General features: G+C 43.6%; 2 protein-coding genes across 3 annotated transcripts; one reads left to right on the forward strand and one right to left on the reverse strand.

The window, feature by feature from the left end:
- Positions 1 to 5,489: 5,489 nt before the first annotated feature.
- Positions 5,490 to 9,897, forward strand: PSMG4 (proteasome assembly chaperone 4). Its single transcript, XM_088525663.1, has 3 exons — positions 5,490 to 5,654; positions 6,608 to 6,683; positions 9,622 to 9,897. The coding sequence occupies exons 1-3, from the start codon at positions 5,490 to 5,492 to the stop codon at positions 9,741 to 9,743; spliced, it is 363 nt and encodes a 120-aa protein (XP_088381789.1). The 3' UTR covers positions 9,744 to 9,897.
- Positions 9,898 to 15,255: 5,358 nt separating this feature from the next.
- On the reverse strand, positions 15,256 to 117,492 carry SLC22A23 (solute carrier family 22 member 23). 2 transcript variants are annotated; one of them, XM_010216078.2, is made up of 11 exons: positions 116,983 to 117,492; positions 100,810 to 100,913; positions 95,329 to 95,483; positions 43,397 to 43,565; positions 37,906 to 38,033; positions 31,728 to 31,817; positions 26,029 to 26,131; positions 22,991 to 23,223; positions 21,737 to 21,769; positions 20,141 to 20,264; positions 15,256 to 15,644 (listed from the first exon to the last, which is right to left on the reverse strand). In XM_010216078.2, the coding sequence occupies exons 1-11, from the start codon at positions 117,475 to 117,477 to the stop codon at positions 15,287 to 15,289; spliced, it is 1,992 nt and encodes a 663-aa protein (XP_010214380.2). In that variant the 5' UTR covers positions 117,478 to 117,492; the 3' UTR covers positions 15,256 to 15,286. The 2 variants fall into 2 exon arrangements, with proteins under 2 accessions (XP_010214380.2, XP_010214387.2); XM_010216085.2 differs by lacking the exon at positions 31,728 to 31,817.
- Positions 117,493 to 144,179: the final 26,687 nt, after the last annotated feature.

Raw genomic sequence — 144,179 nt, forward strand, 5'->3', positions numbered from 1 at the left:
GCATCTTTCAAATCAAGTACTGAATAGTACTGATGTGAAGAGGGGATCTGGTTTAGAATAGTGTATGGATCTGGAACTGTGGGATGTCTTGGTTTGATAATTTCATTTATTGCTCTTAAGTCCTGTACCATTCTATAGGTTCCATCTGGCTTCTTGACTGGCAGAATGGGAGTATTGTATGGAGACATACGCGGCTCCAAAAGTCCTGCTTCCAGCAAAGACTCAATAGTAGGTTGTAAGCCTTTCCTTCCCTCTCGTGAAATAGGATACTGCTTTTTAGAGACTATCTGCCCTGGTTGCTTTAAAGTAATTTGGAGAGGTTCCATGTCTAGTTTTCCATATTTTCCTGGAACTGCCCACACTTCTGGGTTCACTTCAGCATAAGCTTTATCAGACACTTTGCACAAAGTTACAGTAGTGCTAACTTCTTTATCATCTCTTACAATACTGATTTGCATTCCCAATTTAGCCATCAAATCCCTCCCCAGCAGATTGCAATCACAATTTGGGACAAAGAGAAAATCATGCATCTCAAATTTATTTCCCACATCCACTACCAGTGGCTGGATAATACGCACTCGTTCATCTTTCCCACTTACCCCTTGGATAACCAAGGAGCCTTTTGACAATCGCCCTCCTTTTGGCATAAAATTCAAGGTGGATCGAGAGGCTCCTGTATCTATCAAGAAACACACTTCCTCTCGGTCCGGACCCACCCTACATGTTATCAAGGGCTCCCGTGTGGTGGATCCCTGGTATAATGGGAGCCCCTGACACCCCTAGCAATCCATTTCCATTAGTCGGTGAATTTCCTCTTCCTGAGGATCTCTTAGCCTCTGTGGGCATTCCCTTCTCCAATGTCCTTCCTCTTTACACAATGCACACTGATTTCTTCCCAATTTTTGTTTTAGATGGATATCTTCTGTTGAAGAGACCATCCCCCTGCCCTGCCTTTGACTACGCCCTTGAGATCGACCCCTTCCTCTGGCCCTTGGGGGTCCCTCAGGGGGCCTCACAGATCCTTGTGATTGTCTTATATACTGAGCCATAATCATTGCCTTTGTCTTTGCCTTTTCCTCATCCCTTCTCACATACACCTGTTGTGCTCTCTTTACCAATTCCTCTAATGGTTTGTCCTGCCACTCTTCATCCTTCTGCATCCTCCTTCTTATATCAGGCCAAGATTTAGTGACAAACTGTACTTTTAGTAATGTGTCAAAGGCTGGTCCCTCAGGGTCCAGTCCTCCCTGTTTCCTCAAAGCATCTCTAATTCTTTCTAGCCAATGAGAGGGGCTCTCATCTTTTCCCTGTTCCAAGGTCATAGCCTTTGACATATTATTAGTTCTGGGGACTGCCATTTTAATGGCTCTGATTATGTATGCTCGATAATCTCGAAGACGGGTCAAACTGACTCGATCATTTGGATCCCAATGGGGGTCTCCCACTGGGATCATATCATCCACAGTGGGTGCATCTATCGCATTTTGGCCTGCCTGCCGGTGTTCGTCCTCCCATAATTGACGAGCTTTTTGCAAGATCATTTTCTTTTCCTGGAATCCAAATAAGATTCCTAAAAGAAAATCCCAATCCTTCCAAGTGTAATCTGCATTTCCTAGATATTCATCTATCTTTTCCCCTACTCCTATGGGATCATCTAAATAAGGAGGTAGTTCTTTCTTTAATCCCCTTATATCTTGGGTGGTCAGTGGCACGATTACAAATCCAAATCCCCCATCCTGACCTCCCAATGGAACCTGTCGTAGGGGCATTTGCCAAATTTTTGTCGGAACTTTAGAAGTTTTTGGCACCTCGTACTGGGTTCCTTTTCTTGTTTTTGAAGGGGATAAAATGTCCTGTTCCTCCTCCTCTTCACTGTCACTAGAAGCAGGAGGTGCAGAGGGGACAAGACCTGTGGCTCCTGATGCGTCGTCCGACCCTACAGGGGGCCACCTAAATCCCCCTGGTAACTTATATTCTGGCCAAACAAAACAACAATATTTTATCATTAATTCCATAATTATTTCTAGGGGAATGCGTAAGTTATCCCAAACCCTCAAAAGTCTCCCCAAGGGACTATATGGGGATAAGTTAAGGTCATCATTCCTTTCCCCAGCACCCTCTTTTGCCTTCCCTTCGCTGCTCTCCCTGGACTCCCATGTCGGGGTCGCCACCCCTTTTGTTCCCCACTGTCCCATAGTACTCACCAGTGAGATTTCAATGGTCCTTTCCGTCAAACCTGGTCCTTTCCGTCGGACTTTAGCGCTACCCGGAGGTCCTTTCCGTCAGACCTAGCCCTTTCCGTCGGGCTTAGCGCTACCGGGAGGTCCTTTCCGTCAGACCTAGCCCTTTCCGTCGGGCTTAGCGCTACCGGGAGGTCCTTTCCGTCAGACCTAGCCCTTTCCGTCGGGCTTAGCGCTACCCGGAGGTCCTTTCCTTCAGACCTAGCCCTTTCCGTCGGGCTTAGCGCTACCCGGAGGTCCTTTCCTTCAGACCTAGCCCTTTCCGTCGGGCTTAGCGCTACCCGGAGGTCCTTTCCTTCAGACCTAGTCCTTTCCGTCAGACTATAGCGCTACCGGGAGGTCCTTTCCGTCAGACCTAGCCCTTTCCGTCGGGCTTAGCGCTACCCGGAGGTCCTTTCCGTCAGACCTAGCCCTTTCCGTCGGGCTTAGCGCTACCGGGAGGTCCTTTCCGTCAGACCTAGCCCTTTCCGTTGGGCTTAGCGCTACCCGGAGGTCCTTTCCGTCAGACCTAGTCCCTTCTGTCAGACCTAGTCCGTTACGTCACACCCCTTGAGGACCCCCTCCTGGTCCTACCTGCGGATCCTCCGATCCGCTTCTCGTCTGTCTCCGGACAGTCTCGGGAACCCAATCAGTCGTCCGGTGCAGGCTGCCGTCGAAGGGAGTCGATCACCAAAAGCTATGGTGAGGCGCGCCGTCGACTCCAATCGCCGTCTGCCATTCCCGGAAGGTGGAAGGATCCCGGACGAGCCCCCATTTGTGCGGAAAATCTCGCTGTCAAGAACTGAATGTCCAAAAGGAGACAGAGGAGTCCTAAAACTTTATTCGAATAAAGGGAGAGTCCACCGGGCATATCCCTGTGGGGTCTCTCAAAATGCTGGGGGACGCAGCCCCGCTTTTATCCTAATTTCCCGACCGAGGGACGCCCTCTCCTTTTCCCCATTGGCCAAGGTACTCAGAAGTTACAGCCTTCCCGGCCCGCCTACACCGAACTCCGGCCTCCCGCCATCTGTTCTCACCTGAGCTCACCAACTCCTTTGTCCCCCTTGCTGAAGAATGTGGGGCAATTGCCCTGTTTCCCTCCTTTGTAAAGGCCCCATCTCCTTGCAGATGGCTCTTTTTGTCCTTCTGGGCTCATGGCTCCACTCAGTCTCCCCTCCCTTTGTCCTGCTCTTCAGCCAAACTGTGGAGAAACCCCCTTATTGATGAATACAGAAACTTGAGCATTCCGCTCACCTGGTATCTCTATACACATGCAATGCTTTTGCTGCAGTACATCTGCTTTGTCATGACTTGGCTCTGCAATGTCCCAAAGGCTACTTCCAGTCTCATACATGATGGGTAAGATAAATTATAATGAGTTCAGTTTTCATGGACTCAGAATAAAGAAAAGGGCATTAAAGGAAACACATGAGGTTTGTGTGCTGCTGGATCCCTTTCCTCTCTAATTAGGCAGGAGCTCTGGTGGCCTTGCAGCACTGTAGTTAGGGAGTTCATCCCACACTTGATGGGCTGGTTCTGCCCAACTCCACTCTTCACAGTTGCATTGCAAATAGAAGTGCTCACACCCAGTTCTATTTGCTAGATGAGTCTTCTCCCTCTTCTGAGCTTAAACAAGGATTTAACATGTTTTACAGGCAGCAGTGACACTTCATGTCTTGGATATGCTGAAGTGCAGAGGAGCCCCACGACCTCCCCTCCAAGGTCTGTAGGTCTTAGAGCTGCCAGGAAGGCAACGGCTGCCCCCAGCCATTGCTCATCAGGAGACCATCTGAGAGGTCTCCTGATGAGCAGGAGAGGAACAGATGGGGGCACCAAGCAGCAGGTACAGTTCCCCCAGAGCGGGGAGCAAACCTGTAGACAGCCTTGGAAGCCACAAAAAGAAACTTGTATTTCATGTGTGGAGACCAGGGAAGGGAACGGAGGACTCTCACCTCGATCCTGCAGGTCATTTAATTGCACATTTATCATGAATGAGGCCCATATTCCCACTTGGGGGGAAGAGAGTTGGCAGGCTGGACCTTTCTGGGATCAGGCCCTTCACTAGGACTCCACTGAGGCAGCCAGCCCTGCCCTGATACGGCAGAGAAACTCACTCTGAACACATAATGATTTACTTACTGAAAAAAAAAAAAAAATCTATCTGCACAGATATGTAGGTCCTGCCTTTCACCCTTGCCTCCCTTACAGTGGAGGGAAACCAGTCAGAAGAGCTGCTTTATCTCACTGCAAAGGTCCTTCTGAAGCAGCTCAGATCATGTGCGCCCTAGAAGTGCCTGCTGCCTTCCCCTCATGGAGGGAGCCTGGGGCAGATCTTTCACATCAGTCCCAGGTGTTTAACCCAAGGAATCTCCCGGCTGCCACCTGAGATATATTTTATCCAGGGCACTAGTATTCCTTTCCACACTGCTCCTGGCAAGCACAGGACAGAGCCACCAGACACCCGCAGTGCTTTGTGCAAGCACCGAGTGACAAATGTAGGGCAGAGGAGGGGGCTGGCGGGGCCTCCCAGTGCCCACTCCTGTGCTGCGGTGTCAGGGCATGCAGTGGAGGAGGGCTCAGGTACTTCTCCTGCGTTTTGCGCTGTTGTAGCAGCACAGGCAGAAATTGGCAGAGCTCAGGATTTTGCCTTTTGTCACGTATCCAAAGAAATGCAATGAAAAAATTAACAATAATAATAACAAAGAATGAACAATTTCTCCTCCCTCTGGTTTCTTCTATATGAAAATGAACTTTAAATATTTGGAAATTTGCTTTCGGATTTCTAGAAATCCGGGTGACACCGGAGACAAAGGAAATGCTAATGACAAATAAACCTGTGCCACGAGCTCGCTTCTTCGATAGTGAGGAACGACCACCCTGCCTGTAGCGCTCACCTACACCTTGCCCGTATCGAAGAGCCCGTTGGCCGGGGCGGGGTGTAGCTGGGGGACAACCCTGTCACCCGGCGCCTTCGGCGCGCTGCGAAGAGGAGCAGCTTTTAATTCACCTCCTTTTTGATTCACATCGCGGGGGGTTGTGCAGGGAAGCGGGGCTGTGCCCGCCCCGCGGCCCCGAGCCCGCCCCGCAGCCCCGAGCCCGCCCCACGGGCGGGCTCGGGGCTGCGGGGCGGGCTCGGGGCCGCGGGGCGGGCGGGCTCGTCATGGCGCCTCCCCGGGCTGCGGGGCGGGCGGGCGCGTCATGGCGCCTCCCCCGGGAAGCGGCGTCGCGCTCGGGCGGCGCTTGCTGAGGCCTGTGCGGGCCGCGGCGCCCATGGAGGCGGCGGCGGCGGGCGGCATCGTCGTGCACGACTTCAGCGGGCAGCTGGGCGAGCAGCTCGTGCACTTCCACGCCATGCGGCTGCGCGACTCGCTGTTCCTGTGGGTGGGCGCCGCGCCCGCCCTCGCCAGCCTCGCCGTGGCCATGTGCAGCCCCCGCGTGAGTGCCGCGGGACGGGCGGTGGGGAGGCTTTGGGCGGGGGAAGATGGTGGTGATGGTGGAGATGATGGTGCGTGGAGATGGTGGTGGCGGAGATGGTGGTGGCGGCGAAGATGATGGTGGGGATGGTGGCGGAGATGGTGGTGGTGGTGGCGGCGGAGAAGATGATGATGGTGGTGGCGGAGATGGTGGTGGCGAAGATGATGGCGGAGATGCTGGTGGTGGTGGCGAAGATGATGGGGATGGTGGTGGTGGTGGCGAACATGATGGCGGAGATGGTGGTGGTGGCGGCGAAGATGATGGCAGGGATGGTGGTGGTGGGAATGGCGGAGATGGTGGTGGTGGTGGCGGTGGAGAAGATGGTGGTGGCGAGGATGGTGGTGGCGGTGGAGAAGATGGTGGTGGTGGCGAGGATGGTGGTGGTGGCGGCGAAGATGATGGCGAGAATGGTGGTGGTGGTGGTGGGGATGGCGGAGATGGTGGTGGTGGTGGGGATGGCGGAGATGATGGCGAGAATGGTGGTGGTGGTGGTGGGGATGGCGGAGATGGTGGTGGTGGTGGGGATGGCGGAGATGGTGGTGGTGGTGGGGATGGCGGGGATGGTAGTGGTGGTGGGGATGGCGGGGATGATGGTGGTGGCGGTGGAGAAGGTGGTGGTGGTGACGAGGATGGTGGTGGTGGTGGCGGGGATGGTGGCGGAGATGGTGGTGGTGGTGGTGGCGGCGGCGGCGAAGATGATGGTGGTGGCGGAGATGGTGGTGGCGGCGGAGATGGTGGTGGCGGTGGCGGAAATGGTGGTGGCGGTGGCGGAGATGGTGGTGACGGAGATGATGGGGGTGGCGGAGATGGGGGAGGCGGAGATGATGGTGGCAGAGATGATGATGGTGGCGGTGGAGATGATGGTGGGGACGGGGGCGGTGGAGATGATGGTGGTGGTGCTGCTCTGCTTGCAGGACAGCGTCCCTGTGTCGGCGTCGCTCCTGGGAGACCCTTCGGACCCGGCTGGTGTGTCCCTGGCCCGGCGTCTAGGTAGGTGCTCCGCGGCGGGGCCCGGGCGACCCTCTGTTAAGCGGGTGCCTGGTCCAGTGGGGAGCCCTCCGTGCCGGGGAGGCCCGAATGTGGGGGTCACGTGCGTTTGGTGTGAAGAGCAGCCCAAAGCTCGTCACATCGGGGCCTAAGAGCCTCTACACTGTGGAAAGCGTTGAGTCAGGAGAACCCCCAGTCTTCTTGCAGATGCCAGTGTTTGCTCTACCCGTCCATCCTATGTCTTCTTTTCTGGCATGCTGGTATGACATGACCAAGCATTCGGGTTCAGAAACCAGGATATCTGGCATTGGATTTCCCAAGAAAAAAAAATCCTGAAAACCCTGAAGTGTCCAGGCCTCTTCATATTTCTGTTAGCAGATCACAAACGTTGCTCCTAAGCATGTACCAAATTACAGGAGAAACTACAACTGGTGACTTTCTAAAGCTTTTCTTCCTGGTTCTTAAATGTCCTGTTCTTGATGCACTGGTCATTTTGCCTCACTTGTGTTGCTTCAGCTGAAATGTTTGCGGAAATTTTGGTGATCTGTGTGCTGCACTTCATTATGGGCACTGTGTCCTGAGTGCCATGGTCATGAGGGCATTATTCTTACGAAATTAGTTTGTAAAACTATAGTCAAACATGGTTAACTTTATATAAATTCCATAACAGTTTATTCCGTTTTTCATTTGGTTTCCTGCTCTTAATCACAGTTTTCTTCAGCATCATGCTGTAGCTTTTGTGTAGCACTGCAGTCCAGCTATCAGGTCAAAGTTGTACAGGCGCTTTCCTCCCACTTCTGTCTTTTTCAGTACTAAAGAGCTATTTTATATCCATGGAAGATTTATTACTGATTCCATGGATGGAATTTGTAATAACTTACTATTTCACATGTCAGTTCTTGCAGTGAGCTAGGATAGAGGCTGCCTGGCTCAGCCATTTTTTTTTTCCCAGTAGGAGATCTAAGTTTTACTTTTTTTTTTTTTTTTTTCCCCTCCTCTCCTCATTTTCACTATTAGTGTCATGTAACTTGTTTTTGTTACTGAAACTTGATAAGAGTTGCTGGATACTGGAGGACAACTTACTCTTCATCCTCAGAGAATAAAGCACCTTTGTATTTTTTGTTTGTTTGCCTGTATGCTTTAAGCATCTTCTGCTATTTGTATTTAACTTTCTGTGCTAGATGCACCCCCACTTGGCTTTTGGTTGTTGTCCCTCTGTATCTGAGCCATCTTCCTCTACCTTCTCCCTTGTCCAATTGAGGCTACAAGAGAAGTGAGAACAGAAAAGCCTGAATAACCAGTTAAAGCCAGTCCATCGCACGGGGAGCTCTCTGCTGTGCACACTGTGTTGAGGGAGTCATAGTGTTCCCAAGAACTGGAGCATCATTCAAGAGCCTAAATCAGATCTTACACAATTGTAATTAAAACAGTGGGGTTTGATTCTGCAGTGTAGGATGTAGATTCATTAGATAGGATAATGGTATTAATTAGTTTGGAATTAGCAGTGCATTTATTTAGGGCACCATGATGAAGCATGAGTGGTTAGAAAACATGCTTCTTTGTACCACAGAATCTGATGCCAAAAACTAATTTTTGCAGTCATAACAACAAGCTGCATTATATTTTGCAGTGCCAAGTGTTAAAAAGGCAAATGAGTCCTTGAGTTTCAGAGCAGCTCACTGGGGCTCTCTCTACTCACTGGTGGCCTATTAGAATAAGGAATGACAATAAATTGATTTGCATGAAGAACATGCATCTAAGGAATTGTTTAAAAATGTATAAATATACAAACTATATATACACAAAATGACCCCTCATATATATACATATATATATATAGGTTTTCTGTAGTTGAATTTACTGTTTAAGATGGCATGGGATAGTAGGAGTTTTGGAGTCTATTTGAAATTTTTAAATTCAGATGGTGTTTTTGAACATTCAGCAGAACATCCTGATTGCTCCTTGAGAGTGTCAGTCCCAGCTAAGTCTGTGGCAGGACTATCTTGTGACCAAAGCACCATTTTTGTCTACTGCTTCAACACAAGTCATTTTAAATTCTCTGCTTATTTCCCTTTGGTGCTTGCATTCTTCACATAGCTTAGTTTGCACAGTTTATTAAAAAGAGCTACAAAGTTTATGTATTATTATGTTAAAATAGAAATCCTATTTAGATTTGTACTTACAAAGGACTTCATGTTGTCTGTTCTACTATGATAATTAAGTCTTCTTGCTCCAGCGGACATTATCTTTGTCCCTGTTAATTAGCTCTGTCCTGGAGTACAAGCTCTTACTTTTGTAGCGTGTCTCTCTAGGTAGTTGTCATTACAGTCACCTAGAACTTGACTAGTTTGATGCCTTTCAACCAAACTGCTCAGCTTTCTGGAGAGTTCAAGGATAGCATATAAATAAAGGCTAAAGGAAACAAAGAAATCATTGTCAGCAGGTTTAGACTGGGTAAAGAGATCCACACTTTGGGGGCACTTTTAGGGATTCACTATTTAAAAAAAAAAAAAAAAGCTTTAATTGTGGGCTAATTATTTTCTTATGTACTTCACCTTCATAGCACAGATTTACCAGCTCATAAAATATGTTTCAATGATAAGATTACCGTGTGGTCTATGGTTTCACTTAAGCTGTATCATATCTAAGAAGTTTTAAAAATCCACAGAAAGCAATCATAATTTTTTCAGTGACTGTAATGGGTCTTGCATTAGGCCAAAAACTCACCGATAGCCCTAATGCTCACATTGCCCTTTCCATAGATTGAACAGCTCTGCCCAACATGCCAGTGCCTGTTCTGCTCTTCCTTCGCGCTTTTTTTCCCAGGAGGTCAGGTTGCTGTAAAAATCTGTATGATCTATCTTTGTAAAACACTTGGTTTATATGATCTTCAATTTGTGTAAGATAAAACTAGCAATGAATATTCTGTTTTGTGTTTTAGCCAGCAAGACCAAAAAGCAGATATTTGTCAGCTACAATCTTCAAAACACAGACAGCAATTTCAGCTTACTCATAGAAAACAGAATCAAAGAAGAAATGATGGCTTTTCCAGAGAAGTTCTGACTTGTGCAACAGTGCAAATTAACTTAACGTTTTTGTTTTAGAAAAACTGAGTGCAATTCCCACACTGACATTAATTTACTATTTTGAAAAATTGTTTTATATTGCTGTGATTCAGTTTGCATTTATTATTAAATACTGCAATGTTGGACCTGGATTTTCTTTTCCAAGTTTGCTGCCCTGTAAGTAGGGGATAGGCTTGTAGTGTAGACTGCAAATTAAGAACATTGTAAGAATCTGTACAACAAACAGTCTGACCTGCATTTGGTACACGGATTGGCCAAGGAGTCTTTCCCAAATTCAAGGTGTACAACTAATTCATTGTGTATTAGTATTCAAACAGTGTTCAAGTGAAAACCTGTGAAAGCACCACAAAGAGCATTATCTTTGATTTTAAGAATGAGGAGAGCGGCAGGAATGGAGACGTTAAAAAGGTTTTTCTTTTCTTTCTTTTTTTTTTTTAAAAAACATTGAAATGCTGTAACATCAAACAGGCATTCTCTTGCTGTGACTTTCTGGTCCCTGGTGGTTGCAGTGCTGGTGCTTAACACAGACTTTCTTTCCGTCTCTGGAACTCCAAGAAGGCCGGAAGGCTCTTGGAGCACTAGATAACTCTGTCAGGCTACTAGAAGACCATCTTACCTGTAAACTGAATATACTTGTTAAAAAAAAAAAAATCAGAGCTGCCACTACCACCACAGAGCACTCTGTGCTAAAGCAACAGCTAAAGCACCACCGAGCACTCTGTGCTAAAGCAACAGTTTTAGCTCTACACTTTCTTTTCTGACACCCTTTTAAGGTGAGGGTCAGCACTGCATGCCATTTTCTCTTAATAGGCTCAGCAGCTGGAAATTCGCCATGCAGAAAAAGGGAGAGCCACTGGAGCAATGAGGGTCTGCTGAGGCCAGTGCGTGCTGTGCTGTCTCATGCTATCTATTGCCAGTAATATGGAGGATCACTGAGCAGGGCAAACTGATGGAACAGGGCAAAATTAAGGGATTTTCCTTGCAAACTGAGATCTGGTGCAGAAAAAAGCTTCTGGTACAAACAGACAAATTACACTGCTAGACCAGCTGTTTGTAGGCGACTGCACTATCTACCTACAAAAAAAGCAGATCTGATCTTACCTTGCTGTGGCCATACTCAACAGTTTAAAACTGTAGGTAAAAATGAGATGATGTAGAAGATACAAGCCCTAATTACTGTCCGTCTCAGGACTGAAGGAGTCTCAAATGTACACTGGCTTCAGCCTTGTGTATTTGACATGAGAGCACAAGGGCCCTTACCTGGAAGAACATCAGCCAGTCTTCGGCCTCTGTTCAAGATGACAGTAATGAAAAGCAACTGTTGGAGGCTTCTTTTTCCTTTTTAATCTATGCAAGACAGGAAATAGAGCCATTCTTCAGTAACTGAATGTAAAGGATAATTAGTTAAAAATCAATATGCTGATTTGATTAGCTTGATTTTAGATTCATTGGTCATTGTGGTTGTAGAGGCGGATAGAAATGTTGAGGTTTCAATGACATTGGCTTCAGCTGGGCCGTTTCACAAGTCACTGAGGAGACGGCAGGCAAAGGGAAGCAAACTGATGAGACATCTTTTTATTCTGTACATTTACATACAAAGTTTTTCAGTAGGTACAACAGATGTAACATCATGCAGACATTTAGCTTGTAAGACTGTTTTCAGTACTTGATTTAAGCTTGTGCTATGAAGAAGCACCACCAGACTATTCATGATCAGAACATACAGTAACACAATTCTTTAAACTTCATCAGAAACTGAAATGGGGAGGCAAGTCTCACCCACTAGACATAACACACTGTACTCCTTTCCCAAAACATTTTACACAATACATTTAAAATGAGGTTTGTCATTTATTTTTCTTAAAAAAAAGTTATAGTGAGGGAGATAATCCCACACTCCTATTGTGTTGTCTTATGTGCCAGCTACAGGCGCAACTTGACTTGACATTCACAGAGTTCATTTAATGGCACTTCTGCTTCCAATTTGGTGACCTTTAGTGTTTGGCTCCAGGAAGTGGCAACAATTAAGTGAAATACTTCCATAAAACAAAAAACAAAAACTGCTCAACAAAAATAATGAAAAGTAAATCACACAGACCCCTTTCTGAGTTGCCACAAACACTTCCAAACTTTCTCCGCACTGTCCTTATCTATTTGCAGTGTGTCTGGCAACAAAAGCATCACTGAAGGCTGAAAAGGAAAACAAAACAGATCAAGCATAACATCACCTTCACATTTTGTTTAAAATTACAAAAAAAAAAAAAAAAAGGAAAGCCCTTAAATGGTAAATTGTAAAGGAAAAAAAATCCACTGATAGACCTAGAGGTTCATGGAAAAAAAAAAAAAGCCAAAATGGACAAGACAGCACTGACTGCTTCCTCTGCTGCGGTGACCAGAAACAGCCATCTGAGAAAAGTGATGGCTACAGAGGAGACGTGACGAAGGAGCGGATAGACTGACATACAGAGCACCGTCCAGCCACAGGACTAGGCAGAGCACATTACAAAACCAGAGTTTTCTTCTGCCCCTCTGTATCGCTTAGTACCTGGCTTCTCCTCTGAACGTTTGCTCTCATTAGATGCACTTAAGGAAAGCTTTCAAAATCATGCATGTCACAAAGCAACACACCAACACAAAACACCCAGATTATTTCCTCTTTTCAGCAAAACAAACAAAACTGGAGCTATCAAGACGGGACTTTTTTTTCCCCTCTCATGACAGAGCCAGACTGGAGCAGTTGGGATACCCCATATTGCAAAAGCTCAGTACCGAGTGCCTTGTTTCAGGCAAAAAAAAAAAAAAAAAAAAAAAAGGCAGCGAATCAAGGTAATTGCGTAAGAATAAAAAAAAACCTGCCAAGTGTTCCTGTCACCCAATGCGTTTATTACATTAACGTTGATAGGCGTAAACCATTCTCTTCCTCGGGCTTGCCTGTCATCGGAGAGCAAACACCAGGCTAGGAAAGGCCGAAGCGCTGTGGACAGCAGCGGTGAGCACACCAGGACCGCTCGCGGCGCCGAAAGCAGCCCGTTTAACAGGCCGGTGAAGCGCCTACGGGCTCCACGCTGCCGCGCGAGCGCGTGGGGACTGTGAGGCCAAGGGCGCGACAGGCCGTGAGGCGCCGCGCGACCCCTGCGCCCGCCCCACGCGGCGCCTCCCCTGCTCCGCTGCGAGGCCTCTTGCTTCTCTTCCGTCAGGACTTACTCGGCTTCTCCAGTTTCGCTGTGAACCCACTTTTCCCCCAGTGTGTGGCTTGTAACAAGCATAAAAGGCAAGAGGTATTGCACAGATTTGGCACATGAATACTGCACGGATTGGAAAGGCCTTATTTTTTTCTTAGGTGAACACAGACTGAAGAGATCTCAGCGTGGAACAAAAGGGGAGAAATGGTCACTCTTGAGCTAGACAGTAAAGCTTGAGCGTAAGGAAGATCGGGCTCTCGCCATCACAGCAAGTCTAAAAAGGTGAAAAAACAGTGTAACTTCGGGCAAAATTACCATCAACTGGTCCAGTGTTTCTTACCAGGCTCAGGAAGAACCCACATGTCCACATCCTCTGTGCAAAAATTAGCAGCTTTAGGACAACATTGTTTCTCTGAACACCACGATCTCTGTCGCTCCTGCAGGTCTGCCTGTCCCCTCGGGCTGTGCTACTCCCTGCATTGCCAGGGAGCACCCCCCTGGTCTCCTGGGGACACTTAGAGGACAGCGGCAGCCTAGCGGAGGGTGGAAGTTGTTAGGTACAGTAGTTAATAGACAATATATACAGCAAAGGAAGACAGGGGAGGGAGGGCAGAGGAGGAAAGGCGCCAACGAGCGCTTCCCATGCTCATGGAGGCAAGATGCACACCAAACAAAGCGGCGGTCGCACGGACACTCACGACGACACGGACAGCCTGCCGCTCTGTTCACTTACACGTCCGCACTACGGGGCGATCACAAACGCACGGCCTGACGGGGAAGGGGAAAGAGCGGGGAGCGAAGGGAGGTCAGCTACAGTGCGGGAGGGCTGCTGGTTCAGCGAGCCCTCGCACTGAACACGATCCTCACGGCAGCTGCACAGCGAGAACCGAAAGCCGATGGCCAAAACAAATTGTTGGTTTGGGGACTAGAAGAGAAACCAGCTATTATCAAAGGGGCATCTGTACAGTAAGAGAGAAACTGTATCTTCACTTTGCTTAGCATAGGGTAGCATTGATCCAATTTAAGTAGATTATTTTTTTCTTCTTTAATAAATCCTAAAAGAGCAGTTGGGGAAGAGGGGAAATACACAGCGAGTTCACTGTATATCCTTGGGTCAGAAACAGAAAACACCTCTGAAAGCCCCAAGACGGCCAACGACAGATTTTGAGTCTTTATTCACAGGCTATCAATTCATTCCCTTCTGATAGTCACTTAAGTATTTTTATCCATTTAAATTGAAAACAAAAGCTCTGTTTTTAAAAACAGGCAGGGCAATGCCAGGGCTCTCATCTCCCTGGAGCGGGAATCCCAGCTACGCTGCCTTTGGAAATACAAGTAGAGATCATAGCCAGTGCTCCTTACTGTTTGTCCCTACTGGTCTATGCTCTTCTCCTGGACCAGCCAAACACAATTTCTGGACCTCCTGGTAGTTAAAGCCATTCTTGGCAAAACTTTTTTTTTTTTTTTTCATCATTGGTCAAATCATTTACACAGTCTACATAACTACTAATCTCCAGCAAGAACAGTCTAAAATAGATGAACGGACTCCTAAAATGCATAAGGCTGATTCGGATTGAAACCTCAGCTCAGGTAGGGTAGAATTCTCCACTCCTTTCGGTGGGGAAAAAAAAAAAGGTGTTAATTAGGAAAGTAACTTTTAAATGCATATGCGCTAAAATAACCAAATATAAGCTGCTTAAAATGCAGTCAGAGTTTGAATCACAACAGGTTTTGCTTTTTTGTTTTTTCTCTGTTTTCTTTTTTGGTGTATACAAACACAGCAGGCAACCTGGGCGCTTTGCCTTTCTAGACAGGCAGAAAAATGCACAAGTCTGCATGATGGTCAGTTCAACCTTGCAGTGGATACTTCCTTCCTTCAAGAAACACAAAAACAAAACAGAAAGCAACCCCACCCCCCACGGTTTCTGTCTTGGAATGGCTGCACCTCTTATAAGAAGATGGCTTCATTTTTGTGATTTATGAAAGGAAAAGGAAATAAAGTGCTTCTTGAGAATAAATCAAAATAAATATACACATTTAATGGCAGAAAAAAAAAAAAGAGTTCTGAAGGGCTATCTCCAGCCAGGTCTTTTCTCAGATGAGCATTTTCCCCCAAAACCTTTTCACAAGCAATCTGCACAACAGCTGAAGAGTCTTACAAGCTGCTTTAGCAGCAGCAGAGTTGAATTCTTCCAAGTTTGTGTCTGTTCCGCCCCTGGTTTGTAAAACCTGTGCAAAACACCCTCACCCAACGTGCTGCTCCTCCTGCATAACAGCATCAAATAAAACAAAAAAGGAAAAGGGCAGGGGGGAGGGGGAAGGAGGAAAATCCACCCAGCTACATAGACTTCATCCCGTTGGCAGTGGTGTTCTCTGAGATGCCGTCGCTCACGGCTGCCGAGTCGTGGAGGCCGGAGTAATCCTTGAGTTCAGAGTTTGTCAGGAGCAGGGGCTGCTCCCCCTTCTTGTGCGGCAGCAGGGGCTGCCTGGTGTAATGTTCACCGTCCGGGATGTTCTCGGGCAGGTTCTGGTTCTTGCTCTCAGGTAGGAGCAGGATGCAGATGATGCAGATGAGGGTGCAGCAGGCGAAGATGACGTGGTGGAGGAAGTAGCCTTTCTGGTTGTGGAGCTCCATGATGGGGGCGGTGAGGCGCCCGAAGCCGGCGCTGGCCAAGACCAGGCCCAGCCCGCCGCCCCTGCAAGCAGAGCAGAGCCCAGCTCAGCACAGCTCAGCCCCTCTCAGCCCAGCCTCCCACTATGGCAGCCCGGGCCTCCCTCTGAGGCGGAGCAGAGGGGCCAGCTCCCTCGAGCTGTGTCCCCTACCATGGTCCAGGCTGCTCTGCCCAGGCTGCTGCCACCAGCCCTTACAGGTGCCCAAGCCGTCCTGCTTGGCACGTAGCAGGGCTCTCAAATCGGTAGGGCAAACCTGTTCCGCACACAGCGCGCTCACTGCACTGCTATTCTGGCAGGGGGTTACTTCTTGCTTTGCTGTTGTAGATCACCACCTGCAGCTCCACCACCCGGGAGCTCATTACTGCCTATCTGCCTCTGTGTGGGGAAATAAAAAGATAAATACTCGCTCATGGTTAAGGAATATGACTGCATCCACGCAGGGGGGAGAGAAGTTGCACCACAAGAATATGTAGACAGCCCTCTAGAGAATTCCCATATCCAAGTATCTTATATTCAGTGAGGGCAAACCAGAGTTTACTTAGCATGCCAGACTGCTCCAGCCTAGACAAGATCCAGCAGGACGCTGCAGGTGCCCTGCGAGGTGCAGAGCTTGGTTTTGCTGCCTCTGAAGTACCTGGCGTCACCCGCAGTGGAGGCAGGAGATGAGATTTCTCCCTTCATTGCCTCATACTGCAATACCAAACACTACGGGCTGAAAGATTTTCCTCTGTAAAACATGTTGTGGTTTGAACATCTTACCAAGGCTAGCAGGTAGGGGAACAGAACAAACCAAGGGGATTTTGAGCCCTACTGACTCTACAGGTGTCTAGGTGCCTCACTTCATTCTTATTTTCCTGCTGCATTCCTGGCACTCTTCAAAGGGAGATGAAAAGGTTAATATTGGCCAAATACTTTAGTTATAACTGGGTGACTTTATATAGTATTCTCTATGGCACGAGTTATTTATTAAATGTAAAGCACCAATGTATTTAGATCACTCATAAAGGCACATCAAAAAAAAGAGTGAAAACCTATTAAAGCTTTAAAAAAAACACATTAAAAATAAGCCCATCTTAGCCACAAGAATGAATTTGATTGTGCCAGCTGGATTTAGTGCTTGTTCCTGATATTTAGGAGTCTGAGGGGGGATCTGAGGGGTGAATGTAGGGAGGATGGGGCCAAACTCTTCTTGGTGGTGGCCAGTGACAGGACAAGGAGTAATAGGTGCAAATTGAAACACAGGAAGTTCCATCTCCATATGAGGAAGCACTTCTTTCCTGTGAGGGTGACAGAGCCCTGGAACAGGCTGCCCAGAGAGGTTGTGGAGTCTCCTTCTCTGGAGATCTTCCAAACCTGCCTGGATGCCCCCCTGTGCCACGTGCTCTGGGTGTCCCTGCTGGAGCAGGGGGGTTGGACTAGATGATTTCTAGAGGTCCCTTCCAACCTCAGCCATTCCGTGATTCAGCCATGCAAGCAGCCTCTCTTGTGCTTCAGAGAAATAGCTGGTCCTTCATTTTCCAAAGACTTTGCCACGTGAGAGGGGCCTGGGGACTCTCCCCGTTAGCTGAACCACTACCACCCTGTGCTCTCCAGGCAGAGGGATCTGCCAGGCCACCCACTTCTTGCAGCTCCTACTGCCTCTCCTTGATACAGGAGCTTTCCACAAACTCTTTAGTGATCCTCACTCAGTCCTTTTCAAACTTCACAACTTACTACTTGGCAGCCACAGGACAACAAGTGCAGGTTTGAAAAAAAAACCCTTACGATGCTGACTGGATCAAAAATTCATTTATGTATCTTTTAATTCTCTAGGGTTGGTAAAGTATCTTTCTCAGGCATGAGCGATATTGCAAAAGCCCATATTAAAAATGTAACAGCTTTCCACTGGCAATTTAGAAATCTAGCTGAATGCACTCGCTGAGCAGTCGGCCTCCCTGCAGCTTCATTAACTTACCCAGGAGGGCAACTTGGTCTTTTAGACACGTGGCAAGTCACTTGCAAGATCAATTGACATTTACATAGTGTTTGCTCTGGCTAAATTGTAACTCGGAGATGGAGAAGGACCTGAGCTGGGTTTTAAAAGCAGCTGTTGTGGAGGTTTGCCCGTGGCACATGTTGAGTACCCTCCCAGGTCTCCCTTTCACACACAGCAAGGCCCTGGAAGGACAGCAGGCGCCGTTCTGACTCCTGCCATCATCGGTGGCACCACTAGAGAGCAGGCACAGCTCACGTTGGCTTAGCACATCAGCTCAGTAACAGCGCGGAAGGACCTTTTATGAGACCAGCTGTGCTCGTAATCCTGACGTGTGCAAATCCCAACAGGGCCGTGGTCCAAAATGCTGTCCTCAGGAAGGCCTCCCTATTCATAGGGGATAATTTCGTCTCACTTAGCCAGAGATTTGAACAGTTGCTATACCACAGCAGCAAAATATCCACTCAGATTATTTACTTGAACCAGGCTAAATCTTCTACTTAAAGCTAAACTTCTTAAAGTTTTGGAAGAACCTCCCCCTTTCAGCACTATTGAGGAGAACAGAGAGACTTTAAGCCTCACTCAGGTTGGTCATTTGTCCATCTTGAGCAAACAGGAACACGCAGTACAAAAAGTCAGAGAATCACCCAGCTTGGAAGGAACTTAGAGAGAGCATCTAGTCTGACCTCCTGCTCAAAACAGGGTCACCATGGACTTCAGACCAGGTTGCTTAGGGCATTTGGTCAGTTTTTAAAGTCAGTCGTTAGGAGGAGATTAAAAAAAAAAAAAAAAAAAAAAAAGAAGACTGACTTTAAGTCAGTCCCTGAATGGGATGTTTGGCAGGAGCTCTCCACTGAACTCCCAGGTAGAAGGAAGTGGCACTCTCCAGCACAGCACTTCCAACATCTTGGAAAATAAGTTATGAGGAAGCACCAGAGTCTCCTGGAATGCAAGACACAGACTGTTTAACCACACCTCTGCCTCAGACGCGTTTATGTTTCACCCTGATGGCCACCTCATAATTATAACACTGAATGGATCTTATCAGGAACTTTGCAGTATAGAACCCCAAATTACTGAGTTCCATTTATAAATGGAAACCCTAAGGCATATCCTGAGGCTGTTATTTAACTTATGCCATCTAGCAGAGTCAGGGAGACACAGAATTTTAGTTCTCAGAGCAGTATTTCGTCCTTTTCCCTGCAACACTGTTGAGAGATTTAAATGAAAAGCTTGCTAAGTTCACACTGCACATCTGACCCTACTTGGCAGCTTCTCTTCTCGTTTACTTGGCCCATTCCTTATCTATATGTCTTTCAAGCAAAGACATGGAGAAAATTTAACGAACATAAACAAGACCAAACTGACTCACACACACATGAGTAAATAGTTAGTGTTTCAGGCAGCTTTACAGCCTCCTCACCACTAACCCTGCCTTTCCCTGTGGAAATATTGTTATCTGTAAAATACATTCACCAAGCCAGATAGCCTCTAAGAAAAGGCCACAGGGATCAAGGAGACTCTGGCTACTCAACTTAACTGTTTTGCTCTAATACTTTTGTGAGGTTATTAAAAAGGCATGTAATTTGCAAAAAGATAAATCCACATCTCCTCTTCCTACCATCCTTTCTCCCTCCCCCTAGTACGACCTACATTCCTGCGAAATTCAATAGGAGTCAGGGCAGACTCCTGAATTGCTGTGGCATTGCTGAAAGCATAATCCAGAGAATACAAGCACAGCCTGTGTGCCGTGAAAGATAACAGTGCATAAATAAAGCAGCACAGAAACCTGACATTACAAAGACGTTTTACGGGGAAATCTCCAGAGAAGATCATCTGCCTGATTTCCACTAACTCACAGCAGGCAAGAACTCTTGTTTAGAAAATGTTTGAGCTTCTGCTAAGATAGACCTGGATAAAGAAAAGACCTAAGATAAACTGATCGACCAAGGTAGAGCAGGACCCTGAAGTTAAGGCGGAAACACTGGTGCAGCAGGGGGCACAGGACTGCAGAAGCAGCCGTACATGCCAAGAGCATGCATGTAACACTGCAGGTTGCAATGCTTCCCTGCTGCTGAAGGCCCGAATAATCCACACTGCAGAGGTACAAAACTGTGTCCCGTTCCTGTGTCCTTTCCTGTACACTCGTGTGAATCTCACTTTTAATATCAGGTGGCAGACTCACACGGGTACTGCTTGTGAAAACCCAGGAAATACAGAAAGTAGTTCAACTATAGGATCTCTAAGTCCATACCTCACTGCTAAGAAATGCAATTCTTAGGGTGACTGGCCTGCTAAAAATCATCAGGATGGGATAAAAGGTGGAGCCATCCGAGACAAACAAGTCCTCTCTGTCTACAGATAGACATTTACTTAGGCAGACTGGCTGCAGTGACATTAAATTACAGAGCTGCCCAGAAATTACTGTGTGGTCTCCAATTGCGTATTTCTCCTCTAAAAGGTGTTAGCAGCCCCTACCAGCCAGGTATCACTAAAACAAGGATAATTTCTTCCCTACCCGCTAAAGGGGGGGCTCCGAGGTCTCACCTGATTACTGTGGGTGTGATTTCAGCACAGAAGAACACGCTGAGACTTCCAACGGCATGCGAAGAAAACATACCCACAATGGAAAACGCAGTGGAGAATTTGTCTTTGACGCTGTCACTCATACCTGTCAAGGCAAGTATGTGCAGAAAAAGTGAGAAGGAGGCCAAATTGCCAGGGAAGAAAACAAGAATATGGTTTTATGTTACTCATTCACCCTAAACAGGAATTTGAGTCACTTTTGTAATACTAGTTTAAAACTGATATTTATAAAATCCATTCCCCAGGCATCCAAGACATAAACACACATGAAAAAAATCATAATGTCATGCCAAAAATGGCAATGATCTCTGAATTATTTATGCCCGGACACCACAAGAAGGTAAAACCCAAGAGCAAACACATCCTTGGGCAGTCTCCTAGGCACCATGCACTTCCCTCCCACATGTGGAGACAGGCAGCATTCATTAAGCTGCCAAACATCTGCTACACCTCAGTGGCTTAAGCGTTGGAGAGGCTCACAGGACAAGAGGAACTTAAAAAAAGAGAAAAAAAAAAAAAAAAAGTTCCTGGTCTCCATGTTAATCCTCTGCAAAAGATCAGTCAGCAAAGGCCGTCTTAACCCCCCGTTTGACAGGCTTCACCTGACAGCTCAGAGCAAGGCAATACAATGCCTAGGGCCATGAAGCATTCCCTTTAAGTCACCCTGTCCAAAAATGCTGTTTGCTCAATCTTTTCATGGCTGAATGGTAGTAGGTTTCTCAGAGGGATGGTGTCCATCAAGCTCTGTGAGGAACCCCAGTAAATCTAGCTTAAGCTAAAGGGGCACAAAACGCGATTCAGAGAGCCCAGCTCAGGTGGCCCTTTGGCCAGCAAGAAGCCATGCTGTTCATAAGGCATACTGCACTGCAGGAGGGGAGCGCACCCTGCCTTACATGAGCCCCGGGAAAAGTTCTGGAGCTTCCCAGCTAGTGTCTCCCACTTTCTTAAAGGCAAGTCCCAAGATTTCCCTGGAGAAATGACTGTTTACTGGTGTGCTGGGGCAAGCAGGTTCACTTTCTGGCTTGGATCCAATGAAAAGTGATATCTACTTTAATTCTTGCTGAATACATTTGCCTCTCAAGAGAGCAAAGGGACTTGAAAGCTCTTAAGTTACAACTTCTGAGGCGCACTGGGCTATTTCCATGGTGAAAGGCTGGGCTCTGGGCCTCCTGCAATGCATCCAAGTCTGCTGACCTGTAGCCATACGTTGTTGATCCAGCGCTGTGGGAAGGGATAAGGTGCCTGAGGAAGCGTTTTCCAAAGTGCCTGGGTCTCCTTTCCCAAAGGGATTTCAACAACTCATATCTTTATGGAAAAGGCCAAATTGGACAACTTCCCTTTGAGAGGAAGACTGGGGCATTTCTGGGAAAGCCTTGTCCTGTATCTAAAAATAACGAGCAGGGGACCTCTGGACACTTGCCTGACACACTGACACAAGCCAGCCTCACGCTACATGGAGGGGACTTTACACCGAGAGGCTCCGCATGCACGGATACACCCCTTTCAGATCCACCCTCCCTAGCGGGAGCATAACACAGACACGTTTATACACCATACCTGAGTCTGGAAGTTGACTGTATTTTCCAATCACTGATCCAAGATGTCAAAAATTAGAGTAAAGGAAAGGCAGGAGAGAGAGAAAAAGAACAAGAACATATTGTTATTACATACGCATTTTATTCAAAGAAAAAAGAAAGGGTAAATCATCCCGCCTTCCCTCGCAGCCCCCCGCACATTTCCCCTTTCCAGCGCCACGGCCAGAGCATCCTCCCGCACCCACCGCTACAGGCGGCCGCTTCCCGGCCCTTCCAGCGCGGGACAGAATGCTAATGAGGGGCTGATAATAAACGCTGCTGCAAAGGATTTTTAAGAGCCCCAGAATTACCACTGAGATTAACACAAAGGCGCCTCTGTTGCTAACGAAGAGGGAGAAGGGAAACTGCCCTCCTACCATAACCCCGAGGGAATGGCCAACAGAGGCTCCAGTGAGAAAGCAAAATGCTTGGAATCAGCATCCTTGCCCTGCTAAGGGACCTCTTCCTTGCTGAAGCCCAGAGTTGATGCTCTGTGTGTCAAACTAGTCACAGGCTGCCACAAGCCCCAGCTGCAAAGCGGCGCCACGCAGCACCGCTCAGCAGGCACGGAGGCCGTGGCGAGAGCTGGGAAGGGCAACTCCGCAGGTAAACATCCCTGCAGACCTCGAGGCAGCTCCAGGGATAACCTGGAGTCTGTAGGAAGCTCTGGACACAATGAGCCTCAAGGCCTGTTTTGTGCTGCTGACAGAATATGCTTCTCTTCCTCATCTTCCCCAACCCTCATTTCATTTGTTAATTACTCCCAAATTATGCTAAATTAAAACATGCATGAGGCTGCAACGGATTTCATAACCAGCAGGGTTAGTGCTCCTCTCCACACACCGTCCAGCTCTTTTGAGGAGGAAGGGGGGTACGATCCACATGCTGCAATGAAGCCAGCTTCTCTGAAACTCCGGGCTGCGTATCCCTCATCCTTCCAGAGAGAAGTGGGAGAGGCCGGAGCAGGGGAGGCTGATGGGACACTTCTGAGAAGTCCAGTTGCCAACATAGCAGAAAGCATCTAGGGCCCTTGGCTGCTTTTAGTTTAGCAGCTTTGCTAAGAGGAAACATTGAAAACCACTAAGGAAGAGGTTGTATAACACTCTTATAGAGTGTTCCTCCTCATAACTGATGGACTGCTCTGCCACGGAGTTTCATGACCATTTTCCCCCACATATCAAGCAGGAACAGCCGCACTCAAGGTGTCATGCGGTTCTGAAAAGTCTTTTCCACTTACAGTTGAGAAGGCCAAGCTGCAGAAGCGATGCCAGAGCCGTAAGAATCATGAAGAGCAGGAGCCCTCCTCTCCTCCCCAGGAAGCCAACCACGGGGCACATGGCCAGGCAGGATGCCAGGGCAATCCCCGCCATGGTATAGTAGTCCGCGTAGAAGTTCTGCGTTATCGTCATCTTCGCTTCGTGACCCATCATACTTTTTGCAAAACAGTGGTGTATGCCAAAACCAGTCAGCCTAGGGGAAACAGGAAAAAAAATAGAAAAGAAAAGAAAAAAAAAGATTTTCTTTATTCCTTGTACACCCAGTGATGGCAATAGAACCAGGGCTGCTCTTAGAAAGCATCTGTGTGCTCAGACAGCAAAAACCCAGCACAACACAAATACAACTTTCAGGAAGACCCTTCTGCCCATGGCATTTGGTTATCCTAAAGATTTCATCTCACTCCCCAAGTTAACCTGTTACAACTTGTTAAAAATACACCTTTTAAGTGATACATCACACTGGGGTGACTATTACTGTCATAAGCGCTATCTCAATCCATATGCTTACACCGTACTTACTAGCAACATCTTTACTCTTTTTAAAAAAATTTCCTCCTGATTTCAGAGATCCAATAACTTATGTTTCCACCTCATTCTTCCTCTTGACCTTCCTCCTTCCCCCCAAAAAAAGAAATAAAAGAAAAAATGGAGAAACAAGAAAACAAACAAACAACAACAACAAAAGAAGGAAGAAGACAGAGAGAGAGAGAACTGGAGACCTGGAGCTGCAGCATTCAGATGAGAAGCCCCAGGATCGTGCCTGGCACAGTGCAAAATTGCACTACACTTGCCGAGCTGATAGGAGTCTTGAATAGGGGGCTACCACACTGACCCCAACGTGGCCTGTGGCCTTTAGACCAGAAAAGCCTGCTGCAAACTGATGTGATAAAGTAATTGTGCCTCATGGAGCTGCAGACGCAGAGACAGGTCTCCAAAAATAAACGGATAAACGGCAGGCACATTACACTGATGCACCTCTACCTTCCTGAACATCAGGTATTAAGCATTCTTAGTGCAAACTGGCTATTAATACAAATATGGAAAAAGTTGGAGGAATTCACAGTTGTTGAGTGCATGACAGATCAGTGCCTGGAGAATTTTGCTTGTGATTTTGTGAGTCAATGCTATAATTCAAGAACAACATTCCCCTCACCCCCAAAACAACTAGCACCCCTCTTTACACCCCTACAAAACAAAACAAAAACAATGTAACTGATTGTTCTTATACAAAACCATCATTTGCTTTGGACACCTAGACAATAACCAATTCCTCCTGTAAGTGAAACATTAACCAGTAAAATGCAATATTTAATAATATAGTAACATAACTCTTTCTCTTCTATGCAAGCAAACACATTTGCTGAAGCTGTTTCTTAGGACTATCTCTTATAAGCTGAATTAATGCATCATCTGCACTCTGCTCTCCCTGGGAGCTACTCTATTGTCTCAACTTGCTAGGCAGCTCAGAACAGCTACTTTTACATGTAAATACATTTATCTCCTCTAATGTCTCATTATTCCTTGTGAAGGTTTGTGTTCCTTCCTCATGTTCCTAAAATTTAGCACAGCTCAATGTAACAGGAACAGCAGAATTAAAATGAAATAGGCTTTTCCATCCCCCCAAAAGACTCGAAATCTATTCCTTCAAACACACATCTGCTTCGTGTTCTGATTGGATAGCAAACATATTCCATGTCCTATTGCCAGAAATTATTCTTTGGACTGTCTAGTTCTGGTTTAGGGAATTTCCAAATGTGTGTAATTAAAAAGGGAGAAGGGCAGAATTCCCCGAATAAACATTGTTCATAAATACAGTTAATACTAGCTACTAAATCCATGAGCTCAACCTAAGGGCAACACAGTGCTTCAGAACATGCCAAGTGACCCTGCAAAGGATGGAAAAAGGGAACACAAAGTCATAAGAGCAGGAGTTTTTTGGCAACGGATATGCTGAAGACAGATCTGAAGTTAACGTGGTGCCTCGCAGGGAACGTCTACCCCGCACAGGGGTAGTCTCCTGTGGGTTATGACTGATCTATAGGCCTATTTTCAGCAAGGAGGACCAGAGACCAGGGTCCTAAATGCGGTGAAGAGAAAGTCACAACAGAGCTACACACATTTTAATAAAGAGTGCGTAGGATGCCTTTCGGTATATCCAAAGGAAGAATTCCCACTCTTTTCTCCCATTTCCCATTTGAAAAAAGATCATGAAAGAAATTCAAATTGACATTTTATGTGATAATAAAATCAGAAATTTCACTCTTCTCCTGGAAGCTGGGATCAGTTAGAGGCTGAATTTGAAGCCAATCCGTGTTATTTTTTACCCTATTCTCAGTCTTGGACAGAAGGTCTCAGAGTCCAGAACCTACAAAACCCTCAAGCAGATGCCTGATTTTGCACGCTTATGCACGACCAAGCTGAAACCTTAGGACACAGGGATCACACTGCTCCCTGGGAGACAGTACATCCTCCCTAGGTGGCCTATACTTGTTTTGGAAGAGCTGAAGTCCTTCATAGCCCATTTTTGAGGACACACCAAGGACAGCTCTTACACAAGGGAACAGACTAGAAGAAAACACTTTCCTCTGCACTGTGGCTGTATCAGAGGCAAACAAGTGAGACTCGTGCTCCTATACCATTAATGCCTTTGGAAATCCCACCCAGGACGCCAGCAGCAGATGTCTGTGTGAGCACGTAGCAACATGTGGCAATGGGAGATCTGCTGGGACACAGGGCAGACAGGTCGTGCTGCTGCTGCTACTCCACCTCCTCAAACGGCCAACGACCTCCTTCAGGTTGCCCAGCAAGCAAACAAACCTCCACCACCACCACCACCACCACCACCACACAGCCCCACCACCTCTGCACAGGTGCTGCTTTTCCAGGGTCACTTACCGAGGCATGGGTTAAAAGACCCACTAAGAAAGAGCAAAGCTCCCCCCACTGCTTTCAGTTCACCAACCTTCAAAATATTTTAACAGAACCGTGCCAGACTTACGAGTTCACACACAACACCACGATGTTTTTCCACAGGTTCCTGGTTCCCACCACTTTCACGATGCAGACCTTCTTCGGTCTCCTGGTGAGCTCCTTTTCCAGCTCTGAAACAAACCAGACCAAAGTTATTCCTTCACAGAGGCAAAGGAAGGGAGAAACTTAGTCTGGTAACTATAGATATTCTTAGGGATGTTCTGGTGAGCACGACATGATACACTGCACTAACGGGAGCTAGAAAAGCACTTAACAGCCCGCTTAAAATCCATCCCAGATTTCCCTCTCCTTCCAAGGCTTCCCACAGGAATAACTTTCTCAGAGCCAGAGAATTACCCAATAATTCCTTCAGATCTCAAATCTTCTCCCAGTTTAAAGTATCTATGTAAAACGGAAGCATCACATAATTTGGCTAATGTAATACAATTCTATCTGAAAAGCATCAGGACTTCTGCTAAGCTTCAAACCCTCAAAAGCAGCTTTGCACTGGTGTGGGATGTCCTCTCAAACGGGGTCTTTAGGCACGTTACAAGACCTGCAGCATTTCTGCAATACATGTCTGAAAAACCAAGGGAAGGATTGGAGCTCAAACCCTTTTTGTGTGGGAATCTTTCAAGGTTTGTTAAAAAAGGGTTTCAGAAAGAAGTGGTTAGAACATTATGTTAACTCATCCTCTTCCCTCCCACGTTTCAAATATTAAAGAAGAGGAAAAAATCATTTTGATGGATGTCTTAACCAGAAGACGTTATCTTAAAGAAAATTTCCTTGGGGTCATCAGCAACGACTCCTTAGCATTTCAGAACTAAAATCTTATAGCCTCAAACTGCCGGGGAGCTGTAAGCAATATTAAAGTAGCAGCATGTAAGAAGTTGTGTCTGTAAAGAAACAACACAACAGCACTACAAACTGGAGCTGCTTTTTTGTGGGGTGGGCAAAGCCTTGTACCGCTGCTCCCTATCCAGCCTAAGAGCTTTTCAGGCTGCAGCAGGGCTCTGTTCCGGCCCCTGTATCCGTTCCCTTCATGCATATGCAACGAGCCTGCGTGTCCTCAGCTGTCCTGGCCTGCCCTGGCCTCTGCTCTACTCCCCTAAGGCAGCAATCTCTCAAAGTGGTGCCAGACGGGGGAAAAACGAAAGCAAGTCAGAGGGAAAAAAATGAAGTAAATTGGCCCTAATTTAGCAGCAAAATGGAAGACAGGTTTTCCTGCTGTTGTTTGAAAATCATATCATAAAAATAATGTAATAAGTGAAAGAAACACTATTTAGATGCAAATCACTTATTCACTGCTCACAGGTCACTTTGGTCTTCTATCCAGAACTACAGAGAATGTAGGTTTTTTTTTTTTTTTTTTTTAAGAAAGGAAATAAAGGACAATTTACACTAGTGATTCTATTTAGGCAGGACATCGCTACTTCTCTTTCCACCCAAAAACATTCATTCTCCCAGAATCTATGCAGCACAAATCCCACAAAAGAATCAAAATAGAAACGGAGTAAAGGAAATTGGTCAAATTAATATTCGCGCTACAGGAGCAATCAGCAGGCCCAGCACTAGATTGGGGCTGAATTTAAAAAAGGCAATAAAAATGATGATACCTAATCTCAAAGAGCAAGGTCAGAATGATTTTTGTAGCATAATTCTGGAAAGGAGTAAGTGGGAACAAAATAATTCAGAATAACTAAAGTAGAAAGATAAGATATTACTGTGAAGTCCAAGCCAATTGAGTCCAAGCCAAATCTTTTACAGTGAAAAAAATCAAACTAAGTATTAGAAAAAGTAAACATTTTTGAAAAATCTTAACAGAAAATGACAGCTTACTACTGTAGCTTGGAGGGAAATAAAGAAATTCACCACCCAAACCCCAAACAAGACTTTTTGTCCAGATTTCACATGGACATAAGGGTTCACTCTCAGATTGTCTAAGGATGCCCAGATCTGGACTTTCAAAGTAAAAGATCTCTAGTGTCAGCACTGGACTGTCCCCAACGCCATATTCTTAGGTCTTTCTCAGTTTGGATTTTTGTGATTCTCAAAGCTTTTTTTCACTTCTTTCTTCAGGGAAAAGTAGTACATTTTACTGTCATTATGTACTTTATGGAGCCAAAACTTAAGAAAATGAAGACAACAGTTAATTTAGTTGAACTTCTCAGAGCAGCCAAACATAATTCTATCTCCAGTCCTACTCTTTTCCTATGTCGGCTATTGGTAGAATCTAAATATTCTTTATTTATTGTTGCACATCCTTCTCATATGCACTCAGGCCCCCTTTCAATATTTCCTATAAGTCACTCTTCCCAAACTGATTTATGTTATATTTTTTTCTCTAAAACACTGTTCTACTCCAATGTAACAGATAACCTATATGCTACGTAAATTGGCAAATACATCCTCTGATTCACCAGCAGCATGGATTATACATGTGAGGGGAATTTTTACTTCTTCTCTATCCCCTCTCCCATAGCCTCTCCCTTCAGTAGATTCTTGCCTTTTCTCTAATTTGAGTTGTGCTTATGATACGAAAATGCTCCAAAAGAGATTCTAGATGTAGTTGCACTTACAATGATGTAAAAAAGGATAACATATATAAAATAAAATACAATTATACAATATAATTATGCAATTATTATATATAATAAACAATAATTATATTTATATATAATAATAACATATTTGTACAAGCTGCCTCAAGTTTTAGACCCAAAAAAATGCAACAGCACCTTACTTAAAGTCTTCTGCCTCCTTATCTAGCTTCTTAAGTTTTTTTCTTCTGGCTTATCTTTTTTTTTTTTTTCCTCTCCCTAGGTTATGTTAAAACACCAAGTCTTTGCACAAGTCACCTGCTTCAGATGAATGACTCTCCCCAAGTCTCCAACATCATCTATCTTTCTGATGACTTTCCCCATCCTTCATTTCTGTATCTACCAGTCAGATGTTCTCCAAAAAAGAACCATGAAATTAATCATCAGTAATCAAAATATCCTTTATATAACAACAAATAAGCTTTATGACTTGCACAAGACGACAGCAGTGACTCTCATTTAAGTTGCCTGCTGTCTTTGGGGTTAGTCTGCCTTGCACAAAAGGACCTGCTCCAATAGCCTGCAATGGGACCTCAGGAGAGAGACAGCCCAGCCCACGGGTCAGGGAGTGCTCTGGCCATCTGAATTTCATAGGTCAATGGTAAGGTCTCAAAGAAAAGTCAAGCCAGTGCCTAATAAAATCACACAGAACCAAACCACTTCTCATCCAGTTACTGGAATATCACCAGGAAAATTCCCCCTTACCCTCAACTTGTTCTTTGGTTCTGCACTGAGCTCACCAGTTCTGAAGGAATTTGCATTAAACGTTTCAGTTCAGACTGATTTACCAGAACAGTGAGTTTGGAAAATAGGAAGTATTTTTATCCTTTTACTCAAGAGGCCCATTATGAGTTTTCCCATACTCCAGGGCCCACACACACTCTAAGCTTCCCATTCAGGGGCTCAGTAGGAAAACTGTCAACAAGCTAACTCTTTATATATCAGTGGAAATTAAAACTATTCACTGGGCAACTCTGAACGTCTCATGGGAAGGGGAACCCTATCAACTTCCAGTTCTCAATGCTGCCGCATTCTTGAGGGCTTCTCTGTGTTTCGGGACCATGGCTTTCAAAATCATAAAATAACTTTAAGCCTTCAAACGAAGCCACCCATCTCTGCGCTACTTGCACAAAGGCAAAACAGACAAAGCTCACATCGAGCTGCCAAAAAAGGCTGTCCGAGATGACAAGCGTCCCGTGGTGATGGACTTCTGCCGCATTTTTCTGTCTGCTAAGCGTTACTGTCAGGAGCTCTTTCAATGTGCCACGGAAGGCCAGCGGAGGAGCAGTCAATCCCCAGGGCACGTCACCCCTGCGGCACGAGGTGGATGGGACGGGAACGCCGAGACTTGACGGAACCTACTCAGGGCCACACTGAGTTACTGGTACACAGGGTTATTTCCACCTTCCAGGATTCCTGTCTGCACGAACTCCCTTTGTGCTCATTTTATTGCAGAGGAGTAGCAGCCTGGTATATTGTATTTCTGAAAAGCCTCATGATAAAGAATATTGAAGCTAGCAATACCATACACGGAAATAATGAGGCAGGTAAGGAACTTATTTATGGATAGATAGCAAAAAGGGATAGAAAAATGGAAATTACAATAGGATGGAAGGAGGTTACTGGTGGGGTGACTTGTCTCATTTTCAAAATGAAAGTTTTGTTTAATAATTTCTCTAAGGAGATAGAGACAAAGTTTAGGATATGCCACTGAAGTCTCCTTATGATAGTGAGACAGTGCCAGAAATACTGCCGAGAAAAGGGGCATTGGAGAAAACAGAGGGAGTTTGAAACTGGGAGTGGCAAAGAAAAAAGAGTTGAAAATGCAAAATACAATGTAAGGCACTCAAGGACTAATGACAAATGCTTCTGCCGGAAAATAAGTTTTTGATAAATACTGTGGTGTACCCGGCTAAATACTACTTGATCACAAATGACTCTAAGGCACCAGTCTGATATGTCCATAGGGTATTTCCAACTCTGGCAATTCAATCACAATTCCAGTCATTCATATTTAGGAAGCTAAAGCCTTGGCGAGCCTATCTATAAAAGGAGAGGAGACAGATGAGAACTCCAGCACACCAAGACTGCTGTCTGCTAATACAGCAAGGGAAAAGAGAGTAAGATACTTAAAATAAGGATACTCATGAAATAGGAGCAAATAGGAAAAAAGAACCCAGACAGCTATAACAAATTTGAGCTGAATTTTAATACGTGCTGCACTATAAGAACAATTTGGATTCTGAAATAGCTTTCCAGCAGAAGCATGGAAAAAAATGCAGACAGCGTTTAAGATGAAGTTCAGTTCATGAAAGCAACTATATAACTTGGTGACTGTGACAGCAGAGAGCTGACTGCAATAATTTCTTTCGATCCTGTATTTCTAATTACACTCCAAGAATGTAGGAAATGTCAGACATAAGGATGCCGTTGCAATATTCAGTTGTGCATATGCATTAGGATACAGTATTAATTAAATAATCACATACTACTTTTTCCCCACAGTACTCAATGTAGTCAGCAAATGGGCATCTATTAATGATGGCTCTTTTCCTTCCCCATGCAGCATGCAGCCTTATTATCTAAACCTCATGGTGAATACAAAATCACAGGTTTCCTCACAGACATTCCTACAGTACTGTCAGAATATTCACGTACTTCATAAATATCAATGAAAGCATCTCCACCACTTTCTTGTAAGAGCAAGGGCAGAGATTATTCCTATTTTGTATACTGGGAGATAAAATATAGAGGAGCTGTGACTAGAATAAGAAAATCAGCCAGTGACTTTGTGAGCATAGCTTGAGGAGCACAGGCCATGAGTCGCTCTGAATCTTTGGCACTTGCAGAAATTACTATTTACACCCATGGCAGGTGCCAATATAAATGATCAAGATCAAACATTCCGCAAATTAAGCCCCAGACTTATGTGCTCGAGATAGACATTGAAGAAACTGCAATTAGTGACCACATTCAAAGAGTCTGAGTTCAGAGAATTTCGCGTCATCACACAAGAACACCCTGGCAGACACAGGGAAAGAGTTCAGCTCTTCAGGAGTCATTCAGCTTCATTCCCCCCAGACTGCCCTCCTGCTTTCTGCAGCCCTGTGCCTCATTCACTACACACCTTCCAAATTCTGCAACAAATGAGGAACAGACAACAGCTTCATCCCCACAGCATCGTCCATCCTATGCACTGATTCGTCCATCCTATGCCCTGTGGAAAAAATAGGTCGTAGTCATGTTATTAAAGGCTATCATCACGCCTTCACGCCAGCAGGCCAAGCAAGGGTTTCCCAGGCAACCTGACTTCTTGTATTTCTGAGTGCCTGAATTGTCAACTTTCACATTCTTCTAAAGCTATCAACATTTAAACAACAAAGAATGCCTCTGACGGCATTGCGTGGAGCCGCACCGGAGGCTTGGGATACCTAGGGCAACATTGCTGCTGACTACTACAGAAGCCAAAAAGGAAAGCACAGCAGATACAGCACTTGAATTAGGCAGTACAGGGAGACCAGGCACATATTTTGTGAGTAGATTGTGCAATATAAGAATGCAAAGATTGAATTCTCAGGCTTGATGGGATGGAAACTTATGGTCATGGTCGCAGTGGTCTCGTTGCTTTAGTTCTCTCCTCTTTCTTTACTCCACAGCCATTGATTATCCACCATTCCTTTGCCCTTCTAAGTCCCCTCCAGCTGTCCTTATTTCTGTATTTCCGCCTCTCTTCTCACTCTCCTTTGTAGTTCTTCTCTATCACTTGTCTCTCCTATTGATCTCCATCTCATGTTGGTTCCTTGGGCAGCTTCTCTTCTTCCTCCCATCTGCATCCAGACTAACCCATCCTTCCCCCTCTTCATGCACATGGGCCACAAGAGCGCCATTGGCACCAGGGCGAGCTGCCAGCCCTCTAGACCGCGTGCCAGTTCCTGCCATAGAAAATCAGCTCCGCCAGGAGAAAAGTAGTAACATAGACAAAGACCCACTGTGCCACAGAGGCGCCAAGAAGTTGCGATAGGCTGGCGCGCAGCCAGCGATGAGTCTGCAGAGGACTGAATTGCTGAGAAAGACTCATTCAAGCTTAAATACAGACTGACGCCTTTTTTTTTTTTTTAATGCAATAAAAAGATGCTTGTAACGTATTGGCTTTTCCCAGTAGCATCAAAAAGCAAATACTCAGTGGAGACAGCCCTTCTATCCTGTTACCTCCAAACCCTGCGAATGTCAGTGGTCATTACCCTCCTCACCCGGGACAATCAGCACACACATGGACTCTCCTCTCATCTCTGCAAATCTAGTTAGCTCAGGAGGACTCAGGCTAATCAATTGTATTCTGCTCTCTTTACTGAGTGTGCACCTCACGTCTTCAAGGAATCACACAAACTTTAACAGTTCCCTTTGATGGATAAAGGGTAACAGACGACCTGTAAGCTGATGTAATGTACAGGTGTGCAACATAATCACTGCCCTCTGGCTGTTCCCCTGTTTGAAATAGAAACCTCTTCCATCTCCCATCTCCACACAAAGTCTTTTGCTTTAAAGACTTGCAGGTTGTATTTAAGTAGCAGCCTCAACTGTCTGAAATTGCATTTCTGGCACTTATCTACCTACCCCTCGGGACTAGCATGAGGTATTTCGGTTTGTCACAATTAAACAACTTGGAAACAGACCCGACAAAGGGGCACAATCAACAAATTTGTATCTAGTAGCAAATTTGCGGTTTGTAGGTTCGAGAGAGTTGTGGGTTTGAAAGAGTTCATCTGTCCTACTAAGGAAACAAGAAACTGACTGTGAGACCTAATGCCTCTTCCTCCTTCCCTTTGCATTCTATCTAATTAAAAAAGAGCAGGAAACTAGGTTGTATCTAACCTTGTGGTTAGGAAAAATAAAAATATAGAGCAAAACAAAGTTGGAATCTGTTTATTAGTAAAAAAATGAAAATCATGGCAGCATATGGCTCAGTAGCAAGAAAGGTGAACAAGAATGACTGAATGACTTCTTTTTTTTCCATTAAAGGAAAACCCCCTGAAAATCCCCACTTTCTTCACTACATCCCATACACACACACAGTTTGCCATCACCCCATCTTCCCCTCCCAAACGTATTCTACTTTTTAAAAAGTTTGTGTGTCTCCATAGATGCTTGATCTTTGTGGACACTTTTGCCTTTATACGAATACTTTATTTTCCCCCTCTATGCTGTAGAGCATTTTTGTGACTCTTTGCATTGAGCCGCTGCTTCTCTGCATCCTGTCCGCTCACAGGAGCGTTCCAGCTTGCGCCTTCCTCCACAGAGAGGCAAAAATAGAGCTTTGTTACTCAGCCTGGCCAGGCAATTATTCTTCTGGCAAGGAATGTCTGCAATGTCCCTCACCATACACAAACACAATGAAAACCGCACGAGGGAGGGTTTCTGTGGAGGCATCCAGTCTGACACTCTGCTGATTACTGATAGGACTTTCCAAGTAGCACGTTGCAAAACACACCCAAATACAGTGATGGACTGGAGATCAGCTTGCAGCAGCCGACCCATTCCCCCCAGAAAAACAAGCCTTTGGCCCCACGGGGAGGAAAAATAAAAGGGTCCATCAACATCACAGCAGTCATTTAACCTACTGCTCACACACCCCTTTAAAATGCTGCAGGACCAACCGGTGCTTTGGGATTTCCAAAACCCCTAAACACTCTTTTCTCCCATTCTTTAATTCAATCTCTGTTCTACACCTTTCCTAAGATGTGCATTGGCTCAGATAAAAATGACTGCTTTGTAGCCCTATTCATATGTATATTTTTTTCTTGCTTTGCAGGGGGACAGGGAAGGGATGGGGAAGTTTTTAAAAAAACTGACAGTGAAAAGTTTCTACTGAGTTATGTATATCTAAATAAACAATTTTCTTACGCCTAAAGCTGACCTTTGAGGGTAAAATTTTGAAATAGTTGCCAACAAAATTTATCAAGCCCATTTTAAAAATGAGATTTTGATAAGCAGTTGCATAAAAGTCGGTATTTTGATGCAAAAATGAATTGAAACTTATTTCTGAAAGAGGGTGAAATGTTTAGCCACGTGCTAAAAGTTTTGGGATTCAAAACACTAGAGATGATGTAACCAGGTACACCCAATTTTCCTAAGTGTGAAAGAAAAAAATGGCTGCATAAAAGCAAAAACATCTTCATGATGGAAAACTTCCTAACAAGACCAAAAATATATCAATCATTTAGAAATAAACCTGCTAAGGGGACAAGGGGACAACTCTCCTTGTGTTTGCATCTAACAACAGACCTTGCACCGCACCCCTGGGTTAGGTTATTGTGAGGAAAGGGCCAAGGTTAATTGGTGTCACTCAACTATGAAGATAAAAATCCCTCGTCTGGTTTTAACTTGTTTCTGGTGCACAGCTCTCCCAAGGTTTTTTTTCCTCCAACACGTGGGTGATCTCTCTATGGAGCAAACAGGCTTTACAGAAAGCTGATGGCAATTTCAGCTATGGGTAGGAACAGCCAAATGGACCAGGAGAAGCTCTCAGCAGGCAATGGGCACAGTGTTACTCTTCAGAAGGGAGAATAAACCTGTTTTTGCTTGGACTGAACCACAAAATTGCTTTTCCTTCCATCCCAGAACTACTTCATCCACTTGAATCCTAGTTCTTTTTATTATGGAACTTTCACCAGCTGCCAAAATGGGCATACGTGCAACTACTGTAACTCCTATAATGATCTGTTATCTAGGATATACTAATTTGACCGATTCATGGGAGCACAATTACAAGAGGGTTTCCAGCTGGAAGGGGCTGTACAGAAGCAGTTTATCATTTAAATGTATTGAGTAACTCAATCACATGAAGCTATTATGACAATACAGTGAATCAGTAAATGGCAACACAATGGACCCTAACTAAAGCAAAACAATTTGCAGCCTTTGCAGATGGAAAACAGAGAATAAAATAGTCACAAAAAAAAAAAAAACCTCCACATAGACAGGAAAACTCAACAAAGAAATAAAGCGGAAATAGGAGATGTCTGCACCAAGATAAATCAAGCATCTTTTCTTGCATACAAGTGCAAGTTTTCCACACATTTCCTACTACAATTATTCATATGTGACTATAACACCCAAGCACATTTTCTTCTGCCTATGGACTCCCTGGGCCTGCTGCTTGATCAAATTCTTCATTTAGATTTTCCATCTCTCCACAATCCTCATTCAAACTGTCGACACTCCAGTGCGCCCAAAACAAGAGAGAAGGCCTTTCCAAAATCTTTAGTTCTAAAGCTGATTTCATCCATTCGGTGCTGTTCCTTCCTCACTTCCCCTACAGAAATTCACCCTAAAGTTGGGTCAGAAAAGCCTTAACATGTGGAACTGCTGAGAGAGTTTGGAAAAAGAGAAAGAGAGGAAGGAAACTCCTATCCCTTCCCTCAAAAAACAAAATACCAATGTCATCATCAAGGAGGCAGAAATAACCATGTTCTGTATTACAATTTTGCTAAGGGTAATGTACAGATAACAGGCATGGGCTAATGTATCAGTGCAGGCAGAGAATCTGTTGCATCAAGATGTGTAAATAATACTGTTTTCCACATGAATGAGAAGCCCTCTTTAAACAGGAGTTTACCCCTACCATGAAAATGCTAGAAAACTTAATTGGTCACACATAATAGTCATAAAACCATTTTCATACTTAACATTCCTCCATGGACAATGTCAGCATAAATGCTGTTAAGAAAAAATCCTTCTAGAACACAGCTGTATCTGTGTCTTTTCTTCCTTAAAGGAAGCTCAGTTACAATGCAAAAAAAAAAAAAAAAAAAAAAAAAAAAAGTATCTGCCATTTCAAGAACCTGTCTGGTTTAGAAAGGCTAAGTTTAGAGTTGGCTGGGGCTCTTCAAGGCCAACCGTGAGGCATTTAACTGCCTCAGAGACAAGTCTTCCCCACATTCCTCCTCTGTGCTACAGGGGAGATCTGTCAGGAGGAGGAGATGGGGCTCACCAGGTCAATGGCAGCTGAGTGGCAACCGGGTTTTCCTGACTTTCTGGCAAGGTTCTCTTTTCTCTTACACTGCGCAACGAGTGCAGGCGCCGTGAGCCCACGTACATGCCCCATGTGCAAACAAGACAACGTAATTCTGCCAACTGCAGCCCCAGCAAGAGAAATCACAGCTGTGCCCTCAGGAGGAATACCTAGATGAAGCACAGACCCAAAGATTTTTATTTTCCTCCTTCACTTTTAAGTGCATTACTGAGAAAGCCTGCTTCATTTGCAAGGCATCAGCCAGAATTTTTTATTAAGGAACAGCGAATATTTTGCATTCTGCGTGAAATCTATCGCAGTGCAGGTACACACCTTTAGCACTGAGGTATATTACTGCAGAGTTCTTAGACAGGCAAAGCCAGCTACGCATGGAAAGCCTCACTCGTAGCAGCAGCTGGGGAGCAGAGATTACCGAGCAAGGTCTCCCTGCAACCACTGGGGTCAGGTATGAAAATGTGCAGAGAAATGAATATTTCAACTGTTTTCTGGCTAGTAGGTAGTCTGACACAGAATACAAATGACACTGTTAAGTAGGTATTCATGGGCACTGTCAGATCCGTGAGATGGAAAAAGGCAGGCTGAACCCAATTTAGCAGGGGCAGCAGTGAGATGAAGGAGCTTCAGAAAATCTTCTGACTCGTAATAATTACCAGGACAGCAGTACAAGGATTTCAGTAACAAACCTGGTGACTGCAGCAGCCTGCTCTTTTTTAAAGCATCAGTAAACCAGGCAGCAATGATTTAGATCCTCTGCAAAAAACTCCACCAAATCACTACTGTTTTTGGGACCTCTGCCACCCTCCAAAACTATGTAATTCAAACACCATCGGAAAGAAAAGCAAAACGACTCTAATCTCTTTTAGATCTGTCATGAGACTGGTGTTTTTATCACCTCTCCAAACTAACAAAAACAAATGTTTTGTGATGGACACGGTCCCAATTAGGAGCATTCTTAACACACACATTCAAGGAACAGGTACTGACGGTGCACTTGTAGCCACGCTAAAACTCTTCAAGAGAGGTCTCTAAAAACATATGTCACTGGCAAGCGACACTTCCTATTGCTAGGACTGTTCAACTGGCCAAGTAGTTGCAAGCACACTGATGGGATTTAGGACCATTTTTCAACAAAAGCCACCTGAATGAGTAGGAGGACTTTAACGGGAGCAGAGGACTGAACTTGAGGCAGTAATGCTGTGACTTTCAGAGAAGAGCAAGCAGCTTCCTCTGCTTGACCCTCCTTGGTCTGGCTTGGGTCGTTTGCTCTACTCACCGGGCACCACTCCTTTGATATCGCTTTCCGTGTTCATCCTGTTCTTGCGAGTGAACTGAAGGATAAGCTCCTTGGCTGCCTCGAACTGTTGAGTAGCCATTAGCCACCGAAGGGACTCTGGGAAAATACTTCAAAGATGGAAAACACGTTAGGGGCACTTCCTCCAGAAAAGACCGATCGCGTCTCATTTAACCATTTATGTGCTCTGTTGTTTTCGAAAAGCAGAAGTATCACAAAACAAACAAAAAAGATTCACACTATACAAAGTAATCATGTTTTCTTTTACACTGATACCCAGGACTATCTTATAATCCAGAAATAGGCCATACTAGAATATTACAACAGATTAGAAGATTTATTCCTATTAGTACAATTTTGATAGAACTGGAAGAAGTAAGCACTGTGTGCAATAGATATTTGCTGCCAAGCAGGGAATGAATGGGTTATGCAATTAAGACACAGTAATTCAGATCAACGAGGGGAAAAAAAGTCTCTAGCTGACTGAAGTGATTTGAATTCTCTTGTAAAGATGGAGAGTGGATAGAAAAGAGTTATTTTTTGCAACATTTTTAAAAAAATATTTTTAAAATTGTAAAAAAAATCCTCTCCTTCACATGCAGATTTCAAGGCATTATTTTATTCAGATGGGTGTTGTGTATGCTCGGGATCACATTTAGCTGTTGCTATAATAGTTTCCACTAGTAAAGACAATATTATGAGTCACTTTAGAAATACAAACATACACACACAGCTACAGAAAAATGTATTCTTCATCCAGCTATTTCCTTCAAGTGCCAAGACTCACCACCTGAATCTCTAGCCTAACTGCTCAGCCTTCCTTTTTTTTCCCTTTTTTTTTTCCAGAGGAGTTTATTTTTGCACACAAGCCAAAGGAAGATGTAGATATTAAACCAAAACAACCCCGCAAAACACTTGCATAGGTATGTATGGATATTTCCAGACATGTCTGCAAGCATGTTTTTCTTTCTTTTTTGGGCCCTATTTCCACTGATCTCCCAAAAACAAATTCTAACAAGCAATTTAGTAACTATTTTAAATGCCAAATGAGCCTTGAATTTCCATTACAAAGCAGTTATCTTGGCCATAAGTGCTGTCTAATTTCTTACACTTTTAAGCAATGCAGCAGGCAGTTACCCCATTGCACCACCACCTTTTAAGGTTAATGCAGCTTGGACAACATCCTTATTGAGAGCTTCATCCTAGAAAAAGTACAACATCATCTTAAGGAGGAGAAAGAAGTCTGCCAGCCTGTAATCCAATTGATCTAAAACAATAAAAATATATAACAGCAATGATGACAGCCATTCAGCTTGACAGCTTATTTACTGCACTGGAGCTGCACAGATGCTTTGCCATACTCTCTCGCAGAATGGCCTGCATTGCAAATGTACACTCTGAAAAATTAACAATTCTTTGAATGCAGAAACTCTTAGCGCTTGGCTCCTGAGAGCAGAGTCTCAGTCACCAGGAGCGGACACCCAGTGCAACTCCCCCTCATCCTCTACTGTGATTTCCAGTGTCAGCTGTGCTGCTTTAGACACTCTTCAGAAGAGACCAAACCAACCATGCTTCTCATCTGGCAGGGAGTGAAGTGGTGAAACCTGCAGCGGATAACAGCGGGACGAATGGGTGAGCGTGTTTTCCTTGACAATGCAGCTACGGAAGCCAGTGATGAAAAGATGCCTTCCAGATTGTACTCAGAAGGCCTTTAATCCTGCAATTACCTAAATGCCTCATTTCACACACAGAGATAGCTCTAGCAGCTTCAGGAAGGGAAAGGTCTGGATTCGCTTTGCTACCTGCTTTCCCTCTAGGTAAGCAATCCCTCCTCTCCAGCTGCCCAGCAAAAGGAGAGAGCAGGCAGAAAAGCAAAGAGCAGCAGATGAGAAACACTATACATGGGAAGAAAATTGAAGTCTGACATGAAGGTGATCTTTTAATCTACAAAATGGCAAGAACTTTATGTAAAAATCAAGGGTCACAGGAAAAGGCTAGTTGGTCAGACATCCATCTTTGAAGAATTGGGCTGCAGGTCATCATTAATGCTAAATTAAATGGGGACAGTGTTTGTGTCTTTCAGGGAAAGGGCTTATACTGGTCCACCCTGCAAACCAGAACACAGTGGATACGTGGACAGAAAACATCGTTTTCCTCTTGCCCCTTACTGCTAAGCCAGAGGAGAGCCCAAGCTACGAGCTTGTTGGCATCTAGGCTTACTGGCCAGCCAGCATGTTCAGAGCAGGCACCAAAAAAAACCCACAAAACAAAACAAAACAAACACCAAACAGCACCTATGCTGGTAGTCTTCAAATATACTTTACGCCCCAGTCCAAGAAGGGAGCACAGGTTAGGCTCAGGACTGCCGCGTTGAAAACAGTGTTCTACGTTCTTTTTTTTTAAAAAAAATATTTATTTATTTTCCTAAAGCAAAGAAAACCGCAAGCCTGCCTTTCTTGTGGTGCTGCCTGTCTTGCAAGCCTTCTCACCTCTGCAGGAAGTCTCTGAAGATTGGGCTGGCTACAGATCCCAAGTGCCAAGACCTAGGGGGGCCACTTGCTTGTAGGATAAGGGAGAAGGGCAGGAAGGGCCACCCTCACGGTGTCATCACGGTGCCAGCTGCTGGGACAAGAGGTGTCCCTTCCTCTCAGCTCCTACAGGTTTCTCTGACTGGAAGTACAGAAATCCCAGGTCTTTTGCCTGTTTCACTGCTCAGCATGAGGTGCAGGAAGTTCATTTAAGGATTGCTTAATTCCTGTACTGTTTCACCCCAAAGATATCAGACACAGCGAGTGCAAACCCTGACCACCCCGCTCTCCAAGCAAGGGTGCGAGCCCACCTAAGCAGTATGCAGCCTGCTGCAGAAGGTCTCCTCCTTCTCCCTCTGTCTCCCCCTGCTTCCCACTATCTCATCCTGTGGTCTTTGAGGTTCCTGCTGAGGGAAAGCAGCAGAGCTGGTGGGGCTCCCAGAGTACCAAGCCGAGCGGGCTGTGGACAGCTGGCAGGCAGCCTTCCACTTCGTCAGCGAGGAAAGGAGGAAGGTGTCCTCGCACACACCAAGGAAACTACAGAGTGGGAAATGTTCACCTCCTGTTACACAGCTGCTGTTCATGAGAGGGACAGGGGAGAGTGGGAGGGTTACTGAAGAAAACATCCTAAATCCTAGAAATCTTAACTGCAGAAAAAAATCCTAGATAGCCAGTAAAAAGGCCAGGTCAGGCGCCATGCATAGCTGGAAGGAGAACTGTGGTCCAGTTTGGATGCAAAGCAAACCCATGCTCATGGAAAAACCACAGTGTGTAAATTAGAGGTCTGCCCCAGGGAAACGATTCCAGTGTCTACAACCCAAGATCTGTGTCTTGGCAAAGATAAGTCCTATCATACAGCACCAGACAGGTACAAGACAGACTTCTCCCTCTCTTTGCTCTATTTAGAGAGAAGCACGGATTTGTTTTAGGTGAGCAAAGATGCCGACCTTCATGGCGTGGCCTATCAGGAGCTTCCTGTGGACAAGAGGAAATAACACCTCTGCAAAACTGGAGAACTGCAGTTCTCCTTCCCACACTGATCTAAAAACAAGCACTTGAAAGGAGTCCACCTTCTATTAATGTGTTTTGACCTGCATGCCACCAACCCCTGCGTCCCCATCTGACTTATGCGAGTGCCTCTCCTATTCCAGAATTTCTTGAGAACTGAGAAGGGGCGCCAGCTCAGTTTCCAAATGCCACAGCCCATCAGACCTTCCTTCCTAGAGGGATCTGCTTCCCCCTTTCCCTCTGTCAGTGCCCAACTCCCAGCTCTGCTAAGGCACCCTGGTGCTAGGGAACTCTTATTGCACATGCCTGGCAGCAGAGCTAATATACAGAAGGGAGAGGGCTAATGCCCAGCACAGAGAGGCAAATGGAGAGCAGGAGGGAGATGGAGGGAGAACAGGGGGTTGTCACGGCATCTATTATTGAACTAGTTGCTTTGGGTACTCTACAGGTAGCTAGAGAGCAGTGCTAAAGTGTAGTTTTCCGGCTCTTTCATTACAAATCAGTTCAATTTTTTCCTCCACCTGTAGCATATGCTGAGAGTCCTTGCTCTGTTCTTCAACACAAAGAGAGAATGAGAGAAGTAAAAAAAACAGTAGCACTTTCCAGAGAATATGCAACAGATGGAAGAGAAAAGCCTAAGGGAAAAGTGCATGCTGTACCGGCAGCACAATTAAACAGCCATCCTAATAACACTCCATTTCTGCAAATGTGGAAGAAAAAAAAGAAAAAAAAAGGCGGCGCAAATCCTGATATTTTGTCTATTACTACTATTTATCAAGCTGCCATGTCACATATTATGTAAGTGGTATCTATTTGTGTTGTCTGTGCTGCCCAGCCAAAATGCCACAAAGCTTGTGCAGGCTTAGGAATACATGTCAGCGTTTCCTATCCATTTCAGTGCTGCCCAGAGAAGAGATCCCTGATGACCTTTCAACAAGAATGTATCAGATTTGGACTCAGCATGTGGAAAACATGCTACATCCATAAAAGTGCTGAGGAGTTACTTTTGTCCATTTAGGCTATTGTGCTTGTTAGACATCTCCACGCCATTTTCCTGTCCTTTCAGACACAAATACCAGTACATATTCCATTCTGGATCCTATCCAGTGGGTCCTATACTGCTTTTCAGGTGGCAGGCTTCCCAAGAGGGAGTTCTGAGTTGACCTTTGTGCATCATTTACAAGCAAGAAGACTCTAAGCTATCCATCATCAAGGTAACACTAAAGAAATGAATCTATTTAGATGTTTTATGGTGGAAAACAGAAAAAAAAATCATGTAGAAGGCCTTGTCTGTACCTCTCTCCTGTGTGCTGCTTTTTGCACGTAGCCCAAGCTGTCACATGTCTGCTCCTGTGAGCTCAGGACTAGACAGAGAAATCCCCACTGAGGGCTACCACAATGAGTGCATGAGAAGCGGAAAAAAGTAAAACTATAAAGCATCATTAAATATTGCAACCAGCTGTTAGATGTTGCAAAATTCTCCAGGTTACAAGGCCCAGTAAGGTGCAAGTTGGTTCCACATGGTGCAATGGCTGTTTTTGTTTTTCGGTGTGTAACAACTGATGTTTTAATCTTGTTTAGTGAAAATGAATTATCTAAAGTGCTTTTACTGCTCTGGTATTGTATGCTACCATTCCCTTAAGCCTCTGTTGTGTTATGCCACCACTGTGTGTCACTGTTAAGACAGAACAACAAAGAGAGATTTTAGGGAGGTTCATTAAGCCCTGGTGGAGACAGATCTGGTACCTGGCCCCAGGAAAAGCCATCCTTTTTCTTCAGCATTGGCAGTATCAAACCTGGAGCATAAAGCTGAAGTCACATCTTTGCAAAAGGTGAACAGAAGATCAAAGAGAGAGCTTTATCCATCAAAAGCACCTCCAAAATCCAGCATTAGGGGCTTGCACATTCCACGCCTTGACATGGGGAGGAATACTTACATCCAGTACAGCAGCATCAGCAGAAAAGGACAGATGATGACGGCCTGGAGGACCTGCCAGTCCCTGCAGAGAGCAGCCAGCCCGGGCATGAGGAACTGCCCCGCCATTTCAATGAAACTCGCCACCATCGTGATCATGAACCGGTGCCCGGGAGGACACAGCTCTATCCCTGAAACACAGAGCACAAGCAGATGTATTAGCCTCCCATCAGCGAAGGCACCAACAGAGCACTTCCTCGCTGGCCAGCTGCCCATCTTCATGAACTTTCATGGACTTAGTGTCCTTTAAGACCTCTGACCAAAGTTATGTATGAGCACTTAAATCTTCAACGTGTAGTTGGGCTTCAAACACCCTAGCAGCAACGGAGGAGCTCAGTACGAGCTGGGCTGCGGTGGTGACACTGGGTTTTGCACCACTGCATCTCACTGCATCTCCTAGAGAGCTGCTCTGTCATAACTGCAGACCTCCTTCTAATCTGCACCCTGGGAAGCATTTACAAAAAGGTAAAATATTTGTTTAAGGTGAATGGAAGGCAATACAGCGTCCAATGACTCTAGGTCTAGCCTTTTCATAGTTCTCCGAGACACCACTTATTTCCCCAATCAACGTGCCAAGCAGAGAGAAGAGCACAGCTCTCAACCCGTAACAGGCAACGCAGCCAGTTTCAATCTGGATTTTGCTGAATGGGTTTTTCTGTGTTTTATTTTTGTTTGTTTCCCTTTTTTTTGGGAGGGGGGGAGCAATAACCAATCTTCATCAACCGTCCTTCTGTTTTATCGTGTCCTCCAACTCTCCTTTTGCTGTAGAGCAATTCACCACCATCATTACTATCATCAGTTGTTTCAGCTGCCCTGTGACAAGCTAATTCAGTAGATAACTTTCTTAAAACCCCTGAATTCTGGCTACATATTTATTCAGACTCCAGAAAAAAAGATGAATTTATCAGAAACACTTAAATAAATTAAACACAGTAGAAATAGCAATCAAATGGAACTGTCTTGTGCAAATATATTCTAACAGAAATGACTTTTTTTCCCCAGTAAGAATTACAACAGAGTTGTCTTTTCCAGATTTCTCATTTACCTACGCTCAGCTCCACAGATTAATAATTAAGCACAATAAACCACCACAACAATGGTGTGATACCTATCAGCAAGCTGATGCAGAAATACAGGCTCATAAACATACATGTCATGATACGTTGCTGCCAGCACTGCCGTTTTTCCTTTAAATGTTTCCTACATTTGCTTTAAATTTTAATCTAATGGTTGTTAAAATTATAATTGAAAAGTCATAAGACAATAGAAAGAGGAGGAGAAGACGGCGCTGCCCATTCATTCGCACTCTCGTCTCTAAATTCTGCACTTATCACTGTAATACAGAATTAAACTAGCTGACCAGGAACTAGCTTGCAGATCAAAAATAGGATTAAACACCACACACTGATCCCCCACCCTCTCCCTGGCCAACTATGGGTGGATTTTTGCCAATACAGAAGAAAAATGTTGTGAGGCAGACCATATTTTCACTAGTTTAGCCACAATACAGCAGCTTTGGGAAAGGAAGAGGAGAAACAAAAAACTCTCAGAAACTCTCATGTGCTTCTACATTTTAATTAGAAAAACAAGATTAATACACAGAGCTTCTTAGGACATTAATATGGCTTTATTCCTGCTAATGAAGTATCCCAAGCTTAGGCAATGCCTTATTCTGTGCAAAGAGGTCACTTCCGTTTCATTTTTCTAATCTTCAAATATGAAGTGGTTCTGTTTGCTTTTCTAAACCTTAGAGTCGTAGCTGCTCCTGCTCCAGTATTCCTTCATTAAGTGCAAGGACGGGCGTTGCTATGGAAACAGGAAGTCTACATTCGATAGGTAAGAGTGTGGCATTTCAATTGCATTGCTTAGGTTGGTAGCGGATTAAATTAAAAAAAATACTGAGAATAACTTTCAGATGGAGCCAGAAAGATGTGCCAAAATAATAACATTATATTTTTGAGCCACTGGTGCACACTACATGTAGCTCCATATGAACCAGCTATTCCTTGTAGAGAAAGGAAATAACTTGAGGGATCGTTTTGCATCCATTTTCTTCTCTGGATCATCACATGCATATGATCACATTTTGCCCTTTCCTCCAGAAAAGCTGGATAGGAAACTAGAAAAAAAGATTCCCTGCTGTAGCTGTGTGAGCGTGACTTTCAAATGACACCAGCAGGCGTTCTCTGCACATGAAATATCACATCAGTGTTGAACTGTTCTATATACTGGGACAGTCTCCTGACTTTCCCAATCCTCTGGCATCAATTCTACATGGTAAAGGATTCGGCGCTGTGGATTGTAGCAAGCATTTGGCAGTCAAGGTCTTTCAGCTCTGTCAGCCTCTGTGGGACCTCGGCAGCAGGAGAGGGCTCCTGCTCACACCAGTGCTCGACATACGCACGTGTAGCCTCCACTGAGCTCACAGGCAAAAACACCGAGCCACATAAAATCACCACCGCACAGAGATTACCCATGGAAGGCAAACCCAACAAGGGAGCTCCAGATCTCCAGCCAGTGCAAAGGTTTTCAACCCAGCTCTTTATTGACCAGAGAGTGTCATACAAGAGAATTATGGCAATGCAAAGGAAAGGAAACACAAAAATCCTGCTTTTGGACCCTAGCTTTTAAGTGATTCCACTACAAATATGACCAAATCAACATTCACCATTTCCACAGCCTACAGTCCTGCAACAGGGAGAGTCAGTGTCAGCTACATCCCTTCTTACATGGGAATCGAGCATTTCTGCTTGTATAGCTTCTGGGTGCCTTTTTGATGCATTTAAGGAAACCCAGCTATCAACCTGCGGGAAGCTGTGGTGTGGAAGGGTCACTACTGGAACTGGACACATTACTGCATGCCTCTGAATACAGCAATTCCTATCAGAAGTATTAAAAGGGGTTATGAACACAGGAGGAGTGGGAGTGCATACGTGTGAGGGCGAGCACGAGCGAGCGAGTGAGCAGGCACCGTGAGTGGCAGAACAGGGTTAAGGGAGTGGTATGTGCCCATTGTTACAACCTCCCTACCTGCGACTGCACTCAAATGACAAAAGGAGGAACAAACTGACCTAAAGATAAGGTATCAAGAGAACAAGAACAGGACTGGAGCCATAAAATATCAGGAGAAGGAAAGGGGAGGAAAGAGAACCTTTGAAATTCGTAAGTTTTTCTGAGAATTATGCAGGATGAGAAAAAAAAATCAAAAATGGCATCAACTTCTAAAAGATACAAGGGACAAACCCAAAATCAGTTTGTTGTTGCCTGCCAAAAATGACCTCAGGGACGAGGGCTCTGTGTCTACCACCCCGTGTCCTCTCTTTCACACAAGCGATCCTGGCCAGACCACATGAACATAAGTGTGGGTGCTTACGAGCATGTGGGTGTGTGTGCACGACTGAACGAAATCCATGGGAGAATAAGTGTCACTGCGCAAAGTCTACTCACCTGGAGATTCAGAAAAAGAAAACGCTTCTTTATCCTTCTGTAAGGTCTCTCACTGAGTTTAGCTACATTGATTTCCTACATGAAAATCGACACATATATAGTCAAGTGGAAACCGCGGTGTTTTAGAATATAAAACCCCGACAGGTAGACAAGTACAATGCATATTTCTTAATTCCACAAGCCTGCAAAGGAATATATTTTATTCCATAACTTAAAAGCAGACTGTGAAATACATCATATGGCGAATATGACAGTGAAGAACAAATATATTATCCAGCACATTATTTAGAAATTGCATGGGAAATCTTTTCAAATATTAAGTGACAGAATAAGAACCACAGCAGCAACACTGGTTGCTCCTAATAACAAAAGCTGAGCTCAGGAGAAGGACTTTCTAACCACCGTTTTTGGTATAGTAACTCAGGGGATGGGGTTCAAGCGTTTGTATTCAGAGCACTCGGACCCTCAGGGGCCTTTTTGCTTTCCAGTATGGCGGTGATGGACACCTGCACCCATGGTGATGTCTTACTCAGCTAAGCTTCCCAAATAACACCGAGGAAAAACCTTCAGCGAGGAACTGGCGTAAGATGGACAGGATCGGCCTGCTGAGGAGCACTCTCAAATGTTGCCAGACTTTCTGAAGATTCGCTTTTAACAAGCAGCTTGGTGGGGTTCAATCCCTTCCTTTGGGCAAACATCAAGTTCCCAATACTGGCGGAGGTTCCAAACCTGCAGCATTTTCCAGACTTTCCATAAAAGTCTCAGTAATTTTTATGACCAGGAAAAGTATGCACTGAAGGCAAAATTGCCACATTCAAGTCCTCACTTGATTCACACTTATGTCAAACAGTGGCAAGAATCAAAAAAAGTTTTGTTGATGGACCAAACTAAAGAAATGACTGAAAAGCAGAAATTTATGGTTATCCCGTAAGAGACCCTCCTGGCTTGCCACCTGAAACAGGCCAGACTAACAGCCTGCCACGCAGGCTTTGTAAAACTGCAATTTCCTTTCTTTCAACGGGATTCATTTTCTCCTCCTCGCACACACACAGACACCTACACACCACACTGCGTTTCACCTGCCAGCCAGCCCTCTGGGACTTCCACTAAGCAGAAGGGAAAAGCCGAGGCCATCACAAAGCAAAACAGATTCACTCCGTAGACCAGAAGAGGAAGAAATCTGGAGCGTCACTGCTGGATTACCAAAAGGGAATTGCACACAAACCCCAGCTAGTTAATTCATTGCTGTTATGCAATATGTAAATGAAACCAATGCATGGCATTCACATGGATTAACTGGGAAACAGGCACATCCGGGAGAACTCAGGGAGCAGGGGCAAGATGCTCCTGGAATAAAGTGGCAGGTGAGTAAGGCATGAGACATCTCAAACCTGCCTTCAGAGTGCTATTAGTCTTGAAAGCTTTTGCTTTTTATAGTTTTGGGAAACCAAGGAAGAGCTTGCAGAAGACAACAGGCTCTAGACGGTTCCATACAGAAATCGATGGTCCCCTGAAGCCCATCTACAAAAAGGGACAAGGCCTGGGGCTATATTTCTTTTAAGAGATGAAGGGGGCATTTAGAGTGTGTACCCCAGGTGGGATCAGTCTGCCCTTCACCCCAGGGCCACACAGGGGATGCCCCTCTCCCTGGCAGAACTCCAGCTGAGGCCTCGCTGGAGGCATAAAATAGCAGGGATGGCCAGAGAGAACTGCAAAAACCCTGGGTTAACATCAGCTTAATGCCTAGCCCTGCTCAGCCTGGGTCCTGCAAAGCCCACCAAGCAAGCTGTTGTTGCTGCAAAGGGATTAAAGGCCGTGTTGCATCCTCTCCTACTTGGCCTTGCACTTGCACTCTAGTAACAGAAGTCCCACAGTTCTGTTTAAACAAAAAAACTCTCCTCTTTGTCCTCAAAAGCTGACATTTATACTCAAAAGGTATTTGCACAAGGATGAATAGGCAAATATTTTTACTGAGAGAGTTGTAAGTCACTTGCAAGTATTCTGTCAAGAGGAGAAGAAGGTTGGCCCACCATGTGCGCGCAGCTCTCTGGCACTCGCTCCCTTGCCCACCTCCAGTCTCGGACCACAGCGCGATGCTCCCGCGGCAGCGTTGGGAACTAATCGCGGCAGCAGACCAGCTCCCCGGCTGCCCTTCGCGTCCTCACGGCTCTCCCTCGTGCTCCCCTCCCAGGCTCGGCCTAGGAGCCGCCCGGCCTGTAACTATACAGGAGCACCCCTTGGAGACCAGGGTCAAGACACCTGCAGTCTGGGCAGCAAAACATTCCCCCGGCAAAACGGTCCCTGGGGAGACGGTCTGACTCCAGAATCACGTTACGCACTAGGAAATGCGACCAGAAAGTCGTGCTCTTTGACAAACAGCTTCCATCACATTATTGTATGCTCAGCACAATTATTCCCCTCCCTTCAAGGGCCCCTCAAGTCATCTACCCCAACTAAAATCCCTAATCAAAGCTCGTCCTCCCTCACTGCAAAACAGAGGAAAAATGGTCAGACGCGGGGAGGTGCACAAAGGCCTGGCTATCAGAAGAGGAGCAAGGGAAAGCTCAGGAAAAGCAGCATCAGGTACAAAACACACGATGCCAGAAGATGCCCAGCAGTCATGGCATCCCAAAGCCCCAGAACTATGTTTGCCTGGGTACCAACAGCATCAAATCCTCTCCTGTCCTTAAACAGGACGCTGCTCCCACAGGCTGCCATGCAGCGACCCCGTCCTGCTGCGGCCGGCTCCCTCACACCTCCGGGCCTCCTCTTACCACAGCACATCCTGGGGCGTTTTCCCGCCTCTGCAAATGGATCACTGTGCTGGATATGCCTGAAATAACGGGGCTCCAAGCTAGCCTGTGCCTACACTACCACAAGCAACTGCAACGGGACCTAATATTAACTGCAAGGTTGCGGCCTGTTACTACTTTGGAGAAAAACAAAAAACGCCACGCACACAAATCCACGGTTCCGAGCTTCCAGGTAGTCGGACACAAACACTTAGGTGCTGTAAGCCTCACACCATAGGCTAAACACACGTCCCACCTCAATTTGTGCTGCTTTAATTAAGCGCTGGCTGAAGAGGCGCAGTTTCAGCCTGCCTTCACTGCTGGCTCTGTTGCGACAAATAGCACTTTTTCTTGATCGTCCCTGCTGTCACCAGAAGCAAGTGAGGAAGCACCGTTCGTAAATACAGTCTATTAAAGGACAACAAATAGAGCAGCACGCAGAAGAAAAGGTTATCTCGCATACCACAACGCACAGACAATCTGCCAATTCATGTAAACAAAGCGCAGAGACAGAGTGAAAGAAAAGGAGAAATCTAATTTCCTCTCTGGAGAAATCCAATCCTTTGTCAAGCAAAAGGAGCAGTAATGGACTAAACCTCCAATGGCTGAGCAAGAGAAATGGGGCTGCTTTCCCTCTGCAGCACTGGAGGGCAGAAGTTACTCCAAAACACATTAGCAAGATGACAAAGGTGTTCTTTCTAAGGTACTTTTCCACATGTGGGAGATTTCAGGGTTTTTCTCTTTTAAACATACACTGGCCTACCAGTGTATTAGATACCTATTTATCTAATTAACATTTTTATGTGTGTCAGAGTAGTTGTCTATGCACTACTAGCACCTGAGTTGTTATCAGCAGGTATCCAGTGTGCCAACAGACCAGGGATGCAATGGCACTCCTCATTTCTAACCACGAGAGACACCTGGTTTCTGTTAGACACATATATCAGACAGACAGATAGCTAACCAGGACAGACACCTTGCTTACCAAAGCTTCCTTCTATATGCAAGCACTGGGATAGTGCTGACATCGATACATCGAAAGTCTGCAATCGCGCTCACCAAGAGCGGTCCGGCTGGACCCAAGCCAGCTTGCAGGGAGAAGCAAAGCTCCTCTTTCCATCCTGCAGTATCTGTACTTGCTGGTTTCACTGCACAAGACAGCCAACATTTTAAAGAACAGGGGATTGACTGCATAAGAAATCCCTAACATGCCAAATCGCTTGCCATTCATGAACTAATAAATACAAAGAAATGTTAAATCACATTTGTAGTGCTGCAGTTACCATCTATCCTACCTACAGGAGAAGGCAGTTGTATCTCTTACACTGCCACGCAGCAGCTCCCTGCACACACTGATACTTGATGATAGTTTCTCTATGTAAATAACAGCATTATGAAACAAAAACAGGAGGATGGTCCTGGAAACCTAAACAACAGTGACAAAGAACGTAAGAAACTGGTAGACAAAGAACACACTAACTTCAAAATACAAATTACTTAAACTAAGAGCCATTGCAACACTGATCTAAAAAGGACTGTGCTGTGAGATGTGTCCTCATCAATGTTATCCACTATTTACAAAAATAATTTTCTTTCCCCCTAGAGTACAAACTTCCTACTTCTTCCCATTAACAAGCTCTCCAAAACAATGTCAGCATCTGTTTTTATTTCTACACAATACAGACTGTGTAAAAATAAATCAGATTATTTCCCCGTTCCAAAAGAGTGAGTTGCTCTAAAGGAAATACTCAGCTGATCACACAGATTTTGCAAATCTAACACCTCTGCTGCTCACAACAGCTGGCCCCTTTTTCTTGGTGGGACCTAAATCACCACTGGCATTTTTGACAGGAGTGAATGAAAACAGCTGAAGCCAAAACCAGGGTGTGAGAAGTATCAGAGGAGCTCATTTTCCTTTATGTTTCAGATGAGAGGGTTCTGCATCTGTGTTTGTCTGAGAATTTTAACAATACTGTAGCCATTTAAAATAGGAACCAAGAGAAGAAATTCAATAGCCACAAATCTGCAGAGCAATCTCTTAATTAACCAAGTGGCAAACAAGATTCCTACAGCAGCTGTTTTTAAATCGCAGTTTTCATCCTCTTGCTTATCCCTACACTATCCACAAGTGGGAGAGGAAGAGCCGGAGGGATGAGGGCCCTCAAAAAGGTGCGAGCAAAGAAATATTTCATCTTGTTTCAGTTTATTCAATATTTCCAAGCTAGCAGGGCAGAGGGAGGCAGTCCCTAGGCACCCCACTCTGGAGATGCCTCCAACAGCCCCCCTGCCTCTCTCAGAGCACTGATCCCATGGGAGACACCCATAAGCCAGAGTTTTCACAGTTACAGTCGTCCCTTCGGACAAGCGAACACACCAAGCACCAGATTTGAGCACGTTCCCAGCAGAACTGCACGTTGCTGGCAAAAACTTTGCAAGGGAGCCTTGAGCTGCTCACATCTTATCTACCAGAAAAGACAGTTATGGAGAAGAACTTGAAGCGGAGGGCCTTGAAATGTACACGGTGTGCACATGCTCCCTAGATCTTAGAAAACTGCTCTACAAAGTCCTCTTCACACAGAGCAAGGGTCAGGAAGCATCTTGCCCCTTTCAGCTGTGTTTCATGAAAAATCACCCAAATGTTTATAAACACAAAGTCCAAGTAAATATTTGGGTGATTCGATGTTGAACTTTCACGCACACAGTTGTAAATACACATGTGCACTCACATAATATAATTGTAAATGCAAAAAAAAAAAAAACCCCAAAACTTTTCAGCACCTTTTCCTTCCCTGAGTCCTTATAATGCCAAAAGGGATCAAGAGAAATGTGTGTCATGCCCCAACAAGCTCAGGGCTGCTTCAGAGGACCTGAATTACTGCGGCAGAATGACCAGCAGCAGGAAGAGCCAGCAAACCGCCCCAAAGAGGCTGAAATCATGGACCAAGGGCTGCCCAAACATCACGGCAAGGTAACGAAGAGTGTGCAGCAAACACACTTGTGAAAGGCTGTCACACATCTGGCTCCTGGGGTATCCTCGTTGTTAAGGATCTGTGTCAGGCACTTCGGAAAGATGTTTCATAAACACAGCGAGAAAAGCAACTTGGCAGATTCCAACCCAATAAGCTGTTATTTTGGCCTCTTTTACCAAAGTGCACGTTCACTGTTCAGGCCAACAGCTGACTTCTGCATTAACAGCTCTTTCTCTGGGATTCAGCATGGAAGACCAGCACAAGCAGGGGAAGGCGAAGGCAGCAGCAGGGCTACCAATGGGGCTACCACAAGCGCGCGCAAGGCCGAGGACTGCGCTGAGCAGCACGCGCAGAGGGAGCGCCGGATCCGCACGTGCCGAGCGCTGCTTGTGCGCCCGTCGGCAGCCTCTGCCGGGCCTGTTCCGAACCTCTGCTCTGGGAATACTTAGAAAAAACCAACCAACCAAACAAACAAACAGTGAAACTTTGGGAGTGCAGGTGGCTAGAAAATTCTAGCTGATACAAACTTGGCTAAAGTGCAGTTGGAAGAAAGGTGGGTATTGCTTTTCCACTTTTTTTTTTTTTTTTCCAACTAGCTCTTATCTTCCAAGTGACACTTCCATGAGAGAATAGAAAAATATCACTTCTAGAAGGAAAAGAAAAGCCCAGGGAAGACTTCCTTTTGGGAGCAAACAACAGAATTATATAAGAGAAATAAGAAGAAAACTTTGCTGGGGAAAGAGCCTATCCTCTCTGACTGTCTTCTAATAGTCAAATAGCCTTTTCAAATAGTAGAATATCCCTTATGTGCTACTAGCACACATAATTAAAACTATCTCCTAATAAAAGCTTAAGCATACCTTAAAGTTTTCCCCTTGTTCTCTTTACAATCACCATCTGCTTAACACTTTTCCCTTAAAAAAAACCAAACATTTCTTGAAGTTTTAAAATCTGAACTGACAGTGAAGAATAAAGGAAAAGCTACTGGTATTACCATGCCTCTCAAATCTCAGATTTCCATATAAATTGCTGTTCTAAGTATGTCCATGCAATTTAAAAACAAACCACCCAATATCGCCTATTGAGATTTAAAGTTTTTCCAGGATCATCATTGAAAATTGGATGAGTCTGGTTGACAGTATAGCTCAATTCAAATAATATATAGTTTTAAAAGTGCAAAATACTAATATACACAGGTAAAACTGCACTGGGAGCTAAACATTTCTGCTGAATGGATAACAAAACCTTACCACTTTTATTGATTTGAAATAACTTAGGAAATGAAAAAACGCCCATTTCTTGATATCCTCCCTTGATGGAGAGGTTGGCAAGTATGCTGGGAACACACAGATCTCACTTAGCAGGACAAATCTGCCTGCAGAGGACGCTCATTTTTCTCCAGTGAAAGGAAATAAAACTCTCCGCAACTTGCAGAGGAGTTTAAAGATGACAATATTAACTGATTTGCTCTGAATAAACCCACAATGAATTGCTGAACTAATTAATAATACAGCATTGAGAAGAAAACTGAGCTCCTTGGAGAGGATCCAGCTGCATTTAATAGAAGCGAATTTCGCTTGTTCTGATTACAAAGATTAGTAGACTCTGTACACATCACAACCACAGCTTAAACTGCGCAGCACATACATAGGCACACAAATAAGCAGATACCACCCACAGCTCAGAGGTGCTATGATGGCTGTGAACCTTTCCTTACCAGTTCTTAGATACTTCTCTGCGTGGTTCATAGGTTTCAAAGGGCAGTTACATTAGCTTTGATTGACGGAGCAAAGTCAAAGGCAAGACAAGAATTGCAGGCAGAGGTAAAATCATCTTGGGGAGCCACCTGGTAGAGCTTGGTACAGACCTCACTTTGTGCAGGTACTCTTAAGAGGTGCCATTAAGGTCACAGGATTTGGGGGACGTTGTCTATCTCGCAAGTCATGCTACACAACTCCCACGCACTTTTAAGATCATTATTAAATTGATCATGAAGTAAAAGCATACACCTAGCATTTTCTTCACTAAGATAATCACATTCTTTGGTTTTACAGCAATATTCAAGCTGCTCTTAGTGCATAAATGACAACTTCTACATGCTGCTCCCCATGCAGGCAATGCTAAAGGTACACGGCGTGTGCAGTTAGATTTCCCCTGCTCAGGGCAGCAGGTTCAGAAAGACCAGAAAAAGCTCCCATCTTTACCATTCACATTTATCAGGGGAGAAGCAGGGCAGAAAGGAGATGGTGGCTTTGGGAGGCTGGGTGCAGGAACAAAAGCAAATGCATATCTATTGTCCCCAGCTTATATCACATTTCCTTCCCACACTGGGCTACCAACAAATCACTTAGTTGCTCAACACAACAGAACTAATTAAGTTAAGGCTTCAAAACTTTCCTTTGGATCAACTTACAGAGCCAGTTAAAGATAAGAAAAAAGTTGGAACTGGAAAAGAACAAAGGTCCAGCTCAGGTTTCAGCTTCAAAAGGGACTTGCCACGCACTCACATTAGTGAACCACTTAAAGAAACATGATAAATGAAACAAATTTTTCTATCCACAGGAAAAGCATTGGGTGATGGGTGAGAAAAGGCCCTCGGCACGGAATGAAGCTGATGTTCCCTGGCTACGCAGGGCAAACCTGCAGGTACAGGTACAAAAATGTACTCTGCAAAACTCTCAATTTGCTAAGGTATCACAAATATGTGTGAGAAGGAGGAACTAGCTCCTGGCAAAAAGATTCATATGCATCTTCTTAACCTTAAAGTTCAATTAAGAAAACTATCTAATGCCTATTATCTGGATTTTATCAAGATACTACCTAATGAGTTGTTTCCAAAAGGCATTCTGATTTAAATGCTGAGAAAAAATACATCTATAAGATGTATGCCGATGGGAAAAAATGTGCAGGCCTTATTCAGGAAAAAAAAAAGTCTGCTTACATTTATATATGTTTATAAAAGCAGAGAAAATGTAAACTGCTCTTCTGCCGTGCTGAGTGATATTTCTAATCAAAATTTGAGATTTCTTTTTTTTTTAAAAGACTTTTGGAAGTGCAGTAAACCCTTCAGCTATGAAAGACATGTGGAGAGTGCTGCCAAGGAACAGTCATATTTATTATCCTGAACTCTGATGTTTGCGCAGCGAAGGAAAAAGCTCAGATAGCTATATAATTGGGATGCATCTTGAGATGTGAGCCAAGGGCAGAAATAAATGAGTAAATTGTAAAGAGTAGTGCCAGAAAGCCATAAATAAATAAATAAATAAATAAAAAGTGTTCAGAATGGCAGGTCCTAAAAATAAATATATAAATTACAAATTGTAATCCTCCAAAAGTTCTGATTGTAAATCAAAGAGGAATAGGAATATTATTCTGTTTTAGGAGCTGGTGTTGAAGGAGGAAAAAAAAAAAGAAGTTTATTAGTTTTACTACTTGAAATGCAGTCTTAACAGGGCAAGATGTTTGTATGCTTCGAGTCTGACTGGGAGATAGGAGGAACCTCTTGACTGGGAGGCCTGGTGAAATCCAGCGGCTTGCTCCGCGCACAGCAGAAGGAAACGGGTGGAAATTGCCTTCAAAGCCCACCTCGTCCTGCCTCAGCACCTCCGAGCCCGCGGAGAGCAGAACGCGAGACACGAGGTGCACGGAGCGCTTCCTGACAGGGCCTGCGAGCGGCAGGAACGCTGGCGGCAGCGGGTGGCAGAACCCCCGGCGCTGCGGCGAGCGAGGTGCCAGAGCTGCTGCCCCGGCGCGCGCGGCCGAGAGGGAACTTTCAGTTACTTTGCCTGGGTTACGCTGCGGAAACCCACAACACACACACGAAAACCATCCCCTACAATCACCACTTCAGTAAAGATAAGCCAGGGTCACTGACTCATGAGCATGCACTAGGTTCAGCCATTATACACAGCATCGCTGTCACCATGACTCCTCTCTGCGTCCATGCACCAGTAAAATACAGCAAGTCCTATTGTTTTTAGCATGTAAAAGCTAATAAGGCTATTTAGCATTTACTTGTCATTATAAACTTTCATCTTGTTTGGGATATCTCTTGTTTACACAGACATACCTGAATACCTCAGGATTTGTCTGCATAGGAAAGGTAGGAAGTGCAGCACTCATTTTAAAGCAGAAATAGAGGAGTCCCCCAGTTTGTATATGTAGATAACATGTGTAATTGAAGCACCAGAAACAGAAACAGAGGTGTCTTATCTTGAAACTTTAATTTGAGTTGATGTGGATCACTGCCAGCAACAGAGTGCTTTATTTTTATTTGCATCAATCTTAAATTTTGGAATTCCTTCTCTGAGGTTAAATATTCAGCTAAATTAGTAATGTATGAGTAATGAATGAGTAGGAAAAAAGGTCTTTTCTGATAGTGGTTGAAGAATAGTTACTATACTCCCCTTGGAAGTAGCTCCGAGAGACAAGAAGGTTTTTTTGCCATGAGCAGGGCTGAACGCGTCACCTTTGCTCTGCTCTGCAGCTGCCTTGTGCAGCTCTTGCACGTTGGCTCCCACCACGTGACCACGGCATCCTGCAGGATCCACCACCGATCCCAGAATCCAGACGCCGCTGAGACCGGAGCACGCACAGGCACAACGTGCAGGTCCAGCACATCCACGTGCCCTTTGGAAATCACAGCTGAAAACTCACTCCCTTGCCCTATTTCCACCCCATTGTCAGTTGATCCTCCTTCTTTAGCCTTTTTCCATCTTATGCTTAAATTAGATCACGAGGAAAAGAGACAACACAGCTTTTGAGCAAGAAGTGCCCCTGAACACTTATCAAAGACCAAACTGATCATGGAGAGCAGCTGGGCAGGGTGTCTAGTTCTGCTTGGCTGGTTCTGAGAAGGTGTTGGATAAAACCACATCCCAGCAAGGACAGCCCGACCGAACCCAGTCTGCAGCTGCCACAGGAAATAGCAACCACTGCAATTGCCTCTTCAAGTCCTAGATATACACCTCAATTCTCTGAAAGCCCACTCAGCTATTTCAAAAAGCAAAAAAAGTCCCCACAAATCCTCCTATATCTCCCTAAGTTTTGCTAGAAACTGGAACAGATAGCAAAAAAAAAAAAAAAAAAAAAAGAAGACACACAGTTCAAGCCCACCCACATCGATGTATTCAACTAAGATCAACAGACATAAGCAAGGTGCAAATGCCTAAAAGGTGGACATGAAAACAAGCACAGGTGCTGTAGAAACTGAACAGGACCAAGTGGTCATTAAAAAAAAAGAGAGAGAGAAAAAAAGAAAGAAAAAAAAAGAAAGAAAAAAGTGCTTACAATTTATATATGAAAATAGCTTCAGCGAAGCCCGACAGTACGGACGGAAGCACTTCCCCACGGCTCTGCCCTGCCCGGGATGGAGCCATCCACGCGCTTCCCCACGCGGCTCCTGTGGAGGTGGGTGGCTTTCCTCCCTGCAGGGAACGCCATTTATAGCCAATTTCTGAACTCCAGTTACAAGAAATTGGAAATGCTGGTACAGTCCTAGGGGTTTAGGCAGCGCAGCCTGGTGTTAATATTGACCTGGCCAACTGGCAAAGAACCATCTGCAAACAGCAGAGAGGACGAAGATCTGAAGCGTGGTAGCAACCTCATTTCAAAATCCTCCCTCAAAACGGAAAGGTCCCCAGGAAGCACCTTGCAGGGAGGAGAAGAGTGAGCAAAAAGAGCCATGGAAAGTAGGAAAAGAGCAGGAGTGCTGGGCTTGCACGGTTTTATTACTGGCTCTTCAGGAGCGATCACACAAAACCAAACATAAAAAGCTGTAACTGTAATATAGTTTTCAATTAAACAATCATTGCAGGCTCCTCTAAACAGTACAAAGGTTCAAAGCCGGCTTTTGAGTTGTAATAATGGCATACACACGCTTAACAGAAAGGATAAAAATGTAAAGGAGAAAAATGAGTGTTTTGGCTATCCTCTCCTTCATGTAAAGACGAATAATCAACAGGAGTCAATACATTCAAGCAGAGGTCAGAAATGCATAACAGGTAACTTAGTTGCTTGGATAATTGAATGAATTAGAAGTTATTCAGAAATGCACATAACAAATGTGTGAACGTTCAAAAGTAATGTTAATGAGGAATCTTTGTGCCTAGATATGGTATATCTACAGCAAACTATATCAAATTTAAAGCTCTAGGCCAAACTATTTCCATATATCACGCTAGATTCAATTGCCTGTTAAAAGGATTTTCCCTTTTCCTTAGTAGTCTTTTATTCATTAACTCCCTAGAAACATCCATAAAAGGCACAATTTATTCCAGGAAATAATTGGAAATTGTCATTACAAATAAATCCGAATTTATTATTTCTTTAAGGCAGAATGAGAACACTATGTAATGGGTTACATATTTGCCAATGGCAAAATAAACTTAAATCATTTCAGACTTTTTTGTGATATGAGGCTGAAACAGACGTAAGATCACAGCATTCACAAATAAAAATATTCAGTCACAGAATGCATTTCAAGCAGAAAGAGAACCTTATAGCAAAAATACTCTCATAGTCCGAAAAGCAAATTAATCTAAATCTGATGTTTCAGCATGTCTCTACTTAGTGACAGAACATCCCATTTCCACTTCAACAAACTACTTTGGGTTTTCAAGCAGGCAATGTTCCTGTGGTGCATTTGTATCCCAAGTAACATCCCCCCACATAAGAGGCAAGACTTGATTAAAACAAGAGTATAAACTATAGACAAACCAAACGAAGAGGTAATACTCTTTGTTTGACCCTGTACCACCAGATATTTCACACCACACAGGAAAAGACCTCTTGGTTCCAGCCTCTTTCCTTCACAATTTCACACATAAATCAGTAAACAATAATGTGCTGCAATATATCCATTAACTTAATACTTAACCATATTTACAAATATGTAGGTCTTACCTCCAAAGGATCCCAACACAAAAAGCATCATTTTGCAGAATATGCAAAATTCTCTCCACTATCTACTTACAGGCTGCCACTCCCTCTGTAGGATAGGGGAGCCTTGTAGAAATCCATATCAATGCTCTGGTCTTCAAGAAAGCAGCATGAAATAACCTTGCTCCAAAATTACACAGGGAATTTACCAAGGCAGAAACATGATTTGCAGTGCTCTTTCTCCATTAAGTGATGCGCATTTCTGTTTCACATCTTGCCAGAAAGCAGATGGTTGGCTGGGGGAAAGAGTATTTTGCCTTTACCTCCTGACCTTTCTGACTCGAGCAAGGTAAGTGTGGTCACCCTGTGGATTTTGGGAATGATTTCTGATGCTTCAGAATGGGGGTAATTTATGCACTTGTTTTAGTACTCCAAACAATATTACAGACAAGCTTGACAAGCACTGCCATTCCCCTCCAAAAAAAAAGAAAAAAAAAAATTGAAAATGACCAGATACTTGAAAGGTTCTCAAACTGGACTCCAAGAACACTGGAGCAAAGTTTTGGGTTTTTTTGTGTTTTTTTTTTTGTTGTTGTTGTTTTGTTTTTTTCTTTTTTTAAAGTTTGGATGAATAAAAATCAAGAAAAGCAAGGAATACTTGAGACACCCTAGATTAGAATATTTTATTGGCAAAAAATATGGTCAAAAACAAGTTCTCTAAGGCTGAAAACCAAATTCTTTCAGAATATGAATGTCCTACACTCCCTGGGGCCATTTGCTTTTGACAACTGCTCCTACTTGGTCCACTTTTCTAGAAAATAGAATAATCTGTTAAACAGAGCTTCCCCCAAATTTTTTGGAAGAGAGAACAAGAAAATACCTTGGCATAAAAAAGGGGTGTGTATGTGTGTGTCTCAACTGCGAACTTGCTTTTCAAGGCATACCAGAAAACTATCCGATAGCTTTGGTAACACAGAGCATGACTGTGCGTACAGGTGGCTCCTTTCCCACACGGAAGAGGAGCGGCGCCTTTTGCCTCAGGTGGCCACACAGCCCTGGGGAACAACCACCGCCCCCCCGAGCACCGCGGGCGCGGGCGGGCAGCAGCAGTTCCTGTCAGGGAGTGACTGAAGGGCCCTCGAGGCGCTTCTTGGCAGGGGAGCAACTGAACAACTGATTTCTCAAGTACACACATGCAAGTGTAGATGAGGTGGGATGGGGGTAGTTTCATTTGTTTTTTATAAAGCTTAACTGATGGTGTCTGCAAGTGTTGTATTTCTAGATGAAGAACCTAAAAAGATACACCTCCAGGACCACAGGAGAGTCTTAGACTGAAACTGAAGATCAGCAGTTTCACACAAATTACTGCTGGAATTGGTACTTGTAATAAGGCCTCTATAACTGACATGTATGAAGACCAAAAAACAAAGTATGCACTGTGTATAGGATTAGAAAAGCAAATAAGCTGCGGCTACAGAGTTAAGTCCTCTGTCACTGAAGCACATTCCCCACAAGAAGCTTGTTAGAAAGTGCTCCAAGAGCTCCAAAAGGATGTCTCTGTGTTGGAGCTAAAGCAGTATGCTGGGAAACTAAGGCACTTAACATCTTTGGGATGAAACAAGGAGAGGCAATACAGAAACAATTTATTAGTACATTTACAATGCTGGCAGCAAAGCAAGCTTCCATATTACTATAATGGAAAACCAATGCACACCAATCTGTGGTGTTATATGCCTGGTACTGTGGGCCAAATCTGTGGCTAATCCAAAGGGATAGGGCAGGGACTTAAATGATCTGCAAAGAAGAGCCGCCTGACTTCCTTATCTTCCCTGCTCCCGTCTTCTTCAGTGCTAGCTAGGTGCTGTGTTTCCCTAAGTCTAGTTTTGGCTTTGGCTTCAGCTCCTGACATCAGAAGCTAGCGCTTTTTTTTTTTCCTTTTTTCCCCTTTCTTTCTTTTTTTTTTAAAAAACAAAAAACAAAAAAACAAAACAAAAAAAAAAACTTGCCATCAACACAACCCCATCTCTTCTGCTGGGACACACATCCCAGGACACCAGGGCAGCAAGGGAGGCAAGTGCTGGGGCTGTGGCTGCAACTGGATCGACCTTCTTGAGGGCCTCTCAAGCTCTTGCCAGAATCCAAACTAGGTCACAAGCGGAGGAAGGGGTTTCCAACCACTGGCCTCCCTCCGTTTTGCAAACAGGGTCTCCTTCAAACAGTGATAGCAGTTTACCCTTTGAGAGAAGAAAATCCCCCCCTCTAGGTCCCACAAGCTCACATCTTTTTAATGCCACAAATCCTTTTAATGCTACATTAAAATTTACAACACATTTACCATTATCTAAATTAATTCAATAAGTGCCCAAGCAAACAAGACTTGCTGTCAAAGTTTTAAAGGCAACGACGGTGAACTTGCAGAAGCCATACACTTAGATTCTGAAACAAGAGTTAGCTGAAAGTCTAGCTTGGCTTTTGATGATTACACTTCTCCCTAAATCTGCAAAGAGTATTTTGTTAATTCCAAATCACCAGATTCCAAAAATATTCCAAATTATTAATTCCAAATTACTACTTAAATTGGCTGGTGAACTAGCCATTGACACTAAGCTGCAGGAACAAAAGTTTCAGGACATGGAAAGCTTGTTCTTCTCTTCCCTTTGGCATCTATTACATTATCTACTGTAATATCTAGAATCCTGAAGGACGTGGTGACCAGAAGCAAAGAAGCCACAATGCTTTCTTTGTTCAATTAGATTGGTGAGCTTTGAAGAACAAAAACACCATGTTTTTGCTAAACTTGTAGTTTGCTTAAGCAGAAGACCACTTGAACAGTCTTTTCTTTCACTAATAATTAGTCTTTAAACAATGTTTGTACTTTTTAATAAACAATGTTTGTACTTTTTAATTCTGCTTTGCATTCAAGAGCAGGCTGGCACAAATCAAAAGAAAAAAAAAAACAAACAAAAAACAACTGCTAATCAGAGATCTGATCTATGCCTAGCCCAACAAGTGCTTCAGCAAGTGTGTGCACAGCTATGGCATGCACCCACCCAGCTCTCCAGGAATGGTGCCAAATGAATGTGAAAAGTATATTAATTACAGGTCAACATATTTGAATTAATACCAGCCAGTGATCACCTACTTCCCTTCTGCAGGGCATCTTAAATAAGTTAGCTCTGATTTTAAGATAAGGTTTCAGCCTTGCTGCCTAAAGTCAAGAATATAAAATCTATATTCAATTCTTTGATGTTCCCTACCCAAAATAACCTGTCCCCGTTTAAAACACGATCCGACAGCAGGGGTCAGTCAGGACAGCTGGGTCCACCTCTTGCACGCGCTGGCAGAGCCGGGTCAGTTCGCAGACGCCGCGTGCGGAACCGGCAGGGAAGGGCCCCTCCTGCAGCCACGCGCTCGGCAGCTGAGCAGCAAACTTTGCCACTGCACCTGAGCACACAAATGGTCCCAGTCCCCAAACGCACTCTTTCCTTAACACACTGGGTAAAGCCCAGGAATGCCTACAGGTATTTCTGTAGTTTTTTTTTTTTTTTTTTTTTTTCTGCTGATCGTGGTGGATGAGGAAAGGTGCTGAGATGAAGGTGCCCTCATCTTAGGCCTCACACAGCTGTATCTTCTTCATCACCTTTCCTGTCTTAGCTTTGCAACCCTGTACCTGCATAAGAGGACTTTGTCTCCTCCAGTTCCACCTTTTCCCACCAGCTATTTACATTTCTTCTATTTCTGGTTGACAGATAAGATGCTCAAAGCTTGTGCCCAGCCTTTCCAATGCAGACACAGAAAGGTTGCCTGCCTTGATGATGATGATGGTTGTCACTTGCCAATACTTCCCCATGTTAAATACCATCAAGAAAATCTTTAGACCTTGCCTCATTAAGCCAGCAAAGCCTTGGAGTAGCCTTTATGATAAAAATACTGCATTGTCAATGCAGCCAGGTATGTGCAAACAGCCATGGTGCTCTTAAATCAGCCACTCCAGATGAAAGGCAGCTGCAGAACATGAACATCTGAGCTGCAAAGGGAGCCTGCAGACACCAACCCGTCCGTCAGGACTCCTGGGCAGAAACCAGCCTCCAGGTGTTCCTGGGGAAGCAAAGTGGCACAGGCGCAGAGTCAGCACTAGCTAAACCCCCAAAGTCATTTGATTGCAGAGCACCTCCGAGGATCCCCGTTCGCCCCCCCCTCCAAAAAAAAAAAAAAAAAAAAAAAAGGAAAAAGAAAAAGAAAAAAACCTCTAAAATCACATTTACCACATCATAAAATGACAAACTCAAATTCCTGGGACACCTGGCTCCCATTTTGCTGCTATCATTTCTGTTGAAAGGAAGAGCTGTGCAGCAATCCAGGGTGGGGGTCGAGGCTCTTTCTTTCCAAACATTTTAACACTACTTTATTTTGCAATAATAGAATTTCAGCTGTTTTTGAACAAACAAACAAAAAAACAGTCAACAAACTTTTCCAAAAAAAAAAAAAAAAAAAAAAAGGGAGGCGGGAGAGGTGGCTTTCATGTGAAAAAATCTTCCTCAGTTAATTTAATCTTCCTCAGCTCAGTTTAAGCTAGCTTAAATTTCTACTTTGACAATGGTGTTTAGAAATGTAGAAAAGACACTGACCAGAAACAACAGCTCTGTATAAGGCTTTTAACCAGGATTAAAGGAAAAAAAAATTTACATCTCCTCAGCAAAAACTAACAGGTAAAACTTACTGCATATACATAGGCATACAATCAAAGCCACAAAAAACAACAGTTCCTCAAGCCAACAAGTAAAATGTATTTATTGAGCAAATGTGACCTTGGCAGGGGAGATTGCAGAAGTGAATTTAAGTAGCATGAGTGAATTTGCTACAGTTTCTGTCTTTAAGTATATCACTAAGTGGATTCACTCCACTCCCCAACACAGAAGTGAGTTGCCAGGCACATACATCCAAGCTCAGTTTGTCCTTCTCTGCTTAGCCTAACATTTAAGGGTGACTTCAAAGATTGAAGCAGTGCAAGGTGGGAATTGCACATCCTTTTAGAAGTCTCTTTCCAGTCTGTTTCTGAGAACAAATTCCAGTGGGCCCAACAGCTGACATTCAGGTGGTTTTGACCTCCTAAAAAGTGGCCATTTCAGACAAATGAACAAGCCACATGGGCACCAGGAAAAAAAAAAAAAAAAGAAAGAAAAAGGGAATTTCAGAGCAGGAAAGATCTGAAATTCATGGGTATCTATAAGTTATCTAGCTTCCCTTCCAAAAGGAGCCATATCCCAGTACAGACACAATATTCCTTGAGAAAAAACAATAGCACATGTCTAAGGATTTCCTCGCTCTTCTGGCTAGTCTGTGTGCTACACTTAGCTACTAACATGCAGAAGTATTTTGGTATTAAATCAACAAAAAAGAAAAGCAATAGCCCAAACTTCTACAGTACAGTAGGATATAATGTCTTTGTGTGCACACACTGAGCCCAGCACTCTTTCCTGTTTGTTTCTATTCCAGAAAACTTAAGAGAACTGAACCAATATCAAGAAATGCTAGTCCTCCTACACAACACCTTTTGTGATCATGTTCCCCATAAATGATAGAGTGGAAGATGTTTTTGAATAATTATCTCATCCCTCCTCTCTGGCTACATCTCTTCACCCTCACCACACAGCAGGAAATGCGGCTGCCTCAATAGCCATGTGCTATAAACACGTACACATTACCCACTAGTTAGAAGACACCACAAAAATATTTATCTACAAAACACAGTTATTTCTGGTCTTCAAGAACTGCTTTCTAATCAGTGTGAGAAACAGTGGTCTCTACTTCAGAGATTTTTTTTTTTAACCAAATAGATTTTTTTTTTAAACTTTTCTTCACAAGAAAATCCCCAGGTGCACAGGAGCAAGGCAGAAGCTGCAGCCTTGCTTATGCAAGGGGTCAACACCTACAGCTCCCAAAGCAGCCAAAGAGGGGATGCAAAATCTGCAGTCTGAATTTAGGAGGCTCAAAGGCCACTCTAAGTGGTAAATGAGAAGCCAGTGGCAATATATAATATATATGTAACACACAAGGTTTGGTGCAGTGGGTGGCTCCCCCTGAGAAAGGCTTCATGGATACAGGTGCATATTGATGTCTCTGTCAGCAGCACAGTATCTGTAGGGGGCCCCAAGATAAATTAGGCTCCAAGAGCTAACTGCAGCACCACTTCAGCTCTGCTCTTCGGGTCTCTTCACCGATCTCAGGAAAGAGCCCAAAAGAACAACCTGGGGCTCCGTCAGGCAGCAGCCTTTGCCCCGAGGATGGAGATGCCCCCACTGCCGCACTGAGATGCACTGTAATGACTGGCACTCGTCATCACCCCTGGAGCTTATCTGCACCTGCATCCGTGAGCAAACCTCCCTCAGAACTAAAACTACCAGAGTGCCCAAGCCCTGCCCAGCATAGGTTTCAATAAAACCATCTCTGGACAATCCTGTCCAAAGCTTCACACCTACTTATTTAACCTAAAAGGGGAGGCCACCTCCTTTCATCTCCAGGTGGAGTTACTTCTAAGGGGACTCCTCCCCTGCAGGGACTGGAAACACTTTATACCAGTTTGTCCATGAATCCTCAAGACAGGCAAGGATTTCCTAGGCCTCAGCCATACAATGAGACTTGAAAGCCAGAGATCACCTTGCATAGTCATTGGATCAGTTATTACTAAGGGTACTAAGAGGCACGTGGAGGGTTTTAAGCGCAACCCCCTCCACGTAACCTACATAAGAGGAGGGTGTGTGCCGAGATCTTGTTTACAGGAGCACTTGATGTTATAAACATGTGGAAACTTGGCAAAGGCTAGCAATGCTTAAATGTCGTATGAGCCTTTACCTATTTCATTAGTTACTTTAAAACCCTTACAAATCCCTCCCCTTGCCCTTCAAATAAAGCGAGGCACCCTTTGAACATAGCGAGTGCTGAGCGTTTTCAAGCTGCCAGGATTATACTGCTCTAAAGCAACACACACAGCAGTTGCGGTGCGCCCTGCCCCGCGGCCTGCCAACCTCGCCAGTCCCAGGCACTGCATCTCTCCACCCCTAACTTCCCTGATAATAACCCGGTTCAGAGAGAAGGCTCAAGTCACAAACTGGTAGTGAAGTCACATACTGAAGTTGCTGTCTTTGGCTGACAGAGAGCCTTGCAAACAAACCAGGTCAAACAAGCTCCAGAAGGCAGTGACTATTTGTCCATGGTGCAAATGATACTGGGGATACTCCACAGCGATGGCGCCCCACATCTCCTCGTCCATAAACACAGTCCCCATCGCGAGTTAGAGGAGCGCCCCTCTATCTGCTACCCTGCTAACTACCCTGCTAGTTTCCGTGTCCTGCTCTTCCCTCTGGCTGGCACCTGTCAGAAAGAACATGTTGACCATAAGCAACTAGCCCAAACCATGTCAGCTCCTTCCACCATAAATATCCACCAAAGCCTGAACCATGTCAGCTCCTTCCACTCTCTGCCCTCTTCCTAAGCAAGTGAGTTATCATCTTTGAGGATTTCGTTATACTTGCCTGTGACTGAATCTGGCCAATGAACTCCAAAGCTCTGGGAGCAGAGCGGTCAGGAGAAAGAAGTAGGAAAATGAGGAAGAAGAGACACAGGAACTGAAGGAGCTGAATATATCCATTTTCTTAGGAAAACAAGCTTTGTAAAAGTCAGCTATATGAAGTGACAAGCAGAGTTTTGCTGCAGACTGGCCTGTGCTAGCGCCACAAGAAAATAATTCACCAAGAGCGTTTCTTCACAAGGCAAGTCATTACCTGATGCAGTTACGGGGGCCAGCAAGAGAGCTGCTCTCAAACTACAAAGTCAAGGAAAGGACACTCCTAAATAAAATGCTGGCCTTCTTGGCATGCCAGTGAGACCTGTGAGCGTGTTTGAAATGGTTCGATTCCCCCACACGTCACACAGAGCTACTGTCACTGCTCCCAGTAAGCCACAAGACCTGACGGAAAGAACCACATCCAAAGAGCGCAGCCTAGATCTGCACTCTTGAAATGAGCTACCAACGCACTGAAAGACTGCACAGGCATGCATAAAAAAATAAAATCCACAAAGCAATACAGAAAATGTTTGCTGCAACTTCCAAAAAGCAACCACAGCATGTGCTCACCTATATGACTCCTCCTTGGTTCATTTGTGGTCATGTTTTCAGAGCCAAGGCAGGACCAAAATAGGATGCATAACACAGCCCTAGTGCAGGAAGAGGGTAATTTCCTCTGTAAACTTAGTTTACAGAGTTCTAACTAGTCCTAACAATTATTTTAATTTTTGCTGGTTGTGATTCTTCCCTAACACTCCCAAAGTGAATTCTTGTTTTGTATCGTCAGGTTTGGCCTAGGCAGCTTAAGAACAGTTACAACAGCAAACATATAGGACATATATGGAAAACCGTAGGAAGACAAGGCAAAGGGTGTGTTTGAAACTAAATTGGTTTGATATTCCTGAAAAAAAAAACGCACTTAATATTCACAATATGAGAATACAAGTACTACAGAGAAAGGAGAATGTGTTGGCTGCACAGAGCCTGAAACGACATGGGCAATTTGGCTGTCAGCAGCAAAGATTGTTTGGATTAAATGAAAAGAAGTGTTAAATGTTTGTCCGTGCCAAGAAAACTTGACCCTAGCTTTTGAGAAGGATATATAAATTGGTTCAACAAATTAACAAAGCTTCAATTATGCATTACTTAGTGCCTGGAAAATAAACTTTATACTTAGTTCTTATAAACTCTGTGCTTAATCCGTACAAGCATCTTTGTTCAACACTCTTAGCACTGGAAATGCAGCACTAGGAAGATTCTCCTTCACTTCTGCAGGGTTCATTCAATACTGTCATATAGGAGCAGTGCAGTCTGACACAGGGTGAAAAGAAAGCTAATAAAAATATTCTCCCATTCTTACTAAAGGCTAAGTTGCACAAATAAAGCAGCAAACTGTATTTAAGTCCATCAACTCAGAAGAAACTTAAAATAACAACCTCAAAATAACATTCTGAAGAAGTAGTTTTCTTTGCAACAACAGTTCTGTGCAATGATGCCCAGAAGAGAATTGAAGCAAGAGCATATGGCACAAGGCGAATCCATTCCAGTACCTATATTTTGTTATAGATCCTGTCAGTCCTATAAATCCAAGTCTTCCTATTTCTACAAGTGACTATAAGCACTTATCTTGAAGAAATGACAGCACTGTCTTATAAAAATAAATAACACTTAAGATGCAGAGAGAGCCCAACCAGGGGATCAAAATTAAAAAATAAATAAATAAAAAAAAATCAGGGAACTAACTTTTTTTTAAGAAGTTGGCAGCTGAGCAAGCTGTCTTTACTCTCCCCTTACTGTCAATCATCTAATTTCATTTCAGTTGCTTTTATTTCACATGTCACCTTCCTGCTCACAGATACATGATGATTACGAATAACAGACACATGGGAAATCAAGTTAAAGAAAACAGGCTCAGGACAGAGTGGCTTGTGTAACTGATATTAAGATGCCAGTTTTTCACAATACCAGCTATGTGGTAATAAACATAGATAATATCCCAGCTACTAGCAAAAACACCCACAAATCTACAGCCAATCCACATAGAGTGGATTCTTTGGGAGATTTGGGGGTTTCTTTTTTTCCTCCTTTCTTATTCATAATCAAATAGACATAGGAGATCACAGTTTGCTGTGGTATTCAGTTCTGATCCAGAGCTGCTTGTTCTTGCCACATATAAATAAATTTCCAGCACCCAGGGGAAATCATTCAGTATATGATGGAAGTGCAGCTTTAGTGCATCTCAGCTCCCTATGCAGCAACCTGCCAGCTTGCATGCAGTGAGTTCAGAGGACTTGCACATTCTCCAAAGAACATGCAAGCTGCTAGGAGCGAGGGTGTTCACTGCATCAGGCTGCACTATGCTCAGGCCAGCATGTGAAATGTAGACTATTAACACTGTAAATTTTAAAATTACAAGATCAGAAGTGCAACTTTAGTCAATCTGCCAAGCCCTACTGGACTATAGCTTAGATTGAGGGGGCTTCTTTTGTGCAGATGTAGTCTATATAAGCAAAGAACAGAATTTAGGCAGGGGTTTGATCCTTGAGAGGACACACGGTTCCCTCGGAAGCCTCCTCCAAACTTAACAAAGAGTGGGTGAAAAGACCCCAAAGAGCAGGAGGAAAAAAATAAAAGGAAGCAGAACTATGACAGTTTGGCTAACACACGATGATTGATCCTCTCCATGTAAAGTTTGAACGGTGCTGGAATCCAGAGCACCATCCTGTCACAACAAGAAGAGGACATAAATGGATTTGAACCTTACAGAGAGCACACCTCTCGAAAATACTTTTACCACAGCCCTACATCCATGAACGAAGGGCTGCAGCCCTGTTGAATGCAATTCCTCTGGCTGCTGAACCAGTGTTTGAGGATTTCGGCACTTCTCTTTCGTCTGCTCCTTTGGGCCACATGAATAGTAATGGGTCCCAGTGCAGAGCTAACAGTGATATAAAACCAAGCCTTGCCAAATTAGCTAGAACACTAAATAACAGCAAGAAGCCTAAAATACATCAGACGAGGAAGTGCCTGAACTCAGCAGATGGCGAAGAGAGCTAAGCACAGGCACTTAAAATTCCAAAGACTACAAGCAACAAACCAGACTAGATCAACCATCTACACTCACTGTCCTGGCATACAAGAATATTCGAAAATTGGGAGGGATTAGGAAGATATCTAAATGACATAGATCACAAAATCCAAAAAAAGCACATTCCAGAGCTGTAGCAATGGGAGCCAACACCAGTGATTCAGCTCTGTAAAGAGTCGGTCATGTAAGACTGAACTTTTTCCTTGGCAAAAGTGCACACAGACAACCTCGTCCCTTACCATTTCAGTGAAAGAGGTGAAAAGAGTGTGCAGTTTTCCAATTGCATGTGCGACTCCTGCAAGCTCTCCCAGGCTGGCTAAAGAAAACAAACAACAAAAAACCCCAATAAACAAACAGGACCAATGGTTTCCACTAAGGACCCCACACGACGGTCTTCCTCTTTGCAAAAAAACATTTACATTTTATTTACATACCTGCTTACATACCAGCCCTCCTCCACCAGCATTTCTCAGATTAAGAATCAAACTCTCGTAGGGCAGAAATGAAGATACTGCCAGGAAGCACGGATGAATATAAATGGACTCATCAAAAATGAAGGAAGCCTAAAATACTACTAGAACTTGAATGTTCCAAAAGAATGTTTCTTGTCCCTGAATTAGCACATCTTGCTGTTCTCTCTATAGTTTTCTTGTCCTGATACTGCTCGAGATGAGCTCCGTATCACATGAGGTGTCAGAATACAGGACAACTGCTCAGCAAGAGGCTTCTTGCCCACCTACCTCTTTCAAAGTATCTAACAGAAATGCCTGAACAAGTTTTTCAACTGTTAATTTAGGACTAAAAGTGGGTTTGATTCTTCAGTGAAAAGTTTTCTCTCTCTCTTTTTTAAGGTGCTGCTATAGAAAGTTTTCTTCAACATGATTTAAAACCAGATCAAGAAAATTCTAAATGTAGAGTTTTTGCACAGATGAGCTTCCAAAAATATTCACATACTTTTTTTTATTCATGCCTCTGTCAAAGTTACTCGGAAAATAATTAGCACTATCTGCTTTGTTGTGGCTGTCTAGGAGCTATAAATACATGCAGAATGGCAGAAGCTTCCCGGTTCATTTTTAGTTCATTCTATTTCTGGCTCTACGAATGCCCACCTACACAATGATGATTAATTAATTAATTAACTGAGAGACAGAGGGAGACACCAACCAAGCACAGGAAAAGATCTTAATTCCAGGAAATGCCTAGGTGCTCTTACAATTGCACCAACTTTCAGTATATTAACTATCATCCCAGCTCAAATTGACTTCTGCTCATGTTTAGCCCCCCCCGCTTTTCTTTTTTTCACCAGCACCAAGATGAAAGCCAGATGTTTAAGTTCATGTAGATAACGACACTGCCTGAAGCACTGCTAGCGAGAAAGAGTGAAAAAAGACTTAGCAGCATTAAATAACCCGCAAGACTTGGCTCTCAACCTAGCCTTTTCACAACAGCTTTAAGAAATACCAGGAGAGGAATCTCTTCACCACTCACGTGCATCAATTACTGAAATGCAGAGAGGATGTGTGCAAGTAACCATGCTCTAGCAAGTAAAGCAAGACCCCCCACCTCCTTTAAAACAGAAAATAAGTTGTTAAGACTGAGATGGTTGGGGGAAAAAAAGTCTGAACTAAAGGAGGAAGACATCAATTTTTTCAGTGCTGATGGAGACATAATTCAAGCACCTGTGCACCCAACAACTAAAAATGGAGCTGCTGCAAGAAGAGAACAGAAGAGGCAGACATTTAAAAAAAAAAAAAAAAAAAGCTAGTTATAAGCATTTGCAGGGTGAGGACACAGAACTTGGGAGAAAAGCTAGAAAGCTTCCTATGAGCAGAAAGCTTCCAAGGACTATTACCCATTCATAAGATTTACAGTAGTCTTTAGTAACAGGCACTGCTGTAATCTGTTGTTAATACACACTAAACCCTATCTTATTCAAACTACCAAGAAATGAGCACACCAGTAAAGAATGCTTGGCATTGCCCTTGTGCACAGCGCGCCCATAGGCACTCAGGCACCTGACAGCACTGAGCTCACTAAAATGTTATGGTCTTTCCCAGGACTGCATCCATGTTTTAGCTCTTTACAGCCTGCAGTGGCATCCACTAGGTTTACATTTTTGTGTACTTTTCTCTTAATATTACAATGAATAATTTAGTTTAGATGATGAACCCTTCTGTGCACTGCAAACATTTTCTTCTCAAGACCAAGGATAATGACTCAAAGCAGTGCCAAAGTATTGAACTGGAGGGTACTTAAAGCAGGGCTATCGACCGTGCCTCCCCCTTCTGCTTGTGTTTTGCCCATTGCATAAGCAGCATCGCCCAGAACATAGGTCAGTCCAGCACCTGCAGCAGTGCGTGTTATCCAAATAAAACTGGGAGTATGCCCTACATCACATTGGTTTAAGCCGCTGTCATGCTAAAGAATAAGGAAAAGCGAAGTGTTTTTCCCCTTACTAAGGAGCACATTCACATGATTCAACTTCCTGAAAAGACGCTGCACGCATCAGAGCGTTTGCACATGGCACACGCAGGAAGCCCGAGGAGGTCACGAGGGGCCCAGCTTTGCAGGGAGCTGCCTCCTGGGAAAGTCCCCGTGCTGGCACGAGCTGCCGAGGCTGCCAGCCTCGCCGCTGGCCTCCCGTCAGCACCGCACCACGCCGCGGGGCGTGCGGCTGCGCAGGCCGGTCCGGCCGCCGCGACAGTCGCCTCCCTGGCCGCCCATCCAACACCGCTTCCGCAAGGGCTGCTGGTGGATGATCCCCGCACGCACTGGAAGCTGGCACCCGGCTCTTCCTCCAGCTCCTGGCACTCCCTCCCAACAGGGCACGCTCCCTTGCGGCGAGGGGACGGACCGTCATCTGATTTAACCACCTGATCTCTCAGAGCACATCGAGGCAAACCCTGCCCTGTGACGCACACAAGAGACTTCGCAGGAACACAGTGGCCTGAACTCGGTGGCTGCTCCAAGGGTGTTGTCTTCATTTAAAAAAAGAGAAAAAATAAAGAAAAAAAAAATATATATATATATAGAGAGAACATCCTGCTGGTGGTACACACTTGATACGATAAAAATTCTTTTTTCCTTCAATTCTGAAGGAAACTCAAGATTTCTTTCAGAATTGTGTTGAAGTTCTCCTCAACTCATGAAACTAAATTCATGAAAAAGTCTCCTGAATTTCTACTTTGCCACCTCTGGTACTCAGAAAAATTTCCTCCCCTCTTTATTCATGAGCTGGACCAAGAGGAAGCTCCGTTTTGGAACACTGTGCAACGCGATTTTGCTGAAGTCCTTCACAGGCACGTTCCCTGCAACAGCCAAACTGTGCCATGCTTCCAAATAGCATCACAGGTTGTTTACGGGGTGACTAAGTATATTTATATCCTCCTCTCCCCAGACCGGTTTATAATTAGTGCAGCCTCTGAACAAGATCCATAGTGCAGCCTTTGAACCAGATCCATTTGCAGCATGGCACGGCACCGCTGACTCAGAAGCGGGCTGCTCATGGGGCCGGCGGCCTCCCCAGAACCGCTGCTCTCCATGACTTCTGCTAGAAGGGAGTTCAGCCACCGCAGGACGCGCGTGGCTTTGCTGCTGGGCACAGCGCTGAGTAGGAGCAGCGCCTTGGAGAGAGGCACCTCGGGGGCAGAACTGACAAGTCACCCAAGAAGAGGTGTTTCCCTCTTCCTTCTGCCAGCACAGGCAGCTGCTGCAAGGCTTCCCATAACATGCAACTACAGCGCGCCGGCTACAGCTGAGGCTTCCCTGTGCTCCCACACACCTAAACGGGGATCAAAGCAGCCTGCCAGGGCACACGGCTGCCAGGAACCTGGGGAGAGTCACGGGGTGGGGGCACAGAAGCAGGAGAGGGAAAGCAACGGGACATTTGGTGCTTCCCAACTTCCCTGCTCAGTCAGAATGGAGGGCCAGCTCACCCCTACCCATCCAATTCACCTTCTGTCACTGCTTAGGAACACTAAGCAAAGCCCACAGAAGGCAGCAACATCCCCTGTGTATTTTTCTCTTAAAGAAGGTCTGTAGGCTACAGGTGAGCAGGATGACTTGCAACAAACCACCCAGCCATCCCAAGCATCATTAGCAGTCTCATTTTATTTGATTCTTAGGTGACCAAGTCTCTTTCATAGCAAGAGCTGGCAAACTCAGGAAAAGAAAAAAAAAAAAAAAAAAAAAAAAAAAAGGTACAAAAACCTCATGGATGGCTAAAATCTACACTAAAGAAGCTTTACTTACTTGAGGCCAAAGGAGGACTGGAAGCCTGGTCTTTACCTCAGGAAGCTTTGCTATCAACACCAAGGGTGCTCTAGGACATTCTCCACTGAGACCCGCTTAATTAGGTATCTGCCCACTCTGCCACTGACAAAACACTGTCCCATTTTCATAACTTACCATTTCCAGGCTCCTGACTCCTCTTTCTATGCTAGTTTTGCCCTTCCAAATGGCAAAAACCTGTTTCACTGTCTGATAGGGAGCCAAAAAGTAGTTAAGATCAACTTCTAAGAGCGTGTTCTGTTATCAGTCTAGCACTGATCTCCACGAGCTGCAGTCTTCACATTTTCAAGGAGGGCAGAAAACTCTGTGTATACATGCAAGTCACAGCACTTAGTAGCTGCAATACCTTGAGCAGTACACACCTCTGGGCTGTACTGAAAAGTCCTCAACTCGCTTTTGGTGCCTAAAAACAGGAGCAGTGTTGCTTTGCCTAGCCCATCTCGACTGTTACGGCTCCTACAGAGACACATTGTGTCATGCGGTGATCACCTAAACTGGCGGAAAATGCTGGCGACTGTCCAAGACAAATAGCTACAAGCTGAGGACAGTTCCTCAAACAGCGATTGCAGACAACAGGCAGTTGCATGGTGCTTGTGGCGACTGGATCAAGCGTTTCCAAGAAAGGAAGCAAGAAAGGTATCTTATTACCTATACAGTGTGGACAGGCTACGGCTGGGGGCAGGGGAGCTCAGAGCAGGGGAAAAAAAGAAGAAAAGGTCTCATAAAACAAATCTCTTGAATGTGGATTCCAGAATGGATTTCTACAATTAGAAATGCACCCTAAACACTGGACTGACTCCCTAACTGAAGAAAAGTCTAATACTGGCAGAAAACTATGCTCTTAAATTCCTAGGAGAAAGAAGGAATGCTCAATTCTGGGCTATCAGCTTCACAGTCAAGTCACACAACTGAACTAACTACTAGGGTTTTGTTGCCTTTTTATACAACTATAACTCACAGAAAGCCAAATTTTTGAGAACAAACTTAGTAACTAATTTGTTTCCAGCATAAAAATCCACTTAGCTTTATAAAAAACAGGCAATATTTCAGATGACTCAAAAGTGTCACTGCTGTAGCAGCAGTCCAAGCTAAACTGCAGACCTCAGCAATCCTAGAAAGTCACATATTCAAACACAGTTACAACCGAATGAAGAGCCTTGTATTGCTATGATCACAGTGGGAAGTGCACGCTTTATTCTGGCAGGCTTTATTGCCTTATCATTGGATGCTCTAGTCACAAAATCTGTCAAAATCGACCAGTAAAGCCTGAGATCAAAAAACAGTGATTTTTTTTTTTCCTCCTTTATTGGCCATTGACTCCAGCCAGTACTCAGCATATTTGCTGCTACCCACAGCACCATGGGGAAACAAAAGAGCGTGGACCAGGCTGTAATCCAATTCCAGTACTAGTTCAGAAAGAAAGAAACAAACACTCTCCCTCTGGGAAAGCTGGGCAGCAGCTTATGACCGAGTTGTACGCTTACTTCTAGATGACCTGTATGATCTTCTTTAGGGACCCTGAAAAACAATGAGCCAACTGAATTAAAAACACCCAGATGAAGCAGAAAAATAGTATCCTGTCCTTTTGCTTCTGGAAATGCAGGAAAAATATTATTTCAGTCAAGACAGCAAACATTATAGGGTTTAGCTGTATCGGCTGCTATTAAAACAAAACAAAAATCAAAACAAAAAAAAAAACCCACCACCTCACACTCACAGAGGAAGATCCCATTTCAGTTTCATGGACTGAGCTCAAGAGGCTTTTGAAATTTCACCTGTGCATATATGAAAAAATAAATACAAAGAACAGAGGGGATTAATTCAAATGGCTTATTCTGGCATAAGTATTCAATGTACTAGCTGCAAAGAAAGACATTGGCAGAAGAAGGGCTCCCCACTTTTCTGTCCCTTCCTTTCCACTCCTTGGATTTTAGATTTAGGTTATTAAGTCAGCATCTCATAAGTACTTCCTTCTACTGAAAGTTTGTCTTTCCTTCTGTCTACAGCGGCAGCTTCACCAGCCCTGACTTTGCCATTCCTTCTGTTTCTTCTGCCTTTCCACAAAGCCCTTCCTAAGGGGATCCCTCCATCCAGAAGAGTAAGGAGAGCTTTAACTGACTGCTTGAAAGCCGCTGCCTTCAGCAGGACACATCCTGCTCAAAGGCACAAGCTCCTTCCCAAGACAAGCACGTTGTCTCTGCCATCCTGTGAGGCTGGCTAGGAGGCAACCTCCCAGTCTCATCTCCTCAGCAGATTCTGAATCATAAGTTCACTGACCAAAGAAGCCTCCAAAAGCAGGAAACATTTATCCCAGCCCCATCTCGGCCAGCACGGTGTGCTACAGGCTGATGGAGAGTCCTCCCTGCCAGCCACAGCCGAGAGTCTGACTGTGTGACCTGCCATCTGTGGGGGATATCATTCACACTGGAGGAAGAGCAGAAGGGTAAGTAGGGTAAAGCTCAACATCAATTCTCCCACCTGAAAAAGACAGAAAGAAAGGAAAAAAAAAAAAAAAAAAAAAAAAAAGCTCTGCAGTTCAGAGAACACCACCCAGCAAACCAAATAGGATCTAGAGGAACAAATGGGAGTTGGCACAGGCAGACAGCAACAAATACAGAGCACTCCCACTTAACACCACTTCCACTGTGGCAGACTTGCTGATTTGTCACCATTCTAGACCAACAAACCAGAACAGAAATAATACAAAACACACACAAAAACAACTTTAAGTGCCGGCTGGCAGATCCCAATAATACCTTACCGCACAAGGTCTCTTTTAGGAAACTGTGGGAAGGCACTGAATAGAGCGTGACTCAGCCTTTTACACATCGAAAATAGCTAGTCCTTTAGACAGGAAGATCTATTCTTTAAAGGTGAGAATTTCCAGAATCCAGCAAGTGACACATATGCAACAGTTTTTTTAGTCATGTAGCATGCCTTCATTTATGGCCTACTTTAGAGAAAGCAGTCATTTACTATTGCTATTGTTAATGGACTTACCCTCTCAGCTAATGTGGAAGAGATCTACAGCACAAAACTGGAAATTTTATGTCTCTGTCTTGCTGCAGAGAGTCACTACAAATGTTTTCTATGGAGATATATGAACATACGGTCAAAGATGGGACAACCTCCTGTAGAAGATTTTTGTGCCTACCACTTTCAAGATGAGCTGGCAGACACAGGGATGTTAAGAGTACATTAATCCTAGACAAAACCCCTGCAGCTTCTAAAAGGTAGATTAATTATTAAAGCAGCAGCAATAAAATTATTCAGTAGTACGGAGACATACACCTATATTATAGGCACATAAGTGCTCCAATAACCTTGTCCTCTAATTTGTAGGTTCACTTCTTTTTCCCCCACAGGTAGCAATGAAGCTATTTTAACTCCAGTATTCTCATTATATTCTGATTTACTTTCACGAGAACATGGTAAATTAAGTAGCAAGCACCCTCTTTTCTCCCTCTATCCTTTACCAGTCCCCAATGTCCAAAAAACTAGAATGAATTGGCTTCCCCCACACAGAAACCAAAAGAGGAATCACGATCATAATTAAGAGCTCTTAAATGCATTTGTTTTTCCCTTAAAAAAAAATCAGGATGACAAATACTGTGAGATTAAAAGGTGAGACCAGACAGACTTTGAACAGGCACTCCTCAACACATTGCACTAGCAGAAGTCAGGTTAGTCACCAAGACATCTCAGATTCAGATACTTAGAATAAGAGCAGGTACATATGTGCCCCCAGAACATCCCAGCTTTGGCGGGGGGAAATCTGTTGCCGATACATACATGAAAAGATCACTCGGCATTATGACAGAAAACAGAGCATGTTCTGTGTTTGAGTGGGGAATAGCTGTTATTAACTGACAAGAATTAAGTTTCACTTCAACACATTTAATCCAACTGAGTTCCAGATCATCCATTTATAAATATGAAATGCAGAGAGGCAACAATAAAGTCTTCCAGCGTCTGTTGTGAATCACCAAGTTGAATGATCTGGCTAGCAGTATTTAACTTGGCTAAATGAAAAAGTTTGTAGGGGAGCTGGAAGCTCAGCAATTTCTCAACGATTTACTGTATTGTCTCTTGAGGGAAGAAGTTTTAAGGCTCTTATGCATGTATCAATATACATGGCTAGTATTGAACAGGAGATGACAAACAATTGCAAAGTTGGCTGTCCTCCAGTTAATCAGCCTGCTTTGACTCAGATTCATCTGTGAACTGCTGTTGAAAACCAATTGCTTGTTTAATGGGGCAGAAAGATGAAATCAATTTCAATACGCATTTCTAAAGTGACCCTCTTATGTAAAAGCGCTGCCTGGGGGACCACAGGTGACACATACATTTCCTTCTAGCTATGCCAGCTTCGCTTGCTATTTCCTATCTCTACAGGTATTGAATTACACACCTACATTATGAAAGAAGCCTTAGACACATGTAAATGACATCTCCTTGGCTTAGATCATCCTCAGGACCAGGACAGAACTCCCAGATCTTCAAAGAGGTGTTGGTCACACACTGAAGTAAAACTAGCCCGCACCGATTCCTCAAGGGTTTCAGGAAGGGGTCTGCCAACACAGAAAACAGACACGGCGAGCAACGCTAACGGCAGCTGCCCCGCCGCGCCCGGAGCAGCGCCGCCTCCCTCAGACGCCTCAGTCCTCAGGGACACGCGGCCGCCGCGGGGCTGGAGGCCGTCCCGCGGGCAGACCGTACCCCTGCGCCTGGGGAATTCATCTGGAGACTATTCACCACGGAAACCAACCCCGACAAGCGCCGCCGCCAGGAAATACGGTCCATGGCAAGGCAAAGAGGCAAAGCGCTATACGCCTTTGGTCAGGTGAAGAGCACTTCTGTTGTATCAAAGTGATTCCCCGGCTGCACTGCACCCCATAATCTTTTCCCATATGAAAAGAGATCTAAAGGCAACGCCCCCATCTTGGAGTTATCTTTTTTTTTTTTCCTTCCCTTCTCCTCTTTGAACACAATCAACTTCTTAAGTTAAGATATAAACAGATTTTTCATCCTCATTTAAGAACATAAGAACTGCATTAGCAAAAAATTGGTGTCTTTAATTTTGCTGCCTTTTTTTTTTTAATTGCGATTTTATGACAGGATAAAGTCTGCCCACATAAACAATTTATATGATTACTTGCTTACATAACAGGGTAGAAGCCAGTTTCTCTGAAAAAAAAAAAAGAAAAGAAAAAAAGAAAAAAGGAAAAAAGAAAAAGAATTATTCTACTTTAAGGAAGCATGAGAGACAGACCACAGCCTGTAGCAGCGGCCACAACAGCACCTACATGAGCTGCCAAGACCCATACAGGGCTTCCCAAATGTGTCCCATTAAGCTGTATGTCATGTGAGGGAAGGCAGCCGTCTCTCATACGCTTGTGACAAGGCCTGCCTCCTTGGCAGCTGCAAGGCGAGGGCAAGTGGCAGCACTGTCACATCCTGCACACGCAGCAGCTGTTACCAGGGGCACTGTAAAAAGGGCAGCCGTCCCACGTTCTCTTACCATGACTTTGTGTGCACTTCCGGGTAGTAGCCCATTTTCTTCAATTGTTTTGAAAGTAAATACAGTTGCACAATGCGCCCCTTCCCTCCCTCTTCCCAGCTCAGCACAAGCCATGAATGGTAACACCATTCATGAACATTTCAGGAACCAGGCAGGTGTTTGTCTGCAACACCATGGACACCTCTCCACACTGCCTTGGTGCACACCTTTCCTCTCACTCTGCCAAGAAACCAAACAGACCTGACCCCTCTCTGCTTGCCTGCTCAACATTTCACAAAATACTTCCAGCTGGTTCTTCTCCTCCTCAGGAGCAGCCAGGGCTTTTCTGGCAGGGACAGACACTGCTAGGTTATCCCAAGACTCAGCCCAGCTCCGGGCAGCAGAGGAACCACAGGATCCCTCTCTTTTCAGAGGGGCAGAGGAGAATGACAGTCTACGAGCATTTCCCTTGTCATTTCAGCCAAAGGCCCCGAGCTCAGAGAAAATACCTCATGCCAAAACAAGGAATCGCTGTCCTTCAAGACAGGCTAAGGCATTTTGCACATACACAAAAAATGCAGAAGATTCCTCCTATGTTACAACAAATTTATGAACACCAAAAACAAACAAACAAAAAACTGCACACTCATGCACTGGCCAAATGATTTAAGACACCTGTGCAATCTCCTTGTACATCTAGCATCTGACCTCATAGTATTTTTATCACATGGATAACATTAAATTCCTAACTTGCATCTGTCAACATTTAATCATGCTCCTTCAACATATTTTCTTTGGGGGCACAATGTACACAAAAATACACAGAAAGATATTAGATCTGGTTTCAAGACACAAGGAGCAGAGCCAAAAGGGTACAAATGAAAAACAGAAAGAAACAAAAACTAAAAACCCCACACCCTGTACTCAGTAATTTATTTCCCTCTGGAACAAAATTCCACCAGAGTCCAAAACAGAAAGAATTGGGCAGTCTCAACTCTCACGTTTGAGTCCTCAATTCTAAGGCTTTCTAGGAGCTTCCAAAAATGAAATGTTGCGACTTCCAATCTAAAGGTTTTGAATCATGTCCCTCAGTTATTCCAGTTAGAATAGAGTACTCGTGCCATTAGTAAGTGCAAAGAAATACCGACATGTGCAAATTTGGGGAGCAGTCACCCACCAAGAAGTACTCGGGTATCTTGGAATATTCCTGGTCATTCTGGATTACTTTCAGTCAACATTTTCTGCAAACCAGTCTCAGTTCATTAAGAACGTGATAGAGAGAAGAAAAAAAATGAAGTAACTGCATGAGACAGCATGTCAACAGTAGATTATGTGCTAGAGTTGCTTGCATGGCATAAGGAGTCCCCATCCCATGAGAAAAAATAGTATTTTGACATGTGTTTTCACCTAATCCTGTCCTTGTTTCTTAATGATTCCCATGATACACCAGACTAGCTTAGCAAGGAAAGAAATTGCAGTGCCTCTGAAAATATACAATCCAGGAAACCAGGCATGAAGAATGCAACAAATACAGAATTCAAAAGGACTACATTATCTCCCAAGAACACAAAAATTAAATTTGACCAGAATTAAACATTTACACTTTCCCCAGAAGAAGAAAATGCCACAGAAGTGAATAATTTACTGCATAAAGTTTATATTTCAACCTGATATAGCTTTCAAAAGAATGAAGTGTGTGTGTGTATATATATATATGTGTGTGTGTGTATCTACATAATGTGTACATAATATATATATATTTTTATAGAGAGAGTAGCAGCGTTCCCCTCTTTTCACTTACATGATTTCCATTTAACACTTCATGATGCGCCTCTGATCTGTTTGCATTCATTCATTCATTCATACATCCATCTTTGCTAGGCCTGCGGCTAATATTTTGAACTCCAGAACTGAAAACTTGACTGTGAATTTTCGTTAAAAACAGTCTGGTCAATAAAGTGTCTTCCCTTCCCTGACTCTTCTGTGTGACAACTGCCATCCCAGCTGGAACAAGCACAAACCCCTTCATCACTCATCATTTCTTCAACCTCCTTTATTGGGGTGCGAAGCCTGTGGCTAGAAAAGGCAAGGCTAGGTGCAGTCATTACAAAAATTTAATACTTAAACAGTTCCATTTTCCTTGTAATATGACGCTCTATTTTCCCCTCCTTTTAAAAAGTACTCTGCTGTACAGCAGAAACTCATTTACCTCTATTCATCTACACACAACGTGCATAGGAGAAGGAAAAGTGCTGCTAGTTATGGTTCCCTCATCTGCACTGATGAAATCGACTCCTGATACAATCACACAGAATAACCCTAAAATGAATCTTAGAAAAAGAAAAAATAGGAAACAACCAACCAACAACAATAAAAAAGTAGGGCACCCAGCAGGGGAGCATAGGAGGAATACCCTGTGCTTCAGGAGGTATTTTTGCATTTTTGTGCTTGGGCCACAACCTCTTACATACCTGGTTTAGAGCTCAGTTACAAACCCAGCACAGTCAGCACAAGTGGGGAGGCAGGGAAGGGTGGCAGACACTTCCAAACCTGGCTGTGCTGCCCTAAGGCTGGAAGGCAGGAGCACCCCTTGGCTCTGCTTTCAGTTACATGAGAGTGCTGGTCAGGACAGCGCCTGCCACCTGACGGGGAAGTCCACCTTCCTGCACTCACACGTCCCCCGACACTTACTTCTCACATTTGCGTCAGTTTGGTCTATCACCGGATATGTCACTGGAAGAACCGAAAAGTCACCTCAGAAAAAAAGAAAAAAAAATACTTTTTTGGGGGGAAAAAAAAAGGGAGATAACATGCAACCAGAGCAGAAGCACAGTTCCCCTACTCTGCAGCCACAGCAACGGGAAGAATATTTTTTTGGAAGACAGTTGCAGCACAGTTCTCACAGAGCGAAGCATTTCCTTGAAGACCACCAAGGAGACACAGGTACTCTGCACACAGGAGGCAGTTTTATAGTCCCCCGGATTCACATTGAACCAAAAGCACTTCACAACACATCCCTGCTGGGAGAGGACTGCAGCGTTTCAGAGGAGAACCTGCCACTGCCAAACTTGTCCTGGTATGGAAAACATGGGAAGGCTCTGCCAGCCACATCCTGTTTTGGCACAATTCCTCAACCGACAGGGAAATGGAACGACTTGCGAAGGGAAACCAGTTTGCAAAGCAAGTTAAAATTGGAAGTTTTGAGTTCATATGTTTAGGTTTCTCAAATGTGTAACAGTCTCATGAATAGCTTTTAAAAGAAGTCATATGTGTTAAAATTTAAATATTTCTGATTTTTTCTAAAGGTTTACATCACAACAGTACTATTTCACGCCACTTGCATACTAAATAAGCATGGCTGCAATGCAGAAAAAAAAGTCTTAGAGATTACTTGGTGTGGCATCTAACCTTGTTACAGCAACATGTTGATCCGAGTCACCAACATTCCAGTATTTGAAATCAGAATTGTGCATAGGATTTCACAAGCCAAAGTTCCCAATTCAAATTTATCAGAACAATTTTTTTTTTAAATATATAAGTCCTTTTCAATATAAATCTAATCTCTTTAAATGTCATAACAAGTATCATAGCATACCTTTCTCATACGTGCCTTTTCCAGGGAAAAGGCACTACTCCCCTCCAATGCTGAGGAAGAGAAATATGTTCTTTTCAGTGTGACAAACAGGGGACACAGCAGAAGCCTAAATATATAACTCCAGACACTTCACTCTGTATTTTCCTGATTTTATATATTTACATTTTTGTATATGTATAGAAATAAATATTTACACAGTATAAAATACAGATTTCTGGATTCAGTCAGATATCCTCAGGTAGACACCTACCAAAATGACTATCAAAAGATACCTAAGCAAGCAAAAAAAAATTAAAAATGAATAAATAAAATAGAGAACACACACTATCCAAAACAGGTTACAAACACTCTGAGATGACGACCAAGGTCAGATGAGCTGGTAAGACAAATCAGTGCAGATGGCCTCTTTCAGCATCTCTCTACTAGACACAACATCACCCCTGCTCCTCAGTTCAAACCCTGACCTTTTTCTTAAGCCACAGATAAAAACTAGTGTCTTCCTTCAAGAGCAAATTTGCTGAAACAAAACTGAAGCAACAGCAAAGAAGTTGCTGTCAAAGGCATTGGTTCCTTCCAGCTTCACAATATCAGATTGACGATCTGCATTTCTGCTCGTGAAGCTCTAGGGCTGCCAAGTCTGTGATCAAGACGTTTTACCCTTAATCACAGATTGTTTATTGTCATCTGCAGGCTAGAGGCTTCTATTTATTCACTAATTTGAACGTTGCTAAGAAAGCCCAGCCAGCGAAGTGGAAGTCTCGTAACCAAGACTTGGTCATATTTGGTTGTCTAACTGAGTTTCAGCAGTTTTAAATAAATCCAAAGACAAGTCCTTCCTTGCTCCAAGAGTAACATTCAAACAAAGTCATACAGATCTCTATGGGGTATTTTCAAGAAGCCTTTTCTCTGCTGCCAATTTAACTGCTCTTCTCCAAGACAAGTTAGTCGGCAAACCTAGAAGAGGAAGTGCTTCCCTCTACTACTATTTTAAACAAAGCCAACTCTTCTTCAACCTGTCCTAACAGCACATTTCTAAACCAGCTGTTGTCACTTTCAAGCTGCAATTAAACATAGTCCAATATTTCAAAAAGTCTTTAAGAAGAAAGTTTTAAATCCCCTATACAAGAACGATCCACACTGAAGGAAGGCAAGTTTCATAGTGACTTGTAGCAGCTTAATCCATTTTCACCAAGAGACATTCCTGGCCTAAAGATTGCCATGACACATTTGCAAAATTGATTTTTCTGCACTGCAAACAATCCATAAAACCGGGCTCCTAACTGCATCTGATCAACAGGGCTTGATGGCAAGTTGAGATTTTATCATGAATCTTGCAGTCCACCTTTCTCTTTGGCCCTTCCCCACCATCAGCAGCTGCTGCTCTCCTCCCATGCTCACCTCACTAAAAGTCTTAAACAAAGCTTAAAAAAAAAAATCCAGCAACCAAATAAACAGCTTTCTGCACTTTTACGCCTTTGAGTCAGTTCACTCTAGGACCACAGGAACTGTAGTAGGTGGGAACACCCGCACAGGGAAGGAGGGACAGACCCAGCACATGCAAAGCTGGGTCAGGAAAAGCTGAGCTGCACTCAAATTCTCCCTCAGAGAGCAAGGCAAAAACTTCAGCCATTTCAAACAGGGCTATTTGGATATTTTTTCCTCCTCCAGGAACCAGGAGAGCAAGGATGCAAAAACAACGACATAAAAACCTCAAAACCCACCATAAGCAAAAAACCCTAGCCTGCTTTGAATAGACAAGAGGGTTATTACTGACAGATTCTCAGGTCTGTGAGGTATTTGCTTTTGCATTTTACTGCTGCAGATGGGGTCAGAACCATACTGCAGCTATATGCTTGCAGCTGAGTGGCAGCAGGCAAGTAGCACATGTCTTGGTGGCCTGAAGGAGGGCCAGGGACTATGCATAAACAGACATTTTTCCTAAACAGAACAGACGTCTCATACAAAGCTGTCCTAACGGGTAAAGCATTAATAACTCCACTGCAAGTCCCACCAGGCACTTGAAACTCCAAGCCAGGATCTCAGCAGAGTGCAGCACCAACACTGCAGCACTACTCAGATGCATACAAATTAATACAACATACTGCATACTTAATCTGGCCTTGTTTTTGTTTCTGAAATTACTAGGATACGAAATCTGTAATTGTTGCTATTACTCTTCATTGGATAGAAGCAGATTTCCTCTTTCAGAAAAGTATTTGTCACATTCTCTTTTAGCAGAGGTGAATAGAAGAGGCAACTGCTGCACATATTAAACGTCCTGGTCTCCTTCCATTTGCAGATCCTTGTGAGGCACCCAACCTCAGCGAAGGAAGAACAGAAAGGAAAAGATCTGGAAGGGAGGAAAGGCAGCTTTCTTCCTTAAAGTTAATACTTAGATTATTTGAAATTCAATATGCAAGAGTGAAGAAAGATGAAGTTTGTCACCTGAAAAAGTCAAATACATCTGGTTAAAGTTAACAAGATAAAGATCGGACTTCGCAAATTTTGTTCCAGACTCAGTGCCGACACTAAGGAGCAAATAAGCAAATACCAGACACTTTGGGCAGAAGCAGGGCTCTGAGCACATGCACCACATCAGTACATGACTAATTTGGGCAGAGTCAAGGATCATACTATCAAAGCTTCTCAAGCCCAAATTCCAAAGTATTCCAATGCAATAATTTGGTGTTCTCTACTATAGGGATACAAGAGAAGTAATTTTTTTCCCAGTAGAAGAATAAAACTGACAGCTTTATTTATTTAACTTTCAAAACAGAATAATTTTTAATGGACCTATATCTCAAAAGCTCAGTAATTAATTTTCATCAAGCTTCCTAGAAATAGTGATTTGATTCTGTGCCTTGGAAAACAAATATGTCATGGTCTAGACAAAACTCCCTTTTCAAAGTCAAAGCAATAAGGGAAACCAAAATGCAATTTTACTATGAATGGTCGTTCCAAGTTCAAGTTATAAAATGCTTCTTTCAAGTTACTTCTGCTTTTCCTTTACAGAAAATGAAAACAGATTTACCTGCCATATTTTTAGTTTATCACCTTCCAAATACCTCTTTCCTTCCCCCACGCTGCTGTTGATCCTGCTTGCTTTATATTTTCTGTTACTTTTCTTTCTTCCAAGGTCTCTTGTGAAGCTCTAAACCACTGTTCCAAGAGCAAACGGCCGTGTGAACCGCAAACACCAACCCTGCCTATCTGTACAGCACTGCCATCAGGGTGGAGGCAGCACTGGGACTGAATAGAGGCCCTTAAGGAGGGCTTGACAGAGCACCACTGTTTTCCTTCTAGACAAGAGCTCTACATCAAGCAGAAATTCCTTTTTTTGACTTTTTTTTATTTTTTAAAAAGATTCCTCATCAACATGGTTAAATATCTTTTGAACTGAATCACAGAACGGTTGAGGTTGGAAGGGACCTCTAGAGATCATGTAGTCCAATCCCTCTACTGAAGCAGGGACACCTGGAGCACAATTCTTTGATGCCTCACGGAGAAAATGTCCTGCTCTTTTCTGCCGAATTAATTGTTTGAACAGCAAACAGTAAATAAATTATCTATGCCTTAGTCCTGGAACGTACAGGTCTTCCAGTTTGCATTTTTATCATTTTTTATTATTAATTATAGCTCACTCCAATGGCATTTATCCTCTTCTACTGTACCACACCATTTCACATGCCAAGGATTCTCGTAGACAAGCTCTCCAAACCTTCCTAAGACAACTCATGATTTTACCATCCACAGCCAACTATGGCATGAGCAGACCTTTCACGCTGCTGCTGCTTCTGCCAAAAATCACCCTCCTCTGAGAATACACAGCAGCAGAATGAAATGCACGTCCATAAGCTAATATATTGAATATGTGAGGTAAGCCACTGATGGAGATGTATTTGCACTCTGATGCTGGACGGTAAGGTAAGAGGCTTCTCTATAAACGCTAACAGTTTGTTACACAGAGAGCAATCTTTGCCAAAGGAACAAGACAGAAAGCTGTAAGTGGCAGCGCAGATCTGCTGCAGCAATTTGTGTCATACATAGAGGCACTGCTAGGAGACAAGCGTAACCACATGTTAACACAGGGGACAAAAGTCACAAGAACAGTTAATCTGATCTGAGTTCCCGCAAATACAAGAAGGCTGAGGATGCTGGGCAATCCAGGAGCTGGAGAAGCTGGAAGCAGGAATTCAGTAATCATGCTCAGATGCAGAACTTCTGATACGAATGGGAAACTCCCTCCCATAGTTTTGCACAGACACTCTTCATCAAGCAATGGTCACCTTTCCAAGCCAAACGGCATTCTCCAAGCCCTCTTTTTCTCCATGGTATCATCTGTTTTATTATTGTCCACCTAACCCTAATTCAAGTTTATCTCTAGTCTAAAGAATGTACTGATGCTTTGGGTGCCTAAAGCAGACCAAACTCAAGCATCCAAAACTTAAACAGCGCTTGCAGATGTTTGCATATCACTCATTAAACTTCAGTGAATTGATTTCTTCTCCCACAATTCATACTATAACCAGAATTCAAAGAATGTGAACAAACAAGTTTTTACGCCAGTAACAAGCGATTGCGTCTGAACTTATCTCTAAACTACATAAGTTTATACACAATCCTTTTCAGAAGGGACCAGATGTTCTCGAAAGACAAGAAACAAAGCTCGTAGTGTAGGTCCATCAGTAATTGCAGGCTATGAATTAGGAACAAATTCATCTGTAGTGTAACACTGCGTAGTGTTCTTTAAAAGAGAAAATCAAGTGACAAGAGCACTTGTATTCCATGTGGCCAGTATACAGTATTTAATCGTATCAATGAAACCAAGAATTACAGCAAAAGTGAATATTTTATTATATCTGACTAAATAATATGCATTTTTAGAAATTCTGTAATGAGAATTGCCTGCATATTTCATGCTTTGATTGAAATTTAATTAAGTTGAACTAGTGAAAATCCACTGGGGTTATGTTATTTGTAAGTGAGAAAATAGGAGTCAGGTCTGCATGACTGGAGATGAAAATTTGGCTAGCCTTGATAAATTACAGTTCCTCTCAAAAAGCTCATAAATATTTATGTAAATTTTTGTGCTGACATTTGTTGCTGGACTTTTAACATTCGAGTCACTACAGACACCTTCCATATACATGCATTTTTTCCTCTGTGTGCAGCATGGCTCCATAAAATTCTGTCTTGCATTTTCTTAATGAGCTAACCTGTAAGAACCAGCAGGAAAGGGAAGGAAAACACCATTCATTCATGTCCCATCTGTGCATCTCCATGTGCTTCCTTTGGCAGCAGAAAGCAACAGGAACAAGCAGCAGGAATACTGAGTTCCTGAGCTCTTTAGCTACCGTCTTAAAAAGAAATGGGCTGCAAGTGAAAGCCAGCTTCCCAGATTTAAATACACACTCTTCGTCAACACCTCCTTATTGTCAGAGCTGCAGCTCTCGGAGCAGCGGAGGCAACGCAAAGGAGTCTGGAAGGGAGCCCCCCTCTTTCCTTCTGACCACAGGGAGCCCTCAGCTGTGTGAGAGCAATGAGCAGACCTTGAGCCCGCTGGACGTTGCTCAAATAAAGAAAAGGAGGAGGAGGGAAAAAAAACAAAGGGCCTAAAAGTGTCATTACAATCATGAACAATGACAGGCATTTGCTGGACAGGCAGTAAGATTGCTCATACATGAGCTGGGGATCTGCTTTGGAACAATTAAAAGATGACACTTTAAATGGTAAATACGGACCGTATTTCAAGTTGAGGAAATTGCAAGCGTGCTCTTATCTCCTCTGACAGCCACTATCACAAGTCTTTTAACTGCAGTGTTGCATCTCAGCTGCACTCCCAGCTGACCAATCATACAGAAAGTGCCTCAAATAAAATTCATTCCTTGGGCCTTTTGTCATACTGACAGCACAATATATTTTCAGCAACTGAAATAAAGCAGGATCTAATTTTAATCTTTTTTCCCCTCCAATTTCTGCATTAACCAACTGCCTTTTGAGTTCCTAAGATCCTCCTTTCATTCCTCTTTCGTAAAGTTCCAGACTTACACAAATCTATCTCTGACTGCACCTGATGGCACATTTTACAGGATTTATGCTTGAGATAGTGCATTAGTGATGCTGCTGTGGAAACTCTGCCCCAGAATGCAGTTTCGATGGGTTAAGACAAACAGGCCAAAGCCCTAGTCATAGGTATCTTGTCCTTAAGAGTTTATATCCATTCTACCCATTACAAAAGGGATGGGAATTTAAAGAAAATACTGAAGAGAAAGAGACTGTCAGCTTATACCAGGATTCACAATCTGATTCTGCTGAAGAAAGCTATATAAGACAAGGAAGATCTGTCAGAACAGTACTGTATGCTGGGACCTGTAGTTTCAGACACCTTTCCCTCTCTTGCACAGATTGAGCCCTCAGGCATTTGATAAAAGGCATTCACAGCCCCTTTTCTAAGCAGCTGGAATGCTCCTACTTCCCTCTCTTCTGCAGCTTGCATAAAGCTAGTAAAAATACAGAGGTGCAGTTACCAGAAACGCCCATCGTGTCCCAATATTGGAACAATCTGCGGCTGCCATCTTCTGTATTATTTTAGCAATTAATGGATGCTTTAGAGTGATCCAGTAAAATTCTCGTTTGCTCAATCAATGTTGTATTTCACCTTCCTCAAAAGATGCAACAGAATAAGCAAAGGTTGCTTACATAAACAGCATGTGGCTTAACAACCTTCATCGTGTCACGTAAGTGTCAGTGGAGAGAACTGCATGTTGCTCTAAACTAAAGTACATTTCAGCGCCCTGGAAAGCTGTCAAATGTTTTTCTATATCCTCCAATTTGAAAACGCATTACAGGGTTATTTATTCAGCCGGTTCAGATTAAGCTGAATAACTTAGGAGCCCATGGTCTCCAGTACTTCACCTGATTTGCCTAGCCTAGGCCAAGTCTTTTACTGAAGAGTGAGAGGGAGGAAATGGAGAACACAATAAAGCAATTCTACTAGACTAGGATTCAAAATCCAAGGGAGGTAGGAGTTATAAACTATGGGGATAGCCCTAGAGCCTTTCTGGAAGGACAAACAAACACACACACAAACAAAAACACACACACAAACTGCCCATTATTTGGATCCTTAACTGGGAGCAAAATTATTTTACAACCCTGACACTTCTGCAGCCCAGGACCCAGAGGCTTCCATGCCCTGCTTTGGGCTTTGCTCATTCCTCAGCCTAAGTAAGCTTTCTAGCACAGAGCTTTTCAGGGAAACAGGTTAAGAGAAGGGGAGGAAAAAAAAAAAAAAAAAAGAGAGAGAAAAAAGAGAGAGTCTCAAGAACCACATTAAGCCTCTCTTAGATCAGTGCCCATGTAATTTACAGGAGCGACAGGTTGAGCTGACCTAGCTTTAAATGCGAAAGATACATCACAGCTGGACATCTTAACTAGTCTGGAAGTCTTTGCCAAACTTTCCCAGTCTTTTCAAACGTGAGCTACTCTCAAGAGGAAAAAGGTGGGAGATGCTGTTGGAAAGAGTGAACCCATTAAAAAAACGTGTCTGCTCATTGCACTACTCCATCTTAGAGGAGCAACCCTGCTCCCTCGCTCCCACCTGAGAAGACATTGTCCCTCAGAGAGCAAAGCCATTTTCAGAGCCTATTTACTGGTTCGCTCAAGTCTAGACTTCCTAATTTAGCAGAGTAATCTGTATTTCAGTCACCCATGAATTTGCTGAGCAGTCTGCAATCGTGTGCGAATCTGCGCAGCTGCTCGTGCCGCTTGTGCTCAGGTGCCATCGTGTGAGTGGCAGCATGCACCACTTCCACAGGAAGCTCCTTAAACTTGTTGAGAACATTTGCCAGAGAAATACAACTTCTTCCCCCCACCTCCCTTAGTTTAATTAATATCCTCATCCTGGCTTCTACTCCAAAAAGGGACAAAAGCGGGAACACCAGTGACAAGGCAAACACAGCACAGGAAGGGGCCAGCAGAATTCCTTGCTTTCCAGGCCCTGGTGAGTCCACCCCACACACAACTAATCTGCTTGGTTTCCCCACTGACTCCCACATTTGCTGGGCACACTTTGCTCGGCCAGCAGAGCTCTTTGTGGCGACACAGAGAGCACAGACACCCATTTGCCTGCTGAGAAGTCCATGCACTTGGCCACATAGCCACTCACACCACAGGCCCCTCCATCTCCCTCTTGGCCCGGGTGTAGCAAACCCCTTGCGGGACCGGCCTTGGGCCTCGTTGCCCCAGTGGGCCAACTCAATCCTCCTGGTCTTCCATCAGGAAGAAGGCCATACACCACACATCCAGCTGTGCTGAGCCTGGTGTGGGCACAGCAACTAAAATAGCAGGGGACACAACCGGCATATCACAGCAAACAGCTCCAGCTCTGCGCATCAAATGCCTGCTGAGCGTGGCATATCAGAAGTGACTTCCCCGTCCCGGTGACGGCTTCCTGATGACGCCGTACAGAAGACACATGCTTTCCCCATAGGAACACAGCAACCCATTCAAGGTTAGCACGGAGCAGGAAATCACTGCTGGAAGACTGTAGAAGCTCCCACTTTCCACATCAGCAAGGAACAAAAGCCTTTCAAAGCTGTGTTTGTTTGTTCAGTGGAAAAGGGTCAACTCCCTTTTATTCTTCTAGATGATGCAATGACCTGAACCAGTGGGGATGAGAAAGACCTGGAGAATTTTTTTCTTCTGCTTTCCCCATTATCAGCAAGTACAATCATCTGTGCAAAGCTTGTCTTTTCCTGTAAGTTTGCTGTAAGTGTCACCTGAAAAGCCTCTCCCTACAAAAGTCTTCCCAAAAGTGAAACAACTGCAGAAATTTTTTCTCATTTAACAAACCAATATCAAAAGCAGTTCCTGTAGGTAAGTCCAAAGCAGCTACAGAAGAATATGCTGAATTTACAGGCAGCAAAACCTAACTAATTCTAACAGACAAAAGAAAGCCACCAGAAGAGCACAGGTAACTGTCCCTCCATAGAAGACAACCTTCCTTCAGTGTTTGTTCTGCACATTAAGATGACTAGGTAAGAAAAGAGCTTTGGGCTATTAAGAAAAGTGCAGTTCAAACAGCAAGAGCAACTCAAACTTAGTGGCTCAGTGTTTTAAAGACAATACTTGGGTGCTATTTCCATTCCGGAAGCATTGAGAACGATAATCTACGGTTCCCCTTAAGCAAGCATAATTAGCAAATACAACACCCTGCAAAAGGGACCTTGTGGCAGGCTAAATAGCTTCACAGGTTATTTAAGCCTATCCAGTGTGCTTCAGCATAGTAGCTTTGAAAACTTAGCTAATGACAGTTTCTAGCAGATCAGATTTTCCATTTTCTATTGATCCATTTGGGGTATCTAACCAGAAACTTCGGCGGAAGAAATAAAGACCATTAAGAGAGGGCTCAAGGGCTATAAAATTGAAGGCAGCTCCACAAAGGCACACTGTGGACTCCAGCAGAAATACAAAAAGTAGCTGTAAACTGACAGGGATTCCAACAGATTATGAATACTAATTATTAAAAAAATCTGTTTCTTGCAATCCTTTAAGAGTTAATCCTCTCCCCCTACACTGCATGAAGACTGGGGAAGGAACCCCACTCCCCCCACTTTCCTAGCTATAAGGCCAGTGTATTCAGGGTACAAGTGCTGCATCTTTTGCTTTTTATTACTTCCATTAAATGCAGTGATGTTCAGGCATGGATAGAGACCGACGCTCATTTGAAGTGGACATATCTACACAGTAGTTATGGCAAGCACCCGGCAGATTCAAATCCTTGCTCTGAATCAAGCAGAGCATAAGAAAGGTCTCACATTCACTAAATGAAAGAATGGAAGTCTTGGGTGGCAGATTATTGTCTGTTCTAAGGTGACAGGTGCTGTGATCTCAGGCAAAACAGTCACAATGAAGTTTTTGCTTAGATAGAATTTTCCCATGATAGTCCTCAGCTTAACAACAATGACAAAAAATACACGTTTAATTGGGCCCTCTCAACTAGTCCCAGTTCCACCTGAATGTTCCTGTCTGAACAGGTAAAAGCCGAAGAGCTCTCCCACTAGAACTAGACAGAGAAAAAGACAGAGAGAGAGAGAGACATGAATATACAAATTCTGGGTTCTCCTAACACAGTTTTGTGCTTCAATGCAAGTTTATCCAAAATGAAAGTGTTACAAAGAGCTTCTGATTAAGACTTACTGAGTAAACCTGGCTGACTTAACAAATCACTCTGTTGTATTGTAGCCTGAGCAAAAACTAACTGCTGATGGAGGATAAAATTTCTGCTTTAGCAAGGGGAAAAAAAAAAAAAAAACCTTTCTTCACAGCCATGAGTGTGATCAACTTTCCAACTATGCAGCAGGATAGCAGAAAGTAGATATGATGCTACTACTGCTTCAAGAATAATTTGGTCTTGTTCAGTTTCTTCCATGCTAATAAGATAACATCTCTAAAATTAGTAAGTAATAGAGATTAGGATGTTTTGTCTGCCCTTTTACAGCACCAAAATATCTCAAGTTCAAATGCACTGTGATATTTTAAAATCATTTCACAATAGGGATGTAACATGTTCAATAGCAGTGTTATTTTCTGATGAAAATTCCCCCTAGAGATTATATGCCCGTGGGATGAGAAAAAAAAAAAATCATCTATCTGGAGTATCATACCACCTATTATGAAGAAAGAAGAAGTGTGAGACGGAACAAACTCTTGCATGTTGCCATTTCTTCACTGAAGTCTAAAGACTTAAAAAAACAACAACAAAAAAACCCAAAAAGCCCCACAAATATCTAGAAATTTAATACTATGAAGCACTACGTGCAGACTGACGATATTGTGCTAAATTGAGAGACTTGATGAGCAAGACAACATCTACAATAGGAAATATGAAATTTTATGAAGACCTGTACAGCAAGATCCAGGATATATTTAGATACTTTTCCAGAACCGCAACGAGAGGGGAAATGTTATGTTTTCCTCAGTTGGTGCAATACTACCTGCTAATTACAAACAGGAAAGGAAGCACGAGCAGACAGAGCTCTCTCGAGCACATCCAGCTGACACAGAGCCGGCTGGTGGCATTGCGTGGAGCTCTCGGAAGGCAAGGCCTCCAGGAAGAGAGCACTTGTGGATATTTTGGCTACCAGTTTACCTGCCATTTTCTCCGGTTATTATAAGCATGTGCACTTTTCTTAAAAGCTCTCCCTCAAGCTTCTCTCCGCTGCTTCCCTCCACCATGAAAGGAGGAAAAAAAAAAAAAAAGTGTGCACTGATAAAAACACTTCTGGTCCCTCTTATCACGTATTTTTGCTGTACTTTGCAGTCCTGTAGGAGAGGCAAGGGATCTCTTGGCTGCAAGCAACAAGGACATTTCTGAAAAAGCGCCAGAATACACACTGCTACAGACAGAGCAACAAGGAGCCTCCTCCTACTGAGCACAGTACTGCAAGACAAAATCCACACCCATTGCCCGCTATCGCATCAAAGAAGCCAGCGCTCAAATGACTGCTAGGTTTAAATAACAAGCCACCCCCCCAAACACTTTATACCTCTTTATTAATGAGCCCTCAAATCGCTACACAGCCTGTTCTCTAGCAGCCAGAGAGTGAGCTGGGAAATCCCGACTTCTGTATCAAAACGCTGGCTAATGCTTCTTCAAACCATTTGACTTTGCTTTTGTTTTCTTCAGATGAAAGTACAAAGCTAAAGGAAAAGCAAGCGACATATTCAGTAACAACACATTTGGATGGGTGAGGAAGAGCATACTCACGTAGTGCATACAGGGAGAGGACTATTCCAGCCAGGCAAAACCCCTCGAAAAACCTGAGTGTGCTGAACATTGTCACATTCACTGACAGTGCCACAGTCAGTCCAAATATCAATATGAATATGACAGAGAAGAGCAGGATGGGCCGTCGACCAACCCTGAAAATAAGGAGAAAGGGTGTTAAAAGCCAGGCTGGACATAATGCTAGATCATTACAAGTGGCAAAGACGGAAACAAGTCATACAACCCCTCAAAACACTGCCACCCATTGAGCACATTTTTTAGGCTCATTCCACATTTCTCCCATTTTTCTGCTTAAATTCACTTGATCATCTTTGATTCACCTTTGCATTGACATATTGATTTCAGACGGGAGTTAAGGCATGTTACTGTTTTTTTCAACACCATTTTCAAAGCACCAACAGCGAGCAAAGCAACATCTAGCAACTGCAGCAGAGCCATAAACGCAAATCCTGGAGGTGACAAACACCTCCTTTGAGCTTTCTGTGGTAGCGTGGAAGATTGGTGATATCGCATAATACTGTGTCCTATTAATTACTGCTCCTGACAGCTTACGACAGACGCATCCTCTTCCCCCCAGCCCTGGCGATTGCCCACTGCTGGGGCGGGTGGCCTCGGGGCACCAGGCCATCCAGGCGCTGTGGCAGCCACGGAGCCCCACAAAAGCAGCCCAACAGGAGAAGGCGAGTGACGAAGCGCTCCGAAGCGATCGCCGCCAGGCATGGGCCTGCTGCCCCGTGGTGAGGGTTTGCGGCCACAAGCCGGTGCGGCGCTGGCGGAAAGGAGAAGCGACGCCCAACGCAGATGCGTTTGGTTGTTTCACACCAAGGGAGGGCAAGGTATTTGTATGTCCTATCCGCATGCTTGGTGTTTCTAAATTCTCCCTGCCTGCTCCTTCCTGCGCAACGAGGACGACAGAAAAGAGCACCAGGGTGTGCTGCTATTTTAAAGCAAGAGTTTGATCATTATGTGGAGATTTCCAAAATTTTTCAGCTTGTCACCTCCCACAAGTTTGCCAGTGGAATTAAGGATCCCTTTTAGTCAGCTCCATATGCCATTTCCACAAAGAATATATGAACTTGCTTTCCGTAGGCAGCTTTCACAGACCCAAAGTAGTCTGTCAGCTGCGCGCCAGCCATCAGGCTGAATGTCAGCATAATAAAGAGCATTTAAATTTCACAACTTAATCCAGTTGCACATATTGAGGTGTTTCTATTCAATTATTTTAGCAGAGTGTTACCAGCAGCTGCAAGGTATAGTACATTGTGCATTTAGCTTACTTAAAGAACAAAATCAATAAAGTACAGTAGAAAGCAAACAGTATAATTTTGGATGCTTCTGAGAGCTGGAAGAGTGCACCAACATAAGTGTTATCATTTACACTTTTTCAAAGTCACACCTAAGGAGATTATGCCCTGGGCTCCTGTGAGGATAGGTTTGCTATTTTTCTCAACTGTAGCACCAACCTTTGGGCAGCTCATACAGTGATTTAACTTGTTGTCATTAACCATTTGGCATGTTCAAAAATAGAAAGTACCATTAGGGAAATTGAAGATAGCAAGGTCAAAGCAGACTGCTCTTAATAAGTGAACACACCAGAAGATGAGCTCTCAGCCACTGTGCTACTTTTGAACTTCGGGAGAGAGCAGAACATTACTTCCTTGGCAGTGTGCAATGCCCTGGGAACACACCGGACACTGCAGCAGTTATTGCTGAGCACATTGAAAGGTTTACATTTCCAGGACTTAAAGGGAGTACCTCATACAAAAACACTGAACCATTAGCCATGTGGCAAACTTGCCTAGTACTACTCACAATCTTCAAGCTGTAATTCATAGTAATTAGTATTTGTGAAAGTGTTTTGTAGATGAAACATATTATGCAAACACTCAGAATTAGGAACTTAATTCTCATCACAAGCCTGACCTGCCATTTCCCTGCTGCCGATTAAAAAATGCCTCATGCTTAGCATATATCAGTTCCTTTCTTCCTCCCTCCTATTCTCTCTTTACTAGCAGGCATTCAACATTAAGGCTTAAAATTTCTTGTGCCATTATACACATTATGCAAATGAATATTTGCTGTTAATGAAGAATCAAGAGATCCCAGACCACCTGGCCTGTTAAAGCCAGCTGAGGCCAGCTATGCCCTCCATTAAGAGGCAACACCACTACCTCCTCCCAGAGACAAAGCTATGGTTTTCCTCACCAAGAAACACAGTAGATTCCTTGAAAATCAAGACTCCAGGGTAGCTATCAGTCACATAGCCGGTGATCAGGTAGTGCTTTGACAGGATGGCATCTCAGAGTATTAAGAAAAAAAAAGCTTTTTCTGTGTAGACAGTTATCTGACTAACAGTGACTGGATATGCTTGTGAGAAATTAAACCATACACAACCTCCCTAGCAAAACAGCCCCAGGGTGTTTTCCACTGCTATCCAAACTATTCCACAGGGAGACTTTTGTGCCACAAAAGACAGCCTACGCTGCAGACTGTTATCTGCATGAGATGTTATATTCTGCCTGTGCAGGTAAATAACAAGGGGTACAAGAAGCAATAGGCTTTTGAAGAAAATGCTAATCACACGCTGCGATAAGCAGATGCATCAAAAGAGACTCCTAATGTCATCAGACGCAGGATACGGGGGTAGGAGGAAGGTAAACGGTGTGAGGACAAGACCTGCTTTTCCCATGCTCCCACACACGTCCGTTGCCACCCTGAGAAGACTCTGAGCTTCACTCTTTCAGCTGATCAAATTGCTCTTCCCATGCTCATCTCTGCAGGTTTTTCTGCTGGCTCAGGGACTTGAATCAGCTTGAAGGCAACCAGAGAGCACCAGAGCAGATGCAAAAGGACTGGGCAATCAGAGGCAGAGGTTACTGCCTTGGTGCTACATGAGCAAGCCACCTGCTCCAGAAGGACCTTCCACAGACACCTCGACAGCCGCTATTCAGTGTGGGCAGCAACGCACAGTCTGCTGAGGCTTCGTGCAGGCTTTGGACACGGTCTGTCTTCACGTAGTCCATAACATTCTTACAGACCTTCTTCCTGTAGATTTTCTGCGTACAGCTATCCAACCAGCCCTGCCTCCTGCATTTTGACCATAAACCACTTGGTTAACTTAGCAAATGGAGTTAACACATACTATGGCTTTGCCACTGACAGATTTAAGAGTCTTCTTCCAGAAGAAGAAAGAAAAAAAAAGAAAAAAAAAAGAAAAAAAAGAAAAAAAAAGAAAAAAAAGAAAAAAAAAGAAAAAAAAAGAAAAAAAAAGAAAAAAAAAGAAAAAAAAAAGAAAAAAAAGAAAAAAAAAGAAAAAAAGAAAAAAAAAGAAAAAAAGAAAAAAAAAGAAAAAAAAAGAAAAAAAAGAAAAAAAAGAAAAAAAAGAAAAAAAAAGAAAAAAAAAGAAAAAAAAAGAAAAAAAAGAAAAAAAAGAAAAAAAAAAGAAAAAAAAAGAAAAAAAAAGAAAAAAACCTTAAAAACCCCGAACAATAATCGTTCAGAAAAAAATATATTGAAATTATTGAAATGAGATAGCAGGATATAAGTGAAATGAAAAGTGCATTCTGGAAGTGTGACACTCAGACACATGATCTGTTTAATCTTGCCTGCTCTTACCTTGCCCTGACATCACTTTTTTTTTTTTTTTTCTCCAAACCAGTACAATCCCTTTGCATCTCTCTCTCCACACATTCCCATGCATTAATGGGAACTCAAGATATGATTAAACTGTTAAGTAAATCTTTTTATTTAAAAACAAACAAACAAAAAAAAACACAGCCCTCTGTTACTGCCAACTGACGAAAAGACTACCCAATACAGGCTGACCCTGCTGGGTCGATTACCTCAGATGGCAGGGACAGGTCAGGGAAGAGGAGCACGAGGACAGACCTCAGTGTCAGCAAACATTGCACTGCTCTGGCTACCCATGAAAGGGCTCACTTTTCCCTCTAGCTTCCAAGTTAGTCTTTTACTTCCTCATCACACTGTTGAAAAACAGACTCTCCTTAAGCTCTCCTAACCTCACTGAGAACGGACAAACTTTCTCACTTCTAGAGCAGGCTAATTTTATGCTGCATTAGCACAACCGAGCAGCCTGCAGATGGGTTCAGCATGCCCATGTGGCAGCACAAGGTACACAGTGGAGAACAAAACGATGGGAGAGCAGGATGCTCCTCATTTTTGTGGCAGAGTGCTATTAAATTTGCTTACTGCATTTTGTTTTTTTCCGACAGTGCCTTAGAGAATAGGTTGTTCACTTATTTGCAACTTATTTGTCAATTAGAGCAGCATTTCCCTAACATGGAAATAAGATTGTCTTCTCCCCACCAAGTCCTTTTTTGGAAACTCAGCAAGCTCTTTCATTCATTTTCCCTTTATACTTTCCATGTGTTGTTAGAGCCTTATCTTATTTTGGCATTTTAATCAAATTCAACTGTATTATCATGCATGGTCTCCACCTCACCGAAAAGTCATGAATCCTCTCATGCCTAAAAGCTTTTAACCACTGTCCAGCCCTAAAACACAAGCTTACTGTAAAGATTTGAGCCAATTTACTGCACAGCTGCAGGGGGCCTTTTCTCTCCCAGTTGACTGAGTCACTTGGGTGAACTGCGGCTTTAGAGATTTCCGTAATAGGCTACTCTTCCCCTTTTCCTGTTTTAATGAATGGTGAAAGAGTTAACTCGGGGGCATTTGAAGCATTAACTGTGTTGGAAGCCACTGCACTGACTAGGGTAGTATCACAGGACTATTGTTTCAGACTCTGCAGACTTCCTTTAAAAGAACTTAAGTGGTGTCTTTAATTTTTTTCATTCCCTTTTGCATCACTAGATCCTCTCTTTAAATAAAAGCTGAACTCAACTAGAGTACCTGATGATGTTTCCACTACTGCAATTTAAGGAGTTGCAACGTATGCTTTTAAGCCTAATATACCAGTATTTAGAGTACATAAGCCAGCGATTCCTTAACACTACATGGAAATGTTTGCTTAACAAGAACAAAAATAGAACAATGGAAAGGTTTGCAGAAAACAGCTCTCTACCCACTGAAAGATACTGTGTAGGCCCAAGGTTGACATTACACTAGTCTCTTTTATTCGGTCAAATGTACACTGTATTCATTTTTTGGCCTTTTCTCTTGCTTAAGAAAAATTCTAAAAGGCTTCATGCTTACATAATTAGAAAATACTTAATTCTGCTCCAAGTTTATGGTTGCAATAAATTCCAACAGCAGCAAATAACTAAGTCAACTAGCTTATTTTCCTATTACTTACCTTGATATAAATTACTAATTTCAAGCAAATAACACGGTTGTAAACTGTTTATTCATCATGTTCTCTTCAGAAGCTGAAAATCATTATGCAAAGGTTCTTTATGAATATTAAGAAAAAAAGGATCCAAGTGATATTTAACACTGTTATTCATTTGTAGTTACTCTTTATTAAAAGTTTTCTTCACTCACCAGTCAGCTATACATCCTGTTATTAAGTGTCCGAAGATTAATCCCACCAGTAGAGAGAATTTAGCAATGTGGACTTTCCAGGCAGAATCACAAACAAGATCCCACTGCAAGAAAAAGACAGATGTAGTGAAATAAAGCAGTTCATCTCAGATATCTGAGATGCATTTAGACATCCTAACATGGTTGTAGGCATTCTTCTGATGTCAGGGTTTGGAGGAGCACATACAAACAGCAGCAACAGGGGAGCTTTCCCTCTTTGAGTCCAACTCCTTATTGCAAGAAGCAGAAGAGACCTTCAGTGAGTTTGATCATGCCATGATTTAAAAAATTAAAATATCTACCTTCTCCTCAGCCCATGTGAATTTAGACTCTAGCACTGGCACTACTGATGTACAGTAATACTCTAAACAATCCTGGGAAGCTCTGCCAGCAAGACAGGTATTTTACAAGGAAATCCTCATATTTCAGGAACCAAAGAAACCATTTCAGGCGTCCCAAAACCCTAATGTTAGGACATTGCCAACAACAGCACTGGAACATATTCATGAGAAAGATAGGGACAACAAAATTTCTCTTAGGGTTTCCCCGAATTCCGTAACATTTTCCTCCTCGGCATTACACAGAGCCTCAAGAGAGCCAGGCTGAATTCCTGGCTCTAGCCCAGGCAACCTCATTGCTTTCCAACATGTAACTTAATCTCTCCTATACAGAAAGTGTTGATAGGACAATCCTACCGTTGAATAAATGCAAGAAGATGCGTTTGTTCATGGTCTGTGAAGCATTCAAGTATTGATGGTAATGGGAACCCTACACATTTAGTGAAAAAATGAGCACAGCTAACTTTGGAGAGTCAGATTTTCCCAGGCTGAAATTCTGCAGCAGTAAATTATCTATTTGCAGGACAAACATCACAGGATACATCCTTCTGAGCATATCCCTCTCACCAAGTATAGGATTTTCTCGGCCCCAACAAAAAAATCACATCAACTCTCAGGCTTTTTGTTTTAATCTATTTTAACTAGTATTCTGCAAGTACTGACTTGTAGAAGTCAGGAGATGCACATCTGATCCTGTAAGCCATTGTGCAAGCTCCATATTGAAGGCACTAAGGAATCAGAAGCAAACAACATGAGTGATGGGCTTTTTCCCACTAAATACCTATGAACTACTTAAACTAACCAGCTCAGCAAGGCAATGAGAATTGCTCTCCAAAGATGTTGACATCTTATAAGTGTTCTAATAAGAAAGTAGGGGAAATGCAATGCCTAATAGTTACAAATACAGGACCAATCTCCTGTTTGCAAAGGATATCTCTGTCCAGACAAGCCATGGACAAAACAAAAGGCAGCAGGAACATCTAAGCTGCAGAAAGACTTTCAAATGCAAATTGCACAGTTTATTTTCACAGTCTATAGGTGTAAATACTGCTTACAAACGAGATTTTTTTTTTTTGACTGTGGAGTATCAGTTAAGAATACTTTCTAAAGGCTATCTCTGCAAGATACTTGTTTTTACTACAGTCCTGTCACAGGAGCAGTAATGTCATCCAAGTGGAGAAGGAAAGAAAAAAAAAAAAAAAACCACAGATATCCCGCTGCCTTTGCATGTCTGCAGCACACTCTTGCTAGCAGAGGATAACTGTCCCTTATACAAACCCCAGACTGAAAATGGTCAACACCAGACTACATGTAGGTGAAGGTTCATGGTCGGAGTTGCATCAGGAGCTCTTGTGAAACTTCAAGCCAAGACAGCAGATGTCGAACAAAATCGGCCACTTTGGCACACTGATACAGACGGCTAGAGTTTAAGGAGGGGAGAGCTAATCTATCGGCAGATCCTTCAGTAGTGTCTGAAATGTACCCATTCCTTTTGATAAATCATCTGTACATCACTTGTTTGTTTGTATTTAAAGCTGTGGGCCAAATCTTCAGCTGCTGTGAAAATAAAGAGAGATCTCTGCAAACTGCTCATCTGGTTATTCTCTGCCTTGGGCTAAATGCTTGCTCAGCAAGTCTATTCAAAGCAGAGTTGATCTCCCAAGTGCACAGAGAAAGTGTAAGAGGGGTGCTGACGCACAGGTCGCTCCTGAGCTCCACTAATCTTACTAAAAAAAAAAAAGGCAGAATTTGTAACTGGGGAAATGGTGAAACATTTCACTAGTCTTTTAGCAGAAACTTTCAGGGAGTCTGCCACAATCTGAAACTACCTCCCCAGTAATAAGGGCTCAAGCCAAGCTCAGTTTCTTCTCTGTCAGCTGTTACAAACCTGAGAAAAATGCACTGGCTTGAAAAGAGAAAGGAGAACAGGGAGAGGGAACAAAAGAAAAATGTATTCAATGGCACACACAAGTAAAGACTGTATTAAGAGGAAAAATCAAGTATTTAATAAATAGTATCTATTTATTAAGTAGATATTTAGTATTATAAGTAGATACTACTTATTAAATACTTCATTTTTCCTATTAACGCCCAATCTCTAACACAGCAAGAGAACAAACTTTATCATAATCCAGGTAAAACTATTTTGTCATGAATCTGTGCTCCTCCCTCCCTCCCCCAACCCACCCAAAGCCAAACACGGACTCAGAGGGCTCACAAGCAGAAGCCTTATATGACACGGATGCTGCCCGTCCACCTCTACTCTCCAGGACTGAAAATATTCGTGGCATGTCCTCGTGTCACACCTGTGGCCAGCACTGCGGCAGCTCCTGCTGCAACCCTCAGGGTCTCACCCACAAACACGGCACGTGGGTTTACTGCATGATGGAGGAAGTCACAACTGTCCATGTATTTGCAGAACAAAATGCTGGGACACGCAGTGCTGACAACAACTCGGCCTCACTCCTAATAAATCTGCCCTGGGAGATTGTTTTGGCCAGAGACTAGGCAGTGATCCCCTACTGCCTCTGAAGGTTGAGGTAAAGATTAATGTATTACATGAAGGCCACGCTATTCAATCCTCCCTTCTGGCAGAGCCCTGGATGCCCCGTTTGGGAGTGCTCACAATTCCCCTCCAGAAGGAAGGCAGCTGCTAAGGCTACAGTACTCCCTGGTTTTCTTTCTGCATCCTCCCTCCAGATCTCTAGTGCCAGGGATCTGAAAGTGAGAGGCTGAGCAGTAGTACTGAACTGTTATGTCTAAAAAATATAGAGATAGATAGATAGATAAAATATGACAGTAGAGAGGGAGCCTTTAAAACAAAAACAAAACAAAATAAAAAAGCATTTTTCTGGTAGTACTGCAGCAGTGCAGAGATTTTGCCACCTATGCAGATGTACAATATGTTGCAAGTATTTTTTTTTTTGTGACAGCAATTTTCATCAAAGCTTTGGGAGTTGCACCTTAAGGATCCTAATGTTTAATTGATCTCAGTGAGTCACCACCCATGCTATGAGTCACCACAATTCAAGCAAGAAGTCAAGATGGAGGATTCTACGTGAAACATGAGATATTTTGGAAGACATCTGGCAAAAGATAATGGATCCAGAAAAGCAACCATTCTGTAACACCGTCGCCGCGGGTGCAGAAATGGATACAGTTTGTGCAGCGAAGCAGAACTCACTCCAAAGTTAAGGAAAGGCTTACGAAAGTCCCTGTGACAATCTGCTGCATGATTGTTATTAGGAGCACAAGTCTTCTTAACTAAGGGCACCTGTAATCAGTCTTCACTTCCTAGTGCCGGAACCGTAACACTGTGGCACCTGAACAAAACGAATAGCCCCTGCAAGAAGGCGGGGACAAGATGCCTACCAAGGATTTGGTTTGCACTGTCTTCATCCTGACTGCACAGGGAAAGGTGATAACAAGACCCGTGAGTTGCAAGAGCAAATGGCCAGGAGGGAAAGTATTCCTGCTCAGCCTGCCTGGAGCCCAGCACAAGAGCCCACAGAAGCTCTGCAAATGCAAGCGGTGGGTTCACAGCTACATCCAGACTGCTGCCAAGAGAGAAGACCCTTGCAAGGCTGGGTTGACTTCACCCTGGGGCAGGTAACTCACCCCACATGCTGCAATCAGCTTCTCAGCCCTCAGAGAAAAGCCCGTCTTCCGGAGGTCCAAGCCCCCAGATATCACCCTTTACTGCGGCAGTCCCCAAACTGCTCTTGGAGAAAAGCCAAGAGCTCCTGTGTGCATCAGGTAATAATTTTAACAACAGTAAAGGGAAATAAAAATCTGTCGCTTGTCACCAAGGTCCACGTATATCGGTCTCTCAGTTCTTCTCCTTCCTGCTTCATCACTTTGTAGCCAAACCGTCAGTTTTCCCTGCATGTCTCTAAAATCCATTTTTTCTCTCCATTTCTCTAAATACCTTGTGTAGTGTGAGTTTAAATTCATGATACCTCCAGGTGCTCACATTTTTCTGAGAAACAAAAGATTAAAAAAAACCCTATATTAAAAAAAAAAATCAAGTGATGTTTTTCATATACTGTATATAATGAAAAACAAGCTGGAGGCAGAGCTCCAAGTAAGCTAACGAGACACTATCAGCAACAAAACCAACAGCAACAACAATAAAAAAAGTCAGTACTTCTACCATAGTATAGCTGCCTTTTCTTAGGCCTGAACTATGGTACTCGCAGTTACAGCTCCTGGAGACCACCGTAGCAAGGCTTCCCTCCAGGCTGCTGCAGGAAAATGCTTCTCAACCCCTAGCCAACAAAGATGCAACCCAACTGCATTTTTAATGTTAATGAAAATATACAAGCTCCAGAAAATGGTGCATTATATAGTAATGCTCAACTTTAGGGAAAATAATTGTGCAATCGAACACTATTAAAAAGCGCAGGAGAAGCCTCGCAGAGGGAGGCACCAGCCCAACCGTGTTACTGACACACATTCCTGAAGAACAGTTGAGGAAGCCCTGGCACACTTTTAATAACACTCCCGTGCCATATGACTGCACAGCTCAGATGTCTCCATATCACGTACTCGGCAGTGACAACAACAGGGCATTTAAAGTAGCAAATCTGCTTCGAGCTTCAAGATTCAGGGCAGTGGTGTCTCTTGAGAGCAAAGCTAGGCCAAGCTCTTCCCAGTCCCAAGTGTTCCTGAGAACACGGGCATTTTTGACCACCAATACAAGCCACTCTTGTAACAACAAAATAAACCCAGGAAGGCTTCTTCAGAAGAAAGAGGATTCATTTTTGTACCTTTTTTGGCCAGCCATATTGAGAATCTCCCACCAACCATAAAAATATGTGAGGAGGAAATCCACCTAAGTGCCTTTCATCCTTATCAGATACAACAGGATTTACGTGGGCAACAACACAAGGATCATTAAAAAAAAAAATCCAGCAAAGAAGCTATTGAGATTTTTGTTCATTTTCTTTAAATAGATGACCGGAATGACATAACCCAAGGCACAGTAAACACCTGCCTTTTAAGCTACTTCCTTATGTTCTAATATTATACCTAAGTTCTGAGCACTTCTCACTTTCTTAACTTTACCATAAGTAGATGCATTCTGTACTGTGGCTTGGTTAAAGATACATAGTCAAATCCTTCTCCTAAACAAGTTTTTACTGAGAAGGTGCAGACTGGTATTTTGAGAGGTTTAAAATCACCGAAGTTTGCAAGAATTTTAAATAATGTAGCAAGAGAAATATTGCTGGTATCACAGTATCACCTTTTGTTCAACCTCTGCCTCCTTCCTGTCCCAAACAAATTTGGGGTCCTTAGTCCCATACACTGGAGCTTACTAATGGAGCAGACATCAGGATTTGTTTTGTTTAGTTTCTTCATTGGCCAATTTTTCTTCATGCAGGAATAACATTTTCCCCACATTTCTTTCTTTGAAACCAGTAAACCATTTCAGACCAGGGCAGACGACTGGCAGAGAAAGTTGCAGCCAAAAAAAGTTACTCATGGACCATTAGTCTCTAAATGAAAAATGTCAGGCAGCTTTTGCTGTAGATACAACTGCCTGGACCATGTATAATTTTGAGAAGTGAAAAAAAAAAAAAAAAAAGAGAGAGAGAGAGAGAGAAAAGAAAGACCCCTTACTTTTGACTAATGCCAAGGGATTTGGATGTTATCAGGACAGTGGGAGAAGGGGGAAGAGCGAAGAGGAGGGAACATTCCAGTGAGACGCATGCTTAGGAGCCTTCCAAGAAGGATATAATTAGATCATGCAGTGTTGTGTGAAAGCAATTTCATGTACCTATGAAAACAGTCTCCATCACTGCAAAACAGTACAGGGCTGTACAGCAGAGGACTTCACCAATTTACCTAATGGCTTCTAAAGTTTAACATGGCTGAAATTGCTGAAATACATCCCTCATAACCGCGTTTTCAGGTATGCATGACTTGGCTGTGAAACTTCCACATTAATTTTTGAAGCAAACTTTTTTTAGGCCTAGTACTTCAATCTCCGAAATGAAATGCTGTCTCAGGCCACACATCGCTACACGAATGGGAAGACACGAAAGCCGCATTTCCACCTGAACTTTTACGAACTTCTGCTCAGTTGGGCAGACGGGAAAGCTACGGCACAGGGCGTGTGGCACTAGTCACGGCCAGAGCGGCTGAAACACGCGGGCTCGTACGTTAGTCATGCAGCTGCTGGGCAATGCTCCCCACCGGCACGCGACCAGCTGCAGCCACATTCCCCCCTTGCCATCCGTGTGGGTGACATCGGGACCAGTCCCGCATCCTGCGTTACAGCACTCCATACGTCTCCATTCGGCCACACGGATTCGCTCCACGCTACAGCATAGCCCTAATATCTGCTTTGCCGTTACGGAGGGAGCAGCGCGGCCGCGCGACACCCGCCCACGAACACCGGCGCCTGCGGCAGGCCGTGGACTTTGCCTCAGTGACCGGCAGCGAGAAGTTTGCCCCTCTCTCCAACCCATCCTGCAGCCTATCACAAGCAGGGGAAGTATATTTATATATATGTTTTTTGTAGGGGTTTTTTTTGACTTCTTTCCACTGGTTCAGCATAGAGGGAACAAACAACTGACTGCACCAGGACACCTGAGGGACTCGCATAACAGACTGTTCCAGCAGCATGGCAATCAAACTCCACAAACTTGCAAGAAAATAAAGAAAAGAAAGAAAAACAAACCAAAACAAATACAAAAAAAAATCCACAACCTTTATTTTACAGCCAGTAACACTGACATTGAAACATTTTTTTCTAGCTGAACACATCTTTACTAAACTATTCCTCAGTCTATTCCATGGGCAAAATACCCACCAAACACGTCAGCAGAATTCCAAGATGAAAAGATGCCATCTAAAATGCCACAGAAATGAAAAAGTTTCATCTATCTTTCAACTTCACTTTTTAATCAGGAGTAATGAGCTCTTCTGTTCCCAACCTTGCTCTCACCACAGACCGGTGCCTTTTCCCCAACAAGGCAGGGAAGAAGGAAGTTTGTTGAGTAAATAACGATCAGTAATACAGTAACAATTAAAATATGATTTGTTAATCATATGACACCGAACACTCATCATGATTAAATCAATTTTAACGGAAGCCACACACCACCCACTTCTCCTCCACTTCTGCCTTTACTCTCAGGGGCTGCAGCTCTCTCTATTCTAACGTATTTGATCTTCCCCAGCCTTTACCCTTCCCAGACTAGGCAACTAACTTGTTTCTCAGCTGAGGTGATCTCCTTCACTTTTTCCAATCCCACAGTGTAAACTAACATCAAAGTTTTGACAGAAAAAAAAAATCTCCATGTTGTAATTGTGTATCTTTTTTTCATTCTGCTGTTGTCCAGAAACAAGTGTCACAAATCTGAATTTAAGTTTTAATGTTTGCTTTACGGGCCATAGCTGCTTGCCTGAGGAGGCAGCAATGCCTACCAACAGGAAATGACAGACACACCAGGAAAAATAAAAAAGAGTTTTACTGGCATCTCTCAGTTTTCAACTTTATTCTCAAAAAGTTATTTGCTGGCTTTGCAACCAGACAACGAAAGAAGTTGAACAAGATCAAGTTTGTCAAAGGTCTAAGCACTATAAATGGAAACCATACTTAAAACACTAACATTTTAGTTAAATATTAACATTCACTGTCATCCGATTATCAAACCCAAGTTCATACTTTGAACACTGACATTTTTCAGACAGACAAAACTATGGATATGTAAAACATACAGCAGGGTTGGGCTGACACAGCAGGCAGCTAATATACTCACAGGGGTTTCTTAAAAACTGGGGGAAAATCTTGAAAATGCCAAACATGGCATAAAACTCTGAAATGGAGAAGAGAGAAGCAGCAAATCTCTGAACGAGTGAAATATGTACTCAAAGCCACCATAGATTAATAAGTAAATAAAAATCAAACACCTTAATTTTATCATTTAATTATTCCTGCTGCAACCTGGCCTTCTCATCGAGAATGACAGTTGTTAGAACCCAGGCAAGAAGAAAAGAAGGGAAAAAAAAAAGTGGGTCTAAAAATAATTCAGAATTAAATAAATATTAATCAAAAGGTAGAAATGATAAAATACTCAACTTGTTCTGCAAATCGAAGCAAGGCACTGGTCTGTCAAAAACATACTGTTTATGCAGACTATGTCTTACAAAGTCCTGGGAGATAGTGCAGCAGAGAAGGTCTTGTGGTTTGATTTATATTCCTTATCCTTAAAATATTTTTAATCTGGATATTGCAACATTGTATAAAGACTTACAGATTTTGGTGGGGAGGACAAGAGCAGATTAGACAATTCCTGGACACTGAGGAGCAACAGAAAGATAGCATTTGATAAGAAATTATTCCTTAAGAACTGTTGAAAGTTGAAATACCTTTCAAGAGCACCAGACCAGTACGTGCTCAGAAAAGAGCGTGCCAAAAGCAGCTATAATGGCAGCATCTAGATATGGCTAGTCAACATTTTTCTGGACCTTACAAATAACATTCCTGTTCTCTCAACTTCATTACTTGTGGATCTAAATAGACATTAAAACCACCATTGGAGCATGTTTACTTATTTGGTCTTTTCTTCTTGTATTTCAGTAGGAGAACAGTCCCACTTGGGGCTCTCCATCTGCTGTGAACTGAAGACAGAAAAAAAGATACATCTATCTCCTCCCAGGAAGAAGATGAGAGAGAAAGAAGTGAACTCGTCATGACAGCCCAGACATTCGCTTATATCATTTAATAAAGTACAGGAAGGCATTCAGGTGCTGCAGCAGCGAGGACAGTATGTATATAATAATGTATATGGAAAGATGATAAGAACTGTAAAGGTGCATGCGAGAGTAGCAAGGCAAGACAGAGAAGTACATGCCTTGCACCACCTTTCTCCCAAGTGACGGGTCCCACTCAGTCCCTAACTCCCTGAGCACTGTTGCTCTTGTGGAGACAGAAGCTTCAGCCCCAAACCCACACACGCACTGCGGTCACCAGCTGCCCATGCACAGCAGCACTGATGCACCTCCAGGCCCATGGGAACACGGACTCCATATTCCCAGTTCGTACGATGTGGCCTGGACCAGTCACAGCTATCGGACAGACACATTGCTCACCGCTGCTGCCCGCGTGTGGGCTGGAGCACTCAGCGCTGGAACCGTTTTCGCTCAACACCTCTGCCACAACCTCTATTAGAAGTTCTCCTAGTATCTCCTTTCTCTTTGAAGGCCCTCAAGGGCTTTCCTCATGCTTATTTATGAAAAATAACTGCGTACCTAAGAGGGCACCATCTCTCGAAAAGTCAAGCGTTGAAAGCACGGTACTGGAGCTAAGCACATGCTTAAGGGTCTGAGACTGGAGCTCAAGACAGAGTAAAGCAAGAACTGGAAACTCAGCCCTGTTGCGCAGTTGCAGCATCTTTTTATGATAAGATCCTCTGATATTTTATACATCATTGCAGCAAGCAGATTCCTCTCCTGTACAGCAAGACTTCAGCCTAATTAATTCAACAGTTACTCATGGATAAGCCAGAATCACCCAGGCTATACCGAGAGAAAAATAGGAGGATGAAAGAATATGAAAGAGAGCAAGAACACCATTCCCAAGCAGAGACTGTGCAATGTAATGCCAGAGGAAACTAGACAGAAATAAATGGTCTGATGGGGAAAACAAAAGACAAAGTACACAAAGCTTTAGATTCCTTCCACTATTTTCTAAATTTAACAGCTCTCCAGAACTTATTTGGAAAGCTTTAATTTAAAATTTTGCACCATTACCAAGGTTAAGGTTTCCTTAACTAGCAGTTAAGGAAAATTATGACTCAAACTATTCTAGATGTTTTTTAATAATAATAATTCAAAAAAAAAAGGGGCCACAACCATAGTTTGCTGGCCTGTAATCCTCATCTTCGTGTTACCATGACAAACATACAAACTACCTCCAAATTAGATGCCTTCCTGAATGCCAGTGCCCCCTCTTTTACAGTTAATTTAAGAAAACTTAGGTCATCTTTTACAATCTCTATCTTGTAGCCAAAGAAAGAGGTAAAACAGCAAAGTTACTGAGAAAATAGCATTTAAAACTGCTTAACCAATTGGTAAATGTACACCATAGCTCAATAATTTCTACTGTAACATACCAAAACATAAGCAGAGTTGGTATATTAAAACCAAATGGTTGAGAAGCAAAATCTATTAAGGGAGGAAAAAAAAACCCCAAAACTCAGCATTTCAAACATCACATCCATACAGAAAAACTTGGTTTCAAGTACATAGAGATAACAAGAAAGACAAAATGCTCAGGCCTAAGTTTTGGAAAGCTGAAGATTCTTCTGAAGCAATAGGACCTACTTTCTGGAAGGATGAGTATTCCTTCTACAAATGATACAAACTTTATTTATGTTAGGCTGAAATCAGATTCCTGTATCCAAGACACAGTATCTTGAAGTTGAAAATAAACATTATAAACTCAACGTACTTTCCCTCTAGCGAAGAAAATCCATAGCAAATAAAAAAACATAACACTGTCCAAATTCTAACATCAATATTGGTCTTACTGCAGTTTCCATTTGCTAGATCAATAGCTTAAAAATGTTTTGGCCCTATATATAACAACTGCCCCCAAAAGAACAAATAAAACAACTAAGCCCCCTAGACAAGCATTTACCTCAAGCACCAACATGCAATAATTTACTGTTTGCAGGCTGACAGAAAACAATTCCACTCAGCTTGAAACACCTGGAAACACTGGTACAGCTCCCAAATAAACATCCACTTCACTCTACCCCGTCAGAAGCTCACCCGGGATTTTGCACCCTTGTTCAGGGCGTTGCACGTTAGCACCTTGATAACCAGAACGTTTCATCAACCCTGTTTGACCAAAACAGGCAACTGCCCAAGGAGCCTCAGCAGGGACAGTCAGCTCTCTTTGCTTATTAAAAATCACAAAGCAGCCTGGGATCATTCAGATTGGCAACCGCTATTAGGTAACCCGCAGAGTGAAGACACAACATTTGGCATCCCTCTCCATAGCTGAGAAAGCCATAAAATTAGTAATAGTAGGGTGTGTGTGATATACTGGCTTTGATCTTACTGCTTCTGACCCAAATACTGGACTGTGTACAACTCAGGGTTTTAATAGACTCGGGACTAAGCCGAAGCTAGTCAGCTAGGAGACAATATGGACAAGACAAATCCTGGCAGTTACAGAAAGAGAAGGATCGCTGTATTATATCCGATTTTTGGAGTCCCTTCTCAGAGACAAGCCAGCTACAGGACACTCAGAAATGATTCAGAAGAATCAAAGATTCATTCACTCCTCCAGTGTGCACCTGGAAAGAGCGGCAGTGCTGCTAGTCTAGGAAGCACTTTGCCAGAGAGATCCCTGCACAGTGATCTGCAGGTATAGCCTGAAAGCATGCTTGGGAGAGAGGATGGGTGCACATTTCAATACCCATGAAACACCACTCTGCAAACAGTGCAGGGTTTGTCATCGCTGCATCAGGTGGAGGTTTATTTGTTGTAGCGTTTGCGGTTACCGGCAGGTACCTACAAGAATCCCATGAGACAACATCACGGGTGTCACTGCGCAGAGCCGTTTCATCCTATGAACTCATCAGAAAAGCCACATTTAAAAAATAGTAGTAACAATAATACATGCATTTAAAAACAAAGTTTTCTGCCAGTTTTGCAAGCCGAGTCAGCTCAAGACACGGCCACAAAATTGCCAGGGCAGCCTTAAAAGAAAGGAAACACAGGCTGGCAAGGCACAGATATCTCCTAGCAGGGGCAAAGGGCATCACATCACAGCTTGAATTGATCTCCCTTCACTCCACAGCAGAACTGCCCCCTGGCCAGCAGCACGGCTTGGGCTTCTCCCCCAGATTAAGCTCCTTTCTTGGAAGGGACTGTTTGTTACAGAGAGCAAAGGAGAAAGATCGAACCAGTGGCAAATAGGTAAAAATCGCAGCACGTTACTTGGGAAAGTAGATGACTCAACCCAAATCAAGTGGGACGTTAAGAGCCAAGAGGAACAGCATTGCAGCAAAATAAGGCATCTGGAGTGGAAAAGCAGCCACAACAGGAATTCCCTCGTGACGAGACATGAAATATTATTACATAATTGTTCTGAGCGATTAAAAAGCGGTCTTCAACCAACCACTTCTCTCCTTCTTCCGCACCCCCAGGAGGGGGAATGATCTGGAAGGCTGGAAATGCGTGCAGGGGGATGCTGCGCCATCACTGGCTACAATTTAATCAAGTCTCGGTCGTTGCCCATCATCAGCTTTTGGTGCCCATTAGACAAATTAGCAGGCAGAAGAACAAACAAACCCGGTACATAATGCAGTCGGACAGGTCAGCCTGGTAACGGAGTGTAACAACAACCATGAATCCTGCAAGCAAGAGCTTCTCGGGAAACTTTGCCCCAAGATTACAGATGGCTGTGCAGATAGAAGATCCAAGCATGAAAGAGGTTAGCAAGAGACTTTCCAAAGTCCCTGCTGAACATGCGCTGCAACCTCCTGCAGCGTGGTTTCATGGCCATTTAAATTTAGTTGTGAAATGCTGCGTTTTGCACTAATGCCAAGAGCTTATCTGAACTGTTGCTTAGCAAAATGGGAAAAGTGAGACCTCAGGTTTCCCCTTTGCAAAAAAGGAGAGTATTTCTCAGCATCCTTCCTTCGCAGCGATGAGATAGGTGTACTATATCAAGGGCAGATTTTATTACTAGCCCTTCGCACGAAAGGTAGTTCAGGACACCTAGCTCACAAACGCTACACGCTCACTCTGTTTATAGCAATGTGAAAACCCTGCAAGAAACATTTAGCAGTGCAAAATTGTCACAGAGGAAGACATTTAAATTTGAACCAAGCTGAGGTCCAAGATTTATGTACCAAGTCAGGACATTAGCTCAGATCCATGATTTAATATGGCCACTGGAATTCCTGTGGTTAAATTATGCATCTGACCTCTTCACTGTATGTATTTCAACAGTCTTAAATAATAAGCAGTATGTTCTTTATTACCATTTCCAGTTCTAATGACTGGCAAGACTATAAAAAGCAGCATTCCCAGGGACTCTGCCAGTCAGGACTCAGGTCAGGGCAGTGGCAGCGCTTTGCACGGCAATGCCACCCTTCACGAAACGTGCAAGGCCACCTTTGGCTCCAGCAAGGGCTCACAGCGAAGCAGGGACGAACAAAGCCCAGAGTAGGGCTGGAAATGGCAACATCTCAACTCCGTGGATCCCAAGCATGACAGAGGTTACAAGAAAAAAAAAAAAAAAAAAAGGCACCAGGGGAGGAGGAGCTGATAAAGCAGGGACAGAAAGACAACATCTGATGAAGGGTACCTTTAGGAGAGGCTACAGAGACAACAAAACTCATAGTTTCCAGCCAGCTCCCTGCTCCTGAGCGGCAGAAGACAGAAGGCTCCCGTGCACGCAACAAAACAGAGAGCAGAAAATAAGCTCCCCATGGAATAAAACAAGAACTGTTTTACCATTTTTGAAGACAAAAAGGAAAAACAAAAAGCAACAGAACATTCATCAGTGATTAACTTGGACTGCTGAAGATGAGAACAAGAGTATTTACTGGCCAAAGAAAAGCACATGTTTTTATTAATATACTTTTGGCTCTCTTTATGATACTTCAATATAACCTCTGGCTATTACACCAATGAGTGTGTATTAGACTAAGATAGATTTAATAAAATTCTATTTAGAAAGATGAGAACATTGCATAATCCGTTACAGAAACAAGTCTATTTTTGAGGGAAGTTAAGGGAAATCCGAACATCCAGTTTTCTGAATTCACGAGGACAGCTCTTTTACAAAGGATGGAGGGAGGCTGTAGGAAGAGTGAGCAGTTACAAGAACTTCTCCTGCAATATCAGAAACCCTGGTGATCTACAAGAGAGGAGGACTGAATTAAGCTAGATTGACATTCTGTTTGGGTTTCTCCTCTATTTCTTCATTAGGATAAAAACAGACAGCACACCCACCCAAAGCAACCCAATAACAAAACAAAACAGAATAAAACAAACTAAGGAGAAATTCTGACCCTGAGAAAACAACCTAATTATAATTATATGGGATTACAAATCAAAGAGAAAGAGCTGCCAAGTTTTTGGAAGCAAATATACACAAAAAATAAAAACTCTACAGTGAAGAAAAAAAGCCTCAGTTTGAAAGGATGATTATTATTCTTTTCAATACAAAACAAGACAGCAGGGACCACAACTGTTTATTTATCCATTAAAATTGATCTGCCCTTTACAGCAAGTTTTTCCAAGGAACAGTTTTTAATTAAAAGAAAAAAAAAACATAACTACAGCATGCAAGATAGCAAACTAAATCTCTCTCGACCTTTTACAGCTGACAATGATGACCTTCAAAACTCTCAACATTTCAAAAAATTTTAGTTTACACTAAAAAAGAAATATTTCAAGACCATTTTCTGCTGCCTGCATCATCAGAATTAAGCCCTAAAACATAAGAACAGCCGTCTTAAGTTAGAAACAGGAGAAAGATCTACCTCACTTAGATGTCGAATTTCATTAGGCACTTTTACACCACAAACCACTCCAAGTTCACCATGTGCTTGTATTTCTTGCATGCTAGGGGTGTAATCAGGGTTTTAGAATTCATCCAGGATTCACATTTCTAGAGGATTTCCTTTACTTATTTTTCCCCACTAGTGCACACCCTTTCAAGGGACACAAAGAAAAACTTAAAGAATTTTCAATAATTATGCATGCAGCTTGACCAAAGCCCAATCATGCTGGTCATCTGATTATTGCTGCATTTCTTTTTCCCTACTAGATAAGCACAGTTAATCCAAAACCCTGCTCCCAGGCAGGAACTCATTTTTGCTGAGCTTGGGGGTTTGAGGTGAAGGGAACTACTTTCGTGTTGTAACATTTTCATTTTGCATTTCCAAGAGCTACAGCTAGCTGCCAGTTATGGTGTATGAGGCCTGCACAGAGATGGCACAGCTTGCACCTGGCTGCTGGCAGAGCACCCAAACCTCTCAGGTGAAAAGGCATCAGCAAAAGCGGAGTAACAGCAGGGAGCAGTGCAGCCTTCTCCACAAAGATTTTTCCACCTTACCCTCATATCACAAAATATAAAGCAGAGCAGCGTGTGCTTCCCACCTCTGAAGAAGTACAACTTGTGTAAGACGATTCCCCTTTTGTCACTCTACTGAAAGCATTACCCAGGGTACACAGCAAGAACCAAGAAAAACTTTGGTTTCCCCTAGCACTGAGCATCTCATGAGCTTTCCTCCAAAAACCTCAACTTGATTGGGGTTTGTGAGGCAGTTTCAGCACATTTGCAAACAGAGGAGCAACGTAGCAACTCGAGCTTCCTCTAAGCTCATGAGCTCGTCCTGGCTGGCAACTCTCACGCATGCCTGTAGCATCTGTCCATGGGACAGGTGCCCAAGGGGCTACCAAAGAGAGACCCGTGTTCCAGGGCTGGTGTGACAATTGCCATCACTGGCACCACAGCCAGCCACCAAAAATCCCCCGTTGAGACTTAACTTTACAGCTTTGTGCCACCACCAGCACCCAGGTACAACCCCCCAGAAGTCCTGGGGCAACAACAGGGAGGTTAGAGGGATTTACTGCAGGCCGGGTGGTCACAACTGACACGGCATCACCATCACATCGCAGCGAGCATATCCATGCTGGGGTGCCTCACTCCCCCCTGCCTGGGCGCAGCGGGACCCCCAAGGGGCTGTGGTGTCAAAGTGGGGGTGACACTCAGAAGAGAGAGTGGGAAAACCAGAAAACGGGACGCTCTGCTCACCTTGCTGACGACGTTCTGCACGAGGCCGGCTCTGATGCGGTAGTGCCACTCGTGGCACTCGCACTCGCTGGCATTGCCCGCCGCCGGCGTGGGCAGCACGGGCGACGGCGTTGGGAAGAGGCTGCCGTTGCCGCTGTGGTTGGCGGGCCCCGGCGCCAGGTAGCTGCTCCAGTTGCCCTGCCCGTCCGCCTCCCGGCACCAGAAGTCGGGCTGGTCCAGGAGGAAGGAGTCCGAGAACTTGCTGAAGCCGATGAAGAGCGCCGGGATCCAGGTGAGCAGCACCAGGGTGCGCTGGTACCCGCCGCCCAGGCCGCCGAGGAAGGGCAGCACGGAGCCGTCGTAGTCGAGGAGCAGCGGGCTGCAGGCGGCGGCCGGCGGCAGCGCCTGGATCTCGGCCCCGGCCCCGGCGGGCGGCCCCGGGGGGGCGGCGGCGCCCGCGGGCACCGAGCCGTTCTCCTCCCCGCCGCCCGCCTCGCGTCGCCGCTCTATCGCCATGCAGCCCGCGGGGAGCCTCGCATAGGGGACGAGGGCGGGAGGGAGCGAGGGAGGGAGCGAGGAGGGAGGCGGGCGCTGGCGGCCGGCGAGGGGGCGCCTCCGGCTACCGGCGGCCGCGGCGCTCGGCGCGGTTCAAACCGGAGGGCAGCGTCTGCCCCGGCTCCGCGCACACGCGCGCCTTGTTCACGGGCTCCCGGTGCGCGGCAGGAGGCCGGTGGAGGGGGGAGGGAAGGACGGAGAGGAGCGAAGGAAGGGGAGGCTCCGAGGAAGCCCCTCGCCCGCACCCTGCGACCACGGAGCGCTGCAGCTGCCGGCAGCGTCCCCCCCTCCGCGCCTCGCCTGTGCGTCAAGCCGCACTCATCCCCCTCACCCTTCCCCCTCCGAGAGGCACCGCCGAAAAGAAAAGGAAGGATCCAGCCGGATCCGAGCATGCAGTGGGCCAAAGGAGAGGGAGGGGGAAGGGAAGAAGAGGGAAAAAAAAATAAGAAAAACCACCCCACAAAGCAAACCCTGCAACAACAAACCAAGCAGAACCGGTGCAGCAAGGCGCTACGAACACGCCTCCTCTCCCGCTTTTGGTGAGGAGGAGGAGGAGGAGGAGGAGGGAGGAGGAGAGGGAAGGCAAAGAAAGGAGGAGGAGAGAATAACAGCTCCCGATGCGGCTTCCCAGCTCCGAGCCCGCCTAAGGGTCCCCTCCCGGATACGGCAGCGGCCCCCGGCGCCCCCCGGCGGCCCCAGGCAGCCCCCCGCGCCGCACATCTGGCTCGGGCAGCGGGGCGGCCCCGCCGGCCCCTCCGCGGCGCGGGCTGCGGGCGGCGCGGCCGCCAGCGCGGGGCCCCGCCGGAGCCTCCTGCGGCAGCCGCGCTCGCTCCGCCCGCACGAAGCGCCCCCGGCCTCGGCCGCGCGCCCTCCGCGCCCTCCGCGCTGCGCCCCGCTCCGCTCCGCTCCGCCCCGCGGGGCCGGCCCCGCACCTGCGCCCGCAGCGCCCGCGGCCCGGCCCGGCTCCCCCCGCTGCCGCCGGGGGCGGGACGGGGAGGGCGCGGGGCGGCCCCGCGCGGGGCTCCGCGCCGCCCCGCGGGCCCGAGGCAGGTGCCGGGCGGCGGGCGCGCGTCCCTGCCCGTGATCTGCCCGCTGTCCTGTCCGTAACGCAGGAGAGCGGCGGGGCCTGCGGCTGGGAGGGCGCGCGGGGGACAGACCTGGCAGGGCCGGAGGGGAAACCGCAACGGGGAGCGGAGCGTTTCTGCGAGCGAGCGGGAGCCCCGCAAGCCTGAGCGCCTGCTCAGCCGGGTGAACAAGCCACCCCGCGCTTGCAAAAATCATAGGGACCCCTCACATTAATGGTGAAATAATCGCAAACACCAATTTTGCTTGCTGCGATTAAGGACACTATTCACTTGCACTTCTTTCTGCTAGGAAAAAAGGACCAATATTTTTTCTCCCTTTTTTTTTCCCTTATTCTGTTTGTGCATTTTTTCATGCTGCTTAAGTGCATCCCCTTGCCTATTTCAATGCAGTGCATTTATGTACAGGATTGTAAGGCTTTAAGTTACTTTTCGAGAAAAAAAGATCTTTCAAATTTGTGGAACTTACCCTATACTTATTTTTACATTAAACTAAATTTATTTCAGCACACAAGTGTCTTAGAGTATTTCATCATGAACCTCAGCCTGTGCAGGACTGAACTAAACAGTTACATTTTCTTTTGGAAGCAGGGAATTAGAGACAACAGATCAATATACACTTGTGCACATGAACTTGATGAGCGAGCACAAGATATTTGTGTGCGTTAGCATGGGACTGGGGTTGCTGCTAAATATAAAAGCAAAAACAATTTGTCAGTGGCCTTTGATTTACTTAAAACACCCTTGCTGATGAGTTCGTGTACGCCGTTATCTCCTCAGATCTTCCTCCCTGTTGCTCTTTCTTTTTATGCCGGATGCCCAAAAAGATTCCCTGCATTAGTGGCTGTCTTGGGTGGCTGTTGGGCCTCCTTCTACTCCCTCCAAGTCTCCTGGTGGAGATTTGGCCTATTCCCTCCACTCATAGACCACTTTCATTTGCAGGAAGCTAGGGAGGAGAGCGGCTTCTGGAGATCACCTTGTCCATCTTTCCCCACCCCACTGGGCTTATCAATCTCCATCATTCCTGACAGATCCCTCTTCTCAGGGATTGCTGACCAGCTCTCTGCAGCCTCCCCGGGCGATCTGGCTGACAGCTCCACTGCCCTACTTGTTTGAAACTTCATCCTTGGGTCAAATTTAAATATTCCTAGCTGAAACATGAACCTGTTACTTCTACTCCACGGAAGTCCTACATTATCTCTTCCTGTTGCCCTTTCTCAAGTGGATGACTGTTACCATGTTCCTGGGTCATGTTTTCCTTATGCTACAATTTATCAACATTTCCTGACATTTCCTAGGCCTCCTATTGCCCTCTGTTCTCTGGTTTCCTTTCGGTTGCTGCACGCAGTAGGCAGCTGTGGTCTTCCCATTGCTGAGCTGTGCCCTGGGTTATGCTTGTGCAGCTGATGAATCCTGCCTGCAGAAACACCTCTTTGCACTGCGTTTGAGCGAGATTCTGTGCTTTTCAAAACATTTCTTGAAGTTGTTTTGAATTCTTCTTTCATGCGCCACAGCGCTTGCAGTCACTCCCAGATGAGTGCCACCTATAAACGTCATTAAAGGAACTCTTCCAGGAGAGAACCCTCTGCGATGCGTCCATCGAGACCTTCACTAATGCACAGATCTGGGCAGCTGTTGCTCTTTGCTCCATAACAAGATCCCTTCCTTTACCACAAAAGGAAATTTGTCCGGTTTGACCCCAATCTCTGTTGACAAGCCCATGGTAATGGTTACTTATCTTGGGTTTCCTTCTGAATGTTTACAAGGTTTGTCTACTTTTACTGGCTGTTTTCTGGCGGCGGAGGGGAGGGAGAATGGCCGCCTGATCTGTTTTTTAATGGCCTTTTAAAGGAAGGCACCACTTTTGCCTTTTTCGGTATGTTCCTTGGTTGGTCTCCCTGGACTCTCAAAGATAAACACTCTGTGACTAAAAAGTTGTTTTGGCTTTTTCTTTCAGCACCTATATCAGGCCAGCCAATTTATCTGAACACCTCTTATTATGTAGATACTCTATACCTCATTCTTTCTTTGGTAACAATTTTTTTTTCCACAGTCATTAATATGTACCATGCCAAGCACCTGCTCACAAATGACCTCTTTAGTGAAGACTGGTGCAAAAAAAGGCATTAAACACTCTGTGCCTTCTCAGCCTTAGTCAACAGCTTTCTCTTGCTGATGAGTAACACACTTTCTTTTGACTTCCTCTTACCACTAATGTACTTACCAAATGGTTTCTTGTTAATCATGATGCTCTTGCTAGTTAAGTTTTATTTGTTACATTGACTTTTTTGTGTTTGATCCTACATGCTCTTGCTACGCTGTACTTCCACACTCATCCTTAGAAACCTGACCTAGTTTCTCTGTGCTTCCTTTCTGTATTGTGAGCTCAGGATTTAGCCAAAGCCGTTGCTTACTACCTTTCCTAGATTTCTTCTGCCATGGAATAGTTTGAGATAGATGTTCTCATGACTCCCAGATGCCGCTAACTCTCTCTTCCCAGAGGGCAAGAGGCCTTAGCAAGGCCTGGGGTCATTAGCAAAAAAAAAAAATAAAAAAAAAGAGAGAAGAAAATGTGATTTTTGGGAACAGTGATCAAAACAGAATTTTGAGAAAAGAGAACTATGATTAAAGAAATTAAAGAATAGGAGAAAAGGAATAGCGAAAAGAACTTGGAGAAGTACGTAGAAAAAGAGAAATAGGTAGAGATAGTGGGAATGAGTAGAACTGAAGATATAAATTGGTATAGTACAATGAAAACCACACAAAAAGAGGAAAACAACCACTACCCAAGCTGACCAAATATTATTACTCTAAATGCCCATTTTAGATTTCTCCTGCATTCTGAGATTTTCATTAGAATTAAAAAACTTCAAAGATGGTATATTCTGCAAGTTATATATTTTTACATAATTGCTCTCCCACATCTGAAAGAGTGAACCTGAAGATACAGTTTCTGAGCACAAGAAGGTTGAGGACAAAAAAAGGAAAGAAAACACATTTCTAGCAGGTAAATACTTTAGATATATGTTAGATGAAATAAATAGTGCTGAAGTGAAATTTCACTGAAAAAATATTTTTCAGTTCATAGAAATATCTTCATGTATCCTGATGAAAATTGATTTTGATTTGAATGAAAAAGTGAAAAGAATATTCCAACTTCATGGCAGAGTAAATGCTGAAGTTAAGATTACACTGCTGAGTGTGTTTCTCTTGTGCAAGGCTTCATGAGACACTATGCAGTTATATGGTCAAGCATGGCTTCAGAAATGGTGCATCTTTGGCCTCAAATAGGGGTCATAACATCTTTGGGGGTGCTTGTTTGTTTTCTAGAAGAGAAAGGGATAACATTTATGGAGTCAGTTGTATTCAAGAGGGGAGAATGAATCAATGTCTTCCAGCTTATTTTTCAAGAGAATCATAGAATCATTATGGTTGGAAAAGACTTTCAAGATCATCTAGGCCAACCATAAGCCCCTCAACGCCATACCTGCTAAACTATGTCCCTAAAGTGCCTCATCTACACATTTCTTGAACACTGCCAGGACGGTGACTCCACCACTTCCCTGGGCAGCCTATTCCAATAATTCCCCACTCTTTCCGTGTATAATTCTTTCCTAATATCTAACCTGAAGCACCCCTGGCGCAGCTTGAGGCCATCTCCTCTGGTCTTATTTTTGGTAGTTATTTTGGAGAAGAGATCAACCCCTGCCTCACCACAGCCTCCTTTCAGGTAGTTGTAGAGAGCGATAAGATCTCTCTTGAGTCTCCTCTTCTCCAAACTAAATAATCCCAGCTCCCTCAGCCGTTCTTCATTGGGTCTGTGCTCCAGCCCCTTCACCAGCTTCGCTGCCCTTCTTCAGACATGCTCCAGCACTTCCATATCTTTCTTCTAGTGAAGGGCCCCAAATTGAGCACAGTCATCGAGATATGGCCTCACCAGGGCCGAGTACAGGGGGATGATCACTCCCCTGGTCCTGCTGGCTACACGGTTCTTGATACAAGCCAGGCGGCCATTGGCCTTCTTGGCCAAATATAATTCTCTGAGTTGTATTAAAGAAATTGCACAGTGTTATAAGCTAGAACCTCAATTACATGTGAGCACAGTTTGGGGAGAAGAAAAGATGGCTTTGGTCTCCTCTGCCACTTGGGGTCAAAGGGAGCAGTTTGATCCCTGCCTTAACCCTGAGCAGCCCCAGAGCTGGGATAGCACTTCCCAAAGTCCAGGGAGGCCAAGGAGCTTCACCCTCACCAGAGCAAGCCTCCTGTTGCCGAATTGTCTCTTTGCACCCTACCATGGCTCAGAGGATTTGGAGCCAAGACTCAAACAAATATCATCGTGTTTACACAGAGGAGGAAAAAGTCAAGCTCTCTTAGCCTTGGTGTTAACATTGCCATTTCCAGGTTCTTGGAAGGCTGGCTGCAGTACTTTAAAGAGCTCTTGGCGCGGATCCTTGTTTTATATGGAATCTGCAACAACCTCACTCAGTATAGTAACAAGCCTAGCTATATTTTATTGTTTTATGAGATGTGTGCTTGGTTTCCTTTTTATCTAAAGGAATCCTGTACTGTAGAGGAGAAATTATTACACCACAACAAACCGAAGTTACTCAGCACCGAGACTGATTAATAGAAGAGCCTATAGCTTATAATGGAGAAGGATATGATGTGTTTGTACGATTGTAGGGGTAAGTCAGGCTGGAAGGGATGTCAGGAGGGCTCTAGTCCCACTTCCTGCCCAAAAGAGGGTCAGTGGTGGGACCACACCAGGTTGCTCAAGACTTTATCCAGGTATTCTAGGAGATGTTTCAGTTCTGGGAGGCTGGGAGAGTTGGATATACACACAGAAATAAAAACGTATAAATTTAAAAACATAAAAGGAGCTAAACCATTAGGGGATCAGCCAGGAAAAGAGGTGCTTTTTTCAGCACACTCCTTGCTGATCCTGGGGTTGAACCAGGGATTCCTGACTTTGACCATTCTTCTGTTGTCTGCAAACAGTATTGAAACTCACTGACAGAATGCTCTGTCCTTCCCTGATGCTGATTCAAATAGAAGATGACAACCTATTACTTGTATCATTTACTCTGCTGGCAGAGGTCTGTACCCCTGTACAGGGAGAAGTGAAGCAAGGGAAAGACTCCCATTGCCCATCTTTTGGGCATGTCAGCAGGATGCAAAATGTGTGGGGGTCTGTTTATTATCCTTAAAAAAAAAAAAAGAAAAATTATTCCTACACAGGCCACCGGGGAAAAAGGAAAGAAAAAAAAAAGTGGTGCAAAGTCAAGCAATCTGACATTAGTAAATGCCAAAATCACTCCGGAAAAGTTAATTTGTGCCCTAACTCCATATTATGATGCAAACTTAATTGATGTGTGTTATGATGCAACCTGTAATTACATGGTCACATACTTATTTTTTTTTTTCCTTGTAGATTCCTGTCCTTACTCAGTGGAAAAAGAGAAAAAAAAAAAATAGATGGTGACCACTTAAGCCCTAACCCTCAGCAGGATTTAGGCACTTAAAATACCTTTGAGAATCTAGGCCTTAATGAGCAGCAATTCAATATTTTTTTTCTGCTGGTTTAGTTTGGAGCTCCATGACTTATTTAATGCACTGTCTTCAAACCTTGCTCTCAAGACTAATGATTAATGTCCTCATGGGGTTTTTTATAATTCTCCCCATTGAAATATCCAAGTGTTTCAAAAATACTAATGCATTTGTTTTCACAGTGCTTCTGTGAGGTGAACGTTTATTACCTTCTTTTCATATCAGGAAACGCAGAGGGAGATAGTTTAAGGGGAAAACCACATAGTTTTGGGTTTGTAACTTGCAGCTCACAGTGCCAGCAGTTCAGCATTCTTGAGCGTGGTGCAGTATATTTTATTTTCAAAGCACAGCGCCGGTTGACAGCAGTGAATGTGCAGTGCTTTTGTAAGTCAGATTCCAGAGTCTCTAGGCATGCACTCATCAAATGAAACAAAAGCAACTACAACAGCGTCGTATGGGGCTTTTAGGAAGAGGCAGAAGCCTGACATCACTTCTGGGAAAAATGATGGAGCAGCTGATTCAGCACTTTATTAATCAAGAATTAAACCAGGTAAGATTGAACCAGTTAGCCTGGGTTTAAGAAAAGTACGACTCATCACACTACCAATTTTTTAAATGAGGTTACAAATTTGGTTAATGAAGGTGATGGTATTGATGTAGAGTATTGGTCACTGCAGAGTAAGAAAAATAAACCCAAACTAGATTTACCCTAGCTTAGTCTGTGAACAGATGTTCTCTTCTAGATACAGATGTTCCAGTGGAAGTAATCAAGTCCAGCAGCTGCTTGTCACCATTTCCTTAGTAAAAATGAACTCCCCTTCTGCTCTGCCTGCAGAACAGTTCCTGCATGCACCCCATACTTTACATTAGGGTAAATCAGTTAGGTTTACTCAGACCAGCAATTTAATTGCATGAGCTTGATTACTTGAGGGGAGTTAGGGATCTAGCTCAACTCTATACCTGTCAACACTCACTCAACTGACTTTCTAGAGTATGAAATTTAATTCCCTGGAGAGCAGTGACACAACTCTCCCAGTCTTCCACCTCATTTATGACTCATCTCTCTCTACAATAAATGTGACGGGGTCGTATAGACAGCAGCCTTCTTCACAGCAAAATGACCCACCTGTAAAGCAGGTCTATCCTGTTCACTGCATGAAGGAAGCGCTCTGGGCAAGAAATAGTGGGTAGTCATATAATTAAAAGCTTTTTTTCACTTTATATACACAACTATAATTTACATTGTGTCTATATGTAAAACACATACATGTTTATACATTATAGGAACACACACGCACTCAAAGAGATCAGATTAGAATTACAGAAGCTATTTTACCTCTTCTGGTTCCTAACTTTTAAGAGCTCAATTTTGCAGTCTTCATGATATTATAATGCAGGTTTCTTTTCTCTGGGCTTGTAAATTAAAACAAAGCAAAAAAAAAAAAAAAAAAAAAAGAGTCCTTACACAAGACAACTTATGCAGTGCATATATTTTTAGGCACAGATTGTTTGAATGCCTTAACAGAATGTAGTGAAATCAAGTAGGAATTAAGCCAGTCCAGTGGCTTTTTAAAAATTTTGAACAGATCTTCAAATACTAAAATTGAATAAATCAAATGAAATGAACAATTAAATTAAACTAAATTAAATATAGTCTTTGAGCTGAATTCCTACTTCAAAACATCAAAGTCTCTGTCAGCATTTCTTTTACATTCATGGTCATGAGATGGCAGCTGAACATATGATGTTGAAAATCGCTAAGTACAAATATACGTATACATTTTCTGCATCCTTCTCTAAAGCCGTTGACAGATTCTTAACAGAAATACTGTGGCTGGAATAGTAATCCTCAGTTCATGAGCAAGATGGGTGTATTTTCTCCTATAACAGGAATCACAAACTGCTGCTTGCAGATGGTTACTGTCACTTTTACAGTGCAACTTGACTTCTAAAGGGAAAACAAAAACCAAACAGCACCTAGGGTGTTCCTCAGGATTATCAGAAGAAAGGAATCAGGATACCCCGAGGGAACTCGGTGATTCAAGAGTGCAGCCCTCAGACAGATAAATTACACCTTCCAAGCAGACTAACTGTGTAAGCACATGTATATGCTGAAGAAAGTAACCAAACAAACGTAAGGACTGTGACTTAAAGCGTAATTGCCTCCAATGTATTAATCATCACCTTCCAACCTTGCAGAACTGAACTGGCATATCCAATAAAAATAGAACCTATAATCAAGAGCCTTATTTGCACATGAAAAATTTCCCTTTGAGTTTTTTAATCTACTGGAGTAGAAGACATGCCCGATATATAGAATTTCTTTCTGTGCCTGCTGCTATATTTATTGCACATGCCAGCTCAAATTTACCAGGTGCCCAAGCAGTTTTGCCAAGAGTCCATGCTCATGTGAGAGGCTAGTGAGCTCCAAGGTGCAGTAGCAAGACTTGAGCCTAGTCTATGCTTTAATGCATGCCCAAATTGGATGTTACTTACACCCTGGAGAGACACAAATTTGATCTGCACACACGCAGCCTGCGTATACTCCCACTGCCCATCTACAGTGAACACTTGAAGCGGGGGACTTCAGCTCAGCTCAAGGTTTGGGTTCTCTGCTGGTCTCCTTAATGCTTTCAAAGAATTCAAGAAGAGCATAGTCTCTACACTTTGCATACAAAGCAAGCATGACTGTGCACATGTAGTTGAAGAGCATTAATTAGTTCAAGTTAGGGAAAGAAGATGCTGATTTTGCTCAAGAAAATTGTTATGTAACAAAATAACTGCCATAAGACCAGAGGGAAACAATCATCATGGTAAAAAAAACCTCTAGCATGATGTCCAGCTTTTTTTTTTTCTTTTTTGTTTTGTTTTGTTAGATTTTCTATCAATGCTTGAAGATTTGAGAGATAAGATACTTGGATTGCTGGTGTTAAATAGTTCATAGGAGTCTGGAACCCAGGCCAGCTTGTGCAAATACATATCTATGATGCAGTCAGCCCTCTAGGCTTCTATAACCACCAATTTCTATTTTTCCAGATAAAATCATCAGTACCTTCCCCATGACAGCTGAAATTCTCTTTCTGACATTGCTGAATATTGTCTCCCACTGTGAGCCTTATCCTGGAAATATCAAGCACCCATTTAATTATGTATTTTGGCCTGAACTTATGCAGCCTAAAACCAACAAGTCAATTGAAAAAGGAAAAAAAAAAAAAAAAAAAAAAAAAAAAGAGTGGTGTCAAAAAAAGGAAGAAAGAGAGCAATGTGGGCCTGTTTATGAGCATAAGAGTTTTGCATTTTGCACCCCTGCAGCCTTCAGGCCTGCTATGTATGTAAAGTAAAGGGTGAAATTCCAGTTAGTTTTGCCTTTAACCAGGCAGGATCTGGGCTGGCACATACAACTCACCCAGATGCATGCTTGGCACATTACCGGTGTGCCTGCCCTACCAAGACTTATCGGCTACATCAAAAATGACCACTTGCTGACCTGCCCTAGCCCCTTCTCCATCTAGAAACACAGCTGACAGCGAGAAAATTAATGTCCCTCCCCATCTGGGAGCATCCAGTTGGGAACTTAATGCTAGCAGGAAAAGGCCAGAGCAGCCAGAGAATTAGAAGTTACACCTGGGTAAAGAGCAAATGTCAGGAGAGAAGCGTCAACAGGGAAGCAACATCATCTGCTGCGGGGAGATTTGGATTAAAAAACAAAACAAAAACAAAACAAAGAAACCAAGAATGTATTGTGAAGAAACAACTTACTATATGATGACAGAGGACAGTGCAATTAGACTTTTGTCCATCTGAATAACCAGTTTTCTGCATGGACATAAGATGTAAAGACAGAGGACCACACTTGATCATTGCCACTGCTGTGATGGCCTTTCCATGTCCATTCAGCTGATGTCTTGGTCAGCTACCAGAACAGGCACTATCAGTGGCCTTTAGAAAAAAAAGAGTGCTTGTTTTTGGTAGCAAACCTTCTTTTCAAGCAAATGTTATTTTCAGACAAATCAGATCTTCAGCCATCTTCCTCAGGAAGAGATGAACTGGGTGGCTGAGCTAAAAGTGCCAAGCCATAGAGAAAAAAAGTCTGTACTGGTGACTGCGGATGTTGTAAATTGTTCACATTTGTGACCTTGTCATGGAAGAACATTAAAGGCTTCTACCAGTTTCCCGTTGGTTTGGAAATGAGATAGGAAATAAGCCTAAGTGTATCTTGGCAAAAGCCTAACGTATCTTGCAGCTTAACCATCCTGCCCCCATCCTAGGCAGGACATTTCTTATCTTTCTTTCCATAAAGAGCAAGTGCTCCTGGCTATTTGCATTTGGACTAAAAGCTGTGTATCTTTGTTATCTTAAATACTATTTCTTGTCTCCAGGCAGGCGGGAGTTGTTGGGTAGTTTCACAGTGGTGCTGACCTGTTTGTGATCCCTTTGCTCAGTGTCAAATATTTGTTCTCACTTGTCATCTCACTGGCTCCTTGCTATCTTCATCAGTTTACCTGTAGCAGATGGCTAATTGGTGCCTGATTCAATTTCTTCACTTAATCTTGTTCCTCAGGTGTTCCCTGACCACCATTCTGTGGTTAGCAATTCAGTGATGTGGGATGAAAACATATTTGTATAATTATGTAGCGTATCTTCTCTGTTAACCTCTCTAAATTATTTTTAAAAGCACGTTGCTATGGGAAAATGCTCCTGGAGTCAGTTATTTTAAATTTTTTTTCTTCATACTACAACTCATTTTTCCAGTGTTTTCAGGCTTGATGAGAAACCTTTATCCAGTCCCTTAACGTTGATGTAAACTATGTCCTTCCCTTTGCTGAGAAAGGATTCAAGTGTCCAACCTCACCACTCAAAGACTTCACTGCGAATCAGTGGGGTGATAAATGAGCATTACTCTTTATTAAAAAAAAAAGAAGGCGATTGCAGTTAACAAAATTCATAGTTTAGGACCAAGTTGCTTCTCCTCACTTCACTAAAAGTGGACAAAGTAGACTATATGTAGTACTAAGCTAATAATTACTTCTCTTAAAAACACAAATAAAGGAACAGGGTCCAAGTTGGACAAAGTTCAGAAATAGCTGTTTTCTTTTAGGGAATTTACCCAAAGCTCCTGTGAGGTTTAAATCAGACTTTTTTTTCTGTTGCTCTCTTCTTTTCAGCACACAGTGACAGTCACAGACTCCCAAGCTGTGACTGACATTAACCATCTACGTTTCCCTCATTTTTAGGGTTGGCTGCTACTATCATCAAAAACATTAATGTCAGCTTCACCTTTTTGCAAAACAGTCAGCATTTGGTTTGGCTGAACAAAAAATATTTTGGAATGGACTTCAGTGACCTTCTGCAAATTGATAGCTGGCTTGCAACAGGCAAAGCTGAGTCATCAGTTGCTCAGGGTTGAAATCCAGCCGATATATCTGTAGCATATCTTGCGTTTCCAGCATAACTGGCATTGTGCCATTCCTGAGATTTAAAACAGCTTTGAAGGTTCTCCGATCAAATTCTGATGAGATACTGGATATTACCCATAATATCTGAGAGGAGATGAGTTAGTACAGCTGCTCTGTAGAGCCTGAGTATTTGGATTTTCCTGCTTTATATGTGTCTGACTCCAGCCAGATTTACACTCTGCCCATAGATTGAGCCATCGGGTGACTGAAGTGAACAAGCGATTCACCATCTTTTATTGGAGTCCTTTCATTGCAGGGTTTCTGACACAGCTTTAATGAATTCCACCATGCTGGCAACTTCTTTTTTAAACCTTGTCCAATATAGCAGAGAAATTTAAGCTCTTCTGGATCTGAGGTATAAGCGACATTTGGTCAATTTGACAGTGCATCCTAGGATCTTTGCCGAACTTCTGACCTCCCAAATCCTATACAGGGCCTTGAGATTTTCTGAAAGTGAATGATGTTTCAGCACCTGTCAGGCTGTTTTACTGGATATAGGGGAAGAGCATGTATAACACTTTACATTTTGTGTCCCAGACTGTAGTCATGTAGCACCTTCTTTAAACATTTAGTTAAGTTCTGTTTTAGGTTTCATTAACATTTTCAACAGTATCTCATGGGTCAATACCTCCTGTACCAGTTTCTGTATGTGCCAAGTTCCAAACTTACAGCCTTCTCTGACAACCTGATTGCAAAATCTGCTCCAGTTTGCCATTTTAGAAGCCACATCATAATATTATGCACGGTAATTGGTAAGGCTCAGCTTCAGCAGGAATAATACAAATCCTTTAACGATGTTCTCTAATCCAGTGAGTGCTCCATGAGCATTCATGCTGTTATTCACATACTGCAGGAACAGAACCACTTGTTCTTCATTAGAAACTTCTGCATTTTTGCCCACCACAATCTAGTCCGTTTTTTGGAAGTTTCTCTCATAGTTTTAAGAGCCACGATTTTCTTTATCTCATTTTAAACAAATGAGGTTGAATATTTATTGCAACTCTTTGAAACACCAGGGTCATAGTTTGCCTGCTCACAAAGCTGCTGAATAGAGTTTCAAGTCTACCTTTCCACTTAAAGATCTATTTTCATCTTGTTCAGCATAATGGCTTTTGCAGTGCGAGTTTTTTTTTTTTTTTTTTTGGCAAGGTAAGGTATAGTGCTTAATATTTCCTTCAAGACTTTCCCATTTTCCTTTGTCTTTCTGGAACTACAAAAACTTAACCTTCTTTGTTTTGAAGAATCTCATCCGTTCTACAGGATATGCAGAAGCCCAGCATTTTGAGAATTTGTCTCAAACATTTTTTTTCCCCATGAAGGAATAGAAGCAGTGTGAAAGGTTTTTCTGGGCACTTAGTTTCAAATAATAATTTATACACAAAATCTGTACAGCTATAGAAACAAAATCTGCTGTCATTGGTTTCTGAATAATGGAGTCACTGCTGAAAAAAGTCAAAGAAGGGCAAGCGAAAAGAAAAAAACAAGTTTTCTAAAACTATAGACAGAACAAGGCATAAATTATGGCTGATGAAGTACATCAAAAACACAAACAGACAACTGGCATTTGATTCTCAAATTTGATTCTGCTGGTGATAGTGGGCATTTTCAGCAATACCGAACCACTTTGCCTTTTCAACATCTAGCTTAAGTGCAATATAAATACTCAAAGCTAGGAGCCTAGCAAATCTCTACACCCAAGGGTAAAAGCTTGACATCTCCAAGGAGTAATCCACAGGACACAAAATAATGTGCCTTACACATTATTGGCGCATGTTCATCCATACTAATCCTTTCAATCACCCACTTCAGTATGGCTAACATTAAAATACATGCTTTTCATTTTTATTCTTTATGCAGAAAGGTGTGGGATTGCAGGGTTTTAAGGCAAAAGTCATTAAAGATGATCATTCAACTAGTCTGAATTATTTTAACTGGCCTGCTGGCTTTCTATACTTTCTGTGTTCTTTGTCAGAATCTAGAATACAGCAAGGTAGAAAAAAGCCTGTTCCTTACACTGGAACAATTACTTCTCTGGTCCCTTACAAAATGCTTTTGGTTTTTCTGAGCCTCAGAGGCACTGAAACATTTGGGTGAGGAATTGCAGAACTAGGCCCTAGAGAAGTGGTGCTTTGACCGCATCCTCCTCCCATTCCCTTGGGAAGACAGGGCCTATACCACCAGAAAGAAAAGAGAGCAGAGGAGGGATCATCTCCAGAGCACTGCTCGCCAGCCTGACTCACCTCACACCCAAGCAGAGAAAAAGGGCCTGAAATTCTCAGCTGGAGGAAAAAAGTGTCTCCAGGCAGAGTGGAAGCAGTGCACACACAACACAGCCTTGCCTGAGTACATGGCACAGACAGGGTCGGCTTCTCTGGCTTGATGGGCCGTTTCTTAGTGAGGCACAAATGGCAGCGAAGCACTCTCTAGTAATGATCATCTCCTCTCTGCTACTAAGAGCCAGCCCGTATCTTGGGGGATGGATCTGCTCAAAGTCCCTCGGAGGCCATCAGAAAATGTTCAGGCTCCTTAGGGCCTGCAAATAATCAGGTTTTAAAGAGTATCTGAAGTGTGTATATATAATACATATATATGTTTATATTTTTATATGTATGCATAAACATTAAACTATTATATATTTCCAGTATATCTTATATATCTTCCAGTATATCTTTATATCCAGTATATAAACAATATATCTTTCCTGACAACAACGCATACAAATGTAAAAGGATACATCTACCCTCCTGCTCACAGGGAAGATCATGGCAATGAATTTTCCATTTCTATATAGTGGTGAAAAAAGACAACGTGCTGAAAGACTTTTCCTCTTCATCAAAGAGTCACATACACAAAATGAGATGCTTGCACTTCTAGATAACTGATAGGTGTTAAGTAACAGGCTCCGTCTGCAACTTGGTCAGAAAATGATTCAATAATACCACGTACTCTACTCTGTGTGTACATGGTATGCAGATATTCAACACATTGATTGTTTTCTGGACAATTGTAACCAAATTTTTTTTTTCTCTGAGAGAGGAAAAAAGAAAGGTGTCTATTCACTAAATCCTCCTTCATGATAATTTTAATGTTTAATCCCCTGGGCCAGGGCAATTATTTTCCCTTTTCCTTTGATATCTGATGCCCTCCAGCTGGGTGGTAGATTAGCAGACACCAATGCTAAATTTAGTAGAATTAGTGTGCATAAGTACTAATTAAACTAATCATGGCAGCCACTGCCTTCACCAGCAGTGCCTTCCAGGCATCCCCTTGCAAGAAAGCACATGAATTCACAGGCTTTCCATGTAACTGTGCTGGGTACAAAGGTCTGCTGATTGCAGTCCCCAATTTAGCTGCACAGCATGTAGCAACAGTGGCTCTGTGCTGTGTTATCTCTGAGTTTCAGTGCCAACCTGTAAAGCACCAGCACATTCACAGCCTGAACACAGAATCACACTCAGCTCTGTCCAGGAGCAGACGGATTTTGTGCTACCTGGAGATATGGCCAGCACACCCCAAACCAGCCTGCTTCTTTGAGGCTCATATTGGAAAGTGGTGTCCTGCTCTGCAGCAGCGGTAGGAGAAACATAATGCAACCCAGCAACCATTTCCTCTTGCCTCTTTCTTTCCAACACACTCCATATGCAAACTAAAAAGATAATTTCTTCAGCTGCTTTTGCTACAGACACAGTCTGGGGTCACTGCATTTAAGTGTGGCCTTTTTTTCTTCTTCTTTCTTTTTTTCTTTTACCTCTCCTAAAAAACAGTAAAAATAAAAATTCTTCTCAGCTGTGCAAGGGCAATGACATTCCCTTCAAAGAATACCTTTCAGTGACACCATGGAAACCCCAGGAAATTTTAATGGATTTGAACAGTGTAATTCACTGAGAATTGCAAAACAATTCTATTGGTGTGCCAGGGAAGAGAATTCAACTTATTCTTTTTGAATGTGAAAGTAAAGAGCTTAAAACAAAAACTCTAACAAACAAAATCCTTAGTCTGGAATTGTACTCCCTTGAAGTGATTTCATGCCTGGTAATGATCTACTACAAAATGTACCAATTAAGTACTGGTTGAATCCTCAAAATAGGCTTTCAGGATGCATATGCTTTGTGCTGATCCTCTCCACAGGAGTGAATTACACTCTAAATTCTATTTGTTTGCTGAAACTAAGAGAAAACCAACAAGGTTTCCTGCAGGCCTCAGTCTTATACTCTCACTCAAGCTGTTGGCATTTTGTTGAATAATTAAGGAACAGGTATAACCATATCTTGGAGTTTTATTTTAGATGCATTAACAAGACTTTAATGTGCTATGTAGCTGCACGTAGCCACGTGTTGTAATTGTATGGGTTGTGCTAATCTTTCTGATTTATCGGTTCCTTTGCAACAAGCAAAGAAAAACAACACGTCCATCTTGATCTTTTAAGACAAATTACACTAAGCTGTTAGCAAGAACAGAGATGGACTGTTAAGTAGCTTGTAACACCAGCCAACTGAAATATGGTGGACTTAGCATTCCAATGGACAAGGAAAAAAAAAAAAAAGTAGACACAGTAGGAATGTCCCCACAGGCTAAGCGGTATTTCATACGATTGTATGAGTGAGCTTGTATTGTTTGCCTGAAACTTAGGAAGTTAACTTGTACTTATCATATAAGTTAACTGATAACTCGGGCTCAATAAATCAGTCTTTGATTTTGCTGTCATCTTTCTTTGCTTATGGGGGCGGGGGGAAGCGCTTGAAACAAAAAGAGAAAAACCCCCATGTAACACTTCTGATTTGTAGTCAAATAAACATTAAGGTAAGATGTTAAATCTAGTGGTAAACTGGCCCTGAGCTTCCCTGTTTTGCAATTTTAGAGGATTTTTATGAAGTTATGAAGTCATTTTTCAGACTGGAACATGAAATTCATTTGATCCAAGGTGAAACAGAAAACCTATGAATGTATCTGTATTTCTGTGGACTGTCTCTGCTTTTTTGGCTTAACAGTCAGCACCAATATGTTGCAAAATATTTAGGAGCTGAAGTTATCATAAATGAAACTTAGTCCTTGTTAAAGTTTTGGCTGTTTTGTCCCACGATGAAGAAGCCATTGTAATGGCCTCCTTGACTTCTGGCTGAACTCACTCTTATTCACCACCCACCCCCACATATCGCTGGGCTTCACCAGAGCTGACTGCCGAGCTATTTAATGTGGGGCAGGGAGGAGGGGGATATTTAGGTGATGTGCACTGTCTGACACAGATAGCAATTAAAGGTGTGAAATTGCAATGGCAAGGCTAAAAGCATAGATAAATTACCACAATAAAAATCAGGTATTAATGACTTCCCTGTTAGGCCACACCCACAGATAGCTACCAAAGAAACCTTACTGCCCCTCTCTGCTTGTTATTCCTGTGTTATATGGACAAGTTTCATTCAAAGTTTGTAAATCTACAGCCAGTCTATAACACACTTACATAAACCTGTGCTGTTCGACAGAGGCAGAAATGGAGTCGCAGTGAGCAAGGGACTCTCTAAGATCACACACTGTGACTCTGCTAATGATGGGACGGGAGTCTAGAGCTCCCGACTTTCGTACCATGCATATAATGCTCTTCAGACAAGCATTTCCTTGCCTACCCATCTTCTCTAATCCTATTTTATCTCTGAAAGCCAGGAACTGTCAAAGAAAAAAAAATAAGTTTGAGCAAAGCTTTCTCTAGGAGCTATTACCTCAAGCAAACCACTCACAGAGATGCTGAAATAGGTGCAGTAGCTGTAAATTATATAGAGATGTGAAACTCCAGCAAAACATTTTGAGAATAACAGACCGTGCTGCACTGTCCATTTTTGCAAGCCCAATAACAACTCTCTAAGAGACCGCCCGTAAAGCCCTATTATTCCACCCAACAGCCCAGCTTTCAAAGGCCGCCTGGTTAGATCACTGGTTGGGCACTGCTGCAATGACAATCAAAAGTACTAGGATGCTGAAGCAATACTATGAAAAAAAAAAGAAAGAAAGAAAAAGAACAAATCTGGCAATATTTCTGATGCTATTTATGCTGTGAGTTGCCTGTGGGAGGTCTAGCAAGCAGCCCCTGTGTCCTGCACTGCAGGAGGAAGGGCAGTGCTCAGTCACGGCTGGGCGAAGGAAGACCACACAGCATTTACTTTCCAGGATATCAGCACTCCTTTTTATATTGACTAAAGGGTCACTTAGGAGCAACATGATGTGCTTCCTCCTCTGACAGAGATTGCGCTGCCTCTGCAGCATTTTCCTTCGGGCCAAGCCCTGCTCTCTTCACTCATGTCCAGGAACCCTATGGGGATCATTTGAACTTAATTACAGGGCAATGCACTGGCCTTGCTAAGATGACAGGATCAGGGACTCAAGAGTGAAAATGGTAATCTGTATCAGTCCTACAAGGGCCCAAACCACCAAACAAGTGGAGTGATCTTGAATTTTAAAATACATCCTGTCACCAGTGGGTTTAATAGCCTTATTATTCATAGAGCAAGAGTGTAGGGCAGGTACACAACTGTGGCAAAGAAGGTCTCCTAGATCACAGGGCATGTACCCAACAGCAAGTGTGGCTGTTCCTTCGTGAACTGCAGCAGTATGATACTTCACCTAAAACAGGAGCATCCTCTGAGGTCACCTTTCCCTTTCTCTCCTCCACATTCACAGCACTCGAGACCTGCTGTTTTCGCGCAGAGTGGCAGATGTTCCCCCGCCTCTCTCCTTTCTCCGTGGGGGACTTGCTCTCAGCTAGCAAGAGCTCATCATGACAGTTTCTTACAGGCATCTGGCAGATTAAGAACACTGCCTTTTTTTTTTTTTTTCTTAAGCGTAACTGCTTCAATAATTATATAAGGTAAACTATTGCAAATAGATAAATATATTGGCTTTTATCTACTATATAAGGTAAACTATCACAAATTTGAGTGTGCAAAAGCTTCACCACTAGAAATGGTTCTGCAGAATCCCAGTATTTACCCATGATAGAGGAACCAAAGCTGCTTTGCCTTTACATGCTGGAAAGTCACAAAAGTCGAGGAGCTGCTACACCACAGAGCACGTACCTCACTGATATTTAAGGGATCATCAATATCATTGAATTCTAAGAGATGGAGCTTCTAACTTCCCTTGACAGCATGCAACCTAAGTGTAGTTAAAAATACAGCCAGTGGGTTTTCAAGCGTAGGGTAATGCAGTGCCAGCAATTTAAGGTTTGTACTGTTGTACACAGAAGTTGCACGCTGGACAGTTTTAGGTTTTAGTCCTGAAGGAAGAACTCTGAGATTTATAGGAGATGACAAAAGTGATTTTGACCTACTGTCCTTTCTGCAACTAGCACCTTTGTCCTTCATGCTGTTGCTCTTGATTAACATTTGCAACACTAGGTGTCTGGGAATAGCACAGGTTCTGCACAGGCTCTGTCCCTGTTAGATCTCAGAGCAACTCACTTTCCAACAAAAAAACTAAATCAGAAAGTGGTGAGTCGTATCCAAGGACTCTTCACAATGCTTAAATAGTAGTTATTCCCCAAATTATTCCCCAAACTTCCTAAAACCTGGAAGCATTCACTATTGCATGAGTCTCAGCACATTGACTGAGGCCGCAGAAATATTTTTTCTTGACCACTGAAATAGATGCACCACCATCATCCTTCTGCCAAAGCATATCGTGTATGCTCCATTGTCCACTTGCATACATAATTTAACACTAAACACATCCTGACAATAATATATTTACTTTGTGTGGCCTTTAGTGTATAAGTCACTTTTCTACTAAAATAGTAGCTCTGTGAACAGTAGAACTACTGATACCTATTTTTTCCATGTGGCTTCTCTAATGTAAAGGGTGAGTTTATTAGCTTGTCCCTTCAGTAAGGACATAAGCATGATCTTTCTTTGTTATCTATCACTTCTTTCTTTCAATTTATAGAAATTTATTAGCTTTGATATCTCAAGCATCTCTATCAAATTAGAATTAAACTTGCCAACAGATTCAAGGATAATTTTGTGGGAGGAGAGGCAGACAACATGGTTGTACGAACTCTGCTTATCTTAAGAAACCAGGCAACAAAATCACAAATGAACAGAACAAAGAGAGCAGCCCCTGTAGGGTGACCCCCCGCCCGCATGTGTATGAGCAACTACATCCTTCCTTTTGATAAAGAAACACAGTGTTTGTCCCAAAGGAAAGAAGAGGAAGAAAGCACAATGTGCAAAGCAGTTTGCTTAGGAAGTATTCCTAGTAAGTTAGCAAAAACACAACAGTCCCAGGTTCTGTCTCTCACCCTTTAAAAGCACTTTTTTTCCTCCCAGGATTAATTCACAATCCCGAATAAAAGCCCCAAATAAAAGGCACGTGTTCCATGCTGCTGATTAACCTCAGACCTCAGACAAGAGCAAGAGACAGGCCTTGCCCCCAAGGCCTGATAGTCAAAATGGATTTGCTACTTTGAGAGCTTTGAAGACTAAAATCCTTTTGGCTATCTAAAGATAAGATTAATCTACCCAGAAGCACCAGTTTCAGTGTGGAACATCTTGGGCTATTCAATGCCTGTGAATCTCTAATCAGGGCTGGAAAGAGTAGCCAACAGGCAGAAGCAGGAGGCTTACACAGGAGTCTATGGCCAAGACAAGTCACTGTAAATGAAGAGTGACAAGGACACTGCAGCAAGAGTCAATTATTTCATAAAACGATCTATCCCTTTTTGGCAAACCAGGTAACAAAAATAATTTTTTCATTGCAAACTCTTGCATACCAGAATAAGCAAGAAGAGTCTAAAACAAAAAGCATCTGGTAGAGGAAGGTAGCAATACATATTTTGGTTACTGGTTTCTATGCTGCTGATGATTGCTTCTGCTATACCCTCCTTGTCCAGCCTTCCCAGGGTAGCCAGTACCCCAGCTTCATTATCCCAGCCCTTCACACCACAGCAGACTCTGCAACTGTCTTACTTTGTCTTGATGCTTCTCTACAGCACGCTCAGATCGTGTCAGGCCCAGGAACTTGATCTCAGGCAGGCATTTCTGAAGTAGGAGGATCCGGCTTTGACCATTAGCTCCAGCAGAGGTAGTCAGAATATAGCAAATGATTTGTGTAAAAAAACAGCAATTTGGGATATCTGTATTCTGGTCAGCAAGGCTGAAAATGTATTGGACTTTTCCAGACTTTCACAAAGCTTAAACACCCCCTCCATCCCCATCCCCTCTGACCTTTACATTCAGCTGCTGTTAAAATAAGGATCACTGAGAGCTGGAGGCTGCATTTTGAGAGGCAGCAGCTCAGTTTAACCACTATGGCCCTAACCAGGAGTTTTAATGGGCAGACATGTGCCAACGACTCAGGCAAGGGGCCTGTTTTTGTGTTTTTTTGTGTGTGTGTGTTTTTTTTTTTTTTTTTAATCTTGATCTGGACCACTCTCTGGGGAGCCTGCTTGCATCCTCATTAGCCTCAGCAGAAGAAATATGTGCCTGGGTGCTGCCAGGCACATACCCGTGCCAACCACATGCCTCATGCCAGGAGATGGGGAATCTGGTGTGGGAGATAATTCACTAGCCTGCTGCTTCAGTACAGTCATTACTCTGGGGTGCAGGAGGATCCAGAATACAACAAGGTCAATGCAATTCCCAAAGATCCTTCGAGATCTCACCATGGTCACAGGAGCAACTCTCCTGCTTTTGCTTGCCCCTGTTTTCCCACAGCTTCTTAAAAGCTTTGCCAGCGTCAGAGATCTTATAACTGTAGTGCTGGGGCAAGGCGGCAGCTCACGCTTGCAGACTCCCTGTGCCAGAAAAGTTTTGAGATCTCAAAACCACTCTGAAATCAAGTTTCCGCTTCTCTTATGGGCTGAGCTTTACTTTCTCTCTCCCACCTCTGACATTCTCTATTTGTTGTCAGAAGGGGACTTCAAACAGCAGCAAAAGGGGAAAAAAGACAAAATCATAAAAAAGCACCCTTGTTGCTTGTTGTGTGGAGATGAGCCCCAGCAATGTAATCTTTCTGTGTCAGACAGAACTGACCCTCCCCTTCTGTCACTTGGCTAATAACCGCCCCCACAAGGCCCACGCTACCTGGCAACCAGCACCGACACGAGAGTTTCTGCTGGCGCCGGCCAGAGCTCTGCTTTGTGCCAGTCCGCAGACCAGTGTGAGCTTGGCATCCTAATCTGCCCTAGGTGAGGATCCCATCGCCGCACGCTTTCGCTTGCCTTACTAAATCCCACATCAGGCAGGGCTCTCGTGAGCCGAGCCCCGCTGTGCAGAGTTGGGGCAGGTGAGTGGGCCTCTCATGCATGTCATTTCTCACCTGCGCTGGTTCCTGAACACTGCACGGGCCCTCCTCTTTTCTCAGGCAGATTTTATTATGGGTGCTGCTCAGTAAACTGAGAAGCCACTGGGAAGCAGATTGCTCTCATGTTCTTGCTTCATCCTGTTGTTAATAAATGTTAAACTTGCTGACACTATGAAACAGGAGCCAGGGGATGGTTGATAAGCTGTATTTATATAGGCATAGACAAAGTCATAATCATGAGCCCCACTATTCAAATACATAAATCTATACAAAAGAGCCTGGAAGTATAATTACCCACTACATCTTGATGGGAGTAAAGGTTAATAATGCAAAGTTGTTACACGTTTCCTCAGTTTCGCTTATACCGTATGTTTGTCTATAGCTGGACTCAGCTCTGCAATCTCCTCATTTACTGCTGTACTGCCAAATTACAGAAATAAAAGTCCATGAAGAAATGCCATAAAAAGAGAAAACAAGGAAGGAGCTGGGAATTTTTCAGATCACCGTGGCCCTTTGTGTTGAAACAGTTTTTGCTTCAAATTAAAATCTACTTTGACTCCTAGTTACCCTAAGAGAACATCAGTTAAAACCTGACTGCATAGTTGTAAAGTGAGTTGCTGAAACTTTGCATGGAGCCGTAAGTAATGCTCTAAACATTCTGCTGTGATAGTAAAATTGCAGAGCAATTTTAGAGTCGTTTCATTTCCAGCATGGCTCTTTTAGGCTGGGAAGAGCACACAGCAATCTCCCTAGGCTTTTAGTAAATCTTAGACCTCAAGCAGGCAGGAGGGCAAGAAAATATGCGAAAGCATGCAACAGGGGAGGGAAGAAAGAAACCCTAGGGCTCCCCTCCCCCCCATTTTTTTGGTTAATTCTTAATCTATATGTATACACAAGGAAAAACACCCACATAATTCAAACCTAGACAGTTCTGTAAAGATTTATACTCACTATTCAAATCCAATCAGAAGCAGACAAGAAGGATGTTTAAGGAAAAAGATGCAAAAAGTGTCATCAAACCTAAAGATGAATGAACGAGATGGCCACTTGGAACAACTCAATATTGCTTATACTAAAAATGGCTATTGAACAACCAAAAGGTTTTCAGAAGAGGCTAGCAGGAGCAAAGGTATAGAAAGGCACAAATTAAAGTAATTCAAACTCCAAGTTTTCCATTTTAAAGAAGAGATGGAAAAGGGATGCGAATTATGACTGATTCAAGATGTAGAACTTCTGTATTCCCCAGCTAGTAAAACTAAAGCAAGGATGACCCTAAAAGGTAAATGTTTCAAAACTATAAGAAAGGGTGAACACTTCGCAAAGAACAAATAACTCAGTGCCTCAGGGTGCTGAGGAGAGCAGCAGAATTCAGAAAGAGAGTGAACTACTTATGTGGCTACCAAGAATAAAGTTAGAACTAATTATGCAAATTTAAGAAGAGAGAATAAATTTTATGTGCTAGGCTTTAATCCAGTCTGCAACTATTAGAGATTAGGATGGAACTGAGATAGGATTCCCTGGAGCTCTCCCCCATCCTTTAGCACAGTCACCCGTGGGGAGAGGATGCTGGAGAGCATGGGCACACTGCCTGCCTCAGGCTGAAATGTTATGAAATACTATAAAACGTTTGAGATCCCATAGTTCACGTGCACAGCAACAGCAAGATTTCTAAAGGCTCACTTTGGAGATCAGATTATTCATTGAGATACTTGGCCTAGAAATTCTTGATTTCTATTAACATATTTGGCAACATCCTGGAAACAATTTGAGACTCTTGTCATTTCCTCCCCATATCTCCTATGATTTACAGGATTTGGCTTCTGAGTACAAGTTGGTGCTTTAGGATCCACTTCTTGTTCACTGTTCACACTAAGATGTAGCAGTCACAGGCATGCCTGGACTGCTGGATAGCAGCACTTCAAGCTTCCTTTGCAGCACAACGAGCAGGTGAAGGTTTTGTCCTGGGCTCCTGACAGCATTTATTCACTAAGGAGTAATAAGCAGCCCTTGAAAGCTCTCTGCAAGAGGCTTGGTAGCACACCGCAGAGCTGCCCTGCGTGAACCACTCCTGCACACAGGCACACCAAATTTAGCTTCTACATAATTTCTGAAAATGGCAACCTGTATTGTTCGGTTAATGCAATAATAGCTTGAACACCAACCACCTCCATTAGAAAACAATTAGGCCCTGATCTCTATTCTTTTATATTTAGTATATCCGATGCGGGGGGGAAAATTGTTCAGCCAATTAGCTGTTGATGCTGCAGCAGCAGTTTTTTATTTGAAATTCCAGATAGACAAGTAAGGCCAGATTCTATTATTGTTAATCAATAAATCTCAGAGTACAATGTCAAAAAACCCACGTTCTATCAATAATACCATTAATAACTTTGGTTGAGCTAAAATAAGAGCTCCAACAGATTTAACAAGACACCTTGAAATTAATTGCATTATATTCCAAACATTATTTCAAGCTTCACAATGAAAGTGGGATCATTAACTGAACACCTACTGAGGATGATAGCTATAATCAGGGAAAAGCTGATTAAAGTCACCACGTTTTTTGAAAGATTTTAAGGCCACTGTTTATTTTGCAAAGCAGCAACACTAGGGACAGTGACAAATTGTTATAATTACAGTGTCTCAGCCACTGGATGAAATGTGTTCAGTTACAAAACTTTAAAATATGGATTAAAAAAAAATCAGTAACTGGGCAGGATGCTCTGCAGTGCAGGTATCAGCAGCATTGGTAAAGAAGTGACCTTGTGTCCTTGGCTGCAGTTGAGCTAGGCCATCAGGAAAGAACATGCCTGCATGAGGGTAAGTAAGGGCAAAAATTGACTGATATGAGAATTTCAGCTCTCTCTCTGCCACTGCTCTATTAGTGGTTTTTGTTATTGAAGCAAGGAATTCCCAAGCGTGTATGGAAAGCAGATCCTATTCATTTTGAGCATCTCTCATCTGACTAACTCACTTTGTAATCTAAAATTAGGGAGTCCCAAGGGAATACAATCTCTTTTGGTCTTCTTTTCTGCTGAGGTAATACTATTTGGTCATAAGAAGTTACACAAAAAGATCAAGCCCATTATACCCTTTATTTGGTTTAAGTTCACCTTTGGCTTCTCTGACTCATTAGTCATGAGAGATCAGTTCAGTGTGCCAACAGCCTCAGATGTTGCATCATTTGCCTGAGAGGAGCAACAAGAGGGAATAGAAGTGTTGTATCGGAGCCTGCATCATTCCTTCAGATTTCACTTTATCGGGCAGCACAAAGGCTGGCTACAGTCAGACGGTTGCCTCTCATGGTACACACACTTCATATCAGCTGTATCCGCATGGATACCCCTACCTCAGTCTATCCATTGCACAGTCCATTTTAGATGTGAAGGACCACTCACAGGAATGAGTTGAGAAATCAACACAGTTTCTAGGTTTCAGTCACAAGACCAGGACCATCCCACAGCAGAGGCTGACAAAAAGCAGTTTTTTGCTGACTGTCACAGGGTAACAAGCGAACAATATAAAAACCAGCACCTCATGAAGAATGAGCCCAACACCCTGCTAATTCCCCCTTACTTATTATGTAGCTCTTTGTTGTCATCTTAACACCCAAGTTGTCTTCTCACCCAACTTTCAGCAGGGTCCAGTCAATCTGTCACTTGACATTGGCCTTTCCAGGTTTCAGTGGTAAGTGAAGAGGTCACCAGCGACATCTGATATTTTTCATCTAGCATTTCTTGCTAATCACCTGAAACAGCCCCAGATGGTGCTGCCAGTGGAGCCAGATGCAAGGGGTCTCTGGGCAGGGAAAGAGCAGAGAAGGCACACAGGTGGCAGGGAGGGAGCCACAAGGGTTACTAAAGCTCTTCTCAGCTACAGCCCATCTCATCAGCTACAGCTCAGTGCTTCAGGCCAAGGGAGCAACCCTCAAACCCCTAAACACAGAAGGCTTCAAATTAATGTACGCTACCCAGACCTCGCGGTAGACCTCAGGCCACTGAAACACAGTACAACCTAAACTTGTCCTCTGCAGGAATAGATGAGGCATGTTCAGATCCGTTTTGACATTAGAGTAGACCCTCATGTGACCCTGTTTTCATCCAGACATATTTTGATTATGCACATTCAAGTTCTCTCCGAATCCATGAATCCACAGCACCACGTTGTCCAACATAATCTCTGCTAAATGGTCCAAGACTGAGGAGGTCTGTACAAAGACAAAGCAGTTCTCGGTGGTATCCAAAACCAGTATCCCAAAGTGATGGGTTCTCAGGTACACAAACCCATTTTC

Source organism: Tinamus guttatus, unplaced genomic scaffold (genome assembly GCF_059628265.1).
Source record: "Tinamus guttatus ecotype Peru unplaced genomic scaffold, ASM5962826v1 Tinamus_guttatus_pri_ptg000232l, whole genome shotgun sequence".
Taxonomy (NCBI): Eukaryota; Metazoa; Chordata; class Aves; order Tinamiformes; family Tinamidae; genus Tinamus; species Tinamus guttatus.

What these genes read in the sequence shown, in the direction of transcription:
- SLC22A23 (XM_010216078.2), bottom strand. Translation starts at nt 117,477, where the DNA reads ATGGCGATAGAGCGGCGACGCGAGGCGGGCGGCGGGGAGGAGAACGGC. An exon ending in TGCAGAACGTCGTCAGCAAG is followed by an intron (nt 100,914 to 116,982) that starts GTGAGCAGAGCG and finishes TTTTTCTTGCAG; the next exon opens with TGGGATCTTGTTTGTGATTC. An exon ending in CTGATGCTGCTGTACTGGAT is followed by an intron (nt 38,034 to 43,396) that starts GTAAGTATTCCT and finishes CCATCTTTGAAG; the next exon opens with TATTTTCCCAGAGTCCCTTC.
- PSMG4 (XM_088525663.1), top strand. Translation starts at nt 5,490, where the DNA reads ATGGAGGCGGCGGCGGCGGGCGGCATCGTCGTGCACGACTTCAGCGGG. An exon ending in TGGCCATGTGCAGCCCCCGC is followed by an intron (nt 5,655 to 6,607) that starts GTGAGTGCCGCG and finishes CTCTGCTTGCAG; the next exon opens with GACAGCGTCCCTGTGTCGGC. An exon ending in GTCCCTGGCCCGGCGTCTAG is followed by an intron (nt 6,684 to 9,621) that starts GTAGGTGCTCCG and finishes TTTGTGTTTTAG; the next exon opens with CCAGCAAGACCAAAAAGCAG.